The sequence below is a fragment of the Panthera pardus genome, unplaced genomic scaffold (assembly GCF_024362965.1).
Source record: "Panthera pardus isolate Hobbes unplaced genomic scaffold, ASM2436296v1 HiC_scaffold_21, whole genome shotgun sequence".
Lineage (NCBI taxonomy): Eukaryota > Metazoa > Chordata > Mammalia > Carnivora > Felidae > Panthera > Panthera pardus.
The window spans coordinates 29,089,621-29,195,659 of record NW_026526777.1 but is presented as its reverse complement, the minus strand read 5'-3'; the positions used below and the strand labels follow the sequence as shown (position 1 = coordinate 29,195,659).

General features: G+C 52.3%; 1 protein-coding gene across 1 annotated transcript; it reads left to right on the top strand.

Annotated features, from left to right (window-relative positions):
* The first annotated feature begins 36,291 nt into the window (after nucleotides 1–36,291).
* Nucleotides 36,292–87,535, top strand: PKP1 (plakophilin 1). The gene is made up of 14 exons (XM_053909078.1): nucleotides 36,292–36,578; nucleotides 47,048–47,154; nucleotides 67,677–68,071; nucleotides 70,755–70,899; nucleotides 71,845–72,052; nucleotides 72,830–73,007; nucleotides 74,383–74,497; nucleotides 76,418–76,573; nucleotides 77,425–77,601; nucleotides 78,867–79,020; nucleotides 79,375–79,561; nucleotides 80,165–80,249; nucleotides 83,271–83,377; nucleotides 84,541–87,535. Exons 1-13 carry the CDS (start codon nucleotides 36,377–36,379, stop codon nucleotides 83,343–83,345), a joined length of 2,184 nt encoding a protein of 727 aa, XP_053765053.1. The 5' UTR covers nucleotides 36,292–36,376; the 3' UTR covers nucleotides 83,346–83,377; nucleotides 84,541–87,535.
* Nucleotides 87,536–106,039: the final 18,504 nt, after the last annotated feature.

Sequence of the window (106,039 nt, the reverse complement as noted above, 5' to 3'; positions counted from 1 at the left end):
AGGAGACTCCAGGGACGCCTGGGTGGCTCAGTTGGTTAAGCGTCTGACTCTTGATTTCTGCTCAGGCCATGATTTCACAGTTGATGGCATCGAGCCCTGCACCGAGCCCTTGCATCAAGCCCCGCGTTGAACCACACATCGGGCTATGTGCCGACAGTATGGACCTTGCTTGGGATTCTTTTTCTCCCTCTCTCTCTTCCTCTCTCTCTGCCCCTTCCCTGCTCATGCTCTCTCTCTCTTTCTCAAAACAAAGTTTAAAAAAAGAAAAGGAGAGACTCCATCTGCAATCTAGCAAGAAGGTTGGAACACCTGTTATCTTTACCCTCAGAACTGCCCTCCTCTTTTTTTAGTTATTTTAGCTATAAAAGAGAAAATACAGGGACACCTGGGTGGCTCAGTTGATTAAGCTTCCAACTCGTAGTCTCAGCTCAGGTCATGATCTCACAGTCTGTGAGTTCAAGCCCCACCCTGGGGATCCACACTGACAGTAAGGGGGCTACTTGGGATTGTCTCTCTCTACTCTCTCTGCCCCTGCCCTGCGCGCACTCTCTCTCTCTCTCACACACACACATACACACTCTCTTTCTCTCTCAAAATAAATAAAATTTAAAAAATTTTGTAAAAAGACAAAATACGTCACTGACCACTCTTTCTTTCAAATGATTTGTGCTATTTAGGATAGCAATTCTTTAGATCAGAATCTCAGAAAACTTGATGAAGTCAGGGTGTTATATTCAGGGAAATGAGCCGATAAAATGAATTAAATGTTAATTTGTTGATTATAACTCTCCATGAGAGCAGGAACTTAGTTTATTACTTATCCCCAGGATGTAGATAGAATTCAGGCACGTACTAAGGCTCAATAAGTACTTACTGAAGTAATGAGTAAATTCAAGTGCTTAATTCCAAATACAATATTCATACATTTAATGTTATTACTTATCAAAATTAAAACAATAATTCTAGTTTTGAATGTAATAAGACTCAAAATGACGATGTAATATAACAGCTCCCATTACATTTCAAAAAGGAAAAAATCTAAAATGTAACTATTTTACTTCAGAAATCTTGAAGATTCCACTGACTTTTTTTGTTGTTTCTTGTGTGTGCGTGTGTGTGTGTGTGTGTGTGTGTCAAAAATAAACCTTAATAAAAAATAAGAGTATAAGTTTCACCATAGAGCTGGGGTGCATCTAGAAATGACCCTGTTTTCCACACGTGCCATAGGAGATTCAGCTTAAGCCAACATTGCATTATCCCAGTCCTTAGTTTTGGGGAAAAAAATTGGGGGGGTATAGAATCCTAAGTCATTCTTTGTTTTCATTTCCATACTCCAAAGATGTCACTCCATTATCTTTTGACTTTCAGCTGTGTTGAGAAGTCTGCCATCATTCTTATATTTGTTCCTGCGCAGGTATGTGTCTGTTTCCTCTCCAACTAGAATATTGACTCCGTGCAAGTGGGACTGGCCCTTATTCATTCTTGGACCCTCCTCTTCTTGCTTAGTCCCGGGTATATAGTGAGCTCAAATATCTATTGATTATTCCTATTGATGATTGATATCTATTGATTATTCTTCAACATGTTAATGTCTCTTCCAATTTCTCAATAGACCCACATACAAAGACTCAACCACACACGTATCTTCTCCTCTCCTGACTCAACTGATAAAAATGAAAGAAGAGGGACAATGAGGCAAACGTACAAATATGGAAGTAAAGGCTTGATTTAAATGCAACCTCCAGTCATACTGGACTGAGGCCATGTACCTAATTCCATGGGGATGGAGAGAAAGACTTTATTTGAACAAAAAAAAACTGGAATACTTAGCATTATTTACAAAGATAATTCTGAACTGGTATGCACCTAAACATAGAGCCCCCAGATGTATTTTGAATATAGTGTCAAAACTTCTAAAGCAGAAATTGATAGAACTACAAGAAAAAATAACTAATCATCATGCTATCGTACCACGCTTCTGTCAGCAGTTAATGTATCAAACAGACAAAAAAGGAATAAGGATATAGAAGATGTGAACAACTCTATTAATGAGCTTGTTATAATGGATACACATAGACCATTGTGACCAACAAATGGAGAACAGCATTCTTTTAAAGCACGCATAAAACGTTTATGCAAATTGCTATGTACTAGGTCATGAAGCTAGCTTGAACAAACTTTAAATGATTGGTATCATGTAGACCACATCGACCACAATGCAGTTAAGTTGGAAATCAATAATGAAAGACAGATAGAAAGGAATCTCACACAATTGGAAATTTAAAAATACACTTTAAACAATTAATGATTCAAACAACAACCACAAAGAGCACAATGGAAAAGAAAAAAATATTTAGAAATAAATAATAAAAATTAATAAAACTATGTGTAAAACCTTATAGACTTCAGTGAAAATCAAATGTAGAAGGAAATTTATGGCTTGTATGCTAACTCTAAAAAAGAAAAAAGGCTCAAAATCAATGAGAGAAGGATTCATATTAGAGACAGTCATCCAGCCTCCCACCATGGATATGATCACGTGTGCCCATATCAATGGGCCAATGGCGGATGCCCAGACATGATGTGAATAGCTCCCAGGTCTAACCCTTAAAACTTCTTTTGCAAGCATCCACTTTCTAGATGCAAAGAATCCTTTGTGGGACTCCCTAGCTCTACAATATGGTGCAGCCAACCAATGAAAGGAACTTAACCTCCTAAACGACTTCAGATAGAGCAAGTTCATCCATGCCTCTCCACTTAACTGTATCATATTAGGCTACCGAGGTTTGGAGTTTGTTATGGCAGCCCATCCTCACTAATACAGCAAATAACTTTTTAAAACTGAAAAAAAAAACCACAGAATGGTACTTAAAAACTTAGAGGAAAATAATGAAGTGCAAAAATTAATGAAATAAAACACTTCATAGAGGGGATAATTAAATTCAAAGATTATCTTTTTGCCATGGTTAATAAAATTGACAAACTTTTGTTATGATTAATCATGGGGGAAAGGAAATGGCAAAAATAAACACTAAGAGTGAAAATGGATGCACTACAGGTTCAGCAGAAAAAAGGAATACTATTTAAAACTATATGCTAATACATTTGAAAATTTTAATGAAATGTGTGAATTTGTAGAAAAAGGCCATTCACCAAAACAGACTCAAAGAAGAGATGGAAAACCTAAATAGTCCTATATCATTGAAGAAATTCATTTGGTAGCTAAGCATTTTTCCCACAAAGAAAACATAGCCCAGTAGTCTGAGTGGGTAAAATGTTCTTCCAAGTGTTTGAAGAACATTTACAATTTTTAAACACTTCTCCAGAGAATAGAAAAAGACGGGGTACTCTCTAGCTTAGTAAATGAGATTAGCCTAACCCTGGTGCCAGACCCACAAAGACAGAGCAAAGGAGGAACACTATTGGCCAATCTAACTCATTAACCTGGATGCAAAATCCTTCACAAATATTCACAAACTGAATCCAGTAAGGAGGAAAAATGTTTACATCCCATGAACAAGATAGATTTCTACCAGAGTTGCAATGTTGGATTCATATTAGAAAAACGATTAACGTAATTCACCACATTGATGAAATAAAAGGGAAGCCATGCAAGCATTTCAACAGATGTACAAGAAACGTTCAGTGAAATTCCACATCTAATGACAGGTACTAGAGAGTGTTACAAACACGGACTCTGGAGCCAGGCTGCCTACTTTGGAATGCTGACTATATCATTAAGGAGCTTTGTGACCTTCGGCAAGTTATTTAATCTCTCCGAGCTTCCATTTCCTTGTTATCTATAAAGATAATAATAGTACTTTCCTCATAGGTTTGTTGTGAGGATTAAAATAATTTATATATGTAAAGCAGTTAGAACAATCCTTGCACGTGGTAATACACGTTTGCTACTGTTATGTTAGTGATTTTTAAAAACTCTTAGCAAACTAGGAAGAGAAGTAAACATCCATAATGTCCATAAAGGGCACCTACAAAAGCCTGCAGCAAATATCATAATTGCGGCTGAAATGTTGAAAGCATTCTCTTTAAAGCTGAAGAAAGACATAATGCCTACTGTCATTGTTTACACTTAACATTACACTGGGACTCCTAGCCAGTGCAAAACACACACACACACACACACACACACACACACACACACACACACAAATAAATATACAAGAATTGGAGAGGAAGAACCAAAGCTGGCATTTACTTATAGACAATAGGAATGCCTACATACAAAATGCAAAATGATCTACAAATTATACAGACCAAGAAGAGAATTTAACAAGAACTCTGGATAAAAGAAATAATATACAAAAATAATTTGTATTTTCATAAAACAGCTACACACAATTAGAAAATGTACCTTTAAAAAGATATCATTTTAGAATAGGAAATATGAAGTACCCGGGAATAGATCCAAGAGAAGATGTGCAAAACACAGATGGAGAAATTATAAAACTTTATCGAAAAAATGTTAAAGGCATAGGTAGATGGACATACTACATTTCTGGATAAGAAGATAATATTACCCAGATGTCAGTTTTTCCCAGATTCATCGATAGATTCAACGCATTTTCAATAAAAAAATCCCAGCAGGGTTTTTTATACAAATTAATAAAGCAACTCTAAAATTTATGTGGATGAACAGAATAAAAAAAAAAGTCAAAACATTCCTGAAGAAGAATAAAAAAAGAAAGAAAGACACTTGCCCTGTCAGTTATCAAGATTTATTACCTCTACAGACATTAAAACAGCGTGTTTTTTGTGTTATCAATAGACTTCTAGAAATAACAGAACAAGCAGACACATGCCTATTTGGAAACTTGATTTATGACACAGCGGACATTATAAATCAACAGGAAAGAGTCAACTCTTTAATACATTATTCCAGGACAATTGGTTATCCAAGTGAAATTAAATTGCTACTTTCTCCTACACATAAAAACGAATTCTGGGTGGTCAAACTATAAATCTTAGAAGATACGGTAGGAAAACGTCTATATTACTTTGAGGTAGGGAAGGGTTTCTTAAACAAGATGCCAAAAACAAAGCCGTAAAGGAAAAGAGTAAAAATTTTGACTACATTAAAATTAGAGCCGTGTTTTCACCCAAAGACAACAAAGTGTGTGAAAGAATAAGCCACAGAGCTGGAGAAAGATTTGCTGCACAAATATCTGTCAGAGAATTATTGCCCGTAATTAGTGTCAGTGTCTTGAAATCGATGAGAAAAAGACAAACATCTCAAGGGAAAAATGAGCAAAAGAAACTACTAGACCCTTCAAAAAAGAGGTGGCATGAATACTGGCTCATAAATACACAGGGAAAATGTTCAATTTCGTTTGTAACCCTAAACTCTTGGCCCTAATTTATGACATTTAAACACACAATTAAAGGGGCACCTGGGTGGCTCAGTCAGTTAAGCGTCCAACTTCGGCTCAGGTCATGATCTCACTGTTTGTGAGTTTGAGCCCCAAGTCGGGCTCTGTGCTGACAGCTCAGAGCCTGGAGCCTGCTTCGGATTCTGTGTCTCCCTCGCTCTCTGCCCCTTCACTGCTCATGCTCTGTCTCTGTCTCGCTCCCTTTCTCTCTTTCTCTCTCTCTCAAGAGTAAATAAACATTAAAAAAATTTTTTTAAGTTAAAAAATAAAAAAAAATAAACACACAATTAAACACATAGTAACATCAAACACACAACTGTGTAACCCTTCACCTCTATCAGACTGGCAAAAGTCAGCGGTCTGTTCAGGTGTTGGTAAGACTGTGAAACATGGGGACTCTCACCCCCTGCTGGGAAGGCTGTAAATTAGGGAAAATCTGCCATTACCCGATCAAGTTGACCTTGGCAACTTGTGTTGGTGAGGGCCCTCCGGAGAAACAGAACCAGAGATTTATCATGAGGGCTCATGGAGGCTGATACATCCCACAGTCTGCTGTCTGCAAGCTGGAGGCCCCGGAAAGCTGGTACTGAAGTTCTAGTCCAAAACTGAGGGCCCAAGAACTGAGGACTGGAGGAGACAGTGGTATAAGTCCTGGGCTGAGTCTGCAGGAGCATCAGTATCCACAAGCAGACGACAGACGGATGTCAAGCTTTACGCTGAGCGCAAATCTGCCTGTCTCTGCCTCTCTGTTCTATTCAGGCTTTCAATGGATTATGTGGTACCCACCTGCATTGGTGAGGACCGCCTTCTGTACTCGGTCTACAGAGTCAAATGCTGATCTCTTCTGGAAACCTCCCCACAGACACACCCAGAAACCGTGTTTTACCAGCTAGCTGAGCATCCCTTATCCCAGCCAAGCTGGCACATAAAATTAACCATTATAGGAGTTACACCTTTTGACCCAGCAATCCCACTCCTACGTATATAGTATAGACGAGAAACTTTTATATACATGCCCCATGTAGAAGAACATTCATGGCAGGACTGTGGCTCCTACGATAGCCACACGCTGGAAACAACCCAATATCCATCTGGAATCGGCAGAAAAAGAAAATGAAATGTAATAAAGCTTAGAAAAGAAATGAATAACTGCTGTGTTGGGTTATAGAGCCACAGCCCGAGGTTCCTGGAGCTAAGAGCTTACCAAGCTTTGGAGAGCACAGGCCAAGCTGGGGCTGAAGTTCCCAGAAGCCACAGGGCTGGCTGAGCAGGTACCGGCCAATGTCCCTCCAGAGAGACTGGGGAGGAGGCTGGGGGGGAGGAGAGGGCCGTGGGTCAGGTGGCCTGGCTCTCTCAGGCTCTGTAGCCGCAGCTGGACAGGAGCCGGTGGGAACTGGAGAAGGTGAAGGAGAGTGTGACAGAGCTAAGTGGCACCCCAGGGTCCAGCAGCTGGTAAGAGCAGGGTGGGCCAGACAAACTGCGCTGAGAGTCGGAAGGCTACCACTGCCTCCTTGGGGACTTGGGGACCTCACTGAACCACCTTGGGTCTTAGACTTTCCTCAAAGGGACTGATACTGCGGTCCTGCCTGCTTCCCACGGCCATGAGGAAGGACGCACTTTGAGCAGCACTGATAATGCCCAGTGATGTTCTGACTAGTTCCCCAGTGGGTGTCCTTCATCGCCCTGCCGATGACAGCTGATGGCGGCAGGCCCCTGGTGGCAGTACTATTGGGGCAGAGAAGACCGCGTGGGCTGGCTCACCTCTTCCCTTGTGGATTTTTCCTCTAGATCCAAAGCCTCAGGGTTTCCCAAGCATTAGTCTCTTTAAGTTATCAATTCCCTCATCCAATTGTTACCGACCGCTTATTATGTACCAGGCCCCAGCTGGATGCTAAGAGAACAAAACATGGTCTGTTCCCTACAGGGGCCCCTAGCCTAGGAATGCACTCGCCAGTGACCAGGCAGTTGCATTACTGTGGGGTTAGGGTGAGCTTACAGGTGAGCACGGGTGCCATGGGAGTGCCTAGCTGGGCACCTAACCTGGCTTAGGGAAATCGAGGAAGATTTCCTGGAGAGAGTGGTGCCCGATCAGAGTCCCAAAGGACAAATTAGCAATGACCGAGTCATAAGGAGGAGTTTCCAGAGACAGGGGTGCCAGTGAACAGTGGGCACATTTGGGAGAAAAAGAACTTAAGTTTGGGTCTTTACAGTGGAATCTTCAAGACTGGATCTCAGCTGTCAGCTGAGAGGGACAGTGGTGCCACTTCCTGAGAAGCCACACAACACGTTGAGTGGTGCATCACAGTGGTGAGGCTGGCAGGGAGTCGGGTAAGGGATCGGAGTTGGAGATGTGCATTTGAGAGGTGTCTGTCCCTTTGGTTAGGAGGACGTGGGGGGGGATGAGGCAGCTCCGGGGTAGGGTGCCAGGGTGGACCCCGAGGTAGACCGAGGGCTCGGAAGTAGCCAAGGAGGTAGAAGGGAAGCCAGTAGACCTTAAGGAGAGAGGATCTGTGAGACTAGATGCTCTGGGAGGTCAAGTAAGGTCAAGCCCGAGAAGGCTCCTGGGGGCGTGGCTGGGCTCCAGAGAACAGGCCCTTCCAGGGCCGGCATCTCCTTGTGGGGCCTGGGGGCTATAGATGGGCTGGGGGGTGGGGGGCAGGGGGTTCTGGACTTTCCTCACGGAGCCCCTGTGGGGTGAGGGGCCCAGCAAGCACTGTCTGGTGAGCAGGAGGTGAGCAGGAAGGCATGAGGACAGCCGCCCCAAACCCACGGCGAGGTTTGGCCAAGAGCTTGTTGGTCACAGTGTTAAAGATGTTGGCAAGGATGACTTTGAGTAGGGGCATGGCCTGGACAGCAACTTGTGCTGGGGTGGCTTCATGGAGGAGGTGATATTTTAGCTGGAGCTCAATGGATGAGTGAGAGGTCAGAGGAGGAAGAACATGACTCAGCATCCTTGGGGCACTGGGGATATATCTGGGGTGGCTTCATGGAGGAGGTGACATTTCAGCTGGAGCTCAATGGATGTGTGGAGGTTAGAGGAGGAAGAACGTGGACCAGGGCATGGAAGAGGATGACCCAGCTTCCTTGGAGCACTGGGGATGAATCTTGGGTGGCAGCAGGAGGAGGAGGCCTTGAGGGCCACCCTAAGGGATCAGCCATACGTCCTTTGGTCAGTTTGTCTTTTAGGTAGCCAGCCAAATGTTTTTACCCGAAGCGACCTGGTTCCTGTTCTGGCTTGGCCACTTGCTCTGTCGGAATCAGTAGAACAGCTCAGGATGCCCCCTCCTGGTGCACCCTTGGGAGGACGAATGAGATGACATAAGCAAAAGGGGCAGGAGGTTCAGACCAAGTCATGGTGGCCACAGGCATTTGGCACTGTCTAGGGGACGGTCCTCCCCCGCCACTCTCCCCAAGCTGCACCCTAAGGGGGAACGTCAGCCTCTTAGAAGAGATACTTAGAGAGGAAGCAGAGAGAAGCCCCTCTCGGGCCCTCTCAGATCACACCAGGGGACCACACCTGCCCGGTGGGAAGGGGGTGGGGCCCTTTGGGGGTGAGTCTGGCAGCCCCAGGCAGGATGAGGCAAGAGGTTCTGGAACAGGCACAGTGGAGCCCAGATGACCAACCCGAGGTCCCCAGTTTTCAGACTGACATCCGGCCAGAGGGGAGAGGCCCACTCACCGCCCCCCCCCCCCCCCCCAGCCTCCAGGCCCCTGTGGCAGCAGCTGCGGGCTGAGAAGCCAGCCGCCTGAGGATCACCAGCCCCGACAGGGCCAGGGCGACAGGGCGTGCAGACCTCTCTGCTCACTGTGGCTTCCTGGCCTGGGGAGGGGGCACTGCTTGGATGCCCAGGGGAGGGTGGCGGAAGCCAGGCCGGGAAAGAAGGCCCGAGAAGCACAGAGAAGGGTACAGCAGCCAGCATCTGACCTCCCGCCGCTTCATCTCCGCAAACCTCATGTTCCCCAGCTGCCAAATGCGGGTAATAATACCTGTGTTTTAGGGTCGTTAGAATGAAATGAGGAAATGTGTGTGGAAGGGCTCAGTTGATGTTAGAATACATCACAATGAATATTCATCGTGGCAATAATAAGAGGCTTCATTGCCGGGTTGCTGGGAATCTAAATCGCCCCGAGAGCAGGGAAGGGGGCTCTGCTCCTGTCTCCTCCTCCAGGAGCCCTCCGATTGCTCCTCTGGCCTCCCTGCCCCAACCATGCTGGGAAGGGGGTCAGGGACCCTCCCACTTCCCGGGAGATCCCTCTTGCAGCACCCAAGACCGCAGACAGTGGAAGAGCCCTGGGCCAGGACACCTGGCCACTGACCGAGCTCTGAAAGACTTTGAGCAAGTCCCGTCCCCTATCTGTGCCCCCAGGGTTCCTTCCTGTTCTGTCTGCATTTCTGATAGTCTCGGGGCGGCCCGGGGCGTGCTGGGGCTGCGCCTCCCTCCCTCCCACATTTCCGAGTACATCTCCCCAGGTGTGCGCTCTCCTGCCCGGGGAGGAGAACGTGCCTTAGGTGACCAGGGGTGTGACAGCGTTCCAGGCACCTTCCCCAGGATACCTGTGACAGGGACTCCTGGGAGCCAGCAGGTCAGGCTGGAGTCAGGACTCGAGGACACCCAACATCAGCCTCTCTTCAAGCCCTGTGTGAGGAGGGGAGGCATAGTCCCTGTCCTTAGGTGGACAGGAGGGGCTGGGGACAGGAAATGGGTAGAAGCAAATAGCCAGCCAGGTGCTGCGTTACTGAGTAAACATGAGTAGGGGGCAGTAGTCATGTCAGGCCATGTACAGACATTCTGAAGGTTTTTAAGAGTCTGCCACATGCCTGCGAATACAGTTACGATCAGGCTCCCGCTCCCTGAGGCTTACTGGAGGTCCCACAGCCAAACAGTTCCATATTCCATGTGAGGTGCTGGGCGCTATGGGGCCACACGGCTCAGGGACCCGTGCTGGCCTGAGTGAGGACGGGAGGGCAGAATGTTCTAGGCAAAGATGTGAGGGAGAGCATTCTGGCGGGGAGAGGAGCCTGCGCATTCTTGAAGGCCAGGGAAAGTGCCTTCCAATCACCAGATAAAAGCCCACAGTGGCCGGAGCCCATGGTCTGTGGGAGTGAAAGAGGGGCTCTGAGGAGCACATTATGAGGGGAAGTTGAGGATTTTAAGAGACTTGCCACAAGTGCTTCGCAGAAGGGGGAGAGTGGGGGCCAGGAAGAAGGTTCAGTGATACCGAACACTCGACTTATGGTCTTTGAGGCCTGCTTCAAACACCACACGTCAGAACACCAGAACCTTATTCAACACCTTTGGGTATCCGGTGACCTGTGAAAGCCAGGGGCACTGCAGCCCCCCCACCCCAGCCCAGCCCCGGATGGGCAGCCCGGATTCCCCCAGCCCCTGGAGGATTGTCTGATCTGACTCCCTCAGGGGATGTATAAGACCCAGAGAGGGAAAGTGCCTCGCCCAGAGTAACACAGCAAGTTAGTGGCAGGGCTGGGATTAAGATCAAACTCCTGGTTGAGTGTTCTTTCTACACTCTCCCCCAGGGCTTGAGCTTGTCCTGGGACTGAGACTGCGGATTTCACAGGCTGTCTGCAAAGCAGAGAGGCTCTGGCTGTCCTGGCAGGGGTTTCAGTTCCAGCCCCATCACTTACTTGTTGTGTGGTCTCGGGCCGGTCATTTCATATTTCATACCCTTGAGCCCAGGTCCTCGTATGTACAATGGAGATCATCCCAGAACCTCCTCCAGCACGCCGTTGTGAGAATCCAGTGTTACTCCATATTCCGTGCTGTTTTTCCTTTTTAAAAAATGTTTATTTATTTATTTGGGGAAGGGGAAGTTCAGAGAGAGAGCGGGAGAGAGAGAGAATCCCAAGCAAGCTGCACGTTGCCAGAGCAGAGCTCCATGCAGGGCTCTAACTCACATGAGATCATGACCTGAGCCAAAATCAGAGTCGGACACTTAAGGACGGAGCCACCCAGATGACCCTCCCGCACCCTGGGTGCTGTTATTTCTAAATCTCTCACACCTCGGGTGCAGGCCCAGCTCTCCAACACCGAGTAGCTGGAGCAGACGGAAGGCAGCCAGAGCAGTGGGGTCCAGCAGCGGAAGGGTCTGGAGCTCTGGGAGATCACAGGTTGTGGGGAGGGGACCAGAGAGGTCTCAGCCAGTTCCTCAGAGTCCTGGGTGTCACATGGCCTGCCATCCCAGATTTGACCACCAGGTGGCACCACAGGCTTTGCAGCAGTACTGGAGAGGTAGCAGGTGGGGCCAAGAGAAAGGGCCCTTTGAGAAATCCGGAGACAGCCTTGAGGCAAGGGAGCAGGGGAGGAGGATGGAAGGGAAGCTGGAGCAGGGGTGGGGTAGTGGGCACCAGCAGGTTCTCCCTCCCCCTCTGTTCTCTCCCAGGTCCCTCTAGAACATGCTGGACCCGAGACCCCTGTACAGAGCCTGGGTGAGAGATGTCTCCTTCCCCAGCCCCCTCCCCTAGCCACCCTCCATGGTCCTCAAACTGGCCAGACCTTCAGCTTGAGCAGACCCTCGGCCTGGGGTCTTCTAGGGGTCAGGGATAGGGCCCTGGGTGTCACTGAGAAGAGCTTCCGAGTTCAGGGCAGGAGGCAGGACCCTTGGAGGTCAGGATGTCCTGGAGGGCCTATAGATGAGAAGAGGCTGCCCGGATCCTGGGTGGGGACCCAGCCTGCCACCATTCTCCCTCTCCCGCTGCTACCTGGGCCTGCTTGGCCTTCTTACCTCTCCCCAGGTGCACTTCTCTTTAGCACTTTCCCTCCTGGATCCTGGGTAGGATTCTAGACTGCCTCCCCCCTCCCCCTGCAGGGCCCAAGAGAAGACAGGCTAGGCCCACATAGCAGACCCTCGTCTCTTCTTCCTGCGTCCAAAGCTGGGGTCTCCCTGAGGGTCAAAGAGCGGTGCCGGGGGCAAGGCCAGAGTAGAGCTCTGGGGCCCAGGCTCAGATGGCCCAGATGGGACCGCAGAGTGTCCTGCCAAAGACAGGGCATGGCCACGGCCAAGAAAGGGTGGATGGGGCTGGTGGCAGAGGAAAGTGACGCCGGGCCTAACCAGGGGCTCACACCCAGAGCTGACACTTGCTGCCTGGCAACATGTGCTCCCTGGATGATGGAGGGGGGCCCTTTCCCTCCACCCTTGCCCACTTCGGCTGGGAGGTGCCTGGCGGCCCCGGAGGGAGGCACCTCAAGGGTGCGGCCTTTGCTGCTGACAGCTCTGTTGCACTCCGAGGACTTGGTGTCCTGGGTGAGGTGCCTAGGATGTGGGGCATAGTCTGGGCACAGGCCCAGGGAGGGTGGGGTCCCCAAGGGTAAAGTGACAGGTGCTTGTCCTCAGCCCTTTGCTGCAGTCGATGCTGTAGGAACAGCCTGGCTGGCCTGGCATTTAGCTGGGGCGCAGGGCGGGGGTTCTTCCCAGTGCAAAGTGAGCTTCCCGCCCACCTTGGGCAACGCTGCAGGCTCCAACCTCCCCCAGACCCCACAACCAGTTGGAAGCCCCGCCAGCCTGTCCATCACCCTTCACAGTTCTCTCTGGAGCTCTCCTCCCTGCATGGACCACCCCTTACCCCCAACCCCCTACCCCAGGAAACCCGGCCCTGTCCCTCTGTCTCCCTCACCTCCTCTCCCCAACCCCATGAACAGTGCCCACACCCAGGGCCCGTTCTCCAGGCTTGGGGGCTCATGGGCCCGCTCTCAGCTCATGGCTGGACCATGGAAGAGTTGCATCAGAGTCTGTTAAGGCAGGGGCCACCCCACCTCTAGCTGTGCCTCGCTCTGAGAGCCGACTGGGATCCTGGCCGAGAAGCTGTTCTCACATCCACAGGACAGTGGGCTCGGGGAGCCTCCAGCTGGCCCTCCATGCCCACCACCACTCTGCTGTCCTATCCCATCCCCACTGGCGACAGGACAGCCCATTCTGGGTCCAAAAGCTGGACTAAATGAGTGTGCTCGGCCTAGAAGCAGCATGCCCCGAGCAGAGGAGGCTTTGGCAGAACTGGATGAAGACCGGGCCGTCGCAGGTAGGGTGGCGGGGGCCGCACTAACATGGCCCCTGGAGGCCCCGGCGAGCCCCTCCCTCCGCCTCTTAGCTTGCTGGGGAGAGGAAAGGCCCCCGGTTCTGCTGACCTCACCGTTTTCAAACTCCTTCCTGAGAGGTGTTTTGTTTTTTAATGATCAGGGAGTTGGCCCGCACTGGCTCATCCTGGCAGCACCACAGGCACTGCCAAGCTCTCTAAGGAGCCCCTGGAGCTGGGGGCTGCCTGGGGCCCCTCCGTTCCTTCTCCGATGGGACCAAGCTGGTCTCCCTCCTTGAACTGGGGCCGCCGGCCTTGCTACATTACCAGATGGCAGGTGCTGGTCAGGCCACATAATGGCAGTTACAAGAGGTCAGAGAAGAGGGCAAGGGAGGGGCTTGGCCCGGGGAAGAGGTGGGGGGACTCCCACCTGCTGCAGGTGATAGAGGCGTGACTTTGTTGTTTCCTGGGGGCTGCAGCTAGTAGACACCCCCTCCCCCCAGACCTGGCCTCGCCCAGGGAGCTGTCACTCAGGAGCCCGCCCTCCTACTCCAGAGCCAGGAAGGGCTACCCCTGCCCCGCTAGGAGGCCAGGCCCGAGTGTAGGCTCTGGAACCCCTGCTAACGTGCACTGGGTACATGAAACGCTCACTGGGGGCCTTCCCCCCGCCCCCAGGTCTGGGGAAGCTCGCCAGGGTGGGGGCTGGCCCAGCAGCCCTGGGGAAAGCCGGCTGCTCCCCTGGCAGCAGCACCTGCCCGCCCCCCCCCACCCCCACCCCTACCCGCCGCCTGCGTCAGGGGAGGTGTCCGCGCTTGCACCCGGCTTCCCAAGCGATGAGACATGGCTCCCAGCCTGCCTCCCCAAGCTGCTGGCAGCTCGCACCCTGTGGTCTGGGGAGGCCGCGGATCCCCGGAGCGCTCCCACAGCCCCTCTCCCTGGGCGGTAGACCTGGGACCCTGGCCCTCTGGGGGAGGGAGACCAGCCATGGACTATAGGGAAATGGAGCTGTATCCCCCTTTTATAGCTCCCACTAATTCCCCCAACCAAGCCTTGAGGGTTGGGCCGAGGACCGGAAAGGGACCACGAGTGAGTTAGGCTGGACCAGGCTGGGGTGTAGGCCTTGGTGTGGCCTCCGAACTAGAGTGGGGCCTGAGCAGAGCAGATTCTGGGAAAAATGTGCACACAGAGATGGGTGTGTCTGGCCTTGCCTTCTGGACAGAGACTCCTTCTCATCACTCCCAGGGCCTTTGCTCCAACAGGGAACCACACCCATCTTCCCATGCTGTCCTGTCTCAGAATCCCTAAATAAAGGAGGCATGTACCCTTCTGCTAGCCCCGATTCGTTACTTCCTTCCCTCTGAGTCTGTCTTTTTCCAAGCCTTTTTTTAGCCATGGAGATAATGTTTGATACACAGTCAAATGCACGGTCCTCGAGTGTACATTTTGATGAGTTTTGACAAATGTATACATTCCGGATATAGCATATCTCCAGCCCCCCTGAGAGTTTCTCACTGAACAGTAGCCTGTGGGCAGAGCCTGTGTCGTGACCATCTTTCCTGTACCTGGCACCAGCTACTGGTTAGTACGTGGAAAGCTTTTTCTACACTGACTCCTCTCCCCTGGACACCGGGACCACTCACACTCTCTCCTTAGAAACGGAGGTCTCTGGGTCTCCTGGTTGTGTCCAGACCAGCTTGAGACAGCCCCACTGAGCTCACAGGGTCTAGGCTCAATCCACATACCGTGGTGTCTTTGCTCCCTGCCTCTGAGCTCTGTCCATAGCTCGAGGGGCCCCTCACTCCTGGTGTGGTGCCTGCCTGGGCTCACAGCATCTGGGGAGGTGGGGACCGGGGGAGCTGAAGGGCCTGCCCATTCTGGGAGTCTGGACAGCTTAGGCTCGAGTGCCAATACTGCTCGGGGTGGCCAGCCCCCTCTCCACTCTGGCTTTGGGAGGCAGTGGGGCTCCAGGGTTAGCAGCCACCTGCTCCGGAGCTGGAATCAACCCCCTTGTACCCCTAAGAGCTTTGGCTTCAGTGATCGGCCCGGTACCTTGTTCTTGCTGTGATCGGGGCAAGGCCTAATTCTTTAATCTATACAAGGAAGAGGTTGTAAAGAAGTGACCTCAACCTTTCATGGCGACAAAAATGTATTTTCAAATATAATGCTATTTGAAACATTAATACATGAAGCAGATAGAAGTGGGGCTACTCAGAATCGGGCTTAAGGGGTTCAGAACCCCAGTCACCAAGAAAAGCCTTCTTTCCTTCCCACAGGAGCTCCAGGTGGCCCCAGAGAGATCCTTGGGTTCCCACCACACTTCGAAGTCCCTGGTGATAGGGCCTGCTCCAGACAGAGGCACATGGACCCCGGGTCACCCTGAGAGACCCCCTTATTGTGAAGGGGGAGGTGATGGCAGCCGGGCTCTCGCTTGCAGAGTAAGCCACTGGCAGAAAAGAAGGGGAGGCCGTGACCGACTATTGATGAAGCACTTACTGTGTGCCCTAAGTCTTCATATCCATGACCTCATTTCTTTCTCATGACCTTCCCACAAAGGGGGTGTTATTACTCTGTTTTATAGACGAGAATTGTGCTCAGAAAGTACAGAGGAATCTGCCTGGGATTACACAACCGGTTCCCTTCAGGAATGGCGAGTCATGATGAGGAGTCCAGCAGGGTGGAAGGATCCTGGTCCCGATGGTCATCTCCGTTGTGCTGGGAGACTGACATCACCTGACAGTCACTCAGCAAACATGCCAGGCATGTAGCAGAGACTCTGTCATCACAGGGATGGGAGACTTCTTTGCTCAGGGACTACTGTCACCAGGAAGTTTGACTCTTGTGTTTTCCCGTCCTGAGGGCAGCAGAAGGTGAGAATGTAGCTTCTTTCAGGTCTTCTGTGACCAGGCAGACCAGTTGCTGAGGGTGGACTGATGGTGGCCGTGGAGGCCAGTAGGGCCTCGAGTGCTGGACTGAGGACAGTGAGTGGCAGGCAGGAAGCACGGGGCTGGATTCCTGAGCCCAGCTGCTCACTGGGCAAGAAAGGCCAGGAGGAGAGGGCTCTTCAGCTCTTTCCAGACAAGCGTGAAGCCTCATGAGCACCAAGCAAGTCTGCTCTTCTCTGAAGAGGAAGCTCTGTTGGGGCAGGGGCTGCTCCAGCCCACCCCCCACCTTCCCTGAGGCCTATCATTGGGCTGCCCCATCGCCTGTGTTAAGTGAAATCATGGGGAGAAAGTTTGGGGCTGGATCCTGTTGTTCCAAGTCCCCTCAGGGACAGAGATCCAAAGGGACCTTTTCTCTGTCCCTTCTTCTCCCTTCCCTTCCCTCTCCCAGGTAGGGGACCTGCTGAGAGCTGAGTTGGCAGAATTGGGACCCACGGTTGGGCCGGAAGCCTCACCATTTATTTAGCCTAGAGTTGCCCCTGGGAGTGGGGAAGGATGGCCAGGGGGGGCCGGGGGTGGGGAGGAATGTGACAGAATGGCTGATGGGTCAGGAAAGGGAATCATACCAGCCAGGGGCTTCCTACATAGAACCCGGCAGAGGTCAGTAGAAGGAACTCATGGTTGTTGAGCAAATGAATGGATGAATGAATGCATCATTTGTTGTTTCTTTTATCCCCCCCCCCCCCACGTCTCCTGGCCGTAACGTGTCTCTAGCTTGAAAATCTGTGCTGTCCAATACTATACCTGGCTGTACAGTGCAGATCCAACACTTCATATGAGAAAAAGGAAGGTAAAATATCTTAATAATTTTCAATATTGGTCATACGTTGAAATACTATTTTGGGTATATCGTGTCACGTAAGAAAATATCATTGAAATTGTTTTCACCTGTCTCCTTTTACTTTTTTAAATGCAATCCCTAGGAGAACTTAAATCACATCTGTGGCTTGCATTGCATTTGTGGGACAGCCATGATCTCGATGTGTCTCCTGGTGGTTCCCTGCCCTGTCTGGAATCCTAGGGCTCTGTGTAGCATCCAGCCCAGCTCTCCCCTGGTGACTGCTCACCTCCGGGCCTGTGAGGGAGGTCCAACGGTCAGAGGCCTAGTCGTTAGCTGTACTAGACTGGCAGCCAACCAGGGCTGGTGAAGAAACAGCCCAGGGAAGATGTCTGATGGCCCGAGGCCACCAGCTAGAATGCAGATCTGAGTAAGAATCAGGAGTGGCAAGGAAATCGGCAAGCACGACATGAAGAAAAGGGGCCAGCCGAAGGATAATGCATCTACCGTGCATCGGGCACATTAGTTGTGCCATTCCATTTAATCCTCATGACAGTTTTATGGGGGAAATAATACAATCTCCATGTTATGTCTGAGGAAATTGAGGCTCTGAGAAGTTAATGAACACAGCCTAGGTCACACGGTTAGTATGTGGCAGAGCCTTGATTCCAATAAAATTTATTGGACTTCAAAGCCTGTGCTCTCAACCTCTAGCTTGTCCCGTGAGGTGGTTTTAGAGTCCTGGAGGTGGGAGTGGGGTTTGGGAATTTCATCCACGGGGAGGGAAGGGATGGGCTTCAAAGGTCAAAGTAATGATGGGGGTGGGACAAATGTTCTCAGAGGAGCTTAGAACCAGCCCCTGCCATTTATTGGGAAAAGGCTGAACGGGCTGGCCCAAGGTTGCCCAACGGTGAGTGGTGGAGCTGGACTTAGAGGCCAGGACTCCTAGGCCATGACTGCTTTGAGATCCAGGCGATGACCAGTTTCAACTGTCCTGCTAAAGCCCGGATACCGCAAGACAGCTGGCTCAAAACAGAGCCCTTGGGTTTCGGGTCCCAAGGCCCTGGGCTCTGGGGAAGATGAGGAAGCCCAAGACCATTTTATTGCCACTTGCTATGTAATTAATGACTTAATGACCTTTTGGGAGGCAAAAGCCACCATTTATGGCCTCTAAGAGCATGACCCCAGTTGAAAGCTGAGTCTCCATGCCCTGCAGGTTCGGGTGGGTGTAGTCACCATCCTGACCTTTGCCTGCATTGTGACTTCAGTCTTCCTGGCCCCCTCCTTTCCTGGGCCTGAGGAAGACCTCGGCCTAACACATCCACTGCTTCTGGGAGTTGGTCTCAGTGCTCAGGGCCCTGTTTGTGGTGACGCGGGACAACACCCGTCGTCATTCCCTTCCCTGACCAGACTGATGGCCATTATGCTTTGCGGGCACTTCTTGTGTTCACACATACAGTCACAAGGTCCTTCCTCGGAGCCTTTGTATGGGATCTTCCTCGCTCTGCCTGGGACACACTGTCCCCCAGAGTTTTGCTCCACTCCTCCCCCAGGGAGGCCAGGTCCAAGCACTGCCGGCTGGCTTCGTGGCTGCGCTTGAGTTCCCAGTCTACCCTGTGCTTTGTGCTCTATCTGCCATGCTCTCCCCTCGCTTGCTCTGTCTGGCCTCGGTTTCCTCTTCAAACACTGGAGATGATCCTATCTACTCCATAGACACAGAAGGGTTAAGTAAGATAATCCATGATGTGCCTGGAAAAACAGATGTTCTCCAAACCTGCCTGTTCTTCAAGGTCCAGCTCAAAGCCCACCTCCTCCAAGAACTCCTGTCTCCTGTCCATCCTGTGAGCAGGGAGGTAGACCCAGCTCTTGGAAGGAGCCAACGCGGGCATCCCACTGCAGCCTGCAGGACCTACCCCAACTGCTCGAGGACTGATTTTTGGCTACAGTCACTTTCTGCTTTCCCTCAAAGTTCCTAAGTAATGCTTTTGATGGTTTCTGCCAAAATGGCACACGCTCGTTATGAAAATTCAAACAGCACAGACATCTGCAAAGAAGAAAGTGATAACTCACCCCGGATCCCACCACCCAGATTTAACCCACATAAACAGTTGCTGAACATCAGTCCTGACAGATCTGTAAGCATAGATACAAACAGAATGGTAGGTAGATGATAGATGGGCAGAAATAATTGTCTACGAATGGAGTCGTATATTACATGCTTTTAAAATATAGAAATGTTAAGTTTATTTGTACTTACATATAACAGGAAATAAAACGAAAAATAAAACTGAAGGCATTTGTACTTTGGATGAATGTTTCTTAACCACAAGGGACATTTGTACCTATAAACTCCCTCTGTATATAAGAAAATGAATTCTTTTTCAAAACCATTTGAAAAGGTTGCAGTCATTGATTTTTTTTAAGTTATGCTTCATTAGAGACAGTATGACTGATTCTGCTATGAAAGACGAGATGATAAACTCCCTGCACTTCATCCCTCCACGTCTCCCACATCCTGATTTTTGTTGCTTACACAATTTTCGTTTTGTCAGGATTATATTCTGCAACTCTATATTTAACTGGATATAATCCTCACCACTCATCTTTTCTTTGGCTTCCCTCCTTTTGAGTTCTTTAGCTGAAATCTTTCATGATTTTCTGCTGCTTTATTGTCAGATTTTCAAGACAGGCTCTCCCATCTGAAGATCTCTGTTGCCTTTAGACTCACTTGGTATAGTGTCTGTGGGTCAGGCTTTCTGTCCCTCCAGATTTTGTGACCATTACTTTCTGATCTTCTGGCTTTTCCCTCTTGTAATCACTTGGGTTTTTTTTCTGCCTGAATACCTGAATAATTCTTTATGCTTTGAAGTTCAGGAACTTAAATAGGATGTGTCCGGTGTTGACCATTGTTTTCTGGTATGCTATGTGCCCTCTCTCTCGGAAAACTCAGTCCTTTCTTTATTTAAAGGAAAACTTTTCTGTAAATAGACCTAAATATTTTTCTCTTTCTTTTGTATAGTTCTCTCCTTCTGGGATATTAATTATTCTTACTTTAGCTGATCTTCATTTAGTTATTATTTTGTCTCCCAAACCTATTAGCTTCTCTCGAATCATTTTGATCTCTGCCTTTTCCTTTGCATCGATTACCACAGGCTCAAGCCTTTCCTTGGTGCCATTCTATTTTTAGCCTTCTGTGTTGTTGTTTCTAAATCATTCGTTTGATTAGTAATTGTATTCAGGTCTCAAGTTGTTTTCCTAACCCTACAACCTCTTCTTCTCCTTCAGTCTTCTTATTATCTCGTCTTTGAATGTTGTGTTAACGTGCTCCCGGAACATGAAACACCAGACAGGACTTTGTTTCTGTTTTTAGTTTTGATTTTCTTCCAGACTGGATTCTTCACCTATCTTTCTCATGCTGCGTTCCTTCCTTCCCGTCTCCCTGCCCCCAAAGTAGATTTTCATAGTTGCTGTGCTATTTCTTTTACATATTGCTTATGCTAACATGAGCAGTTCTGTCCACACCCTCTATTAGCTTTGATATAAAACAGATGAATCACATTAGTCTTGTATTGCTCCCTGGGTTGCCTCATGCATGTAAATCTTGCCCTCATGCCTGCGGCGTCCCAGAGACAAGGACCATGTTTCAGTCATTCTTCTCTGTTCCCGGCTACACTGCTGGACACAGGCACACACAACTGATGTCTGAGCTCTGACTAGAATGATAAGAGGTTGGGGCCGTAGTAAGTTCTCGAGTCCTAGATGAGTTTTTGATAATGACAGATGATTCTCCACCGCAGTTCTGAAAGTTTACTGGGGACAAAACTAGAGAAAATGTGTTTCAATTATAAGAAAAATTGAAGTTACTTAGAAAATATAACTGTCTAAATTCCAAGAGTTTGCCCACCATGAACTAGTTTTATAGCAGCAGAAATCTTGGGTTCAGTGTGGGGAAAGGTTTTGCCTACCCCATCTTTTTTAGGCACAGAGTTTTCTTTGCAAAGTTCCTCCACCCAGATCCACCCTGCCGGGAAAAGCTTTCTTGAATAATTCCAACAAAAGCCACCACTTATTAAATACCTACTCTGCGCCAGGCACTTTACACTTATCTTTACACTTAATCCTCTCAAAACCATCCTGCAAGTTAGTGTGCATTATTTTCCTTTTATAGGTGAGAAAATAGAAGTTCAGAGAAGTTAGGTTACTAGTCCAAGGACACAGCCTGGTGAACTTCTGAGATATGAACACAAAACCACCCCATCCAGCCCCAAAGTTTATGCTCTTCCCCTGCCTCCCACGTTGGCTTTCAAGAAGTGTGAGTAGCGGGGAGTTTGGGTGGCTCAGTTGGTTGAGTGTCCAACTCTTAATTTCATCTCAGGTCATGATCCCAGGGTTATGGGATTGAGCCCTGCATCAGGCTTCACACTGGTCATGGAAACTGCTTGGGATCTCTCTTGTTTCCCCTCTGCCCCTCTCCCCCACTTGCTCTCTCTCTCACTCAAATAAAAATAAAGAAGTATGAGTAGGTTTAGAAGAGATGAGAGAAATATGATGGGACTTGGAAGACGGAAATCAAACAGGTGGTCTAGGGAATGGGGACAAAAAGGATGTGACAGAGTCAGAGTGGGAGAAGGGTCTGGGTAGAGACCCAAGGGAACTGAAAGCAGGGACTTGAATGGATGTTTGCCACCCATGCTCAAAGCAGCTTTATCCACAATCCACAATCTGAAAGGGGGAAGCAACTCATGCGTCCATCCACAGATGCATGGATAAACAAAAGGTAGTACACACATACAACACAATAGTGTTCAGCCTTAGTAAGGAAGGAAATTCCAACACCTGCTACAACATGGATGAAACTGGAAGACATTACACTCAGTGAAACAAGCCAGTCACAAAAGGACAAATATCGTATGATTCCACTTACAGGACCTAGAATAGTCAAATTAGTAGAGGCAGAAGGTAGAAAGATGCTTGCCAGGAATGAGGGGAGCGGGGAAGAAGGAGTTATTGTTTAATAGGGACAGAGTTTCTGCTTAGGATGCCGAAACTATTCGGAGATGGATGATGACGGTTGTCCAACAATGTGATGCACTTATTGCCATTAATCTGTGCATTTAAAAATGGTTCAAGTGGTAAATTTTATGTCTATTTAAGATTTTTTTAATGTTTATTCATTTTTGAGAGAGACAGAGTGAGAATGGGGGGCGGGGGGCAGAGAGAGAGGGAAACACAGAATCTGAAGCAGGCTCCAGGCTCCCAGCTCTCAGCACAGAGCCTGATGCGGGGCTCGAACTCACGAACGGTGAGATCGTGACCTGAGCCGAAGTCGGTCACATAACCGACCGAGCCACCTGGGTGCCCCATGTTATGTCTATTTTATTGCAGTTTTTTAAATGCACGCAAAATAGGAACTGGACCTGGAGTACTCTTTAAAATTCAGATTCCTAGGCTTCACTCCAGACGTGGGTGGGTTCCTAAAATGTGCCTTTTAAAAGAAGCCCTTCCAGATGATTCTTACACTCTCTAGCTTAAGAACCATTGGCTGAATAGGATCAGAATAAAGAGACTTGATTAATGACAAGAAGCTGGGCTGGAGGAGTCTGTGGAATGACCACAGTCTTCCCCAAAACAGGGGGCTTGCTTGTCCAGAAGCCTTAGGAAACCCGCACCATTTCCCTCTTTCTGCCGGTGTGGGACCGTCTCCTCGGCAGCCTGCTGTCTCCGTTAGAAGCCCGTCTTCCCTGAGAGAGACCTGGTCCAGCAGCCTCATGAGCAGAAGCTTCAAGACAAGGTTGGGGAGAGCTAACCCTCATTTGCTGTGACCTGACACCACCGGCAGAGCTGTTCCCTTAAAATGGAAGGTTCTGGACGAGAGGGGCCTAACAGGTCATCTGGTTCTTCTTGCCATCATCGTTAGATACCGTCTTGTATCCTGATCCCCCAAGTCTGGGTCCCAGGATGATTTGTTATTCACAGAGGTTTACCCCCAGGGAAGTGTCTGTAGGAAGCATCTGGGAGAAGGGTGGACATTGGCTGTGAGCCAGAGAGTGTGGCATCACCTGGTAAATGGGGGCCCTGTCGTCATTGTTTTTATTCTCCATGGATCAGGCCCCTCCCCTGCTCAAAGCAGTCCATTACTAGTAGTCATGGATCCTAACAAGGGGATGTTGCAAAGCCAACTGGGGGCCCAGGATCAGGGGCTAGGAGTGCACTGAGACTCTCACGTCTTCCGTCTTCTCTCTTCTGCGTGTCTCTCTATGCACTGGGCTTCTCTGCCTGCTGGTCAACATGGTGGACACATGGGTCCCCACCACTATTGCAGATGGGTCATGTAATCTCAGCTCCACGGTCAGCGTTACTATGTTTGGAGCAGTGGAGGTGACGCTGCACCTGTCAGTCACAGCCCGGGACAGAGCCCGCATCACACCTTGTAAACAGGGGGCCTGGGAGCCCCCTGCTTCTGCTCCATCCATGTAAACCAGAGAAGGGAACTGGTCTCAAAAAAAAGGGCCAGAACTCCCATGGTTCCAGTACTGTTCCGTGGTTTCTGGGCACCTTTACGTGGCACGTGAGACCTTTCCCAGCTCTGCCCCAGCCCCCAATCTCCCCAAACTGTTCCCACATCCCTGTCTTTGCATGGGCTCTTTCTGCCTAGAAAACTCAGAGTAAGGAACAAGCAGTGCTGGGTCCCAAGCCAGTCCTCCTGGCTCCCAGTCTCAGCTCATTCCTCTATCCCTGGTGGCTGTGAGTTTCGTGGGTAATGTGGTCGCTGGGTTTCACATATCTCCTGATGTAATCCAGATTTTTTTTTCTTCCTTTCCCTGTGGTTCTTCTGTGATTAAGCAAATCCAGAAGGCTTATTGCCCAGGGAAGAATATAGGAAAGGGCATGATGTAAAGAAGCTTCTACCCAACAGGAGGAAACAGGAGAAAACCCTTCTGGGGCCTGGGAAAAGGAGCAGAAAGGGCAGGGTGACTTGGGAGTCCTGTCCTCCACACAATGGCTCCCTACAGGGGAGGGAAGCAGTGCGAGATAGGGCTGTGAACCCAGAGAGGTTTGGTGGGGATCCCCGTGCAGGAGTCTTGCTCTCAGCTTCTTAGTATATAGGCCTAGAAATTTGCAAGCCCATCAGGAAAGCCACTGTCCCCATAGGGCCACATCGGAAAAGGGATAGGGCAACAAATTATGCATGATCCAGCGAAGTGTCTAGAGAGATGGTCCTGTGCCCTTAGCCCCTAGCTCCCTACCACCTGTATGAGGCACGCGGGGCATCTAGAAGGTCCTGCAAAAGGGGGGTGAGAGTGCTGACTGGGTCACCAAGGAGTCACCGTTGGGGCAGGCCAAGCAACCAGAAAGCAGCAGGGTGATGCACCAGGCTCCGATGGAGTTTTCGTCATGACCAGGACTCAGGCCATCTTCTGGGGCAGTGGGAGCCATGTACGATGAGAACTGGCCAGCAAGGGAGAAGGCCACGCTCCTTGGGAGAAACCCCAGGGCTTGCCCTCAGACAGGGCAGAAGGATCTACAAACCGTAAGCAGAGGGCATTGTGCAGACCCTCAGTCTCCAATATCACAAAGGTGCCTTTGGGGGTGCCCTTGAAATGGGCAGGAACAGCCCCGACCAGGAGTTTGGATTTTGAACGGATCACTCACCCAAATGACTCTGAATGAATGCAAAAGAGTTTGCTGTAAATGAGCACCCCTGTTACTTTAAAAGGGTAGTTCTGTTTGTTTTCTGCTATTGATTTCCCACCATTATCAGAATCAGAAAGGAGGTCTGTGCGTTCCATAGGATCAGGTATAAAACAATAAGGTAATTTACTTTTTTCCTTTCTCGCGCATTTAAGTATATTATGTGAACATTACATGTTTGCAAACCTGCACCTTCATACCTAAAAACTAAGAAATATCCTACTCAGCGTTGGAGACCCCCACAGGCCCGGAGCCTGGTGCAGAGTGCGTCTGGCTTCATACAGAACCGGGCTGGGCATCAGGGGTCCGTCGGGGATCTCCAGGGGCCTGGGCTCTGGCCTGCAGCGGGCTGCTGTTCTGTGGCCAGTTGGGGTGAGTAATGCCTCTCCCATTGTCAGACCGATGATGACGGTATAATCAGCACAAACAGCAATTAGGGTAATTGTTCTGTTTAGACGTAACCCAACTTCACTGCCTGGGTCGGGAGAGAGTCTCTGAGGCTCTCTCTGAGGGCCGCGTGCTGCTGCTTCTGGCTTGTCACAGTGCCCACGCTACAAGGTGCTCGTGCTAGGGGAGAGGGTGGGATGCTGAGGTGGGTGAGGAGGGGAAAAGTCACTGCTGGGGGAAGTCCCACTATCTAGGCCTGGCAGGCAGGTGGCGGCGGGGGGGGGGGGGGGGGAGGCGGGGGGGGGGGTGCTCTGAGCCGCTCCCAGCGTCCAGCTGTGCCTCCCGCTGCCTGCTTACACCCACAAACCTCATCACCATGGAGACTGACCTCCGCTCCCGCCAAACCCAAGCACCTTCAGGCAGCAGGCAGTTTCCCAAGGGAAATGAAGCTCAGATCCCCCTGATCTGAGCCAACTGGCCTCCCTCCCGCCCAAACCCCCAAACTCCAGGCCTCACTCAGATTCCCCAGCAGCTCCAAGTGGAGACACGTGCACCATCAGGGGGCCTGAAGAGGTGGTGACCCAACGCTCCAGGGCAGGAGGAAAGCAGAGGAGGGTGGCTAGGACACAAAATGGATGTTTTATCAGGACCTGGCAGGTTGGACTCCAGGATAGGAGGGGAAAGAACTGGTGAGTGAGGAAGCCCCAGAATCCCCCCCTCCCCGCCCCCCGTCCCCATCCTGTAAGTGGGAGAAGGGTCGTGAGGAGGAGTGACGACCCAGTGGCTTTCTGCAGGCTGTTGCTTCTCTCAACAATCTTATTTTCTTTCATCTTTATAACGAGCCTGGGAGGCAGGCGCCTTCACTCCCATTTCACAGGCTCAGAGAAATGGAGTGTTTGCCTAAGAGGCCCTTAGCTGTGACAAGTGCTGGTCTTTCGTTCTTTCGCGAGCCCAGTACGGGCCCCAAACTCACGAGCTATGAGATCATGACCTGAGCCCAAGTCAGAGGCCCAGCCGACTGAGCCACCTCGGCGCCCCTCCTCGTATCAAGTCTTAATCATAGTTTTGGAGATCTTTTTAAAAACATTTATTTGTACATGACTTTAGAGCTTACTAAGTGCTCTTACACAAAACAGGGAGCCTTGTTCTTCAAACAGCACCGCAGGGAAGCGGGTGACAACGAGATGATGGCATTTGACAGATCGTGTTAGGAGACTTGTTACTCCGAGTGTGGTCTGAGGACCCACAGCATCAGCGTCACCTCGTTGCTTGCTGGAAATGCAGACCCTTGGGCCCCACCCCAGACTTGCTGAATCAGAATCGGCATTTTAACAAGATTCCTAGGTGATTCCGTGCACATTACGATTTGAGAAGTACTGACTGTGAGCATCTACTCCAACCCCCTCATTTGACTAGCCGGGAAACTAAAACCCAGAGAGGGCAAAGGACTTGCCCAAAGTCACACAGCAAATTGGTGGCCAAGCCAGGCCCAGAACTCTGCTTTGCACTGGGTAGAGTGAGGTACAGAGGACTCACAGGGCTCTGTCTGCCTCACCGTCCATCCTGTCGCGCCCCACCCAGTTCGCCCTGCTCACTACATCGAGCAGGCCGGCTGCACCCCACTCTGACCATCTCCAAGAAGGTACAGTGATCCCTGAGGACTTTTCTGCAAACAACAACAAAAACTAAGCTTCTTGTTAAAGCCCAGTAGATGTGACCAATGAGGGAGCCCGATGGACCTTCAGAAACAAGTTCTTGCCCAGTAGCCCCGTGGTGGCTCTCTTCCTCAACAGGACCTCAGTTTACCTGTCTAAAAAGGGAGTATCAGGGGGCCTCCCAAGGCTCGTAAAACTGCCTGAGCTCTCACAACGAAAGCCCCGTGGAAAGACAAGGTCCCATTATGTCTTCTTGTGTTTAATTGTGTCTGTGTGGCGTTGACTGCCTAAAGACACCCCATTAAGTGGGAAGTATGAAAATGATGGGCCGCCAGGGCTGAGCAGTTGGATGTTATTAGAGGCTGGGCCCTTCTGACTTCCTGGCAGAGGCGTAACTGGCTTCATAAATTCCTCCCGGGGGAGAGGTGACGTCGTCCGTGGCCGCTTCCCTTTTCCCAGACCCGTTGGTGCATCAGTCTGTCCTTGGCATGGAGTGAAACCAAACAAAAAGTTGGTGGCAAAGAGGGAGGGCCAGAGGGGGTGAGAGGCGGGCTGTCGGCCCTGACTGGGAGCCAACAGGTCCTTGCGTGGCACCATGGCTGAGGGACTGCGTCATGCACCCCCAACTCAGGGCCAGTCCTGGGTCTGACATACTGGCGAAGCCACGTGCTGAGGGAGTTTGCTGAGAGAGGTTGACAGCTCATGTCAGGTGACCGACAGAGTTCCGAATACATGTCTGTTTCCTAGGGCGGCCACACGAATGGCCACAAACAACAGAAATTTATTCTCTCACAGTTCTGGAAACCAGAAATCCAGAGCCAAGGTGGTTCCTTCTGGAGGCTCTGAGAATCCATACCACACTTATTCCAGCTTCCGGCCTTCCTTGGCTCATGACAACATCACTCCGGTCTCTGCCTTCACACAGCTTTCTCCTCTGGGCCTCAAATCTCCCCTGCCTTTCTCTTGGAAGGACACTTATTGGATTTAGGGCCTCTCCTAAATCTAGGATGATCTCATCTCAAGATTCTTTACCTAGTTACATCTGCAGGGACCCTTTTTCCAAATAAGGTCACATTCACGGGTTCTGGGAGTTAGAACACAGACATAGATTTTGGGGGGGAGGGAAGCCACCATTCAATCTACTACCGTGTCCCCCAAAGACTGTACTTCAGTGGCTTCCTCCACCCCAGAAGGCTTGTGGTATGTGGGGTGCCGTGTGGAGGAAAGGCACTGGCTTGGGGTCGTGGGAAGAACCTCCAAGACGAAGCTCTGCCACGACCCAGCAGCATGGGCAAGTCTCACAGCCTCTATGAGCCCCAGTCTTCTCGTCCTTACAATGGGGGCAATAAGAGGCGTGAACGCTTCTCTCAAGGGGCTGATGGGCAGGGACAGAAAACCACTTTGTAGACCGTAGAGAACCAGATAGATGTGAAGCATTCTCGTGATTCTACTTGCAAACAGACGAAAGCAGATGCGAAAACCAGCCAAGCCAGCGAGTAATCAAAAGTATTCACTCCCTTTGAGTTATCACATGATTCCACTTTGCTGCACTAAGAGCAAAAACTCTTTGCCCTGCACTGCAAAAGTTGCCTTCCACAGTTCTGTGCTGTCCAGTATTGCCTGTTTTCCAAAAGGCCCCCAAATTCTGTCTCTGCTGTCACATTGCCCACCTTCCCCAACCCTGTCCTCATCCCCAGCCTGAGCACTGGAGCTTATGTGGGGGTTAGGAAGTCACCAGGGGAGTCCTGCGCTGACCCCCCTTGCCAATCCAACCCCAGTATTCCTGCTCAGCAGACCAATTTCCAAGACAATGGGGTGGAAGACAGAATCCTCTGTCATAGAGGCCATTCAGGGTGTTTCTTGGGGCAGTAGGGGCTCCCAGGGCAGATGGTCAAGGTCCAGGATGGATAGATGCAAAGCATGTCTACAGTCCCCTTTGGAAAGGAGTGAGTGGTACAGAACCCCCTGGCCTGACCACTCTGCCCCTTCACCCCACTCCCTCGACGGAACCGTGGCAGCCAGTGGACAGTGAAGACCGGAGATGGTTGGAGGGTCAAGGTGTCAGGTGACCCCACAACTCCTCAAGAGCTCTTGGCCAGAATGGGCCCGCATCCAGCCCCAACTCCGGCAGGGCTTAAAGTCATGGCCTCTGGTATGATGATAGGACCGGGAAAGAGGGTAGGGGTAGGTGGGAGCAGAAAGGTGCCCAGAGGGGCATCTGGTCACAGGGATGTCATAACAGAGCACACAGAAGGAACGTAGGTCAACAGGACAAACGTTTCCTGAGCCACTGCGATGTTCAGGGCCCTGCAGTAGGCCAGCGGGTGGTGCAGAGCTTACAGAGTTCCAGGGGGCAAGCGTGCCGTGCTAAAGTCACACAAGACAGGTACAAATTATACCAAAAGTTGGGGGAGAGATGGGAGGACTTCTGGCTCAGAGCAACTGGGGAGCCAGCGAAGAAAGGCAGGAGCATCTGAGATGGGCTGCGGGTGGCGGGGGGGGGGGGGGGGGGGGGGGGGGCGGGACTCCCACGGGACCGGATGGGCAGAGGTGAAGCAGCAGCCTGTCCAGCCAGAGGGAGCGGCATTAGTGCCCCGTCGTGGCTCCTAACTCAGGTCCGGTTGGTGGCAGACTACAGACCTGGGAGCAGCCCGGAGCCCAGGGCCCTGCTGAGCACGGATCTGGGAGACGCCTGGCCTGCGTCTTGTTATCGGTGTTCCTAGTAAGAAGGCACTGGGCTGGGCTGTCTGCAGGAGGCCGTAGCCACAGCAATGGGGCAATGCAGGCAGGAGGGCTCCACCACTTGGCAGGTTCTGAGCCTGGCCCGAGGCCCTGGCGCATCATGGCTCCCGTCAGTGCCCGTCCACGGCCTGGCAGGCTGCTGGCCCAGCAGCTCAGAGCAGAAACACTGTCAGGGTGCCAGCTGCCCTAGGTGTGGCTGCCCTGTCTGCAGGCGCGGGCGGGTGACTCATCAAATTACCATCGAGGCTGTGCGGGGCTGGGGCTGGGCAGGTGACTGTGAGGCAGAGAGGGGGAGAGCAGGGCTCTCCAGCTCTTTGGGCACACACCCCACGCTGTTGCCAGCTTCGCGGCTCCCACAGCCTTTCCCTGGGCTGCTGCCTCACCTCCCAAGTGCTAGCAATTCTTCTGGCACAGGGCTGCAGGAGCAGGACCTCCAGGAACCGCAGCCTCCGAGGCTCCTCTCCTGCCTTGGTTTCCCTTCAAACCTCAGGCCCCAAAGGGAGGAGGGGACCGTGCCCCCATGGTGGAGGAGGGAGGGACACAGACACCCCGGCCTTCACAGGGCCGTGTCACCATGCCTCTCTGCATTCGATTGACTCTTCTGACAAATCAAGGGGCTAGACCAGATGGTCTCTGAAGTCTCCTCCACCTCTGAAGTTCTCCCGTTTCCAAGGGCGATCATGACAGAGCCACGTTGTAGACAGCAGTGCTGAGCCGGGAGGGAGGAGGGATGGGGTCGATGGGAGAGAGGCAGAGCAGAACCTGGAAGGAGGCACGGCTCAGCTCCTAGGGGAGGGAGGAATGCGTGAGGCTCTGAGGTTAAGGAGGAGAGGCACACGGTGGGAACTGGATAATAGTGTCAAACGGAAAGCAGAAGAGAGGGAAGTCAGATAAAAGGCCACAGGTGCTACTGGAGGGAGAAAGGAAATTCTGTTTATTATTAAGCACCTACAGTGTACCAAGCACTGTGTTAGATATTTCATATATGTTTGTGGCCCTAAGAACTCTGTGAGGTAGGTGTGACTAACCTAATGTTACAAATGAGGAAACTGAGGTACAGGGAGAGGTTAAGCGGCTTGTTCACTGTCACACAGCTAGCCGTAGCAACGCTGGGGTGCAAAATTTGGTCTGTTAACTCCCAAGCCCCATTCTGGTTTTCCCAGGGTGCCTCCCAGGGAAGGCTCTGGAGTCTGGAAAGCTGAGGGCTTCCCAGGGTCCTGAGGGTGGGGCTCAAGCCCAGAGCCCTAGTCCGGCCAAGGGTTCGCAGAACCGCACTGCTGGCCGGGGCAGGGTGGGGATGGCAGGTAGTGCACAATCCAGGGGACGCTAGCCCCAGGAGCACAAAAGTGGAATTCTGGGCTGGCAGAGGGGTGGGCTGCAGAGCCACTCCAGTGCTGACAGCAGGCAGTTGGGACACTGCTGTGTTATTATTCATCACCTTCCCTCCTTCTCTGGCCTCGGCTCCACCCACCCCGCCCAGAGAGACCAGAATGGCAGCTATGAGAGCGTGAGTTCTGGCTGCTGGGGGCCCTGGGTGCACACCCTGGCCTCGCCCCTTAGCCGGCCGTCCAGGCCTTGCTCTCCCGGCCTCCGCACCAGGCCCCTGTTCTCTCTCTTCTCCCGCAGCCAGTGCTTCCTCCTCATCTTCCTCCGGGGCAGAGCAGCACTGGGCACAGGCCATCCCTCCTGTCCAGGCCTTCAAGAATGGGGAAGATCCAGGGTCACGAGCTCCAATCTTCCAATCAAGGTGGGGAGCGGCCTCTGCCGTTCCCTTCCCCTCCAGTTTGCCTGTTTCCCCGTCCATGGCTGGGAGCCTCTCTGTGCACCCTCTGTACCCTCCGGGCACAACGGTGCTATACAACAGACCTGCTGCGGGAACCCACAACTAGGGGTCATAAGGTCACACCGGGAGTCAGGTGGAGAATCTGGTCCACTCCTGCCCCAGTACCCCGAGGGCAGCAAGGATCCAGGATTCTGAAAGAGTTCACTACCCAGTTTCATCCATTCCTATCCTTGGGAAGATGGCTTCCTGGCTTCGTTTCTCCCAAGATGACCAAGTCAGGTCAAAGGGGTGAGCGAACTCTGACTTCCTGATGTAAACTTCCCTCAGGAAGTGAGAAAGGCAGCTCATCTCTTCCCCCCACTCTTGAGACGGGCAGCTCCTCTCATGCTTCAGAGCTCAACCTGCACTCTGTCCCAGCCTCTCGTTCACGTCCTTCACAGCACTTAATATAGTCTGTAATCATTTTGTCGGCATATGTATTAGTTTACTCTTTGTCTACCCTCTTAGAATGTAAGCCCAGAGAGAACAGGGCCCGGACTTTTTTCTGGGTCATGTTCCCAGGGACTGGCGTGGCACAGAGCCCATCTAGACATTCAGTGCATATGTACGTGACTGTCTGGGACTGCTCCACACAGAGGAAATAGTGTGTGTGCAAAGGCCCAGAGGCAGACATCTGCATGGGCTGAGGGCTGGTAGAGAAACCAAATAAATGATAAGGGAGACTGTTTAAACATTGGGGAGGTGGCAGTGTGGCTCGCCAAGGAAGGTTATAAGGTGCCTGAGTTAGGTGGCCACTGAAGAGCCTGCTAGCTGACCAAAAGAACTCGCTAGAAAAGGCTGGAAAGTAGGGAGTTGGCCCCTTGGCCACTGTCGCTGTCCACGAAGTCTGAAGTTGCCTGGAACAGAAAAATAGAGCTAAGTAAGGTGAGGCTGTGCTGGCAAGCTTAGGGGTCCACAAAAGAAGGTTATCCAACTCTCTAGGGGTATCTGCATCAGTTTGGGGTAGAGGGGAAAGCGCTCCAGTCACCCGAGGGACTGGAAACTAGACAAGAAGAAGCTTCAGCCCAATCACTCTTAGAAGCAGCAAGAGCCCCAGAGGCCTCCTCTCAGTCTTCTTCACCTGGGCCAGTCCTCCCACCTGGCCCAGCCCCCGCTCCTCCCATCTCTAGACTGTAAGTTCTATAAAGGCAGGACTTTGTCTTCTTTACCATTGTATCCCCAATGCCTAGGATAAGGCCTGTCCCGTAGTAGAGGCTCAATAAATACTTGCCGACTAAATAAGTCCATATTCTACATGTTAATGAATGAAACTTGAGGTCACAAGACGTTTTGCTTCTAAGAGCACACTGCAGGTGACGTGTGGGTCACAGGCAGCACTGTGGGGAAGGCAACAGAGAGAAGCAAAACCCCGTCCACACTCATTTATGCTAACTCCTATGAGGATGACAGTTGACTCACTTTGTTCCAGAATCAAATCAAAATTAACTTCTTTCGAGATGCTTTTCCCAAACCATCCCACACCCTCTAAACTCAAATTAACCCATGTTTGTTAGCATTTTTTTAACCATCTACAAATACATTCTAAAAGTCACCTGAAAGCATTTCAGAGCTCAGCTCGCATGACAGAGTCTCACTGACATTTATCCTTCCCCTTAGGAGGGCTACCCTCTTCTCTGGCCTGTTTCTGAGGCAGGATCCCAGGAGGCAGAAGAGAGAGGTGATGGGAAAAACCCTGGCCCCCCCCCACTCCAAACCATACACTTGAACCCCAAACCTACCTTTCTAGCCTGAATATACCTCGCTCACTTTGGGTCAGAATGTGTGACTGATCCCCTTTCTTTCCTTCTCCCAGGGAGAAGTCAGACCTTGTTTCAAATCAAGGCTTCACCATTGATGTGTTTCCGCTTCTGCAAAATAATACTTCCTCAAGGTCTATTGGAAAGATTATATCAAATAATATATACCAAGTGGACCTGTTATTGGTCCTGCAGATCCTAGCACTCCCTCTGTCCACTGCCAGGCTTCCCTTCGCGCTCGTGTGGGGTAGGAGAGACAAAGAAAATATTGTCCAGGAGAGCTGGTTCAAGGTTCTCCTGCCCTACATATCCCCATGATTGACATCAGAATTCCATAGTGTTAGGGTGAGGGCAGATTTGGTGAGCTATCAAATCTACCTCCACTCTTTACAGATTTGGTTCCAGGACAGAGGAAGGGACTTGTCTGGCATCACGAAGCTAGTTAGTGACACAACTGGCCTGACTTTCATGCCACATGATGGAAATAGATGCTGATAAAAGATTGATCCATGGAAGGCTTTTGAGCCAGATGCTTGTCACAGGGAAATCAGGGGGCACTGCCGTGGGGCACCCAGACTCTGGATTCAGGGTGCCTGTGTGTGGCCTTGTCTCTGCCACTTGCCAGCTTGGTGACCTCACTGAGTCTCAGTGTCGTCATCTGAAAAGGAAAGGTGATGGCACCGATCCTGATACTTTTAGGATCACTGTAAGGATTCAAACGAGATGATCCACGTAAAGGGCCCAGAACCATGCCTGGTTTATAGGTCTGGTGCTTGTAGGAGCACAGCAAGTGTTGGGTATTGCTCTCAATATATCAAAATAATGTCCGTATCAAAATAATAGAGAAGTATCTAGAAAAACTGAACTTCGTATCTGGAAACAATTTTAAAGATGATCAGTTTCAGCTTCCAGAGGGATAAGTATGGCCTTTCATAGCAATATAGGGTGCACCAATCACCTCCTCAGGGCCCTTCCACAACTTAGAGGGAGCAAAATTATCATTATTTAAAGACATAATTAACACTTGTTATAGCTAGCATGTTAGGTTTTAGATAGGCCAAATGCATGATACAATGGAGTTGTATTTTTATGTGCTGTCATGTGACGCATTGGGGGCCCTTATATAATCAGTGAGCACTGTACTTTAATGCCCATTTTATAGGACTTTTATAAAGGAGGTTGGATAGTGTGGAGGGAAGAGCAGTGGCCCAAGAGTCACCAGGCCTGATAGGAACAAAAGCTTTGCCACATATTAACTGGGTGACTGAGGGCAAGCTACCCCTTCTCCTCATCAGAAAAATTTGGAGCCTGGGCTGGATGATGTCCAAGGATCAATCCAATCCTGGCAGTCTGTGGCTCAAAGCAGAATCTAAAAATTTTAAGAGATGATAGAGGTCTATGAGTGTTGAACTTTCGTGTATCTATGACATATTGTTGGTCACACCTCTGGTTTTTTTGATGCTGAGTTCTTAGGAATACAACCTTCAATTATAAAACTATTTCTATTGGAAATTGCGATCTGCTTCACAATATTCTGCTCTGTACATAACTACCAGGAATGCATTATGGGGAATTGTAGGGGCATGTCACACCCACTTCTCAGGAAATGAGCAAATGACCCTCATGTGGTCCCTGAGATTGTCACTCAAGCTTTGCCATCCTTTCTCATATAATTCCCAACAAGCCTAGACTCTGATGGCCCCTTCCGTGGCAAATTAGAAGGGAAAACTAAAAATGAAGTATGTGAGCTGTGGGTGGCAAATACAGAGGACGGCTAAAGGGACAGCTGCGATAGCATAACACAGCTGAAGGACACCCCAAAACTAAGCAGCTGATGGGACTTCACACCTAGAGAGTTCAGAATCGGTGCCCACAATGAGAATCCTGAGTCATCAAGAAATGCATAAATTATGTGCCCATCTTTTACTTACAGAGAACAGGCAGGGTGTGATGCCTTTTAGAAAGATTTCTGTCAACGTAGTTTTTAAAATACTCGGCTTCTGTTACACACCAAATTCCCTGGTATGAGCTACCTTCATGCCTGGGACCAGGCTACACGAAGGAAACATCACTCTGCGTGTGTCCCCGGGGGGTTGGGTGTATAGGAGAATGTCACAGAAGTCCCAGAATAGTAAGTCCATAGTAGGGTCGTTTTATAAGACGGACAGCTTTCCAGGTTTCCAGGAAGGCTCTGGGTAGGATACAAGTAGACTTAATTTACCTTAAACTGGCTAGCTTTCATTCATGCATCCATTCAAAAATATTTTTATTGAGCCCCTAATATGTGCCAGCACCATTTTACGGGCCAAGTCTCAGTTTCAGAGAGAATCCACTGTTCACACGGCGTGTTCCTCTGGCGTGCCGCACATGACAGGTGTACTATTCTGTGGTTTTGTATCTCAAGTCTGTCTGGCCCTTGAGGCTTCATGCCCCCACCCCAGTCCCTTCAGGTCGACTGGCTTCCTTTCCAGTAGAGTGGGTTGTTCCCACAGGATTGAGCACTCCCTTTAGACATGGGCTGTGCTTCAGCCCTCAGCCTGGGAGCTGACCACCACCCAAGGGGCTGGTCTCTGCCATGACCTCAGGACAGAAGAAGGTGGATTTCAGGCTCTCTTGGGATTGGGGGGGGTGGGGGGGGGGCGGTGAACTTATCAAGAAAGACTCCTTTTTCCTCGAGAGAAGTCTCCCTGGGTTCCTGAGCTGAGCACATACTTTCTCCATGAGCGAGCAGGAACAGGACGGAGGGGCGTCTCCCTGGGGCCTCACCTCCCGCACGTCACGGGGGAGGGAAGAGAGAGCAGGGAGCAGAGAGCAAGAAGACGCCGAGGCCCCACACTCCGGGCTCGCGGCCCTGCCCCCGCCCCCCTCCCCAAGAGCGCTCGCTCCCGCAGCGGCAGCGCCCTGCAGCTCGGCACCTGGCGGGGGCGCGCAGCCAGTGGAGTGGGTGGTGCAGGGCAGGGGTGGTATATCCAGTCTGACCGAGGGCGGGCCCCGCCAGTGCCAGCAGAGGGACGAGCCGGGGTGGAGGCGCCAGGAGCCGCCGCCGGGAGCCTCACGCGGACCTCTCACTCTATGGCCCTCGGGAGCCGCTGAGCGCCAGCAGAGCCGCAGCCGCCCGCCCGCCCGCCCGCCCCGCCGCACCTCGCCGCCCCTCTCGGCTCTCGCACGCCCGGCCCGCGCCTCCCGCCGCCATGAACCACTCGCCGCTCAAGACCGCCTTGGCCTACGAATGCTTCCCCGACCAGGACAACTCGACGCTGGCTTTGCCGTCGGACCAAAAGATGAAGACCGGCACGTCGGGGAGGCAGCGCGTGCAAGAGCAGGTGATGATGACCGTCAAGCGGCAGAAGTCCAAGTCTTCCCAGTCGTCCACCCTGAGCCACTCCAACCGAGGTAAAGACTCGGCGCCCGGCGCGGCCCGTGCGCCCCTGCCCCGCGCCCCTCGGCCGGGCTGCGGGGACAGGAGGTGGCGCGCGCCCCGGGGCGGGGTCTGCGCGGCCCGTCCGACCGGGTGGAGCGGCGGCCGGCGACCGGCTGGCGAGCTCCCCAGAAGCTGGGGGGCACGAAGGCGGGCTCCCGCGGCGGGGGACACCGCCACGGGCGTCTCGCCAGCTCGCGGAGGCCGAGGATCGCCCGCGGGCCCTTGTCCAGGCCCAGAGCGGGGAAGGCTTTCTTCCCCCAACTGCTCGGGAACAGTCCCCGCCTCTCTCTTGTTCTGCCTCGGCCCCCCAGGGCTCCCCAGTACTGTGTGCCCCCCTCACTCCCCGTCCTGTCCTTGAGGCTTTGCTTTTCACTGCGCCAGCGGCAGGTAGCCGGCGCAGCGGCAGGTAGCCCAGGCCGGCAGGTTACCAGTGTGTGGCTGCCGGCGGGCAAGGGAGTCACTGTGACCCCAGTAGGTGCTCAGGAGAGGCGCTGCGGGACGGGGAGGTGCCGCGGGGAACAGGGACAAGCCCGTGGTGTGCCGCAGCACGCTAGCGGGAGCCTCACACCTGGAGGCAGGCAAGTCTGGTTGGAAGGTCACCCCAGGACCAGCGCGCTCCCTGAGCCTCCCTGAGGACCGGGAAGGAGGTCTGGGGATGCCCTGTTTCCTCAGTAGCTAATGCAGAAACTCCCTTTCCCACCAGATTCTCCCTACCTCACTTGGCTTAAGTAGGAAGGAACAAGTGTCAGGAGGACGCTTGCGCAGGAATTGAGGTTGGCAAGGCTGGGAATCCCAGAAGGCCCCCAGGGCTGAGCCCTCAGGGTGAGCACTTGTTTAGTTTAGGTGCTGGGCCTGACCAGCCATCGACCCCACCCCTTCACCCTGTGCTGAGGTCCCCCAAGCCTGGGAGGCTAGGAAAAAGTGATCGGCCCCCTGCAACTCAAGAAGGAAGGTACGATATCTGGCAGGGCCATTTGTGGAGAATTTTTAGGCCAGATACTTTAATACAAAGCATTTGCAGTAAGAATTACACACCAACCAGCAGTCGTTCTGTTTATTTATTCATTTAGCTAAATTTCGCAAGTGCCGACAAAGATTCCACAAACTGCAAACCAGTACAGGTCAACCAAGACTTATTTATGCAGTCTGGCTCCTAAGAGAGTGTACAGGGTGTGGGGGTAGTAAAGAGGAAGGAGGCAAAGGAGACAGACCCCTGCCCACCTCCCACCACACACACACACGCACACACACGCACGCAACAGCTCACGTTTCCTACCTCTGGCTTTTTCTCTCTGCCTGTCTCTCTCATTCCTGAGTGGCCCCCGTGTAGAGCTGAGGGAGAGAAAATGGCTGGCTGAGGACTTCCCTGTACCCCGAACCTAAAGGTCTTTGCTGCTCAGTGTGCCCTTTGCCCTGGCCTGGACTCCTGGTTCCTCTCCTGCCAGACTTCCACTCAAGGTCATGCAGACTCCAGAGCATTTGCCTCCGTCTCTTTTATTTATGGTTTGATAGCTGCATACTAGCCTTTTTTGGAAGTAGGTTCGAGATTAAAAAAACAAAAAAGTGTCCCCATTTCTGGCCACGGTCCAGTCACAGCTCAAGGCAACCTACTCTCTTCTCTGCATAAGAGTCACCTATCCCTTTCCACTCCCACACCATCCCAAGAAAATCTCAAAAATGCCAGGTGCTCTAAACACCCGTTCTTCTTCCCACCTGCAGGGATGCCAGCGAGTGTCTGTCATCATGCAGTGCTCTGTTTCTGGCCTTGACCTTTGTGGGTAACATCTATCCAGTGGGATCTCATTCTCTCCATCCCAAGGTCCTCCGGGGGCTTCAGCCAGGCGACAGTTGACTTCCTTGGCTAATGCGTATCTTTCCAGAAATAGGTCTCTCTAAGGACTGACCCAGAAGGTGTGTCCCCTCTACCCTCAGCTCTGGCGAGGTTCCCACAGGGGCTAGTTTCCCCAGCGGCATCCTAGGTGGAAGAGGCGGTTAGATCACTTGGAGCTGGTGTTTCTGGTTTATCTGGCTTTGTTTTCATCAGATTTCCCCCTTCTCATCATCAGAACCGCCCAAGCGTTCCCTATGTGCCCAGTGGCCATTCCTACTACCTTTGCTCCCTCCTTTTGTGTTGGTTTATATCCCATGCACCTGCTGTGACTGCTGGGAGGGGCAAGTTGGCAGTTGTAGAAGGACCATACCCCAGGGCCTTGCCTTCACCCTGCTAGACACACTGGACACTCTTCAAGAGAGAAGAGTTGAATTCTCTAGGGTGTTTGGTTCTGTTGGGACCCCTGAATCCCACCGGGGCTCCTCTGGTTAAGAACAGCCGCTCCAAAGAAGGCCAGCCACACCTCACAGGTTGCCTGGCGGGGAGCCGCCACCCCTTGTACGCCATGAGGGACAGCCAGGAATCGGCCAGTGGTGTTTCTGGTAATAGAGCCAGCTTTTCCCCAGAGTCCTCCCCACTAGGGTTCTCTTCTGTCTTGTCGGTGAGGGGGAAATTGAGCCACCCATGAAAAAGGAGTCCTGTGGAAGGAGCCTGCCACACAATACCCATTTCCACCCATGCCGTCCCCCAAACACAGCAGATGAGACAGATGCCTCGTTGTGGTCCCCAGGGAGGGAGGCGAGGGCCCTGGTGTCATGAGACCCTGCAGAAGGAGACTGCTCTGAACCTGCCTGCCAGTGTGGGTCTTCTTGTGAACTGGCCACTAAGTATTACTCTACTGTGCTTCCAGAGCGTGCTTGAATGCATCAGGGTGTCTTCTCAGACTGTGTGGGAAGCGGGAGGAAACCCAGGGGATGGGGCTGCTCAGCCAAGGATGTCTGCTAGGGAAACTTGACCTGCCTGAGGTGGGAAAGGCCCTGCAGGTGCTGATCATGAACTGCCCTGTCTGGGGGTCAAGGGCTATTGCACTGGTTAGGCAGCCTGGAGGGAAACTTTTCCACATTCAGGTTCTTTAAAAAAATTTTTTAATGTTTATTTATTTTTGAGAGAGAGACAGAGTGTGAGTGGGGGAGGAGCAGAGAGAGAGACACACACAGAATCAGAAGGAGGCTCCAGGCTCTGAGCTATCAGCCCAGAGCCCGATGCGGGGCTCGAACTCACGAACCATGAGATCATGACCTGAGCTGAAGTCAGACGCTTACCGACTAAGCCACTCAGGCGCCCCCCACATTCAGGTTCTTTAGAACTTCCCTTGGTATCTCTTCCTAAAACTTAACCCACATCTCATTTGATCCAACTTCAACACACACACACACACACACACACACACACACACACACACACCACTGCCTCTGCCATGAATACTCATCACACACCAAGTTTAATGACACTACCTTTCTGTTCCACATCCCTTCTCCTTCCAGGCAAGTCCCAAGACTAGCCCATCATTCTTGTGTGTCTCACTACCTGCTTAGACATCTGTGATTTTTACTTTCAATTTTCTCCTTTCTTCTCCCAAGTACCATTTCCTATTTAACATGGCCAAACCTGAATTTCTCCCTGATCAGAGATAGGGTTGGGGTGACCTTAGGCTAGGGGAGGTGTCTGTCCACCCCGCTCCTTCATCATCCTGCATCTACCCCTCACCGGGCAGTTGCTACTCGAGGAGCTCCTAGGGGGCAGGCTTGTGCTGGCTTGGTGGCCGTGGCGTGTACAGGTGGAGGTTTGTTGGCATTTCTGTATTTGCATTTGGCTGTGTCTCAGCAGAAGCCTCTGCCTGTGTGAGGGTCTGCTCATTCTACCCTCTTGAAAGTTGTCTGTTCCTGACCGCAGACCATAAACAGGCATCACTTCTGGGGTTGTTTTCTTGGGACTGAAGCTGGCACGGGAGCGAGTGAAGGGTGTCTGGGCTTCAGCTTATTCCAGCCGCGAAACATCCTAATTAAACTTCAAATGGACCAATTCCTGTTTCTTTACAACGTATCTTGGCTTGAAGCTCAGGTTTTACCAGACTTTCTGTTTGCCTGTTACAACACATGCAAAAATGCCAAGTATTCCAGAATGTTTCATGGCAAATGTGGTTTCCCTGGAGCCTGCTCCTTTGCGAAGCTCGTTGGCAGAGGTTAAAAAAAATATAGAAATCAATGTTTCTCCCCACACACCAAATTGTAAATATCAAGAAGCCAATTGTTCCAGACCTAAAAATCTGGCAACTACCCCTGCCATGAGGTATGACCGCTAGAAGGTGTGTGACGTTTGGACAAAGTAAGATGGCAGAATGTTAGATATCTTCATGTGAAGTTCTCTGTAGGCACACACCACACATGTGTGCATACACATATACACACGAATACCCACACCCATGCACATACACATGTGTGTACACACACACACACACACGCACACACTTACACACCACCTTGCAGTTCGTGCTAGGGCAAGAGTCCAGCCTGGTGTCAGGAGATCTGAGTTCTACCTGGATGGATTGCTGACTGCTGTGTGATCTGGGGCAAGTCACTGCCTCTCTCTGGGTCTCTGCAACTGTAAGAGATTGGATTAGATCATTTCCAACATGTGCCATGATGGGTAACAGTCTTTGGAAATAGATGGTGTCACTCCCTACCTCTGCAGGCCATCCCCCCAAACCAGCTGCAGCTGTCCTGCAAAAAGGCTCCTCTCCTCACTGTGTGTCACTCACGGTTTCCCTCTTGTAAACACCCTGACATACCAAAAGCCATCCAGTCCGCTGCTCTCAAACCTGCCTCTGCATCGAAATCACCTGGGGATTTTAAAAAATGCAAATGTTTGAGTCTCACCCTCAGAGATTCTGATTTAGTGAGCATGGGGGACAGTGTGGGCATCACTGAAAGGTTCCCAGGCAATTCTGATGTGCAACAAAGTTACGGAATGGTTGTTCCGGTCCCCATCTTTCACTCACACTTAGATTCAGCATGAAGATCAGCCCCGTGGGATGCACACACACACACACACACACACACACACACACACACAAAAGGATGGACAGACATCTAACATGGTAATTGCTGAAGACAAGTTTTTAGTCTGGATCCCCAGCCAGGTGGCTGAGTCCTATTCTGACCTTTGCCCACACTAGACCACTGCTCTGCCCTCTGTGCCAGTCCTGTCCCTACAAGATGCTCCCACTCTCTGCCCTATCCTTGGGTTTAGTGGTGGCCAGGAACAGATGATCAGAAAGAGAAGCAGATGTGCTAGTGAGGGAGAGGAGCGGACACAGGCTGTAGCAGCATCTCTGCTCTGTACACATGCCCAGAAGAAGAGTAAGAACCATGCCAAAGTGCCTGGTGCGGTTGTGCTGAACTCTCTGCCCACCTCAGGCTCATGAAAGCATCCAGATAGGAGATGTATGTCCAGAGTGCTCCCAGCTGGCCCTGGCAGAAAGAAATGGGTGTCTGGTCATTCCCCTCCCTTGGGCACCTGAACGTTCACATGGGCACAGTCCAAACTGCCCAATCTTGAACATCTCTGAGGGAGATCGTGCTAGAAGTATCTTCTGGCAGTTCTTATTCTCTCATTTAAATTCCTCTTGCTATGGGCCTAGCCTGACGGAGCACCACAGGTGGAAGAGATTTCAGGGGGTGAGAGAAAGACGTTGTCAGGGCTGGAAGGTAAGGAGCTGCTTCCTTTCTCAAGGGTTCTGTGCTGAGGAACAGATGGACTTTACAGTGTAGAAGCCAGAAGAGACATCGACCGACCTTAAGGGATACAGATCAAACCGTAGATATACATCTAGGGCCGTGTGCTGTGGGACAAACCTTCCTGACTAGCAAGGGAGAGGCATCTGGGGCGGGGGGAGGGGTGGAGGAGAGAGGTTTCAGATGACCTCTGTCCCTAAGGGCAGCCTGTTGATCATGAGTGCCTTCTCCAGGTAGACCCTGGTCCTGGGGTCAGGAGTGGGGTGGCGATCTAGTACGAGCAGGAGATCTCTCACTTCAGGGAGTTCCCAGCCTAACTGGGGACATCTAGAGCCTGCTTTCTGGGAGAAGGGCCCATAGGTGCACACGCGTGCACACACACACACACGCCCACGTACCCACATACCCACACAATGTACAGAAGCCACACTCCAAGGAACACACAAACCAGCGCGGAGTGAGTAGAGCAGTTGGACAGAAAACTGGCATGGTTACGCTAGAGTGCCATGAGCTGGGTGCACTTTGGAGTGCCCAGAGCACTGGGTGGAGTCACCTGTAGGAGAAGCTGATTTTTGTGCAAGGTTTTGAATGCAGGGAGAGGGTTTGGCTGAGAAGAAGAGAAAGAATGTTTCAGGTGCGGTGGGTGTGACCTATTTGAAAGCTTGGAGGTGGAAAAGGATGAGTCATCCCTGCAAAGGTTTGCCCGTCCTCATTGGAGAGAGAAGTCCATATATCCTAACAAAGAAGCTGCCTCTCTTTTCAAAGCTTCGGTAGGCGAGAAAGCTTGGGTTGCCCCTATGACACAAGAGAGAATCAGATAATCATCTCAGGCACCAAAGGGAAGCAGCATGCAGGGACGCTGATGGTGTGAGTGGTAGATTTTCTGAGAGGGCTTTACGCCCTGAAACACTGACACAAGCTGAGACAAGCTGTGTGGACAGAGCCGCTGGAATGGCTTGTATGCTGAAGAAAGCGATACATTCTCTGAGACATTTGCTCTTTGACCTTGGGGTTCTGTGGGTGGGTTGTCTCCTGGGGACAATGCACAAGTTGAGCCGGCAGCCGGCTTTACTGAGAAGCCACCAACTTTGTTTACGGCGTGTGTGCCCTTCTAGAGAAAACAGTGGGAATGCAAGCACTCAGATACAAGAGTAGGGGTGATTCTGTGGGGTGAGCTGGGTGCTGGGATCACCTCCCCTTACCACTCCTGACACCAAGAATCCTCCTCAAGGAGGTGGCTGTGCCTGTTCTAAAGCTGTTCGCAGACCGTCTGTCTTCCTGGATTACCCAGCAAACCACCCCCCCCCCACTGCCCCCAGGGACCTCTTTGGGTAGGAGGAGGGCCTGGTTGAGTAAGCCTTCAAGGACCCTGATCCCATGCTGCAATTTGGGGGATGTGGAGCCTCTAGGCACCAGAAATCTAAGCACCTCCACCATGAGGGGTGGGTAAGGAGAACTGGTTGACAAAAAAGGCCAGCTCAGTCCAGGTTCGGCCCAGCCCCGCCCAGAGCCACGCCCTGTGCCCAAGATCCCAGGAAAAGAAGAGACACATTTCTTGCCTCAGTGAGTGCCCAAAGTACATGACGATGGACACTGGCACAGTCATGAGATGGAGAACTGATTACACCTTTCCGTGCCCTTATTCCAAGGAGGCAGTCAACCAGGGTCATGGGACCAGGTAGAGTTAATCAGGAAAGGCTTCTTAGAAATGAGTTCTGGAGAAGTCAGAGGACTAGATGGAGAAGTGAAAGCTTTCAGAGCTATTACTATTACTGTCATTGAGAACCCCCATGTTCTTGGTGTTGAGCCTGACTTTCCAAAGGCAGTGTGTACCAGCCAGACACCCTAGGGTCAGGAGAGGGGAGCAGCGCTCTTACGAACAGAGCTCACCTCCTTCCTGCACCTCATTGGTCATCGGGCACAATACGGAGTGTGACTTCAGTTAGGTAAGTTCTCTGGACTCCTCCTTTAGCTCAGAACCTTGGCCCCCAAGTGCAGCTACCTTTCTGCCAGAGAAGCAGCACTGGCTGTTGTGATGGCAGCCTCGTTCTCACAAGGAAGCCAAGCAAAGCATCTTAAGGTGGGAGTCAAGTGATCTGACCCCCAATTGCAGACGGATCTTAGGGGGTGCCTTCAGGAGCCACCTGGAAGGACCTGGAGACCTTGGCCCCACCAGTAGGGAGTGCTATAGCCCACACCTGCCATCACTAAAGTCACCACTAGGACACAGGGACCGGCTTTGGAGTTATAGGACATTCCAGAGGTCCTATTCACCCCTGCCTCCTTGACAGAGAACTCCCTACCTCCCACACGGAGAAGATTATGTGAGAGGGAGGCAGGCAGATGCAGGGCATAGAGGGAAACGATGCTTCATCTGATGACCGAGAGGGTGAGTGATGTCACTGCTGACAGATTCCCTTTTGAGAAAGAATAGAGGCCCCATGGGAGCCTGCCCTCCACTGAGCCTCCCGGGGATGCCTCCCCTAGCAGAAGGCCTCCCTGGGGCTCCATAGAACTCTCCATCGCCACCCCAAATTTTCCATCTGACAGCAGCTGGCTGACCCACACCTGCCCTTGGATGAGAGATCCCTCCTCATGGGGCAACAGCCAAGTGAACGCCGGCCTGCCAAACCCTGGAAGGGATGATAGAAGTAGGCCGGATGGAGGAGAGTCAGACGAGACCTGCTGTCAGCTGCCCCGGGCCCTGACCATGCATGCCTAAGGTCCTGGCTGCAGCCCCTTCCCTGGTGTAAGCTGCTTCTGGGCGTCTGAGCCCATGAGATTGCTTCCAGACTCCTCCTAACAAAGGCAGCCTTTCGGGGGGCAGGGGGTGCAGCTTCCTGAGAAAGGGAGAGGAACAAGCTGTGTATGCTCAATAGAGGAGCTTACAGTAGGTCAGAGGCTCAGGGAGAGTCCCCGTCAGGAGTCAGGCCTGGGCCTGCAGGACACCTCTAGGAGGACCTGAGGCAGGCAGCAAAGGAGGTGCTGGTGTAGCCTTTGATGTCTCCCCGTCTTCCTTACAAGCTTCTCTGAATGCCATGGGGCATGGGTTACTATAATCATACAGTCATGGAACACTGGAGCTGTATGCAGCCTTTGGGGTGTATAGAAGCCAACCCCTTCTTTTTACAGAAGAAGCTGAGGTCCAGGGAGAGCAAGTGACTTGCCCAAATGTCAGAGCCAAGACCAAGGTCAACACCTGTAGGCTCCCAGGGCAAACTGTCTCTGCCACAGCCAGTAACTTTAATGGCCTATTGGTCCTCCATGATGGGGGAGTGGTAATCGGGGGCAGTGCCCCTTCTGTGTGCTATGGGGTGGTCGTCTGGCTGGCTTTCGAGAGAGGAGGTGGCACCACGCAGAGATGCCTGCCACATTCCAAAGCTGCCCCTCTGCTATTCCATCTGCCCTCAGCCCAGATACTCCAGTCCCCCCACCATCCCCAAAAGATGTGGGAGTCTGAGTGGGTATGGTGGATGGGGAAGGAGCTAATCTGGCTGGGAAAGATCACTGTCAAACCCTTCCCCCTAGACAAGGTTTCAGATGCTGGAGTCTGACCATCACTTCAGAGAAAAGAAGTGGCCCTCCCCCTTAGGAGGCTGTCACTGGATCCCACCTTCCTTTTTTCCCAGAGCTAGTAAGAGTGTAGGGCAAGCCTTGCTCTGGATGTCCAGACCATACAGCCATGACTTTTCCCTCATGCAGGTCCCAGTGTAGGGAATGGGACGGTAAGCAAGATGTGAGTCAGGGTACAGACAGCAGGGCACTGTGTGTTTAGAGATAGAAGAGATTGCCTCGGGCAGGGTTGGTCAGAAGAGGCTTCCGCAAAGGGGTGAGGTCGTGAGCTTGGCCTTGAAAAATAGGTGAGATCTGAATGTTGTGACTGATAGGGGAAGGCAGACTCCGCAAGGGACACGGTATGAGCAAAGTCATGGCCATGTCACGGTCAGCCGTGTTTCAAGGACAGTGAGACAGCGAACAGACTAGCTTTTGCAGTGTTGGGACGATCCTTTGGAGGCCACTTGCCATCTGGTGAAGGGGAGAAGGGAAGGTAGCCCTACCAGCAGCCCAAAACCCAGTTCCGATTTCTGTGATTCAAAGCCATTTTGCCGCTAATAACCCTAATGACACTCTATCCTCTCACGGAGCCTATCATTTGTGGGTCTCCAAGCACTCCGAAAACATTAATTAATCCTCACTGGGGCCTTTGAGGTTGATGGCCACCCTCCCCACTTCACCATCTGGAGCACCTAGAGGATGAAGGAAAGGACAAAAGATCACCTCGTCACTCTTGGGGGCCGGGCTGACGTTTGAAACAAGAGTCCTGCCCTGAACTGGCCTCTAATCAGCCCTCAAGGCTCTGTGGCCCTGACCTTGGGACTCTGGACCTGGAATGCTGAGATCCTACCAGGCTTCCCCCAGTGGGAAGCTTATCCTTGTGGAACACGGAGTCGTGATTCCCTTGAATGGAATGGCGGTGCTCCGAGGCCCTCCAGGCCAACTCCTGACCTGTAGATGTCAAGTCACCCCAAGCCCAGGGAGACAGTTAGTCAGCCCAGGAAGGGCTCAGCTGGTTTGCAGAGCTGTCCCCGCCGCAGTCTGCCTGGGCCCTTCCTCGGCCCTGGCTGTGGAGGAGGTAGAGCGGAGAGACGGAGAAGGCAAGTAGATGATACATTTCCTATCCTGCTCCTTCAAGAGCTCACACCTGGTCTCCTCCATGGGGTATGGTGTACCTGGATACAGAGGCGACGCTGTGGGGAGGAGAGGCGAGTGAAGAGCGTGGCCATCACTGTCCTAACGCCCTGCCTTTGTCCTCAAGGTTCCATGTATGATGGCTTGGCTGACAATTACAACAACTATGGGACCACCAGCCGGAGCAGCTACTATTCCAAGTTCCAGGCGGGGAATGGCTCATGGGGATATCCGGTAAGGAGCTGCGTGCATTCAAAAAGACCTGGGGTGTTGGGGAGTGGTTTAGGGTTTATGGCGGAGCAAACCTGCATTGGTTGCTGAGAAGAGTGATACAGGGTGGAAGGGAGCTGCTTTGGTCCATGAGGTGAGGCCCGCCAACCAGGACCAGGTCCATTTGCTTGGCCGTTATTTCATAGATGGCTGTTAGTGCAGGCTCCTGTTTGGGCTGATTGGATATTTCCAAATGTCCCACATGAGAACATTGTAGAAAAAGCATAAAGAAAACAGCATATTTTTAAGTCCATTTTCCAAAATGTCTGATATGATCATGGATTTGAGAGAAGTTTGAATTCTTGAGGTCCATTTGTGGATTAACTTAAATGTTGCTAGGAAACTCCTGAAGGGACCTCTCTGCTCAATATGTGCTGATGACCAAGGAGAATGCTCTAGAAGTCTCCTGGGGCTAGGAGAGCATGTCCCCTGCAGTGACTCTTGGATAAGAGGGCACATGCTGGAATGGAGCATTGCTTGAGTTTATAAGGTGGACAGGGGCGCCTGGCTGGCTCAGTTGGTGGAGCATGCAACTCTTGATCTCAGGGTCATGAGTTCGAGCCCTAAGTTGGGTGTGGAGTGTCTGTAAGTTGGATACATCTGGATTCAAATCGGAGCTCTGCTACTCACCGAGCATGTGACCCTGGGCAAGATAATTCTACCTCTGGGCCTCAGTTTCTTCACATATAAAATGGATATAACAAAGTCGTCCTCGTGTGGTCATCATCAGGATTCAATGAAATAATGTGCGTGGAAAAAAAACTGATGATAATTAGTCTTCAGGTCAGTTTTAAAACGAACACAGGTAGAGATTATTCTAGATCCTTTAATCTTGGCCCTGTCACTGTCTTTCTTTGTGATTTCAAAGAAATCACTATGCCCATCCATCCATCACTGAACAAATATTTATTTAGCCCTACCTCTGCACCAAGGTCTGTGGTAAATGCTCTGGTTCAACCATACAAACCAGCGTTGGCGCTCTCTTCAACTCCAAAATCAAGGGTATTGGGCTAAGTGACACCCAAGTTTTCTCCCTGTTTCCAAATTCTATGACTTTCATTTATTTTTGCTAATTTTAACATTAGCCTGTATGGTTCTTGGGAATTCTTTTGTGAGCCATTATGCAGATGGGGCTAAAGACTGCCTTTCCATGGGAATCTGGGGCACTGTCTTCTTGGAGCTCCAGGTTTCAGTGCTATTTGCTTTGAGGTCACATTGCTTACAGATGTCACCCCTGAGTGTCAGGGTCCCGGGCAAGGAAGAGGGTTTACGAGTTGGGTGTTCTTTTTATTGTCAGTGTGATCCTCCCTTCCTAAGTTCTTGCTGGGGCTAATTGTGGAGTATTTGTCTTTCTTGCATGTTACAGGTTAGGGACTAAAGGGAGGCGTTAACTAGGTTTCCGGCAAATGTATTTCCCTCCCATTTTTTTCCTGATTTTTTGATGTCAATTGATACCCTCAGAGCAACATATGGACAGTTGACTCTGCCCATAAGCCGGCAGATCAAGGCTCAGATGTGAATCAAGTGCTCTGACACCAAGAGTGATGACCAGACAGAATCTGACTTAGAGAAAATGACTTAGTAATGCAGTATAAAGGATTATATGAGACCCAGGGAAGGCAGATCACTGGAGGAGACTAGTAGTCAGAATGAATAATCATGCTGACAGGATAGATGTTACACATCGTTACGTATATTTTGTTACACCTCAGAGCCTAGAAAGCTTAGCTTCTAGCCTGGCTTCTGCTACTCCCGTGGCTCTGTGACTTTGGATACACCTCTTAACTTCTCTGAGTATCAGTTTTCTCATCTGTAAAGTGGGAACAAAGCTATCTGTGTGTGTACTTCACCCACAGGTTGGTGTTACAGTAACGGGGAAGTGTTATCAGATGGGCAGTGTGGGGTCATTACACATGGAAACTTGTCACCAAGAACCGCAAAGGAACTCTTTCAGAGGTGTTTCTTTAAAAAAAAAAAAAAAGAATTCTCCACACGGCCCATGTTGGGCATTTCTTCTGGCTAATCAACTCAATCTTCAGCAATCTCAGCAGCTCCTGATGCTCCCAAACCAGCCCCGCCCCTCCCCGCACCTATTTTCTGACAATCCATTAAAATTCCTTCCCTTTCCCCGCACCCTAAGGCCCAACCCTTCTCGCTCCATCTTCGCTGGCGGTACTTCAGACATGACTCATGTCAGGGCAGCTGCTGAGGCACGTCCTGTCTCCTCTCAGTTCAGGAGGGGCTATGGGAACGGCGAAGAGCTGAGCACACATGAGGATTTGGCAGAAGGAGGGGGTGAGGAAGGGAGGAAATGGAATAATTGATATTGGAGCCAGGCATATAATCAGCCAAGGACTGGGCAAAACCAAACAGGGCCAGGACTTAAGAAGGAGAGAGGGACAAAAGGTAATACAGGTCTGTGGCGGTGAGATAATCTCACCGCGATTTCCTCTCCTCTCTTTTGGTGAAACCAACATGGTGGCAGAAAGCAGGGAGTGAGGGGAGCAGGGTGAGGTGCGGTGGGTCTGTACAAGCCTCGTCAGCGGGTTTCGGCAGTTTCTGAAAGCTGCCGAAGGACTGTTTCCTGCATATACTTCACGTTCCCTCCGTCAGCCAACTCGTCTTGAGCAACTCCAGGGCGGGGCAGGGAGCTGGGCACGCTGCGGACACACAGGCGAAGAGATTCATCTGCCTTCGGCCTCAGTGAACTTGCAGTCGAGCTGGGAGAAGCATGGAGGTCAAAAGACAAGTTGAATCCTGGAATATCCCGGAATGTTGCGGCAGTTCTGCCATTGTTCAAAAGATCCCCAGATACCTGTTTTAGATTTTTCTAGATTTAAAAAGAAAATACAACTGTCAGTGTCCTTTTAGGAGCCATATGAGAAAACCAGTCTCGTTTCTTTCTTGTCATGCATGGCCTGGGTTTGACCAGAAACAATATTAACCACTTGGAGCACCTCACTCCTCACTCCTTATGCAGAGAGGGCTGGAGGCTGCTTTTCACGGGAATCTGGGGGCACCGTCTTCTCGGAGCTCCAGGTTTTGTGCCATTTGCTTTGAGGCTGCGCTGCTTACCCTGAGTATCAGGGCCCCAGGCAAGGGAGAGGGTTTATGAGTCGGGCGTTCCAATTACAAATACCGCATGAACTTCAGTTAACAAAGATCTGTCCCCATGAAGCATATATTTTATTTAAATATGCAAAGGATCTGCAGGCCATTCCAAAATGAAAGTTCTAAAAATATTTAAAAAGCAGTGGTGTTACCCTCTGATTTTACCTTATATTCTATATCAGCCGTAGCCTTCTTTATTTTTTATTTAAGAAAATTTGTTTTAATGTTTATTTATTTTTGAGAGAGAGAGAGAGAGAGAGAGAGACAGAGCACGAGCAGGGGAGGGGCAGAGAGAGGGAGGCACAAAATCCGAAGCAGGCCCCAGGCTCCAAGCTGTCAGCACAGAGCCGGACACGGGGCTCGAACCCACTAACAGTGAGATCATGACCTGAGCAGAAGTCGGACGCTTTCACCGACTGAGCCACCCAGGCGCCCCTATATCAGCCATAGCCTTCTAATTTAAGTATATGTGTAAATTATAATTTATATATAATATATAATTGTACCACTTGGAATCTAGGGTCGCTGATATTGCAAATTAAGAACATTGAACAGAGGGAGTCTTATAATAAAATAGGACTTAAAACATTAAGTTAGTGAGACGCACAAAAAGCATCAAGGAAAAGAAAAGATTGATCCAAAGAAAGTCGTTGGTCCAGTCACACTCTGCTGGCTACTCCAACCTCCTCCTTCTTCAGAGACATGTACCTTCTAGAGGACAGCAGGAGCCCCAGGGTCCCAACCTCAGGGAGAAGGAGGAGCTGGGTGAGATGGGCCAAAGGATGGGGCAGTTCTTATCCTTACTGCCCAGTTTCTTAGGTAAACAGGCTCTGCTATTCTGCTCCAGTTCTCAGAACCAGACTAGTGAAATATTAGGGCCCCAATGAGGTTTACACTTTACAACTGAGGATACCCAGGCCCGGAGAGGATGTAAGACTCATCGAGGGTCACACAGCTGGTTAATGCAACAGCAGACTAGACCCCTGGCCTCCTAACTCCTAATCTAATGCCGTTTTGTTTTCATTACTCCAGACTTTGGATGGTCTTTTTATATGGGGTTTTTGTTTGGTTTCGTTTGGTTTTGCATCTCAATATTTTAACACCACAACCATGTTGTAGGGACCTGCAAGAGATCTGTGAGTTTGGATCCCTTAATTTCCTCCCTCCTCCTGTCCTCCAACCAAACCTGCTCTTTCCTTGAGGAGTCAGCCTAGCTCAAAAGAAGCAGGAGAGCGGCCATTTTTTCCCTTCCTAAACTCAAGCAGAATTCACTCAGCTGTAAGGGTTAATAGGGTCAGGGCAGGGATACCAAATAAAATGCAATGAAATACAATAGTTGGGACATATTTATACTAAAAGATTATTTGTTGTTTACCTGAAATTCAGATCTTGTACTTTTATTTGCGAAATCTGGCAACCCTGGGTCAGGGTATCTTCCCACACACTCCTTGTAATAAAAACAAGCCTCCCTTAAAGGGCTCCTCTACTAGGCCAGGGCCCAAACATAATTACATCAGGCCATAGCCGCCTCTGGTGAGAACATGGAAGCTGTTTGACTCCTGTGAGGGGTCCTCAGAATGGGTCCCTTGAATACCTTCCTCTGGGTCAGCTGAGACCAGAATGAGGAGGGGCACAGAGCTTGAGGCACTGGAAGGCCCAGCCCTTCCATTCCCAAGCTGTAAATGGGGTTTGTCCTAGATGAAGCTGAGGCAAGTGCACAATTTTGATATCCAGAGAATGTTTCTGGATTAAGACAATAATCTCCTTCTCTATCAGCTCCAACTTGAAAACATTTTCCTGCTTATAAATCAGGAAGCGCATCTTTAGCTTCAAGTGTTCTGGGAGGCACATCAAGTGAAATGTTCTTTGGTTGTGGGTTGAACTAGACCATCCTGCCCAGACAGGAGCTGATTCGCAGAAGAGAGAAGCCATGCCAAGCACCATCAGTCAGGAGGTCTGGGCTAGAGATACCTTGAGGACCGCCATATTGAATCACTCAACTATGCTCAGTTAAATCGAGGCCAGTGCTCCTGAGAGTGAGAATCCCCCGGACTACAACCAGGGAGAATTCTGCCTTTGTCCTGTTTATTGACCCCATTTCTCTACATTAATCCAATATTCACTAGCAAGTCTTTCTCAGCTGAACTTGCCTAACTGACATGTCAGTAGTTGATAATCTATCCATGACAGAGTTTTATGGGCAACGCGCTAAGGACCCTCACCCTGAGAAGAACTGACCCTGCCCACCTCAAGCCCGAAGCCCCCTGGGTGGCCCTCTTTTACAGATGAGAGGGCTGGGGTTGTATGAAGTTTCCACAGGGCATGAGAAACTCAAACACAGTATTCCCCAGTTAGCCATGTGGCTGGGCCAAGGCAGGGCTCTGGGCCAGGTACTACAGAGGACCTGCCAGAAAGAAACAGGATAGGATCCTTGCCCTTGACGCAGAGAAAGAGATCATCTTTACCAATCCACAGTTAATGCAGTCCATTCCCCAAAACAGCCAGGTATGGAGGAAAATCCTTACACTCTGGCCATGAACTTTGGAAACAAATCCTGGCTCTGCCCCTTACCTGGCTGTGTGACCCAGGCAAGTTCTTAACCTGACTGAACCTCAGCTTGCCCATCTCTGAAGTGGCTGAGAATTCCTATCTCAAGAGGCAGTAAGGGTTGTGAATATGGCATGTCAGATTCATAGCGGGGAGGCCTGGATTCCAGTCTCAGCTGGGCTGTGACACACTGGGGGATCTGGGGCGGTCTTCACCTCTCCAGGCCTTGGTTGTCCCACCCGTGGGTCAAGGCAGTTGGATTAGATCCTAGCCAAGCACCCATTGAGCTCCAACTTCTCAGGTTCTGTGTGATTCGAGAGCTGAGTCTGAGTAGCTGCAGGCCTCCATAACCAAAGCCTACATGATGGTTTTCCTGGAAGCAGGGGTGGGGGCAGGGGCAGATCTTCCGCTGAGACCCCCACTTCCACCAATGGATGGATAATGGCTTCTGTGCTTCCTCCCTGCTTTCATCTGACCATCTCCAAGCACCAGGAAAACAGCAGTTAATTAACCCTTGCAACAGGATGGAAAGGTGGTAGGACTTCATTTACTTGAGCTTTACAGAGAGGAAACGGGCACAGCAATGGCTCCACCTAGTAACTGCCCTGACTTACAAAGTCAGGCTCGACCCCCTCCCCTGCTCCCATTTCTCAACTACGAATGCCACTTTCCAGAGACGCCAGCCGGGCTTCTCTGGCAGTGCCTGCTGGGCCTCTGTTCTTGAAAAGTCCAGGAGAAGGGAAGATAGAGGGGATATAGACTCCTTCTCCCAAGCAGGCCTGGCTCCTGCTCTAAGAGGGAGTGATTGATGTGTTTGCCAACTCAGTGTCCCTGCTGCCAGCCTGTGACTCACCCCCACTCAGCCCTGGGAGATAGGAGGGTCCCACAAGGGCCCCAGGCTCTCACCCAACAAGAAGAGACAATGATCCTACTTGCCGAGGGACAGAATGTGCCCGAGAGAATAAGGCGAGGGAGCGAGAGCTGGCAGGGCCGGCTCCCAGGGGACCCCTCCCTGTGGAGAGCAGTAGCTTGGCTTGTGGTATGTTTCCACAGACACCTTGCTGGGGCCAGAGACGCTCCTATATTTAAACCGTGGAGAAGAAGCATGTGGCAAACGCCTATATCTGGGGTGTCCCTGAGGGATGGGCCCTCCTTCGCAAGCTGCAGTCCCCTGGAGGGGCTCTGCTTTTCGTGTGAGAAGTTCCCACTGCCTTTGAGTTGGGTGCTCAGTGAGGAGCTTGCTTTAGGGCTCGATTTCCCTGCGCAGCTGACTTCAGCCTCTTAGGGAAACCTGAGGCCCCTCCTCCTGGCCAAGGTTTGGGTGAGCCAGAGAGGACTCCCCAGAGGCCAAAGATAAGGTAGAGAAAAGGAGGAAGCACCGGCCTGGACGTGGGGTTCTCCATCACTGCCCATGATGCCGTTGCTGGGACCACCCCACCCCCCCCCCCCCCCCGCCTCCTGACGGGGCCTCGGGTTTATCAGCAGCAGGAGTAGACAGTGGCTCCATCTTGAAGCCATCCCTGAAGCTCTGATATTCCAGATCCTGGGCCTCCCTCAGGGGAGAGGAGTCAGGGAATGGCTCCCATGTCCACACCATGGACTCGCAAAGGGATAAGAACGTGGTTCCAGCGAGCACACGCAAGTAGCTTCCGACGGCAGGCTTCAAGCAGAGAAAAGTAGGCCAGGCTGCCGGAGGAGCTGAGCTTGGAATGAGACATGAAAGGAAAGGAGGGCTGCCCTCAGCAGAGAGGATGTGGGCAGAGGAGAAACGCTCCTGGGCCCGGGGCTTGGTCTGACAGTAGCCCTTGGGCCCTTTTTCCTGACTGATCACCCCCAAGGAGGTGGCTATTTGCATATTGCCAGCCCCAGAGTTCTCAAGAGACTTACTTCCCTGGCCTCTGGTAACCAATTCCTGGGGGCACAGTCTGAATTGGGGCACCAATTCCATGGTGCCTGTCTGAGCTGAGCAAGCCTGCTGCCCACACCTTCCTTCTGCCCCTGAGGAGCACCAGACCCAGGAGAAGGCAGTGAGGGCCCTCATGGGGGAGGGAAGGCCCGGCAGTTTGGTCAGAACACTCAGGGAGAGATGTCACTGCCCACTGCCGAGGGACTCCCTGGGGCAGCGATAGAGCAGCGGGCAGCAGCCCAGGACACCGTCAGCGGCTGGCGCTTCTCAGACAGTGCGCTAGAGGGAATTCCCTCCCCTCACGAGAGACAGCAGCGCCATTTTGCATCTTCCTTCAGCTTAATCTCTGCTGGGTGCCTCTGGGGTTCCATTTCTTCCAGCCTGACAGATCGGGGGAGGCGGTTATCCCCTGACCACATAGAGTGGAATTATGCCTTCTTCCAAGGAGGAAGATGGCATGAGTTGGTCGCTATTCTCACCTTCCGTCTCACGCACAAATTCAAGGTAGAGCCTCTGAGACCCTAGAGGGAGGATTGGAAGAGTGAAGGACAATTATACGCTTTTTTATTTTGCTCCAGAAGAAAATTAGTGGCGTTCGGGGCCTGGGTTTTGTTTTGTGGGGTTTCTGGGGGTTTTGTTTCTCTTGGTTTTGTTTTTTGGTTTTTTTGTTTTGTTTGTTTTGTTTTGTTCTTTGGTCCTGACAAGAACTAATCTACTCAACCACCAAGTCTTTAAAGTCCAAACACTGTAGTTAAAAACAACTAAAGGAGGAAACAACAGCATAAGAGAGGATGTAATTAAGTGCTATTGTGTACAGCACAAGCCAACTTAAACCTCTCCAGGCCTCAGTTTCCTCATCTGTAAGTGGCAGGGGGGGACCAGGTGATCTACGAGCCTCCTTCCCCAGCTCCAGACCCAGTTCCCAGGAGGAGACAGAGGTTTGGGCACGGGCCTCCCATGGGGTTAGCAGGCAGGGGAGAGAGCTTGCGAGGCCGCCACTGCCCCGCCCCTTCACCCACAGTCCTCTCTTACGGGGGGGAATAACTCGGTCCTCAGCACCCCTGCCATTTAACAATCCCTTGAATTAGTGCAGCATTTTGAATTTACACAAAAGGCTCATGTTTTTATTTCCCCACTTGATCCTTCAGTCTTTGTGAGATCAGTAGGTGAACCGGGTATTATTATTCTGATTTATGTGCAGGGAAATCAAGCTGCAGAAAAGTGCAGGGACTTGCCCGGTACCTCACAGGTAGACTTGGCAGAACCGAGTCCAGGGCCCAATGGGCCGGAGTGAGTCAGGATCTCTCCTGCTAGGCGAGCTCTGCAAATGCGCCCGAGCCAGGAAGCGGCAGGGACATGATGGAGGGCCATGAAAACAAAGCCCTGGGTAGATATTCTGATACCTCTTTTCTGATTTGAGAGTTTTCTTTTTGTCACAGAGCTCAGGAGACAAATGCAGCAGCATTTCCCAAGTGGGTGGAAGAGCCGTCCCCACCCTTCATGAGGGTGAGGCTCAGCATTCTCCCCCAGGGCCCTGGCAAGTCTCTACGGAGGCCTTCCTGCCCCAGGAGAGCAAACTCAGCTAAAAAACACAATCCAATCAGGTGGGGGGTGGAGGTGGGAGGTAGAGACACAGCCGGGGAGAGAAGCAGCTTTGGGGCCCTAGACCCCCAGCCCCTCCCCTCCTACTCATCGGCAGGGCACACAAGGGTGCGGCCTGAAGGGGGTGAAGGTGGGATTGGTGGGGTTCGTCCGTTCCCAAGCCCTGAGCAAGACTGGGAAGGAGGCCGCTTGTGACTTCAGTGAGGGCTGAATCATAGAATGCCAAAGTCCGAAGAAGCCTTATAGGGCACACCGTAGCTGGGGAAATAGGATCAGAGACGTGAGGTGACTCCCCAAGGCTGCACAGCTAAACAGAGAAGAACCAGGACCGGAGTCCCGATCTCCCAACTCCTTGCCCAGAGCACCTTGTCACACTGTTACATCTGGATACCCTTGTCACTGTGTGCAACAGTGTGTCCCAAACCTCAGTCACTTGCAGTCTGCTCTCACAATTTCTATGAAACTATCAACCAACTCTTATTTACTTATTTTTAATGTACTTACCTTTAATTTTCAAAAGGAATTTTGAAGGGAGAATTTATATCACTAACTCAAAAGTAAAAAAAAAACAAAAAAAACACCCAGTATTCTTTTCCATAGATGAAGGCTAACCATAACTTATAACCAATAATAATAAAAAGAATTAAAACAAATCATCATTTAATTCTATCCAGATGAAGCTTTTGTTCTTTCTCTCTCTCTCTCTCTCTCTCTTTCTCTCTCTCTCTCTCTCTCTCTTTTTCTTTCTGCTCAGAAAGGGAGGCTGGCAAGTATTAAAGAAACATACTGGGGGCGCCTGGGTGGCTCAGTCGGTTGAGCATCCGACTTCGGCTCAGGTCATGATCTCGCGGTCCGTGAGTTCGAGCCCCGCGTCGGGCTCTGTGCTGATGGCTCGGAGCCTGGAGCCTGTTTCGGATTCTGTGTCTCCCTCTCTCTGACCCTCCCCTATTCATGCTCTGTCTCTCTCTGTCTCAAAAATAAATAAATGTTAAAAAAAAAAAAAAAAGAAACATACTGGCACCAACCTAGACTTTCTCCTCGTGGTAACCAAATGGAAAAAGGAAGAGCTTTCTATATGCTTCAGTGTTAGTTACTACTGTGCCTTATCACCAGTGGTGTGTGACCTACCCTAGGGGAGATTCTGGGTCACAAACTCATCATTCAGGATAATTTTCCTAAAGCTGGTTCAGCAGGTCAGGTAAAGCCGAAAGCCAAGAAGAAAAACAACAAAGTGGAGCCCCTCCCCAAGATGCATGACCGAATAGTTGTGTTTTTTTTAATTTTTTTTTTTTTAACATTTATTCCAGAGAGAGACAGAGCATGAACGGGGGAAGGTCAGAGAGAGAGGGAGACACAGAATCCGAAACAGGCTCCAGGCTCTCAGCTGTCAGCACAGAGCCCGACGTGGGGCTCAAACTCACGGACCGTGAGATCATGACCTGAGCCGAAGTTGGACGCCCAACCGACTGAGCCACCCAGGCACCCCTGTTTTTGTATTTTTTTAACAGAGCACTTAAAGATAATTTTTTTTAACCTTTTGAACCCCCCCGCCACTCATCCATTTCTCCAGCCCCCACCCCCACCCCCTTTTCAGCCACTGGCCTGCTCTCTGTATCTAATAAGCCTGGTTTTTGTGTTTTTGTTTTTGGGTTTATGGGTTTGGCAGGGGAGGGGGGATTTAGATTCCACATAGAAGAGAGATCATGTGATACTTGTCTTTCTCTGACTTATTTATCTTAGCATAATGCCCCTAAGGTCCATCCATAGTGTCGCGAATGACAAGATTTGATTCTTTTTATGGTTTAATAATGTTCCAGGGTGGGGCGCCTGGGTGGCTCAGTCGGTTGGGCGTCCAACTTCGGCTCAGGTCATGATCTCGCGGTCCGTGGGTTCAAGCCCCGCGTCGGGGTCTGTGCTGACAGCTCGGAGCCTGGAGCCTGTTTCGGATTCTGTGTCTCCCTCTCTCTCTGACCTTCCCCCATTCATGGTCTGTCTCTCTCTCTCTGTCTCAAAAATGAATAAACGTTAAAAAAAAAATTTAAAAAAAATAATGTTCCAGGGTGTGCATATACACACCACTATTTCTTTATCCATTCATCCATTGGTGGACCCTTCGGTTGTTCCCATGTCTTGGCTGTCGTGAATAACTGGGCAGGGAACATAGGAGTGCAGGTATCTTTTCAAGTTAGTGTTTTCATTTTCTTTGGGAAAATGCCCCAAAGTAGATACACTAGTTCTGTTGTTAATTATTGAAGGAAACTCCATCTTGTTTTCCACGGTGGCTGCACCAGTTTGCATTCCCGCCAACAGGGCACGAGGGCCCCCTTTTTCTTTGGGCCCTCACCAACACTTGCTATTTCACGTTTTTCTAGCCATTCTGGCAGGTGGGAGGTGTTATCTCATTGTGGTTTTCATTTAAATTTCCCTGACAACTAATGATGTTGAGCACCTTTTCATGTACCTGTTCACCATTCGTATGTCTTCGTTTGGGAAAATGTCTATTCGGGTCTGCCCATCTTTAAATCAGATTGGTTTTTTTTGTTTTGTTATGTTGCTATTGAGTTGTATGACTTCTTTATATATTTTGGGTATTAACCCTTTATCAGATATATGATTTGCAAGTATTTTCTCCCATTTGGTGGGTTGCCTTTTTATTTTGCTGATGGTTTCCTGTGCTGTGCAGAAGGGCTTAGTATGATGTAGTCCCCTTCTTTGCTTCGTTTGCTTTGATGTCGGATTCAAAAAACCCTCACCAAGTCAAGGAGCTTACTGACAATGTTTTCTTCTAGGAGTTTTATGATTTCAGGGAAACATGATGTTTCTGACTGTCTACAGCTCTCTGACCTAATTGGTGGCCTGCTGAGTGCTGAGTTCTGTGGGGTTGCTCTCTGGGGCCAACCTGGGAAGTGTCCACATGAAATCCTGGGCCTCTTCCACACCTGCCTGCAGCCCTCATCAGCTCTTAGAGGCCCCACGATGCTGGGGGCAAAGTGGAGATGCTGTGGGAGGAAGCCTGGGGAGAGTTGGGGAGCTCAGGGCTAGCTAGTGACCCAGCCCTCTCTTCTCTTGCCTCTTGACTGCCCCCGAGGCTTGGAGCATGGTGGCCCAATTCCCTGAGCATGAAGAAGTTCAGCAACCCTTGGCTAATTCCAGGAACTCCAGGCCCAGCCTCAGTCACCAGTCTTGACATGACTCCCTGCTTTCCCAGCCCAATTTGTGTGTGCTCAGTGATGCATTTGGAGCAAGGTGTGGTTGCAAGGGAACCAAACAGTCACTGTTCTGCACCTTCACACTTGTGTCCCGGTCAAGACAGACCAGTTGCCATGACCATGGGGTCTCCTTGCCCACAAGTGTCCCTTGGAACAGAAGGTCTTGTGGCCCAAGTCTTTGGGCAGTAAGGTTGTGTCACACAGCTGAGCAGCTACCCTCCCTAAATGTCTCTAAGCATCGCTCACAATGGGCCAAAAGCTGGGGGCAGGTATTTCCTATGTTTGCAACCCCTGGGGAAGGAGTTTTCTAGGAGCCAGCAACTAGCCAGAGAGGCAGGTAGAGTTTCTGCAGAGCACCCCTGAGCTGCAGGGGCTCCTTGCCATTTACACTTCCTTTGTGTCACCAGACTCTGGTGGCAGAGTGGTTGGAGGACAAACACCAGGAGGGAGGTTGGAGACCTGAGTCCGGGTCCCCAGCTTAGTTGTGTGGTCTTAGCCAAGCCTCGAGTTCTGTGAGCTTCCTACATGCTCACAGAGAGCACAAGGATGCGGCCGTCTGCCCTGACATTTCACTGGCAAAGCAGGAGACCAGAACGCTGTCCAACAGGAGTCTCCAACAAGATGCTGAATGGGGAAGCTCTTTCCACACTGTAAAGCACCATGCCTGCTAAGGTGTTTTTACATTATGTTCAAGGAACTTCCAAAGACCCTCCCTCCCTGGGTCCCCTGCCAGCAAAGTGATGTGTGTCCCAGGTAGGCAGGTGTGCATATGGGAGTGTGTGTGCATACATGCACACGGGCTCCCCTTCCAAAGTGAGACACAAGCCCTGGGGGATCCAGCCCCCTTTCAGGTGAAATTCTGTCCCTCCTTTCAGGTGAAATTCTTGACTATCTCATCAGTGGGAGTAGTTTCCTTCCACTGTTGGTGTTTCCGGGGAGCTCTGCTCTGGGCAAAGTAAGCATCTGTCCCTGAGGATGTTCCCACCTCATGGCCTCTGGCCCTCTTCTTATGTCTGGAAGCACCTCCAGGCCTGGTGTATGTATGGGATCATTAAGGGGGCCACCGAGCCTCCCCCCAGGCTTCCCAGCACAGTGTTGGGGGTGGGTGGCTTGGTAGGATCTTCCTGACCCTCAAGTATGCTCATCCAGGAACTGGTGTATCCTCTGAGATTCCAGGAGTTAGTTCAAGTTCGAACTTTATAAGGCTCCTTCCCAGGATGAACAGTTACTGGGACAATGGAATCAGCCTCTGGGCTCAAAAGGCAGAAGCTGTGACCACAGAACATGGGACTCCTGGAGGGCAGAATAGTCATGCCTCAGACTTGTCCGAGCCCATGTAAGAGAGGTGGCAAGATTCAGGGGTCCCTGGCCCCCGGGCCTGTGAGACCTGTGTCTCAGGTGGTAATCACCTGCCAGGGATTTCCTTTCCCAAATCTAACATGTGAAACTTTAGGTCCTTGCTCCCCAAACCCATCCTGGGAGTTCCAGGAGCTAAAAAAACAAAAAACAAAAAACAAAAACCACTGCTCAGACGTGAAGGGGGAGAGGTGCCAGAGAAGATTTTCAGAAAATCCGCTTTTTCCCACAGTCGAGCCGTTCAGTCAGGAGCAGGATGCGGAAACGGAGCTGGGTGCTGGAGCTGACACGGTTGTCTGTTCCGACAGCAGATGGTACTGAGGGCCAGATCTCAGCGAGGTGCTGGGGTACACAAGCGTGTTTGGGCGTCCCGCTGCCCAGTAGCACCAGGAGCTGCGGTGGGCCTCCCCTCCCCCCAGCCCGAGACACAGACTTGGAGCATGGAGCCCAAGAGGGCAGGTGCTTTTTTCACCGGAGTGGTGAGCTCCCTGGAGAGAGAGAGCAGCACCATCTTGAAAGACCCACAAGCCACAGCCTGGAGTTTCATAGGATCTTTTCTAGCTGGGCTGCAGTTGTCCAGAAAACTTGTTCTGAATTACCCACATTTCCCACTACTGCCCAGATTGATGCGGGCTCAGAGTTTCCACCTGTTAAAGGTCACAAGGGACACTAACTGTTATTAGCCAGCTCTCTGATGAACTCTGTCCTCATGGGACGGGCGTCAAAACTTTCGTGGGTTGTTTTGTTTTGTTTTGTTTTTACACTTAAAAAATTCAGGCAATAGAAGATGGCCAACACGTGACATCAGGCCGTCTCAGATTCCTGTTGTGCCTCCCCTGACTGGGTAGACAGGGAGCTGGTCATCCGTCAGGCTCTGCCCTTCAGTTTGCAAACTGGGGTTCCCTCCTGAGTAGGCACTTCTGGTCTCAGGGTGCTGCGGATGGAATCGTGGAGCAGCTCTTCCCTGCCCTTGAGGACCCCACAACGGGGGCCCGCCCACCACAGCCTCCTCCAAACAGAATGAGTTTGCTCTTTGCCCAGACGTCAGGGCTGCTGAGTGAAAGGGGGTGGGGGGGCTGCTCTGCTCTCCACGTGCCACACAAAGTCACGTGCCCCAGAAAGGAAGGAAGACCAGCCCGGGGTGGGACCGTCTGCTCCTCACCAGAGAGGGAGCGGAGCCCAGGGGGAGACAGGGACTGGCACTCCTCCTGCTGAAGTCCCACCTTTGGTGACTCAGGCCCAGTGGCTCTCAGTGACTCAAACTGCTGAATAAGCAGCCACCTCTACCCCCTGCACGGGGGGAACTCCCCATGCCCTGGGGCCCTGATTGTCCCCTCCTGGGCAGCCCATGATGGGAGAGGACTTGCGCCTTCCAGACCCCCAGAAAAGTAGAGCAGAGCTGCCACACAGCATGTGAAGGCCCCTCCGGCCACCCTGCGACAGGCCAGCCACGCCAGTACCGTTTTATCTCCCGGGAGGACGAAAGAGAGCTATGACATGTCTTCTACACCAGGGCCCTCAAACGGGCACTGACGGGGGGGTAGTAGGTACAAGGGAAGTGGCGAATGGGATCTGTCCTCAAGGCATTTCCAATGAAGGTCTTTCCCAGGAGGGCTTCGCCAAGCCCAAGAGGCACGGAGACCCCATGAAACCGTGTGCGTGCGCTCGCTGTCATGAGAAGGGCGTTGGAGATCACGTTGCCGAAGGTGGCCCTGCTGGGCACTCTGCTGGGTGCGTGACTGGGCAGGGAAGAGCAGGGTGCGTCCTGCTGGAGAGCCGGTTCGGCCGGTCCCACCTTGCTAGCAGAAGCGTGGTTTCAAAATGGGCTAATAGCTGGGGACACAGACACTCTTTTCATCTTGGTCTGCCCAGCACATGCCTGGCTCCCAAGGAGTCAGCAGCTTCTGTCTGATCAGCCTGAGCTGGAATAGAACTCTCTAGGCTCAACCCACCAGCTAATATCGCCCAGGTCACAAGGTAAAGGGAAGAATCCTGGACCCCTTCAGCCTGAACCCATGCGGGGCCACCCTCATAGACTGGCTTGCTTCATCTGGAACCCTCCTGCCTTCCTAGCAGCTCATTTAGTTGTTGAGGCTCTCCTGCACCCACGGGAGTGTGGGAATTCCAGTACAACAGCCCAAATTTCCATCCCCAGCACAAAGTCCCATGGCAAGTCACAACTCCTCTGGGCACTTGCAGTGAGCCCAGCCCTGTTCTAGGCACAGTAATTTGGGGGAAATGACAGAGACCATTAGCAACTAGAGAAAACACAAGGTCACAGTCAACAGGGTGTGCAGATGACAGTTTGGAGACAAGGCCTTGGAGAAACATAGGATTTGGCTGGAGGGGCAAGGAAGCTATGCAGGATAGAGAAGAGGTTGAGCAGAAGCAGGATGTGGTCAATGTCACCAGACAGTGTAAGGGGGTGTGTTGGGGAGGGGAAGAGGTGACCAAAGAGACAAGGGCCAGGCTGGTGATTTTGTCTTGCAAGAAGCAGAGAGACACTGTGGGCTTGTCAAGCAAGGAAAGCTTTGTCTGAGGAAGGTCAAGTGGATGGCACCACCAGGAAGGCACCAGAACCCCAGGGGCTGGGTTAGGGGCTGGCAAGAGGAGCTAGAATTGTCCATTTGTGAGCTGAAGCTTGTCAGGGCCACAGTCTGGGCAGTGGGAGTGGAAAGGGAGGAGTCAGAAATGATTCTCAGTTGGCAGGACAAAATGATGCCATCTCTTCTTGAGTGGTTAGTCACTCTCATGTCCAATGATCTTGGGCCAACAGGAGCTCTTTCAGTTCAGGGGTCTTTTTGGACTGAATGGAACTCTCAAGGGAAAGCTGACTATATTCAGTTCTTTGAGACCCTGGATCTTGGGCTCTATTAGTCTAGTCATCTTCTAGGACTCAGTTTCATTGCCTGAAAAATGAAGGGGTTGGCTTCTGAGCACTTCCTGGTATAAGGGGGAACAGGAAGAGGGGCTGGGGAGCATTCGGCAGGACATAGAATTCCACTCTTCTCCAAGAAGGAAGGGGAGAAGAAAAGAAAGGTGGGTTAGTTACAAGACCTAAGTCATTAACACAAGGGGGAGCAGAGCAGGGCCTGGCTAGGAGAGGCTCCTTGCTAAGAGCAGCTCTCTCTAGCCCACCTGGAAGGTGGTTCCACGAGTTGACCTCCCCAGAGCCCCATTGGTCTTCCAGGTGGAGAAGCTTATCTGTCTGGACACAGCCTGGTCTTCCCCCTGGCTGTCCAGCCCAGCCTGTTCTCTGGTTGAGGGTCAGCTCTGCCCCCAGAAAGTCGAGTTACTAGCCACTGGAATGTTCTGATGCATGGGCCATCTCACCTGAGGCTGGAGTTTCCCAAGGAAGCATGAGATAACCAGACAAGGAGTGTGTGTGTGTGTGTGTGTGTGTGTGTGTGTGTGTCTCACTGTCCTTTGTATTCAAAGCAGAGGACGCTGCCAGAAGATCGCTATCTGAGTGTGGGGTGTGCCTAGGTAGGGAAGCTCTCCCACCTGCCGTGGGCACGTGAGTACACACTGCCCTCGTATTCCATTCCGGCTGCAGGTGCTTGCTCAGGATCTGAAAGGGTGGGTTTGGAAACGTGTGGGGCATTCTTGCTAGTCACAATGGCTGCAAGGCGTACTGACACTTAGGGCCTGGGGGCCAGAGGCAGCTAAACACCTGTAATACTTGGGACAACCTGCACAATGAAGAATTGTCCTGCCCCAAATGCCGACAGCACCCACGTAAAGAAACACTGCGTCATCCCTACATAAGGTCATACAGGCAGACCACACTCCTTTGTTTTTCTGAAACCTATTGAGGCCTATTCTGTGGCCATTGGGTGAGACTAGCATGGGTTCTAAATACTAGTGGGTACCCCTACCCGGGGCTGGAGCTGGCCTGGGTTCATCCCCCTCATGTGCCAACCTGGTCGCTCCTTTAGGTATGGCTTGGGTGATGTAAACCCTCAACCAGGTCCTACAGGCCACCAGTCTGTGTCTAGCCTGAGCATCAGAGGGATACAGATGGCCCTACTAAACAAACATTTATGTCATGCACTGTCCTAAGCACTTCAGAAACACTCATTCACTGAATTCTCCCAACACTGGGTACAATTATGATCCCAGTTTGACAGATGTAAAAAAAACTGAGGCATGGTGGGTTTAAGTAACTTGGCCGAGGCCACGCATCGAGCAATTGACATGGCCAGGACTCGGCCCAGGCCGTGTGGCTCCAGACTCTGTGTTCTTGACCACCGAGTCCCCCTCTGCCCAGTGAGCTAGAGGAATGCACCTGGAGTCCCAAGGTCTCGTCCTGATAGGCAGAAAAGGGAAAGGTCACAGGCCATCTGTGCCCAGAAAACTGGTGATAGCCGGCCTTGTCTGAGCCAGAGGGGTAAATGCAGACTCCCTGTGGCGCTAGGGCAGAAAAGGGCCTGGCTGAGAGGAAGCTCGGCTCCCACTTGTCAAAGTGATGATGACGGGAGAGTCACCCACAGCTCTTCTCAGCCACCAGCAGAAGCACAGCAGCCAGCAGCCCTGATACAAGAGCTGGGGTGGGGCTCCCAGGAATGGGTGACGCCACTGGGATGTAGCTGCGGGGGCGGGGCAGGAAATTCGGTCCCACGGGGACAGCCCTGCCTTCTCCACCACGCCCGACCCCTGCGGGCACATCCAACCCTACTCCCCGTGGGCAGCCCACCCTCACCAAGACTTGGCAGTGCTGCCCCTCCTCCTTTTCCCAGCCCGGGAGAGCAAAGCCCAAAGCCTCTGTCAGGCTTCATCAGCGTGATCACATTTCTGCTGGGTTTGGTCCAGGATGAGTGTTTGGATTCCTCAGGTATCTGAGATGACGTCCAGGAGTGTCATTTACTGAGAACAAGAGAGTTCCTTGTTGCATTTCCATTTAAGGCTTAGCCTGCCTCCAAGGTGCCATCATCACCTCCCCGCATCCTGGGAGAATGAAGATGAGAGGGGTGTGGCCATTGGCCTAAAGCAGGGGAGGCCTAATTGCATATTTTGCAGGCAAAGTCTACAAGGTGCTACAAAATGCGAGTTCCGAGTTCCCGTCAAAAACGCTCATCACTTCTCTTCCCTCTGCCTGTTATTGTTCATTTATGCCTCCCCGGCATCTGTTCCCTTTGGGGTAGGTTGGTTTGACCCAGTTTGAGGAGGAAAATTGTGCCCACCGGAGTGCCCAGCTGAGCATGTGGGTGGAGCTGATGAGAGCACCGTTGTGAAGGTTAAAAGTTTGTGGCTTGTGACTTTTGTGTTTTTTAATTTAAATATACGAAATTTATTGTCAAATTGGTTTCCATACAACACCCAGTGCTCATCCGAAAAGATGCCCTCTTCAATACCCATCACCTCCCCTCCCCTCCCTCCCACCCCCCGTCTTGTGACTTTTGGATGCCACCCCTTACTGGGACCTCAACCCATGGGTGGCTTCCTGCTGAGAGTCTCCCTGCAGAGACGAAAGGGCACTGGCCAAGAGAAGTCCCCTCCCCAGCCTTGTGTGGCTAGACTTGGTGTGGAGGAGAATAACCCAATTGCCCAACCACCTCTGCCACACACACACACACACACACACACACACACACACACACTCATGGGGTGGGGCAGGCAGGCTCCGGGCTGCTAGACTTGGCCTTGGCTCATCCCAGCAAAGGTGAGATCCAAGTCAGCACCTGTGTGGAGACATTTTATCAGGCTCGGTGTTATCCTCTAGTCTGAGAACAAGTCAGAGCAGGCAGGCCCACTGGCCTGTGAGCTCCTGGGAAAGTCCCCCTCGAACAGATCTGCTCCGAGCTCATTCCCACCAAACCTTCAGCTTTGCAGGCTCTTCCCAGGGAAGCTGGATCCCTGAGCAAGCTCACACAGAGCCCTGGGGGTCGCTTCATTACCGTAAGTTTTCCTGTTGGATTGAGCCTCTGCCCAGCCTCTCCCCACTGCAAGCCGGACAACGAAGCCCAGGAGGTCCCCTTGCGCCCCACCCTAAGCCCCTGGCCTGCCTCCCTGTGCGCAGGCACTCTTGTAAAAGGTGGCGCGGGAGCAGAAGTATTTTCTCTCTTTGGCCTGTGAGGGGTTCCCCCGGAGGGCCCGTTACCATTTGCTTCTTGCCCTGGCAGAGGGGAGGCAACGTGAGGAGTTCAACAGAGAAATAACAGTGGAAAACAGCCCTGGCCAGAATAGGAGAGATTTCCCCACCCTGAGTGCAAGTGGCCAAGCAAGGCTGGCTGTGTTGGAAGCTGCGGTGTCTGGGAATGGCACGAGGTGACAGGGCGAGGTGTAGGGACTGGGCTTCAGTCCAGGGTTGCCCTTCCCTCACTGAGTTCTTCTGTGCCTCCGACTCCCCACCTGGACAAGGCCGTGGAGGGCTGGGTCGGTGGCTACAACCCACTGTAGGACGTACATCTTACATCACAGCCCAGCACCCGCGTGCTGTGTCACAACACGACGCGTGTCTCTACTCCCTGCATTGCACTCGGAGAGCTTACATTCCAGTATATACTAGTCTATTCCATTTTTTTTAAGTGATAGTCACAATCGGCTAAATTGATTTCCCAATCCATAATGGGTCGCAATCTGCCATTTGAAAAGTAATATATCAGATGATGGCTGAGATTCCTTCCACTCCAAACATTCTGGGATTCCACGAACATTATCACAGGGGCGGGGGGCGGACTCCGCCCCATGGCCAGCTGGATCCAGAATCCCCGGTCAGGAACCTTGACTGAGCCTTTCTCCCTTTCTCTGACCAGATCTACAACGGGACCCTCAAGCGGGAGAATGACAACAGACGCTTCAGCTCCTACAGCCAGATGGAGAACTGGGGCCGGCACTACCAACGGGGCAGCTGTAACGCAACGGGCGCCGGCAGCGACATCTGCTTCATGCAGAAAATCAAGGCGAGCCGCAGCGAGCCCGACCTCTACTGTGACCCTCGGGGCACCCTGCGCAAGGGCACACTGAGCAACAAGGGCCAAAAGACCACCCAGAACCGCTATAGCTTCTACAGCACCTGCAGTGGCCAGAAGGCGGTCAAGAAGTGCCCTGTGCGCCCGCCCTCCTGCACCTCCAAGCAGGACCCGGTGTACATCCCGCCCATCTCCTGCAACAAGGACCTGTCCTTCGGTCACTCGAGGGCCAGCTCCAAGTAAGTGCTGCCAGGCTGTGTTGGGGGCCAGGGTGGGGACCAGGTAGGAGAAGGAGTTCGCCTGGCTATACTACACAAGGTTGTTGCTGATGATAGGAAAGACGGCCTCTTGTCCCCAAGGGGCTCGTTGTCCCTGCGGGGGCAGCGGTGGGGAGGGGGGGCGCTTCCTGGCCTCAGGAAGTGTGAAGGGGGAGACAGAACCCAGACATTCAAACAAATGCATTGAGTATATAGGTTCTAAAGGGTCACGGGTTATGAACAGAGGGAGGCTAATTAGAGAAGGTTAGCTAGGCTCATGGTTCTCAAAGTGTATGCCTCCCAACAGCAGCAGCAGCATCACCTGGAACTTGTGAGAAATGCTAATTTTCAGGTTGCACCCAGACCTACGGACTCAGGAACTCAGGGAGAGACCCAGCAGTGTGTGTTTTAACAAGCCCTCCAGGGGACGGGGAATCTGTGATCTTAGCCATGCACATCTCTATCCGTGTTCTGAAAGAGCCAACTAGTGTGCCCTGATGTAGACGATGGGAAAGGGGGCCCTGTTCCACCTTATAGGACAAAAGACGGCCAGGACAAACAGACATAAAAGTTGAGGAACCGGAGCTAGTGCTGAGGAACAGAGTACAACCCTTGTCCCTCAACACTGAAGGCCCGTCACCCAGTGAGAATGAAGGAAACGAAGGCGGGTGTCCCGTCAAGAGCCACGGGCACAGGGGGGCTTGCGGACAGCCACAGTGTCTCCGGGGACACTGAGCCTGCCCTCCAGGGCTCAGAGCCCCATGAACCTCCAAACTGTTCCTTATCACCGCCTAATGATCATTTATTCATTTATTTGACAAACATTCACTAAGCATCTCCTGTGCTGGGGAAGTGTGGTAAGTGTAGGGACACAGCTAGGAACAGAGCAGCCTAGAGCTGTCCCAGAGCTACACAATTAACTGATAAACTGCTTTTCCTAGAGCCCCAGGAGCTTGCATTCTTCACCTCTAGTCCTCATAGCCCCTCTAGGCAGGTGCTAGAATTCCTGAGGAGGAAACAAGGCACAGAGATGCTTGCCCAAGGCTATACAGCTGCTAAAGCATTCCCGCACTCAACCCCACTCACCACTGTTTTAATACTAAGCTGAATTCCGTCGTAGAGGGGGACCTCTCCTAACTACTCAAAGGCCATAAGGTATATTTAGGATGATTCGGAGAAGGACTAAGAAACCCTCTCCCTTGGAGCAGGGAACAGGGCAGTGTCTAGCCCTAGCTTATTGCCCCAAACCAGAGGCCCTGAGAGGTCAAGGTCTAGGTAAGACATGGGAGGGGATGAATGTCAAGCCATTTAGAGATGATGTCTGACTGGCAGATGTGACATTTTCTCAGTGCAGGGCCAGGGTGCTACTGATACAAGACAGGAGAGCTTCACCCCTTGGGCAATTTTTCCAGAAACGGAGTTAGGATGCCACACTAAAACTATGAATTCTTACTGAGCATTTACTGTGGCAAGACTGAGGCTAGTAAAAGTGGGAAGAGGGCTTCCTCTAGAAATGCTGGGGAGATTTCCAGGGGGGTAGGACTGGGTGCCATAGAAGGGGCTGTCCCTGCCCTCAGGAACTTTCCATCTCTGTTGGCAACCAGGGCACAGACAGGTGGAAAGGCAGCCTGAGACTCAACATCACAGAAGCTGGAAGGATTCCTAGGAGAGAGGTTTCCTTGCCCTGGAATGTTCACAGCAGCAGGACCTCAGCAGGTCACATGCACCGTGAGGGGCAGGGAAAGGGGTACACCTGAGCCCTGATGAGGGGTCAGTGAAGAGAAGAGTCAGGTTGGAGCAGACCTTGTTAGGGGCTGGAGAGTGTGCAAGAGGGCTTAGCAGAGAGCCAAGCTATTAGGTTAAAACATGAAATTTTTAGTTTTATGGCTCAAAAAGGTTGACTATCAACCCTTTCACATGGTTCGACTTAACATGTGCCCTTGGATATTAGTCTAAGCAGTCTCCACTTGAACCTGCCGATGGGAACAGCACAGTGAACCACATTTTAGGACTGTGAGTATGGAAAAGGAGAGTCAAATTTTGGACGAGGGAGCTTGGAGAAGAGAGCCAGTTGTGAGGGTCTCTTGCTGTAGTCCCAGTGAGAGTGGTCATGGTCAGAAGGAAGGCAGTGACCGTGAGGTTGGGAAGAAGAAGCAGGTATGAGGATTTTTGTAAGAAGAATTAGCTGGACTTTGGAACAAAGGAAGTGAGGGCAGATGGCTGCATTGATGGATGGATGGATGAATGGATGGATAGAGACAGGAGGGAAGGAAGATGGATGGATGGATGGATGGATGGATGGACAGTTGGACAGGCTCACAGCCATTCTCTTCCATTTTCCCAATACCAGGCACAAACAAGAAAGATGGCAGAGGGGTGGGGAGCTTCCTCTTGGGAATAGGGCAGAGTTTTGTCTTGGTGCAGAGGTAATTTACCTGTTTGGATATTGACCCATGACCTGGACTTCATCACAGTGTTTGCCATGGATGAGCCTTTTCCCTCCTCTGGAAGAGCTGTTCCACAGGAATGTTCTCCAAGTGGGCCTAGGGCTGCCTTGTTCTGGCTTTCCAGATTGCAGATGAGGCTGTGGCAGCTTGGGCATACAAGGGGAAATTCTCCCAGCCTACCCGGTAACCCCTCCCCCACCACTGCCCATTGCCCACAGGATCTGCAGTGAGGATATTGAGTGCAGTGGGCTGACCATCCCCAAGGCCGTGCAGTACCTGAGCTCCCAGGATGAGAAGTACCAGGCCATCGGGGCCTATTACATCCAGCACACCTGCTTCCAGGATGAATCGGCCAAGCAGCAGGTAACTGACTACACACCTTCCTCCCCTATAGACCTGGGCAGGGACTGGGTGTGTCAGCCTGACCCCATTTAGACATGGGTGGGGACATCTGCACTTGCTCCTTCTCACCCTGCCCAGCTGCCTTGGGTGAGCAGTGTGCTTGGCACTGCCTGAGATCACAGCTGGGCATCTTAAGCCTCCAGGTGAGTGGACATTAGTCAGGTATTTCCTCCACTGATCGTGAAAGAGACAGCTGTGAGTTCAACAGAAATCCCCTTTCTCAAATTCCACTAAAGAGTATGACTACTTTCCACCCTTCAACTCCCTCCCCCCGCTTCCCTCTATCTGTCTCTCTGTCTCTCTGTCTCTATCTCTTTGCCTCTCTGTCTCCATCTCTCTCTCTCCCTTTCCAGAGCTTGATCCTCTCTCTCCCCAGGCATGTGTGCTGGAAACTGGGGCTTGGTCATGCCCCCCCGAGCTTGGCTGGCAGGAAGGATGCTTATAGGGTTCCGCAGCTCAGCCCCAGGGAACAGTGCCTGAAATGTGTTTCCTAGAGATTCTGGATCCATCCGAATCAGAGTTCCTGTCACAGGAGAAAGTTCCCATGGGAGGGTCTCCTTTATGTCTGTCCTGCTTTAGGACTTTTGAAGTATATTTATAACCATGTCCTCTTGTCCTCACCACCGTATTTCAGAGGAGAAAAGTGAGGCTCAGAACAGAGGACTGCCTTGCTGAGGGTCTCCTGCCGAGGATGTGAGGGCGCTGGCATTGGAATCCATCTTGGTTTCTGGTCTGATTACATCTTGGTTTTCTGAGCACTATTACTCCACACTGGTTTTTTTGGGCTGGCTGGAATATTTCTGAGCTGACAGTAGACTTTGGGGTCTGAGAAAAATCACTTCGAGTAGTGTCATCAGATCAGCCTCACCTCCTTGACTGGCCCATGTGGCACCTGTATGTCAACAGGTCTATCAGTTGGGAGGCATCTGCAAGCTGGTGGACCTCCTCCGGAGCCCCAACCAGAACGTCCAGCAGGCTGCGGCTGGGGCTCTGCGTAACCTGGTGTTCCGGAGCATCACCAACAAGCTGGAGACCCGGAGGCAGAATGGGATCCGAGAGGCTGTCAACCTCCTGAGGAGAACCGGGAGCACTGAGATCCAGAAACAACTGACTGGTAGGGATACCCAGCCGTGGAGAGCTAGGGTTGGGGGTGGGTGGTGTATATGGCATTCCCTCCAGTCTGGGCCCAAGCACAGGTGCACATTTGACCTCCGGCTAATGTCTCGGGAGCCCCACGGTACTGACTGTGGCCAGGTTAGTGGCGTCCACATGGTGCCTACCCACGAGGTGTCAACCTTGTTGAAGATAGAAGGCAAGGGGTAGAAGGCTGGTGTCCAGGCAGGATCCATATTCAACAGACCCTGGGATTTCCAGATGAAGAGGAGGACGTGAAGTTGGAACTTCAGGTCTTAAGCGCCCTCTTGTGTCCAAACAATATGCTAAGCACTCAGGCCTGGGGCGCAAGGGTTAGAAGGAACTAGGAAGCCCTCAGACTGGACTGGGAGATGAGACCACGTACAGAGTAACCGTGATAAGTGTTTCTGGAATGACCTTCAGGTGGAAAATAGAGAACATTAGAAGACTCTAGCGCTAACATTTATATTAGAAACTACTGATCAATCAAACGTTTCTGGACGACCTTGCACATTCATAATTTTGACCTCGATAAAGAACTCTAGATGCTCCCTGCCCTCAGAGAACCTGAAGTCTTGTTGAGACATTGGAAAATGAGCTCAGGAAATAATCAGACACTAGATTTGATAGACCAGGCCTACTTGGAAGACGATGTTTCAGTAGGGCTCCCTTGCCAGAGCAGGCTGGGGGTGGCACCTCGGCACCTGGGGTCTTCCTGAGCCTGCCATGTGTTGAGTTGACCATCCCCAACCTCCAGGGCTGCTCTGGAACCTGTCTTCCACTGATGAGCTGAAGGTGGAACTCATCGCCGACGCCCTGCCTGTGCTGGCTGACCGGGTCATCATTCCCTTCTCCGGCTGGTGTGATGGCAACAGCAACATGACCCGGGAAATAGTGGACCCTGAGGTCTTCTTCAATGCCACAGGCTGCTTAAGGTGAGAGAAGAGCGTGCCCCTGGGGTCCTTTTGCCCCGGCCCTGGGTCTTTCTCCAGGCAGCCCCATCTCGGCCAGCCTAGGGCAGGGGACGTAAAATGCAGTCTGGCACTGGTCTTCATGGGCAGACTCCAAGAAATGGGACTCCAGCATCCCTAACTTCCCTGGATCTGGATAAGGCTCAGGACTCCATGACCTCCTGTAAGGGACCTCAGCAGACTTAGTTAGAAATCTAAGAGTAGAAATGCCACATCTGGATATCCAAACTGGCTCAACCATTCCCCCCTCTCCCGCCCCCCAAAAATGCATTTCTTGTACTCTCTTGAAGAGTGTTCTTTTGGACAAAAGTCTGCTGATTGGCTCCTAAATGAGTCACTTCCCAGCTGTGGTGCTAAGACCAACGGCCATATTCATTGGCATAAAGGTGGCACTGCTCTTTCCAGAGTCTCCTGAGTCTCACACCAGGGTGAGGCAAGGCCCCTGGGGGCTGTTGGAGGAGGGACCCTGGTGTGCTCATTCCAGAGGAGAGGTTTACAAGTGGGGTCATGGGTGCTAGGGTAGAGGTGGAACAGTGAAACAGATCCCCGTTAGGGTCACACCTTGCTCTGATGGGGTTCATCTTTCCCAACTCCTAGGAGCCCCGGAATGAGGGATGCAGTTGGGGGTGCTTCTGTGTTCTCAGCTTATGCTCCTCCCTGTCAGCCTCCATTAGTGGCCTCCAGTGAGCCAAGTCAGGGTATTAAGGACCTCAAGGGGCTGCAAGGCTATTAATAGCAACAGCAGCCACAGCCCGCCTGCACAGGAAAATGGGCCCAGACTGCTTGCAAAGGAGCTCACTGCTGAGGCAGAACACAGCTTCCTTGTGGAGGGGGCATCTGGCCCCCAGCGGAGCACCCCTGGGCTTCTTTCCCAGATCCAGCCCTTGGCCCCAGCACCCTACAGAGCTTCTCCTCCTCCACAGAAATAAACTGGGCAGGTAGAAGCTTCCAGCCCCTGTTCAACAGGTGCCCAGTAGTGGTAGGGAGCGTGCCTCGACCTGCCAGCTGCACTAGAGCCATGGATAGTCATGAAAGTTACAGGCCTGGAGCCCAGGGGGGCAGAAAGAAGGGTGAAAAGAACTGAGTTCGAGGAGACCCCATCCAACCTCAACCAGGACCGGGCAGAATCCGCTGAATGGTTTTTCTTTCTTTCCTTCTTCCTTGTTTTTTTTGTTTTTTTGCCTTGTTCTCCTCCTACCACACCTCCAAACTCATCCCCATCTCCTCTGCCCCTACTTCCCCCACCTGCTCTCTCCCCCGCGTGCCCTCCAACCACACTCTTCTCTACCCGCTTCCCTCCTCCCCTGCATCCTCACAGCCTCTCTGTTCTCTCCCTCAGGAACCTGAGCTCTGCCGATGCGGGCCGCCAGACCATGCGAAACTACACGGGGCTCATTGATTCCCTTATGGCCTATGTCCAGAACTGCGTGGCCGCCAGCCGCTGTGATGACAAGGTGAGCGTCCCACCCCGCTCTGGCCCCGGCCCCCAGTCTTCCTCTCTGTCTGGAGCTCCAAGGCCCAGGACCTCCCCAGGATCAGTGAGGGCAGCTCCTTGGCCTCCAGGTCCTGACATTTTTCTTTCCCAGGCTCCACGAGGCAGGTCTGCACTTGAGGGGGCCCTGAAGGCATGGTCTGGTGATAGGACAGAAGGCCAGTGAAGGGGATGGCTGGATGCAGAGAGCTCTGCTGGCCTGGGGCAGTGCTACAGGGGCAGAATCCCCTCTTCCTCGCTTACAGGCTTTGTGAATGCAGACGCTTCCACGATGTCTGTTTCCCGGTTTGCACGGTGCTCATTCAGAGATAATCACAATCATATCTATGTCATGGGCTGGTTGAAAGGCTCAATTAGTTAATAAGCAAAGCATGAAGAGGGCCGGACACAGAGGGAGCTCTCCGTGAGCATTTGCCCCCGCTGGCATTGGCAGTGCTGAGCCCTGCCTGCAGCCTTAAGGATCCCCACTGATGCCCCCAGGGATCCTTCCTGCACCAAGGCTCCTTCTACCACAGTTTCGCACCACCTGCCAAAGAGACCATTGGCAAAGCCACCCTCTTGTCCCCTCTGGACATTTGGACACACTAGCACAAACACACAGAAAGGAAAAATCACAGAAGAAAGAGAAACTGAAGGCTGAGATATTTCTACCACGGCAGGACAGACACTCAGGAGAATAGTGAGTTCCCAGAGTCCCTAGATGACCAGGGGACTGTCTGGGCATACGGCCACTGGGTCTTGCACACAGTTTCCTTGTGGAGAGATTTTGTCTCCTGCTCATCCACTGGAAGTGACAACAGGGCCTCAGGAGAGAGAAAGAGAGAGAGAGGGAGAGAGACAGTCACTCGAATGCTCAGCCAGGTCCCAGTGGACATCATGTTTTTCAACTCTGGATGCAACATCCCCTCTACCTGTGGAACCCAGACCGTGCAAGTCTGATTCCCTCAAACCCTAGCAGGGCCGAACATCGTTAGGAAGGTAAGTCTGCTGGCTCAAAGCCTAGCCTGTCCACTGAGGACAGATGGCAAAGACCTAGGAGCAGCTGCCATTGCAAAGTACTGGGTCCCAGGTCCCACCGCTCGTGTAGATTTGGGATGGGTCAGCACCTTTGGTATTGGAAGCTGAGGACTAGCCATGAAAGGAGGGAATAACAGGGACATGGGGACTCAATGGCTTTTGAACCTAAATATGTCAAGGCTGCTCCTGTCTGTGCCAGGACAGAGGGTATGTTCTTTAATAGCCCAATCTGACCATTGACACAATGGCTGTAGCAAGAGAAACAGTAGCCACTGTCGGGGCACCTGGGTGGCTCAGTCCATTAAGCATCTGAGTCTTGATTTCGGCTCAGGTCATGATCTCATGGTTTAGGAGATAGAGCCCCGCATCAAGCTCTGCGCTAACAGCATGGAGCCTGCTTGAGATTCTTTCTCTCTCTCTCTCTCTCTCTCTCTCTCTCTCTCTGCCCCAGTTGCTCTCTCTCTCTCTCAAAATAAATAAACTAAAGAAAAGAAATAGAAGCCACTGTCTGTTGTGTCCTACCATGTGCTAGACCCCATGATAGGCACTTCCATGTATAATCTTCCCAATAGCCCGATGAAGTAGGCGATGTCAGTCCCATTTTACCACTGAGGAAACCGGCCCAGAAGTTGAGGAAAGCCATGACGTTTCACACAGCTAGGAAAAGACAGAACTGGATTCAAATCCAGATTCTGGGGAGTGTTACTGGGAGCTTTTTTCGGACTGCGGTGGGTGGCTGTGTTCCTCTCTCCTGGGGCAGCCTAAGGTGCCTGCCTCTCTCCCATTAGTTAGGGCAGGGAGTGAGCCCAGGACGCCATCAGGGAAGGGCACAGGCTTAGGGGCTCTGCTTCTGCTTGGCCCCTAGTCTGTGGAGAACTGCATGTGTATCCTGCACAACCTCTCCTACCGCCTGGACGCCGAGGTGCCCACCCGCTACCGCCAGCTGGAGTACAACGCCCGCAATGCCTACACGGAGAAGTCCTCCACCGGCTGCTTCAGCAACAAGAGCGATAAGATGATGGTGAGCACAGTCGGTTCACAGAACCAGGGCCTGCTGCCCGCCAAGCACCCCGCTGGGCTCAGCTGCCTGGCCCACCCCTTCCTCCCTGCCCCCGTCCCCCCGAAGCCTGAAACCAGCCGTAGGAGACAAGCCCATGCCAGAGCCTTGGCCTTAGGATTGTGCTGCACCCTGGGAGCTGAGTAGAGGGCATTCTGTCTTGCATGCAGATGGGATCTGTGTTCTTGACGGTGGGAGCTCAGACCACCCCGAGCTCAGAAGCTCCGGTCCTCTGTTTTCACAGCTCATTCTCACTTCCCATGTAATTGGTAAACCCTGCCTCATCTTCTCCATTACTGTGGAAGGTTCGGGGGCAGCCAGGACTCTAAGCCCTCTCTGGCCTGGTTCCCACCAACCTCCAAGTCCCCCAGGTGCCACCAGAAGCAGAAGGGTGCTCTGGAGGGTCAGGCTCCCCACACTGGGCACGACTGTGGCTGCTGGGCCCCTGGACCACCTGTTTGACCCAGGGTGGGTCAGCCTTGGAGTCTGACTCTGGGAGGAGAGGAAGCATCCTGGTGTGAGACCCCAAAGCAGCCCGACGCAGCTGGAAGGTTTGGGCAGAGGCTGGCCTGCAGCACACTTCCTGCGATCTGTAGATTGTTCTCTGCCTCCCTCAGAGCCAGCCCGCAGGACCATGGCCCCTTGCCTTACTCATTCTGCAGAGCTGCTGCCGCCGTGAGGAAAGGGGCACCGGGGCAGGTGCTTCCTAGGCCCCTTCCCTCAGGAACCAGGCCCCTAGAGTTGGGGGAGGGCACACAGAATGCTGGGCTCCCTCCCTTCACAAGGCTCCCTGCTGACCTGTCCTGTGTCCTCAGAACAACAACTACGACTGCCCCCTTCCGGAGGAAGAGACCAATCCCAAGGGCAGCAGCTGGTTGTACCACTCGGATGCTATCCGCACCTACCTGAACCTCATGGGCAAGAGCAAGAAAGACGCCACCTTGGAGGCCTGCGCTGGTGCCCTGCAGAACTTGACCGCCAGCAAGGGGCTGGTGAGGAGCGGTGTCCTCCCTTGCACCCACCCCCATCCCCAACCCCATTTCTCCAACTTCTGCCCCCTTCCCTGCTCTCCCACAGGCGTGTGCACTGAGTCGTGCCAAACACATATGGCCCTCAGAGCTTGACTCTACAGACGCAAACAGAGGGAATGTCATATGCTAGGCTCCAGCCAGGCCTCTGGGGAAACAATGAGGCAGTAGAAATGGCCCGGCCCTCTGGGAACTCCCAGGCAGTGTCCAGCAGGTGAATCCACTCCCGTTGGATTCTGTCTGTGCCCACAGAGTCCCCTTTGCCTCACGATTCCTGGCTCGGTGTTGGCCCCTGCCTGGGGTGGGGGACAGGGATGAAGGGTACGTTTGTGGTAGGAGGAGTATCCTGTGTGTTGAACTGACAGAGGGAAAAATAGACGGTTTGGGGGTGGGCAGATCTAAAGGAAGACGATGCAGAATCAGTAGAGATTTTGAGGCCACATAGAGTTAGGAGGACATGATGGAATGACATTGAGCCTTAGGAGGCCTGTAGCAGCCAACAAGTATTTAGATGGGGAGACAGTCAACAATCACTCATCTCTACTGAGGACAAAAGAGAATCAGGTGAAAGCAGGACTGAGGCGAATTGAGGTCTATGAGAAGATGGGGCTGGGGGTCTTCAAGAACTCCAAACCAGCCTGGGACCAGATTACAGACAGGCTGGCCTTGTGGCTAGAGGCACAGATGAGCTGACCCACCTCCAGGGGGCCCTGGATTGTACCTCCATGTGGGCACAGACCCTCTCTTCTCCCTTTTTGCCCTGGGAGAGTACTCGACAAATATGTATGGAATTCTACGGAGGTATGGAAGTTGGAAGGTGGTCAGCGCCTCGGTAATTGACAAATATCATTGACCGTGTGCTTTTGGGTGAGCAGATACTGCTGGGAAATGTGGGCGTGGTGGGGGGACAGAGCTGAGACAGTTTTGTTAGACTGGGAGTCGAGTCGGGGCCTCCATGAGCCAGGGGTCTGAGACTTCCCTCTCATCACCCATCCTGGCTCAGGCTGAGCTGGGAGAAGAGAGCAAGGTCAGGAAAGATGGGGGCACATTTTTGCCTGGGTGCTCTGTAGTTGCCAGTGTGTGAGCGAATTGGTGTCCCTCTTTGCCTGTGCTTCTAACAAGAGAGGGAAAAGGTTCCAGGGTTTTTTTGTTTGGGATTACATGGCCCTCTTCCACCATGGTGCCCGGGAAACCACAGGCTAGGTCCTCACCCCGTCCTTCTTTCTCAGATGTCCAGTGGTATGAGCCAGTTGATTGGGCTCAAGGAAAAGGGCTTGCCCCAGATTGCTCGCCTCCTGCAATCTGGCAACTCTGATGTGGTGCGGTCTGGAGCCTCCCTCCTGAGCAACATGTCCCGCCACCCTGTGCTGCACAGAGTGATGGGTAAGTGCCCACCACAGCGTCAGACCACCCCTCTCCCCCCACCCTCCAGCTAGGACTCGGCAGAGCCCTCACTTTCCAGAGCCTGCTGGAAGGTCACCCTCTGAACTTTCCCTAGAGTGAGCGTTCCAAGAGGGGAAGCTGGCCCAAGCGAGGCTTGGAGGTAGGAAAGGGCAGGGGTGCAGAGATCCTATCCGGGTCCTCAGCCCTGAGTTGGAGCTAGAATGGAGCCTTCAAGGGCCACCTTGCTAGAAACCTGGCTGAAGTCAGCACAGGACTGTGGTCCCAGAGGGAGCCCCTCAGCCCCTCTCTCCTCCGGTCATCTGACCCCGCGCCCTCCACTCCTTTCTCTCTCAGGGAACCAAGTATTCCCAGAGGTGACCAGGCTCCTCACCAGTCACACTGGGAACACCAGCAACTCGGAAGACATCCTGTCTTCAGCCTGCTACACTGTGAGGAACCTGATGGCCTCCCAGCCGCAGATGGCCAAGCAGTACTTCTCCAGCAGCATGGTCAACAACATCATCAACCTGTGCCGCAGCAGGTGGGTGGGGAGGGCAATGGTCTCCACCCCCCACACACTGCAAAGCAGGCAGCCCCACAACCCTCTGAGAAGGCGCAGATGTGCAGCGAGAGCAGGACCCAGCGCAGGGCGGGAACCTGGGCAGGGGAGGCTTGAATGCAGAAAAGTTCCAGAAGCCAAGAGCGCTGTGGAGCTGAGCCCAGCTGCCAGGCCTCGGGGCTGCACAAAGGGGACAGGGGCAGCGCATTCTCAGCTGGGGGTCACCAGGGGACGCAGAGTCCTTAGAGGACCAACAGGAGGCATGGAGGCACAGACCCCGCCATGTGGGAACTGTATTCTGCCCCCATGGGGCTTTCTCCTCCCAGGACAAGGGCTGGGAAACCAGAATGGGAGAGAACTTCCCCCCACAGCCCCCGAGGAGAATCCCAGGCTACTTCTAAGTGGGCAGGGCTGCCAGGTTGTGCCCACTGTGCGGCGGGACCAGCCCAACAAGGCTCTTTTCTCATGCACCCCTGGGGCCTCCCCACATCACTAAGACCTGGAGGTGAGGGTGGGAGGGAGGAGGGTGATCATTCTCATGTCTCCCCGAGTCTCATCCCACAAATGAACTTCCTGCCTGCCCAGCACCTCGCCCAAGGCCGCAGAAGCTGCCCGCCTCCTCCTGTCTGACATGTGGTCCAGCAAGGAGCTGCAGGGTGTCCTCAGACAGGTAAGGGCCCGCCCTGTCACCCCCTGCCAGTGAGGCTATCTTGCAGCTCCCCTTGCAGCGCTGAGGGCCAAGAAGAGAAGCAGAATGGCCCGCCCTGCCCAGTGGGCGTGACTGAGCCGCACTGCAGACAGACGGACGGACGGAGTAGAGACAAATGTGCATGACGGTGAAAGTGATCACACTCTGAACAAATCTCTAGACTCCGACTCGGGGGAGGTGCTGAGTGCACGGAGGGGAGAGGAAATCAAGGAAATGTGTGAGATGCCTGGGGCAGGATCTTCTAGGAGCAAACTGAAAAGCAGGAATTCACTTGAGGGCGTGATGTGCGCTGTGGCTGGAAAGGAAGGTTTGGGCTACAGTACAGGCCCCTCTAATTTCTTTGAGAGTTTGCCCTTGGCAGAGGGGAGCCACTAGGGGTTTTGAGTGATTAAAGCAACACTTGGCAGCCTCCCTCCTCCCCAGGGGCGGGGCAGAGGGGACTGAGAGATGCTGGGGCGGCTGTATTTGTCCAGTGGTGACCCTGGCTCCTCCCTGTCCTCGACACCTCCCAACCTCATCAAACACAAAGTCCTACCTGGGGTCTTATTTTACCGAAATCTCTTCACACTGACCTTTCCCGCTCCTGCGGCTGCCATGCTTTAGACCCAGATGTAGACAGCGGTGAGGCCGGAAAAAGGACAGAGACGGAATGGTCAGGCTGACCACGCTCGAGTTGTAGCCTGGAGACACTGTGGCCGCGTTAACACAAACAGATCGGTTGGGGAGAGGCCAAGTAAGCTTTCCGAGGACAGCGAGGGCAGTCCTGATTTGAAGAGGTCGAGTCTGAAGGAATTGGATTGGGTTGCAGGTGGGGGACCCAAGGAGCGAGGCCAGGCTGCCACACAGATGGGAGCGTTGTGCAAGACCATCACAGGGCACAGGTGTGGGGACGAGTCTTGGAAAATAAGGGCAGAAGCAAGGGGAAGGCGCTGACTTGGGGGCCGAGGAGTGCGAAGGGCCAGGGAGCCAGGAGGAGCAGCGCAAGGTGGCCAGGAGGGGCCAAAGCCCGAGTGGGAGGGGAGAGCACGGGAGAGGGTAGGCAGCGGTTCCCAGGGCCACAGAGGCGCCAGGGAGGACCCTGGATGTGGTGACCCAGGAGTCCCAGGGCACCTCTAAGAGCACTTCCGGCAAAGCCAGGGGAGACGGGCTGGGGAGGGACGGAGTGGGGCAGAGAGGAGAACTGCTCCCCTCAGTTTGGCCCAGAAAGGAGGGAGACCGAGGGAGGGGTAAAAAGGTCTCTGTTTAATGACAGAGGGGACCCGAGTATCTCTGTCATGAGATGAGGAGTTGGCGGCAGAGCAGGGGACAGTGAGGGGGTGGGAGGCTGAGGAAGACTGTGGAACAGGTGGGAGCGGAGGGTCAGCAGGGGCCTGACCGTGTAGAAGAGAAGCCGGGAAGACAACCACCCTGGGGCAGAAGGAGAAACAGTTCCTCCTCCAGCGCAGCAGGGAGACTGGAGGGAGGCCCATGAACTACTATAGTCAGAGACGGCTGGGAAGCCTGAAGGCCATGGCCGGCGGTGGCCCCTGTCCTCTGCTGGACCATCCAGTGCTCTTTCCCAACAGCACTGCAACGTGGGCAGGCTTGGCCACATGGCAGCTGCCGGGGAGACCCAGTGGAAGGGAGGTGGGTGAGGACGGGGTGAGACCTTCCTCAAGCTGTTCGATCGTGGTCCAGAGGGTTCAACTCACCCAGAAATACTGAGGCCACGCCCAGCCTGAGGCACACGGCGACTCTTCTTGTTAACAGTCTTCTGTACAGCACCGATGGGAACCAGCTTCGCCATTCGGTCCCCACTGCTCCCTCTAGCTGTGCTTGTCAACAGCTTTGACGTGACTAGCTCGGTGCTTCTGTCCCCAAAGCATCTGCACATCCCCCATCCATTAGGTTGTTACCACCACAGAGAGGCAGGCCGTGTGGCTTGTGTCCATCCTGCAGAATAGGAGTTTGTCTTGATTCAGTGAGTCATGGCAGGGGCAGGGCTGAGACCCAGGAATTCTCACTCCTGGGCTCCTTCCACCAAATCCAGCCAGGTTCAACAGGAGCAAGCAAGCAAATCCGCAGGGGAAAACCCAGCATCATGTGATTCGTGCCCAGATCAGGTAGGCCTGGGGCTTTGAACCACCTGGTGTCTGGATCCCTCATTCCCACAGGCCAGTGAGAGCTGACAAGGTTCTCAGAGCTCAGGGCTGGCACCAGGGGCCCCTTCTGCCATCCTCATTCACTCCAGAGCATTTATTGACCACCTGCTGTATGTGTGAGAAACACTGGATGTGTCCCCCCTGCAGAGAGCTCATACCAAAATTAAAAAAAAAAAAAAAAAAAAAAAAAAAAAAACAGAGCAGAAAGAAAGAAAAAGACAGGGACAGTCAGAAGGAAGAACAACAAACAGCTTTTCTAATCTGATGTTGGTTGTTGTTTTATTTGAAGAGTAATGAATATGAGCGTAAGTCCTCGTGCCTTAATACAGATTTCTGCAAATCCATGTAGGAAATTCACAAGCGCTGGTGGAAGTCCAGATACATTTTACTAACTTGTGGATATTAATGGCCTTATGTTTGGTTACACTAATGAGGTCAGCTTTGGGGCGCCTGGGTGGCTCAGTCTGTTAAGCGTCTGACTCTTGGTTTCGGCTCAGGTCGTGATCTCACGGTTCATGAGTTCGAGCCCCACATCGGGCTCTGTGCTGACAACACAGAGCCTGCTTGGGATTCTCTCTCTCCCTCTCTCTCTGTCCCTCCCCTGCTTGTTGTCTGTCTCTCTCTCTCTCTCTCTCTCTCTCTCTCTCAAAATAAATAAATAAACTTAAAAAAAAAATGAGGCCAGCTTTAGTCCTGACACACATATATAATGAGCCCAGAGGGCTATGGTTCAAGCCCAAGGACACTCGGGGAGGGTAGTTTCTGACCCCATGGGAAGTCCCACTCTGTTTCAGCCTAGGGTGTTTCATACGGTTTCATGCTGTTTCTCCCCCCTTTACAGCAAGGTTTGGATAGGAACATGCTGGGATCCTTAACTGGGCCAAACAGCTTCAGGAACTTCACCTCCCGATTCTAAGAAGGGGCTGCTCAAGCAAGTACAGATTGCAGGTAAGAATTGGCTCCCCCCTGGGCAGAGTTATCTCTAGGACCCCTGCAGCAACCTTAGCCAGTCTCAGAGGGAAAGGCCAGGCCTGTGTTCCCCAGGGACACAGAAGCATCCTTTGATCTGGCAGACAGCATAACTGTAGCTGACACAAGGGCTATGAGGACAGTTGGATAGGTTGTTTGGGCAGGGTGCCATGGGCTCTCCCACCACAAGACATTAGGGATGTGCAATGTCTGAGCAGAGCTTCTAGATACAGCTGTGTAGGCTGTGCACTGCACAACCTAGGTGATGCCATTTACATGGGCTATGGTGTGAACGCAGCTGTACAATATGTCATCTGGGTTTGTACACCTACAGCTCACTTTCTTATCCTTTTTATAATTCACTTCCCAGTGCGCACATGCCTAATGTGGATAAGGTTATTTCCAGCTGATGACTCCAGAGACCAAAAACTCAGAACCGGTATCTATCACAAAGGCATACAAGCCTTAGCTTTCATTAGAACCACTTAAGATGCTTCCTAAAACACACACGCCTGGCCTCAACCCCAGCACTTCTGACTCAGTAACTCTGGAGTGGAAAATGCATCATTAAACAAGCATCCGAGGTGTTTCTGACGCAAATGACATCATCAACTTTCTCTAGAAGGTCACTAGAGATGGCCTTGGTATAGAGCCATCTGCAAAGAGCCAGGGATGAGGACGAGGTCTCCTGAACTGAAGGGGACTTCTTAGCAGCCTGGCTATCTGCCAGCACCCCAACACCTCAGGAGGGTCCTGGTGGGGGAGACGGCTGTAAGTTTGGTCCAGATGAAAATAAATAAGACATCAAATACCTTCTCCTGGCAGGTGAGCGTCCACAACATGAGGATGGAAAAAAGAGAGCAGACAAAATTCACTAGATTCTTAATGAGTGAAGTCTGGGCACTCAGCACGCGCTGAGTCTGGGCAGAACGGGGTGGGCGTGGCAGTGGAGGCACAAATCTCACAAGCTTCTCACTCAACAAGAACAACCTATCAATGTGTCAGGGCGACTCTGAGTCCCCCCTCGGGCCAGGGGACACGTCCATGCCGACGTGGGTAGAAAGGGGTGGCAGTATCGGCCAGACCTATGACGTGGGTCTGTCTCCCTATAAATGCTAACTGGATGACTTCTCCTTTTCCAGAAATGATGTGACCCAGCTGAGAAGAACTCAGGCCTTGCTGGAGGGGTGACTCTGTCCACCCTGTGCATTGTTTAGAAAGGTTCAAATGCAATTGAAAGCAAACCTGAAGGCTGTGGATGATGGAAATATTTTTAGATTTTTTTTTTCCTTGGGGGAACTGGCAGGCAGGGAGGGTTGGGAAGGGTGGGGGGGGGGGCTTTTCTTGAGTTAAAGGGGCTTATGTTTCATGTCAATACTTCTTTTTCTGAGAAATGGTGTATATATAGGTCTATATCTATATATACACATATACATATGTATGTATAATGTAAGTGTGTGTGTGTGTGCAAGTATGACCGCAAAGTGCAAACAGCGAAGCTGTTACTGCAGCTCGTGAGGGGTGAAAAGGACACTCCCATGTTTCTTACTCGTAGGCAGGGACTTCCGTGCTTTTTGTTTAGCTCCCCATAGTTCCCAAACTGTGCCGCACCAGGACAGGGGGCCCGCACCAGGGTCACGTCCATGAGAAGTCTTGCGAGGGAACCGTGGAGTGGGGGGAGGTAAGGGGGAAGGGGGGGAGAGTACCTGGGCGTGGGGGCAACCTCCCTCCTTAAGAGGCAGCTTTGCAGGAAGGGAGGCTGGCCGGGCTGTGAAGTTCAGTGTATCTCATGGGAAAATCTAGTTGGCTGATAATGCTGCCCTTCCTGCAAGGCCACAGGGACTGGCCACGGGACCTGGGGCTGGACAGGGTTGGGGCTCTAGAGGACAGGCGAGGACAGCCACACTTGCTTTGCTGCCTGAAGTCTGTTCTGGGGGAGTAGGAGCCAGAGAGATGGGGCTGGCCATTCTCCTGGGCTGTGTACCAGTCAAAGGAGGCTCAGCCTATAAAGCCCCTGCCTTCAGAGGCTTGTCATCTACCTGTTTCAGGAGAAAGAAGGCAAAATGGTGCCCAAAGCCGAAGAACTGTTCAGGACATGGCTGTTTGGTCTTCGTATTCCCAACAGTGAGGGGGACAGGCTGGGGTTGGACAGGGACCTGCTCTGGGCTCCGGTGGGACAGCGGCTATTTAGAAACTAACCAGGGGGACGCTTCCCTGCGTGCCTGATAAGACTCAAGTGAGAGAGTGTTTTGGGTCCCAGAAGACTTGGAAGACAGGAATTTGGGTTGACCAGGAAGGGGAACTGTCGAATCAGGGCACCAGCCAGCCCAAGACCCAGCAGCGGCCGTCCCCACCTTCCCCTGAACCCCAGGCATCCTGGTCCTCACTCTGTCTTTGGGAAAACCACAGAGGATGTGATAAAAGGGGTTTGTCAGGGGCACTGGCCACACCCAAGACCCCAGACTCTTGAGCATTTCAGATGAGAAGTAGTAGAAGGACCCCCTGAGGGCCCCATGGAAAAGCTTGCTGTAAATAACCCTTAGTATATACTGTAAGATAGAACATAGGGTTCCCAAGGCTTCCCTGATTTCTGCCTTCACCACCCATAGTAACTGTTGGTATCAGACAGGAATTAACCGCCTGGTTCATATCCTTCTCTAGAAGAATAAAAGGTGCTCCTCACCTTTCATTCCTCCTCCTCCTCCTCCTCCTCCTCCTCCTCCTCCTCCTCCTCTCAGGTCCCCTGCCTGACCCCCCACCCTGAACTACACCCCAATCCAACCCCACTTCTTACCCCAGCAGTCAGAGTTGAAAAGTACCTTTCCGAACTAAGGATGTGCCTATTAAGAGGTGTGACAACTGAGACTGGGGCCAGACATGTGATGACAGGCCATTTAACCAGGTCCGTGATGCCCTCCTTCTTTTTTCCTCATGATGGAAGGCCTCCTCCAGGCTCACCCCTCTCTCTCAGGAGCCACGAGGGAGCCCGGTCCCACCAGACAGTCCTGGGTGTAGGTTCCAGGATGACTCCTCTGCCAGTCATCAGGGCTCAGAGGAATTCATTTCCTAAAAAAAATATGGATGGTGCACCAACATGTGCCAGGCAGTGTTCTGAGCACTCGGGATGCATCGGCGAACAAAACAGACCAAGCCCTGTCCTCATGTACCTTACATTCTCCGGGAGGAAGGAGGAGACACGGGGCTCTTGGCTTGGGGGATCCCCCAGTGTGAGAGGACTGTCCAGAACAGTCAAGACAAGGAGGAAATAGCCCACTACCAGGGAGTCTGTGACAGCCCTCTAGGAGATGGCCCTTCCCTTAGCGGTGTCCTGACCTCCTGCCATTCCTCTGCTGGTTTTCTGTCACCAACTGTGCTGTAGATCCAGGTGGGCCCAGCCCTCTGCCTTGGGGAATGGTGGGCTGAGGTGGACAGTTAGGCCAGGCCTGATTTGGTAACCTCTCTAGGGCTTTCTCAGGCCGGCCAGCTGGCCCTGTGACCTGGGCCTCTGACCCATGCCTGTCACTTTGGAAGAGGCAAACCCGAGAGGGTCCTGAGGATGCATTTCCTAAAGACAGGAGTAAGGGGTTGGCCCAGGTATGGCTCAGTATCTCAAGCCCACGTTGGCCTCATGCTATCAGGGTTGACGCCCCAAACAAGACATTCCAATTTGAGGGCAATGAGGGAGGACATAGGCCACCCAGTCTCTCCCTGTCCCTGTCTTGATCCCAGGATCTCTTGTGCTTAAGATCCAGTCATTGGCCACCAGCAGCCTGTCCAGTGGGGGCCAGACCAGCAACGCAGACCCCCGTGCTTCCTCTAGTGAGGCCGTGGAGGGTTTTCTCCAGCCATGTGGAGACAGTGACGTTCTCTCTCATCCACCGCAGAGCCTGACTGGGAGGGGGGGATGGCTAAGATGAGGAGCTTGGGACAAGGGGACGGGCAGGGGTTAACGAGCAGAGGGAAGCCCAGGGGACGTTCTGGGAGGTATCCCGGAACCCCTCTGGAGCCTGTGTCTCCCTTTGCTCCATGTTTGTATAAGAACCTTGCGCTGGCCAAGCCCAGTGTCTCTGTGTGTGCACTATGTGTTTGCTTTTTTGGAAATATAGGAAATCAATAAATTGCTGGCATTTCTTTGAACTTCTTTGAACAGTGGATCATTTGGAGGTGCCGTTGAGGCAGGAAGAGGCCCCCAGGAAGGCCCTCCCTTCCAGGGTCTCCTCTTAACTGACCCTGTGCCAGGCTAGGACTGAGAGCACCACGGGAGGGGTGATGGGTGCCACCACGCGTGGGCACCTGCTCCAGGTCGGTGCATTTGAGCCTCACAGGAGCTCCGTGACGCCAGTATGGCTACAGTAATCTGGCGAATAAGTAAAGTGAGGCTTCAGGGAGGGAGCGAATATGCCCAATGTCACAGAGCTGACAGAGGGGAAAGGCACCCCACCCGTGAACACCCCCAGACAGAGCACCTGTAGGAAAACTTCAAGGATGTAAGAGAAACTCGTGTTTACTGAACGTGTATTCCACCTGCGTCCTATATAAGGAGGTGCTCAGAGCATCACAAAAGCAGAGGATGTGGTGAGCCCCAGCCACGAGAGGGTCATAAGGGACAAGATGAGCACCGGGAACGTTCACAGGTGGTAAATTCCAAGTGGTGGTCTGGACATAACCGCCATGGCCCATCACTGAGCATCAGGGCCGTCTGGGTGGAGAAGGTTGGGAAAGCTGAGGGAAAGTGCTGGAGAGGACCTCTTTCCCACCTCGGGAGGGTGGTGACTGGCGTGGCCTCTCTATAGAGCCATGGCCCTGACTTTCCGGGTCATCTTTCAGTTTGGAAATGGTCAGGGCAGCCAGGGAGGAGGCTGTGCCTCAGCCCAGGGGGAGGAAGGTGGCCTGTCTGTGGTCCAGGGTGTTAATATACTAGGTCTGGGGCCTCTGCAAATGTCTTGAATCCTGAAAAACATGTGTTGGCTCCAAAATGTGAACTCAGATGATAAATTCAAAGTCAAGAAATGTCTGATTGTTCAGCTTTCACTACGATAGAGCAAACATGCAGAAAGGCACACAACGGGGGCGCCTGGGTGGCTCAGTCAGTTAAGCCTCTGACTTTGGCTCAGGTCATGATCTCACAGCTCGTGAGTTCAAGCCCCACATCAGGCCTGAACACCCCATGCAACCAGCACCCAGCTCAAGAACTGACAGTTACCAGCACCCCAAGTGCCCCTCAGGCCCCTGCCTGTAACTATCCCACTCCCCAAGGGTAATCACTCCCTTAACTTTTATTTACTTTTTTTTATTTTTTGAGAAAGAGAGGGCACAAGTGAGGGAGGGGCAGAGGGAAGGGGCGGAGAGAGAGAGGGGAGGGTTAGAGAGAGAAAAGCAGGGCTCACCCGAAGCGGGGCTCATGCTTATTCGAAGCGGGGCTCAAACTCACCAACTGTGAGATCACGACCTGAGCCAAGGTCGGATGCTTAACCAACCGAGCCACCCAGGCGCCCCCATCCCGACTTTTACCACCATACGGTAATTTTGCCTGTCTTGCAGTTGGTGTAAATGGAGTCAGGATGCCCCTCGTTGTGTCCGGCTTCTCTAGCTCGTGCACAGGAGGTTCATGCGTTACTACTGTGCGACGTGTTCCCTGCTGTGTGGTAGGCCAGCGCGGGACAGTGCTGCCGCGCAAAATGGAGTATGACATCACCATCATGGTTGCATCTAGGAGTTATCAACATTTGGAAGCAATGTGTGGATTAGCCTTCACACTTCCCGAACGTTCCCACATGTGGTGTGATCACTGGGAAATCATAGCTAACGGTGAAGAGGGGTGCCTGGGGGCTCCGTCAGGCCTCTGACTTCGGCTCAAGTCATGATCCCGCGGTTCGTGGGTTCGAGCCCCGCGTCGGACTCTGTGCTGACAGCTCAGAGCCTGGAGCCTGCTTCGGATCCCGTGTCTCCCTCTCTCCCTGCCCCTCCCCTGCTTGCACTCTGTTTCTCTCTTTCTCAAAAATAAAATAAACATTTAAAAAATAACAGCAAAGAAAATTGACTTGATGTGGGATGTGGGTGCATCTAACGTGTGGGAGTGGCAAAGGGCTACAAAGGTCTTCGGTCAGCGATCCCTGGACAAGAGGGTGACAGGCCTTTCTGGCCCCTCAGAGGACTAGCCTGTGAGAATGGGAAGTCCTTGGGGGTCCAGGAGCAGAGGGCAGGACCACCCTGGGAGACACCAGGAGAAGCTGGAAGCCCAGCTGGTGCCGAGGGAAACGCCCGAGGGTCCTGGGGGCGGAGCCAGGTTGCGCCATCTATCTGTCCCTGAGCCTTGAAGTCTTTTCCTCCTGTCCCTTTGCAGTTGGCCTGGCCCAGGGCCCGGATCCCCCCAGTAGCCCAAGTTACTCCAGGGACAAAGCAGTCTCTGCACATCACGTCTGACAATGCAGTGCTCTGCGTTGTCCAGCACAGTTGGAGAAAGGGTGAACAGAAGTTGTGAGTACTAAGAATAGTCTTTTTACTTGAGGAGTTCGAAAATAACCTCGTCACCTTTCAAAGCCTTAGAGTATCCGTCTTCTGTGCTGAGCTTTACCTCGACCTAGTGAGACAAGCAGAACTCAGGGTATTACATTCCAATGTGTAGATTGAGAGAGAAAGTGTCTGTCCCGGAGTCACTCAACGAAGTGTGTGCAGAACCACAGCTGAGACCCTAGTGTCTGTCCCCGCCCACGTGTATACTCTGGTCGACTCAGGTGAACCTTCTCAGCTGTCCGGGCCTTAGAATGTGATAAGACAGCCCTGATCCAAAGGTGATACTGTGCACAATTCAACCCAGTGACACAGAAGCTGACGCTGCCTTGAGGCATGCTAAGATGGCGCCTCTCACGAGCGGGGGTGGCTGTGTAGACAGGCTGATAAATAGAAGGTTCTGATTTGTGGACTATCGGATACCGGGAACCATTGTGAGGATCATCTAGTCGGGGGCTAGCTGGTTTGGTGGGTTAGAATATGAGGCTCATGACCCCCCAGATGGCTCAATGACCCCAACAGGCATGCCCCACCCCAACTGGGCGTCCTGCAGGCACCTGCCACTCCTTCAGCAGAGTACAAGTCACTGGGAAGCATGTCAGCCCTCTTGGGGGAGTGTGTCAAAGCTGATGAGCCTCCCTAGTGGCAGATCAGCAGAGACATTCCATATAAGAAAGGACTTCATGTTCTAGAACCATTAGTCAACCATTAAGAAGTGTCGTGACTGATGAATTAATTCAAACAATTTCCATATTTAGCAAGTGGTTCTAAATCTCTGGGCTGCATTTACACCCCCTCTACACAAAGCCATTAAATCCTGCTCTCTACACCTCACTCAGAAAGGAAGCTTCAAGGGACGCCTGGGTGGCTCCGTTGATTAAGCGTCTGACTCTTGATCTCAGCTCGGGTCATGATTTCACAATTCCTGGGATCAAGCCCTACATCTGGCTCTGTGCTGACAGCACACAGCCTGCTGAGGATTTTCTCTCTTCCTCTCTGCCCCTCCCCCACGCGCAAGCACTCTCTCTGTCTCTTTCAAAATAAATAAATGTATTTTTAAAAAATAAAAAATAAAATACAAAAGTTAAAAAAAGAGAGAGAGAGAAAGGAAGCTTCAATCAGACATCCAAGGCCAATGGGGCCCACACTTGAACCCATGTGTGTAGTTCTGGATCCTCCCAGGCTCACATTCCTGCATTCTGGGGCCCCAAGTTTTCCTGGAGGACAGCTGGGCTATAGGGCACAGGTACAGACCTAGAGAGAAGTGACCACGTGTTAATTACGTTTAATCATATCGATGCCACAAAGCGTGTTTAACCATTCACACTTAACAGATCATGAAACTATGGTTCGGAGAGGCTCGGTTATGCATTCAAGGTCATACAGCTAGTAAGCGATGGATTCGGAATTTGAACCAAGTCTGAGGCGGGGACTCCTGCTCTTCCCCCTTCGCTATAACTGCATATAGACCCCCATTCCGACAGTTAGGTTGACTTCTCAACTGCTCTCTAGTGACCATCCTTTGACCATAGTGCCCCCTCTGAACCTTCTGTAACCCGGGTCTGCGTCTGGAACAAGCACCTGTGCCCTGGACACATACTGCTCACCAACCCCCCCCCCCCCGCCTTTTTTTTTTAATTCGAGAAACATCTAGGTTAAAAAAAAATTCTTGCCTTCCAAAAAGGTTCTCAAGACAAAACTAGGAGACAGCCGCCCCCTCCCTGCCAGTTCCTTCAAGCTGATAAAAGCCATTTCCCAGACAACTGGCCCGTTCTGAATCTGATTCTTGCCCAGACTCTCCTTCTGTTTTTCTTTTGCCAGCCCACGGCCGGCCCCCGTGCCTGCCTGAGTTGGGGCCCTCCTGGGGGCAGAGACTTGATTCTTGACCTCAACAAACCAGAGCTCATTGGTGGCTAGACAACCTGGCAGGACCGGAGAGGGGAAGCCGTGGCCCCCTGGGAGGCAGGTTGTCAGGGAGCGGGACTGAGGCGGCACCCTGGACTCACCATCCAGCCTCCGGAACCCACCCTTTAGAACTGGCCCCTACCAGGGACTCAGGCTGTCAGAGCTGGAAGGGTCTTCAGGGTTTCCCTGAAGTGATTTTCACACAGTTTTCAGCCACAGAATCCTTTAGGTGAAAGACATCTAACGTGGCAGGTCGAAACACCAAACAGGTAAGATCAACGCAGCCCGGGTGAAGGAGGTTGAGGGCAGGACCTCCAACCGCCCACCCCCTTTATTCCTGGGGGGAGAGGGGGTCCTTGGAACCCCAGGCTCCGAGGAGCCGTTGGACAATCTCTGGTCTAGTCCAGCCCCCTTGCTTTGCAGCTGAGGAAACTAAGACCCAGGCAGGGTCACAAAGCAGCTCCAGTACAGAACTAGGTCTAGAGCTCGGCTCTCTTGAACTGCAGTCCAGGCCTGCACGGCCCTCACCTCCCCCCTGGACCAGGTCTGCCTTCTGGTGCTCCCACAGTGCTCTGCTGGAGTCTAGCATAACCCTCACCGCCCTGGGTAATTGTTGTAGTCCGTCATCTCTTCCCCCACTAGACTGTAAGCTCCTGGAGGGCAGGGATCCCCTCAGTACCCGGCACAGAGCAGAGGCTCGATACACTACACACCCGTTCACGAGCACACACGGCCACGTGGCTGACCGAAGGATCTGTGACCACACCTGGCACCATGTGGGCACAGAGCAGAGTCTTTGGTAAGTGTTAGCGCGACGGTGTGATTAAGTAGGACCTTTCTCATAGCCCCAGCGTTGGTGGCCAGGACTCGGCAGGGGACGAATTGATGCCCAGTGCCCCACATCCTAAAGAGGGTCTAGAATAACTGGAGCCAGACACCAGACGTCTTTGAGCAAAGATGTGCGAGCTTTTAAACCGTCAGGCTAGATGAGATGACCAAGGGAGTGAGTGCACACAGAAAAGAGGAGAGGTGCAAGGACCGTGGAAAATCAGCCAAAGAGAAAGAACGGCCGGGGAGGTGGGAGGCAAACCAGGGGACTGGGGTGTCTGGAAGCCAAGTGAAGGGAGTGTGACTGGATGCAGGGAGGGACCAGCTGTGTGAAAAGATGCTGACAAGCCACAAGAGATGAGGAATGAGACACTGGCTTTGTGTTCTTTTATTTCCTTCTTTTCCTTCTTCTCTTTCACCTTTTTCTCCTCCTCTTCCTCCAGCTCCTCCACATCCTCCCCTCCCCTTCCTCTCTTTTCTCCCCCTCCCACCTTTAGGTGAAATTCAGATACAATGCAATGCACAGATCTTAAGTGTATCATTCCACCCATTGGGACAAATACGCCCACCTGTGCAGCCCCAACCACTACCAAATATGGAACATGACCGTCTCCTCAGAAAGTTCCTTACGCATTTTCCCTGGCAATCCCCCTTCCTCCGAAGAGGCAGCCACTGTTGAGACTTTTTTTTTTTTTAATTTGAGAGAGAGAGAGGAGAGAGAGAAAGAGAGAGAGAGAAAGAGAATCTCTCTCTCACAGAGCAGCACAGAGCCCGATGTGGGGCTTAATCCCACAACCCAAGAATCACAACCTGAGCCAAAATCAAGAGCTGGATGTTCAACCAACTGAGCCACCCAGGTGACCCCAAGACTTTTTTTTATGGTAGTTTGCTTTTGCCTGTTTAGAAAAATTTAATGTCTGTAGGATCAATCGTTTTGTCCTCTTTCATTTCTGATATTGGTAATCTGCTTTTGTATTCTCGAACCGTCTGGCCAGGAGTTCAGCTTGTCAGAAAACCAACATGTGACTTTCTCAACTTTCTTTAACATTTTTCTATTTCATCCGTTGCTGTTCTTTGTTGTTTCCTTTCTTCCATTTACTTTGAATTTAGTTTGCTTTACTTTTCTAGATTCATAGAGTGGAACCTTAGGTCATTGATGTTAGACATTTCAAGCATTTAAAATGCCCTCTAAGAACTTCTTCGCCCGTATCCTGTAAATTCTGACGTTCCGTAGATTCATTATCCATTAATTAAAAATATTTTCCAAACTCTCTTGCAAATTTCTTTGACCCATGTGTTCCTTAATTTCAAATATTTGGGCGTTTCTAGCTATTTTCTTTTTATTTTCTAATTTTCTACTCTTGCTTATTTCATTGATCTAAAGGATAGTGATCCTGGGCACCTGGGTGGCCCAGTGGGTTGAGCATCCGACTCTCTGTTTTGGCTCAGGTCATGGGATTGAGCCCTGCGTCAGGTTCCGTGCTGAGTATGGAGCCTGCTTAAGAGTCTGTCTCTCTCTCCCTCTCCCCCTCTCCCTTGCTCTCTCTCTAAATAAAAATATATACATACAACTTAAAAAAAAAAAAAAAAAAACAGAACTCATATTGAGGAAGTGATGGCGGACTGGAGCCAGAGTCTTCAGGGAAATGAGGGGAATGGCCTGGGGGTCTCTAGGTGACTGCAACATTGCACGGCAGTCGTTGCACGATATGGCAGGTTTAACTAAACTGAAATAAAGGCTATAAAGCGGGGACATTGTGTCTGCCTCTGCTGCTCATTCAGAGGAAACTGAGGCACCAAGAGGGGAGAGCCCACATAGCAAACCTCAGACCTCTTGTGGCTGCCCTGAGAGCTTCCCAGCACCTCCCTGGGCCTTGCCGTCTCTGCTCCGAGCTCCACAAAGTTTAAAACCAACCTGAGCCACACATATTTTGGGTTGCTTGCTTTGGACAAAGGTTAATGAAATCACCACCTACCTAGCCACCCAGGCAAGAAACCCTGGCCACGTGTCTAATACTTCCTTTCTCATTCAGGCACCAAGTCCTGACAGCTCCGAGGTGTCACCTCATCTCCATACCCACTACCTGTGCCTTAAACGGGGCCACCTTCAAGCCTGGCCCTGAGCATTTCGAGATGCCAGTGCCTCCAACTGGCCTCTCTGCCTCTCGCTCCCCCCACCTGCCTCCCAGCCACCAGAGTGTGCCGTCACCAGCGCAACCACCGAAGTGATGCTGACGAAATCCTTCTCCTGTGTCAAAACGTCTGCCGGCTCCCAATTTTCTGCAGCTAGAAGTCTTAGGCTGTCACCCAAGGCTTTCTCCACCTGGCCCCAATCCACCCTGTGTGTCTCTGGCTCTTTCCCATTCACTTACTCCCTGTACTCCACCCAAGCGAGGCATCTCCCCAAACATGATGTGCCTGTTTAATCCCACTGTCTTTGTACTATTTCTTCTGCCCAGTGTGCCCTGCCCCTAGCTCTGCCAGTCAAAACCCTGTTTATCCTTTGAGGCCCAACTCACATGGCCTTTTCTCCATGGGACCTGCATGTTTGCACCTGCGTGGAGGCCCCGATCGGGTCTTGACTTCTGCGCGGCTCTATTTTCGCCCTCTGTGGAACGTGGAGTTCCTTGTGGGCAAGGACAGCGACTTACTCGTTTTTGTGCCCTTTCTCAAGACTGAGCACAGCTCCCAGCAGAAAGCATTTGCTCCAGCATGCGTGGACATGGGTTCCTCTTGTGTTGCACTGATCTTAGTAGCCTCCCAGGCCTCCCTCCCCACTATCTGATCTTAAAGTCCATAACCTCAGCCTCCAAATTGACCAAGCACCCCCTGAGCACCTCCAGGGAAAGACCACTGGAAGCTGTCCTGGCTGTTAGATGCACCTCTCCCTTGGCTTCTGCTCACCGGCCCTTGTCTTCCCCCACTGGGGCCATGGAGAAGGGATCCCATCTCTCTTCCTCGAGACAGTTCTCTCAATATCTGAATGCAGTCATCTTGTGCCTCCGAGTTGTCTCATAGCCAGGCTAACCCTTCTCAGATTCTTCAGACTTTCCTTCTAGGGCGTGATTTAGCATCCCCCTCGCTGTCTCGTTCAGCCTTCTGTGAACACATCGCAGGTTGTCATCATCCCACTTAAGAACTGGGGCTCTGAATGGGACCCAGGACATCAAATGTGGCCTGAGTGGGATCGAGGCCAGTGGATCGGGACGTCTCCAATTTGGGGCATACGTGTCTAGTCCACTCTGCCATCCAGCCCGGAAATCACTGGGTTCCTGGCCTCTCTGATCCCCCATTCCTTGAAAACTCATGCAGAGGTCTTTTTTGACTTCGGGGAACCCAGGCTGGTGGTGGATCCTACTCTGAGCTTCCCCAGGGATCTAGATCTCGTAAGGAGCAAGAAAACTGGGCGTGCGCCTGTTGGTATTTGGAAATGGAATTCTCCAGTGTGGGTAGATCCAGCTTTGGTGTCAATGTATTCCCAATCAATTTATTTGGTATCAAATTTGGTCCTTTAGTTCTAGGTGGGGAAGTGGTCAGAAGCTACAGAAAGTGATGTCTCAGTATAACTGTCAGGAAATCTCAGCTCCGACACAGACCCAATGGATGGCTTTGGGAAGGCCTCCTCACCCGTTTCCCTTCTGCTAAAATGAGGCGTCCAGGGCCCCATGCAGTTCTGCCACCCTGTGCTGATATGTGGCGACTCCCAGAGCATCAGTGCTCTCCAAGACTCCTTTCCCCTTGTCCCCTGTTCCCCAGGGTCTCCATGAACTCCAGACCATGGCCCCAGCCTTCCCCAGCTCCCTGGTGGGAGCACGGGAGCCCACACTCTGGCATTCCTACACGGATTCCCACACCCTCCCCGCCCCAGCCTCCTCAGCCACACCGTGCCGGTGGCAGGAGGCAGGAGGCCCACGAAGCTGGTGAGTCAGGCTGTCAGAACTGGCCCTGCCTGTTCTACGTTCCATCGAATCACAGTGTCAGCAAAAGCCCAGGCCAGGGTTTGGCTGGAAACCTCTTCCAGCTGCTGTCACACATTCTCCAGGTGGGCAAGGCGTAGAGCTTTCTTGCAGAAGCCGAGGCCAGCTGCTGGATTTGCAAAAGCCCTTCCAGCCCCTTCTCTCCCTCAGGTGGCAGTCACGCCTTCTTTTATAATGGCAGGTCCGTGGGAACAGCCTTCTCCCTGCTGGCGGGGACAGGACACCAGCTCCAGACTAGGCTGGTGGACTGGGGAGAATACTAACATTTGAGACTCAAAACAAAAGCTGGTGGGAACAACTTGTCCGCATAGACTCTGGGTGAGGTGACACCCACTTGGCCACTGCCCAGAGGGCAGTTAAGAGAGGAGCCCCACCCGACCCCCCTGCAGGAAGCTCCACGGGACCACCAGACTCAGTTTCTCACCTCAGAAAATGGGGGCAAAGGACTCCTTAGCACCAGAGAGCCTCACATTAAAACTTCAGTCAGGGGTGGGGGGGGAGAGGTGTGTGGAAGGGAATTAGGTTAGCACTTCCCAAAGGGATTCCTTTCCCACAGGATGTTCGTAGGTGCCAAAAGAAGTCTAAGTTTCGGAAACTCTGGGCTACATGAAGCTAAACAGATTTCCCCAAAGCTTCAATGTGCTAATGTGTGTCACAGCAGAGAGAGGACAAAGAGAGGAAGTGGGGGTGACATGAAGCCCCTCCCAAACTTGTTTCATGGAAGAAACACTTCTGGACAGAACACCTGTGTTCCGGACAGCCAGTCTGAGTGACACCCCAGACTGACGAAGCTCACTTTGGAAGGGAGATTCTGGAGTCCCAGACAGAGGCCCGTCTTGAGCGTGGTAAATGGCAAATCAGATGGACATGGCCTGGGAGAGACCTCTGTGTCAGCCGGCCAAGGGCCAGGGGTAACTCTGCCATGGCGGGCCTTCAGCCAGTGGAGAGGCTGGTGGGAAGATCACGAGAAAAATAGGATTCAGGGGCGCCTGGGTGGCTCAGTGGGTTAAGCGTCCAGCTTCAGCTCAGGTCACGATCTCACAGTCCACGGGTTCAAGCCCCGCATCGGGCTCTGTGCTGGCAGCTCAGAGCCTGGAACCTGCTTCGGATTCTGTGTCTCCCTCTCTCTCTGCCCCTCCCCTGCTCATTCTCTGGCTCTCTCTGGCTCTCAAAAATAAATAATCATTAAAAAAAATTTTTTTTAAAGAAAAATAGGATTCAGGATGGAAGAGGAGAGCAGGGCCCGTGTCATCATTTACAGAATGAAATGCTCTCTCCTGTCTCCAACCAGCCCGATACCAGCTGACCCAGATTCCCAGAGTCTCCATATTTCCAGGGGTTGGAAGGGCACCTAGCTCAGCAACTCTCAAACAGTAACGCGCATGCGGATCCCTAAGGATCCTGTTAAAACGCAGATTCTGAAATTCTGGTGGATGCTGTTGTTTCTGGTCTGTGGACCACACTTTGAGTAAGTAGCAAGGTCCTAGCCAGTGCAGGAAGGCTTTCTGGAAGGGTAGACCCTCCAAGAGAGGGGAGACTCAAGGGAACAGTTACCAGAGAGCAGAGCTGGGGCTGAAGAGCACTAAGAAAGTGGGAAGAAGCTGAAAGCAGAGCAGGATGGTGGGAAAAGGAAGCCAGTGGAGTCTGGGGCTCAGGTTTTAACGTTCGGTGTGGGGCAAGAGGCACCGTCAGGGCTGGAGGGTAGACACCAAGGTTGAGCAGCTAGCGAGTTCCCCCCATCCCCCACCCCTGGGGCCACACAAGGGGGGTTGACAATAATTCTGGTGCAGGGCCTAGGGACCACAGGGTGAGCATGATAGTTTGTCAGAAGAGGAGCGTGACCACATGGGTTGCGTGTCTCCCCACTATACAGAAGAGACCTCTGAGGTCCTGGCAGGAGACGGGAGTGTTATCAGCACCTTCCCTTGGCCTCCCGTCACTGGTGGCTGCAGGCGAGGCAGGATGGGCTGACTCACCCAGCCAGGCCCATCTTCCCATGACCCGTGGGTCCCAGACTCGGCTTAAGGAAGGAGAAGGCAGGAAAGAGGGGTTGGCCAAGGCCTGTCCTAACCCTCGGGACCAGGGACCTAAAGTCGGGGAACCTGAGGGGAAGGAGTAGGGGGAGTGGACACCACAGAGACAGAAAAGACCAGGGAGATGCACTGGGGGAAAAGAGAGCCTTTCGGTCTCCACAATATCCCGGAGACAACAGCAAACACTCACAGGCTTGTGATAAGCCGAAGTGATAAGCACTATTCTGAGCTCTTATATTTATATAAGCCTGTTTCATCCTCCAAAATCCAATGAGACAGTTGCCAATATCATCCCCACTTTACAGGTAAAAAAACTGAGAGAGTGACTTGGCCAGGGTCACTCAGTGAGTCCATGGTAGAATGGGGATGCAATCCAGGGAGTCTGGCTTCAGAGTCTGTGCCCTTTACACACCTTCCAGAAGACAACAGGTTCTAGGGCACCTGTGACCTCTCCCTCCCTCTCCCTGCTCTCCACCATCCCCCACCCCACCCTCTGGCCAAGAAAGATGCAGAATGGGTTGTTGATGGCCAGGACACCGGTACCACTCAGGCGTGGAAGGCAGCCTAAGATCTTTCTCAGGAACACTCCTTTCCAACTGGTGGTTTCCCCACTCATTCATTCAGGGCGCTACAGTCCTGGACTCTTCATCTCCAGCGGCTGAAACTTCTGTGACTTTTCAGAGTGTCAATTTCTTCAGGGTCAAATATCCAAATGTCCCTGCCCCAGAGCCCCCAAATCTCTCTGTTGACCTTTCCAATCAGCGAGATTATCTCTGGCCTTTTTAGGACACCGTGTGTATGTTACCTGGCCTTTGTGAGTCAGTCTTGACTCCTTGGGGATAAATGGTCATGCATTCACTCTTTCAGCAGTTATGGAGTGTCCCCGCATTCCAGTCATACCCTTGGCAGTGAGGATTCAGCAGTGAACCAAAAACAGACAAACTGCAGGTCTTCCCAGAGCTTACAGGAAAGAGACAGACCAAAAACAAGATAAGGGGAAAAGGGGCCAGAAGCGCAGGGTGGAAGGGAGGTTGCGACAAAGTTTGCTCTAATGGCCAGGGATGGCCCCTCTGCAGAGGCCGAGTAAAGACCTACAGGAAGGGAGTTTTGATAATGAAATATCATTTTTCTTTCAATAACTGCTACCACCTGTGCTCTAGGGAAGCCCCTTTCCGCTGGAGGGTGGGTTCCAGTAAAGATTCCAAAACTTGGGGCGCCTGGGTGGCTCAGTCGGTTGAGCGTCCGACTTAGGCTCAGGTCATGATCTCACGGTCTGTGGGTTCGAGCCCCGCGTCGGGCTCTGTGCTGACAGCTCAGAGCCTGGAGCCTGCTTCCGATCCTGTGTCTCCCTCTCTCTCTGACCCTCCCCCACTCTCACTTTGTCTCACTCTGTCTCTCAAAAATAAATAAGTATTTAAACAAATTTTTTTAATTAAAAAAAAAAGATTCCAAAACTTAACAGCCACTTTTGTTTCTTTCAACAGCCCTTTGTAGTTACGAAGCCTTTATCCCCATCCACTTCAAATCCCAACCTCACATCCAGTTCACATCCCCATCCCCATCCCCGCCCATCCCCTGCCTGCCCAGCACAGACCAGATGTGGGGGAGCAGGGCTGGGGCTCTCTCACACGCCCCTTTCCACACGGATCCCTGTCACTCTGGGGTGGTGCCAAGGAAAGGGAAGGAGCCTATTCGTATTGGGTTCCCATAGGCATCACACCATCGCCCTGTGTCGAGGCTTCAGCTCTTCTGCCCTGTTGTCTGTTAACTCAGAAGGACCCAGAAGGGGGACTAACAGAACCATCCGGGAGGGTCTCTCCCAGGCCACGCCCATCTGGTTTGCCACTTACCATGTTCCAGGAGGGCGCCTGCCAGGATGTGTACTCAATAAATTTGTGTTGGATTTATGGAATGACTGAACGAATGAATGAATGAACCCTATCAAGCAGACTCAGTCAGTGCTAACATTGATAGCACATGAGTGAGGTAGACGTCTGAACCTTTCAAGATCAGGCTTTTTTCCCAGGTTCCGTTGTTTTTGTTTTGATCCACAGTGCTTTGACAACTATAAAAGGCAACGCAATGATAATGTAACTATTTTACCGTCTTTTCCCTTTCTGTCAATATTTAACCATCAAATGATCAAATCCTGTGCAAAATCTGCTGAGTGAGAATGATTTCCTCCTGCATTCATTCAACCCGTATGAAGGGGCACAGGGATCTATGGAAAACAAGCCAGGCCTCATGAAGCTCCCAGTCTAGAAGGGGAGAGGTGAGGAAATCAACAGTGAAACTGACTGGGATGAGGCCAGTGTTCACTGGCAAGTCATTTTTTCTGAGCAATGTGGAAGAGTGGTATGATCGTACACTCATCATCCCAGACTGCCCGAGCCAGTGACCAAAAAAACTACAATAGACAGATCTCAACAGTATTTCACACAAATTTTCTTATAAGGATTGATGCATACATACTTTGCATTATATAGTCAGAATTGTTCAAATATTCCTTAGCTAAAATACAGAAGTGATTTCTTTAAAATATGCTTTTCTTTGTTTCCATCAGATATTCAATTTTATTTGGTAGAAAGTGTACCATGCAGGGGCGCCCGGGGCGGGGGGGGGGGGGCAGGCATATGACCTTGGGTGGGTCACCCAACTTCTTTGAGCCTCAGTTTCCTCACATATAAAATGGAACTATTTATATCCTTACTTTGCACATCACTGTAATCAGAGTGCACATAAATTACATTGCATGTTGACTGGCACACAGCAGGTGCCTAATATGTGGAGGCTAATATCGTTCATTAGTATGATCATGTAGCCAGCTTATAAATTATGTCCAGTCTCTCCCAGTAGAGTCCGCCATTCACCACCTCCCCTGGGCCCCAGTAGGTGAGACAGGTGGGGTCAGAGGGGTCTCCATGTCAAGATCAGAGGGGAAAACTCTGCTTGTCCCTACCCCCAAGCAGCCACGAAGTGACCTCCCCACTCCTTCATCCTCACCAACCTGCACCCCAGGTGGCTGGCTTCTTTGGAGAATTGGCAAGGCAGGGGTGGGTGGGGACCAGGGAGGGGTGAGGCAGCTCATGCTCAACAGGTCTCCCTGACCCGCCTTCCGCAAGCCCAGCACAATCTCAGCCCTGGAGCCAGCCTGGGAATCTCACCACCTCTGCAGCCCCGCCCTCCACGTTCCTGAAGAGCAGCTCCAACCCCACCACCTCTTTCAGATTTGCGTCGCCCAGGCCTGACTTTACAGGGGAAACTGCTTCGGGTGTGCTGAAGGTGTGGCCCGTGTGGCCAACGCAGCGCTGAGTGCAGGGCCACGGGGCAGGGCTACCCCCTGGGGGCTGGGTGCTTTGCACAAGGTGGAAACATTTTCTCCTGAGTCTTCAGTTGAGAGCAATTGAAATCCCTGTAGCTGTTGGGGTGGGGGCTGAGAACCGGGATGAACAGGCTCCCGCTGGGGAGAGAGGGCGGGGCTGGGTACCCAGACCTGGTTTCTATGAATCACAAGCCCAGGATGAATGGGCCTTAGTGTGGGGTTCTCAAGGCAGCCTGGGGGTGGGGGAGGGGCATTGTCCAAGGAAACCGTGGGGGCTCAGGACTTCTTGGAGAAACAGCCACTTGAGCCAGATCCTGAGGGGTGGGGAAAAGTCGGGTAGGCAGAGAGGGAACGAGGGCATTCTAGTGGTAAGACAGAGCATTGCAGAGGTGGGAGAACGTGGGATATTTGAGGGTCACAAAACAGCTAGTTCCATCTGGCTGCATCGTAAGATTGCACGTAGACTAAGGTGGGGGGAGCTGCGGGGTTCCCTGGATCAGCCCTGCCACCCCGACAGCAGCTGGACCAGCCCCACTGCTGATATTTTTAGGCCAGGCCTCTGTCCACCCTCTCGGCATGGTTGAGAAGTGACCCACTGGCAAAGCAATGACAGGTGCTTTCTAAGTCCCCCTAAGCACCTGTGGACAGGGCATGGGCGGTAATCACCCACCGGGAGAAGGAGGCTGCCTGTGTTCTTCCAACTCTGAGCAAAGCCCCCTCCCGTGTTGGAGAAGGCGTCTCTCCTCCTATCAGGTCCCAGGGCTTCCCGTGGGGCAGAACAGCCCGACTTGCAGGCTGACAGACACAGCACAGAGACGTTGCCATGAGCAGCTGCGGGGGGGGGGGGGGGGGGGGGGGGGGCAAGGGCAGAGGGTGCTGAACCCCTGCACTCATGCCCTGTGCCCTGGCCCCTGGGCCCACCTCCAGCCGGCTCACGGGAAGCCCCAGCCGTGGCTCAGGCCCTGCCCTCTGGGAGATCTGATATGGTCCTCAGCCTGCAGCATCCTTGTGCTGGGAAGAGCCTTGGCCCTGAAGCCATAAGCTTGGGTTCAAATCCCAGCTTTGCCACTTACTAACTGAACGGCCCTTGGCATGTTGCTCAACGCTTCGAAGCTGTTTCCTCATCTGAACATAAGGATGGGACCTCAGGGCCGTGGATGATGGGTAGGTTGGCCCAAGAGAATATGTGTCACGTAGCCAGCACAGTGCCTGGCACGTAGGACAGGGTGAGAAACACACGAGGGGATGTTACGTAGGAGAAGGGGTAGGTTTACCCCCAATCAGCAGCATTCTCCCCCCAGTTCCCAATCTTCCTCCCCATAGGGCCAACAGGGCGGGTTGGACTTTTCAGCCCAGAAGGATGAGTACCCACAGCCATCCTGTGGGGACATGGATGCCAGCCTGGTCTAGCCTGCGCTTCTGGCCAGCCCCCAGCCCCCAACTCGGGCCCGTTGAAGAGCCCGCCACCCCTCCCCCGGGAGGCCTGTCCTTGAGCCCAGCACAGACAAGAGGCAGCCCCCGACTCCAGGAGGGGTGCTGCCTCACCTTTTCCAGAAACCAGGCTGCACCGTCAGGGGTGGATCCACCGGGAGCAAGCTGGCCACGTCCATCCAGCAGTGGCACAGACCTGGGAGGGACAGTCGGCCCCAGCAGGCTCTCGCCGTCCCGGGCCCCCAGTGATCTGCTCAGGGAGAAGGCCTGACTCTGGAACCCAGAGGGAAGACGGGCTTGCAGGGGCTCCTTGTAACCCCACAGAAGGGAGGAGCTGGCTAGGACCCAGCCTTGGTGAATCAGCTTCCTGAGCCCCCGAAAGGGGCTGGTAAGGAGTTACAACCAAAATAACAGTATCAACGGCTGACATTTACTACCCACTTAACTCACACAGGCACTGCACACGTGATCGCATTCAACCTTCCTAACAATCCCCGTTTTTCAACAGAAGGGAACTCAGGCATAGAGAGGGGAAGTCACTGGCCCAAAGCCGCAGAGCTGGGAAGTGGCCGGGCCAGAATTTGATGGGAGAAAATGAGGATCTTGATTCAGAGCACGGAGTCTCCGGCAGGAAGAGCTGGATTCCAAGGCAAGTGGCCCCTGGGGCGTCCATCCTCCTCTCTTAGCTCTTCTTCCTCAACAGTGGGTTTATCATGTGAATGCATGACACGACACGAGCTTGTTTGGACAGAAAATCTGGTGATAGGAGGATGGCAGGGGGGAGGGAGGGTCTCCACCCCTCTGACGGAGGGCCGAGCTGAGCTTAGAGGTCATTTTCCCTGACCTATGGGTGTACACAGGGTGCGAGAGATCCGTGAGGTGAGGGGTGTGCCCAAAGCAGGGGGAGATGGGACCCTCGTGGAGAGGGTAGTGCCTGGGGGTTGCAGGGGACGGTGGGCACAGGGGGAACCTGGGTGTCTGGGGTCACAGGCCACCCTGCTGCAGCCTCACCGAGCTCCTGAGTGGTCAGGAGGCCCAGGCCAGCTCCTGGCATACTCGTGCCCTCAGTGTTTGGCGTGGCTTCTGCTGCCCAGTAAGCACAAGAGTGACAGAAGTAATGAATAAACCGAGGGCAAGGTGTGCGTGCCTGTCTGACGCACCTTCCCACTCACTCGTGAGCCCATCACAGTGTGCTTCTGTGCATACGTCCGTGGTCCCTCCGTTCCCGAGCTGTGTCATGGGGAAAGCACGGGACGACTAGGCTGGAAGCCCACGCCCCTGCCTTGGGCTGATGACCCAGGTATGCCCCTGCACCCTGGCACTCGCTTGCTCTCTCCTTGGTGAACAGGACAGAACCGGGCCACCTGCCCAGACTCTTCGGTTATGGACGAACACTCCAGGCCCCGTGCACACCAGGTGTCTTCAGGGCTCCCATTTAGAGGCAGCACTCTGGATCAACCTGCGCTGTTGCTGTTAAGGTGACCGATGGGGACCTGGACCGGGTGCCACAGAGTCGGAGCATGGTACGCCCTGCCTGGGGACAGCGTCTAGGGCACTCACAGGGTCTTCCCTACACAGCAGGTGACTTCAGGACAAAAGGGATAAGTGGAACCTGACCTCAGGGAGACTCAGAGTAAGATGGCAAGGCCGCCTCGATGTCCCTGTCGGTGCATGGCCTTTAAAGGAGAGACCACGCCTGCGAGGTCAGAGGCATGATCACGAGGACCGCGTTGGGAGAGGGGGGGTGCAGGAAGCAGGACCCAGGCCTGCACCATCATTCCCTCTTGTGGCTCAAGAAGAGGCTGAGACATAGGAGGTGGAGCCCCCATGGAGATTTGGCAGTTGGAAAATTCTAGCCTTTCAGTTCTAGATTCAGTGCCCCTCTCTCTGGTAGCAGGGAGGGCGGAGCCACAGTGGATCTCCCAGAGACGATGATGGGAGCCCTCTGTGGGCCTAAGGCCCTGCCTCCTGCCCTTTGGGCACTTACAGAGGTCCTTCTTGTTCCCCACCAGAAGACCTTGGATTCTGTGATAACCGGGGCTCTTCAAACACACTAAGCCAGCTCTTGCTTCTAGGGCTTTGTATATGCTGTTCTGTCTTCCCATCCCTGGCCCCTGTCCTTGACTTTCTTCTCATCCACTGAGACTCCATGTAGAAACCCTCTCCTTCAGAAAGCCCTCCTGCTCACCAATGCCAGGTGGGGTGGCTCTTGTCTGGGCTTCCCCAGCACCCACTGTCCTGCCTGCGGTGACACTGAGCTGGAATCTTCTGTTTGCGGCCTCTCTCCCACTGGGCTAGGCCTAACACAGTGCCTAGCACATATCTGGTTCTCAGGAGACATTTATTGGATGGATGGACGGACGGATGGATGGATGCATGGATGGATGAGTGAGTGAATGAATAAGAAATGAGGCCAAGACTCCAGGCTAACTAAGGTCCTTGTTGGCCCAGGAACCATATCCTTCTCATCTCTACGTCTTGGCATCTATCGCAGTGCTTGGCACATGGCACAGGATAAGTGGGTCTAGATTGTTTCTTGAGAGTCCGAGTGTGATGCTACAGGCACACAGGGAACACGGTGTAGTACGGGAGGTGTCACTGTGGTGGCAGTTACATCAGGGTCCGAGGTGCTCAG

Coding starts and splice junctions, on each gene's coding strand:
- PKP1 (XM_053909078.1), top strand. CDS start 36,377: ATGAACCACTCGCCGCTCAAGACCGCCTTGGCCTACGAATGCTTCCCC. Junction 74,498..76,417: donor CCAGCCGCTGTGATGACAAG/GTGAGCGTCCCA, acceptor CTTGGCCCCTAG/TCTGTGGAGAACTGCATGTG. Junction 80,250..83,270: donor TGCAGGGTGTCCTCAGACAG/GTAAGGGCCCGC, acceptor CCCCCTTTACAG/CAAGGTTTGGATAGGAACAT.